The sequence below is a fragment of the Plecotus auritus genome (genome assembly GCF_963455305.1).
Source record: "Plecotus auritus genome assembly, chromosome: 2".
Lineage (NCBI taxonomy): Eukaryota > Metazoa > Chordata > Mammalia > Chiroptera > Vespertilionidae > Plecotus > Plecotus auritus.
The window spans coordinates 223,741,667-223,872,440 of NC_137771.1; the positions used below are offsets into that span (position 1 = coordinate 223,741,667).

Here is a 130,774-nt window from a genome sequence, read left to right on the forward strand (position 1 = left end):
GCATAAATAAAAAAAATTCTCCATCATGTCTGTTTCTGGAATGGATTGTTTTCAAGAATTCTGCCTTGAAAATGCTCATGAAAATGGATTTGACATGTAAACATTATCCAAAAGCCCGCCTCCCCCCATCTCAGGCGGGGCCCAGTGTTCCTGCCACTGAGAGGTGGGACCTGTGGAGTGAGGACAAGGTTCTTTGTTTTGTTCATTTGTGTCCCAAGTTCTTGGAACAAACGGTGCCTGGTCCATAGTAGGCATTTTATAAATATTTGTTGAATTGGAAAAATTTGGGGGGGGGGGGCTTTCTATGCTCAGGGTTCCTCAGCTGTGACACAAACCCACTGTGTGCACTGTGCCACTGGGGTTGGTCTGCATCACCCTATAGCTTTGGGAGCTGATTGCTGGGCCGTGAATAATGACATGGTTAGTCCCTAACTCAGGAGTCTCTGTCTTCCGCCAGCATCCACGTAACCATGGCAGGCCGATTTGTTAGCTTTCACATATGGCAGGATTGAGCCCCTCTCTGGTTCTTGACAATAGCCAATGAGACATGGGCAGCATCAACCCCACTCTCCACTCTCACCAGGACTACTTGCAGCTTAGAGTTCTGGGTGAGATCCACTCACTCACAGTTTCTGCAATTTAGTGGGAATGTTGTTTCTCTTCTTTCCTCTTCTCAGTCTTTCACTTTCAGAAAGAAAAGACTTGGAAGAAGGAGCTCTGAGCACATGGCAAGGGCTGTCTACTTCATCTCCCAAGAAATGCTTGGCAAAGAACAAAAGCTCTCTGTGCCCCAGAAACTTCAAACCAACTACGAGAAGAAAGGGCCATATTTGTATCTCTGGCATTGTGCCTCCAGAGAGGGCTGTGTTCTGCCTCAAAGAGATAACCTTTCTGTGCAGAGAACAATGACTGGAACATACATTCATGTGATGTATGTGTTGGGGGGAAGGTGCTCAGACATGTCCTTGGGGACAGCAGAGCCTAGAGCCGGACCACGACCACGTAGCTGGTTACAATGTCCACCTGAGCATCGCACTCAGAGGAATGACAGCTTTCCAACCATGCTGCATGTGGGCATGTTCTCAAAGAGTTAATTCAATGATTGTCTCAGTCTTTCATCCTCCGAGGTTCCCCTAAGGGCTGAGTGACTCACTAAATAGTGGGGACCTCCTCTTCCCACTCTATGCAGAAATATTTTAACAATCGATTAAAACACTGCTTCCTGTTTCTAGATATGGGATTTTAAGTGTCTTATAAAAGAGCAGCATCTGAGATGGGGTGATGATAGTCTGGGGGTGCTGGTACAACATCCCACTCCCAGGAATTTTGAAAACGAGAACCCTTGCCCTGAGTGAGAGCACAATCCTTCCTGCAACCACCGAGCCCCCACTTGGTAACACACAAGTCAAACACGTCCCCACATACCACATCAACAACCCGCCAGCATTTATTTCTCGTCCAAGGTGAGGACTGCTCTGCCATTGCCCAGGAAGGTGACCTGATGGCAGGCCCAGGAGACACCATTCACACATGCATGGCAAAGCACAAGCCGAGTAAAGATACATAAGTTAGGACTGATTTCATTTCAATGTGGTCTTAGCCCAACACTCTACCTATTTCTCTGACTGCTTGGCCACACGATAAGATATATCCCTGTCCCACTGAAACCTCCACTTATCTTCTCTGAAAATTCCTTCACGGTCTTCAGCACAGTGGATCTTAGTGAAAGACATGCAGCCCCCTCATGGGGCAAGAGTGACCCTCAACATCAAGGTGCTGATGCCTCCACTAAGAGGAGTGAGAGTTTCTTGTATCAAATCAAGAAGAATGAAGATGCTTTCAATAAAGTTCATCAGAGCACGTGGCCAGGGTCATCCACATGCCTACGGAGCTTACCTCCAGTGTCCATCCTTGTCAAAGGCTGTTCTCAAGATGTGTTTGCCTGTTTGCTGCCTCATGTGCCCATTATGCCAACTATGGAAAGTGTTGTTTGTTTAATGATGTGGGATTATAAGAGGATTTGGGGTTGGCCAGGTAAATGATGCAATAGCAAGAACACCATACTGAGAGGCTCAGCTCTAGCACCAACAGCTTCCAGAATTCACCATGAAATGCTTGGCCATATGGTTTGGACATTGGCAAACAAGCCCGATTGGTCCAGAAGATCCCTAAGTCCCTCCACCCTCAACAAGGAGACCATCCTTCTCAGTGTGATGTCGATCTCATTGGGTACATACTTGAGCTCCTTGGAAGTGTGTGAGGGGTAAAGATTACATTTTATTCATTTTATTCTTTATCTCTACACCCAGCACAGGCATCAGCCAAAACTGGTCAATGTTTTTGAGTGACTTTCATGAAGTGAATGTCAGTGTGCACAAATTGCAAAGCCACATGGATGTGTTGAGTGTCAGTGTTCAGATGTTTTGTAGAATGTAAAAAAGATGCTCTAAATATCCATGAGCCCAGACTGTAAGACAGATTTTAACCTTTTTAATAAACTCCTAAATTTAGCTAATTATTGTGTTTGCTCTTTATCCTGGGAGGAGGGGACTATAAAGAAACAACCTGATTATTTAAAGGTTTCAGGTAATTCGCCACATGTTGCATAAAATCTCACATATTGGTGTTGAAAAGATTGACCTTCCCTCGGGCCCTTCTAAATAAAAACTTCTCTTTAGGTAGGTGCTAGCCAAACATTATATTTAGCAGATTTATAAGTTTGTGCTGGTAACCCTTGTATAATAGTCAGCAGAAAAGGGATTGTTGTTGTTGCCATTGTTGGGACAAAGGCTGGCATTTGATCCTGGATGGGTGCAGCCCTGTCACTCGCAGTCGCCCACTGACTGCTCCTGCCATGCCACACAGGTCAGTAGGTATTTCTCACTTCCCACTCTTGGAAATGTAAGCCAGTGTTCTGCAGTTGGTGCCTGTGAGACCAGACTTCTGATGCTAACCCAGGGTTACAGGGGTCAGGCTAACCCTCCAGGACCCTCTCCAAACCCCCCATCCCATCTTCTCTACACCAAAAACCAAGGGACCTCAAAAGGTGTGTTTTCCTGTTTCTGCATCACCCCCAGACTCATCTGAGCTGCACCCTTCCTTACTCCTGCCCTTCTGGGGCAGTAGGAAAAGTGTCCCCCTCCTACTCACAGCTCATTTCTCCATCTGTATTTTAGATCTCAACCTCTCCCACCTTTAAAAAACCTTTACTCCCCTTTCCAATCTTATTCTCTACTAGAGAGGCCTGGTGCATCATGCACTGGAGGAGGGGTGCCTCAGCCCAGCCTGCCCCCTCTCACAGTCCAGGAGCCCTCGGGGGCAGGAGGCAACCCGGCGATCAGGGGAAGGCGACATCCCATCACACCTCTGCTGCTGCCACTGCCGGCAGCACAAACCTCGGCCGGCCCTGGTTACCTGAGCCTCGGGTGGCCCTGGGCAGCCACCATCCAAGGCTTGCCCGCACCTTTGGCCATCCCTGGGTAACTGGGGGGCTGAGGGGACTGGCGGACTCTGGAGGCAGGTGCGCCCCAGCGGGGCTGAGGGAACTGGGTGCTGCCATCTTGTGACTGTGGGTGCCACCATCTTTGAGGGCAGGGCAGTCATTTAGCATATTCCCTCCTTATTGGCTGTGGGCGCCGCCATCTTTGCAACAGCATGAGGGTCAATTAGCGTATTCCCTCTTTATTAGATAGGATACCACACTAGTCTTCCTAACATGCAATTCTCTTTGAGTCATTTATTGCTTAATTTCTTTTAGTGATTATTTTATTGCCTTAAGTTAAAAATCCAAACTCTTCAATAAGACCACCCATGATCAAGCTCTTGTCTAATCTACTCTGTCTACCCTTGACTACTCTTTCATCTCTCTCCAACACTCCTTTATCCTCCACCTCTCTCTTCTCTTGCTCTCTCATCTCTCTCTCTCTCTCTCTCTCTCTCTCTCACACACACACACACACACACACACACACACACACACACAGTTTCTGCCAGCCTTCGGTACTCATACTGGCTCTTTCATCCATGTGACTTTTTGATTTGCACACACTCATTTCTCTTCCTGGAACAACATACCCCCTAACACACTGTCTAAATAATCCTCACCCATCTTTCTGAACTCAGCTCAGAGGTGCCCTCCAATGGCATAATTGTCCCTTCTCCCTTCGCACACCCTTAAACTTGGGAAACACACTTAGGCTCAGTGACTGGACTTACCTGCCTCTGCCTCTGTCGTGGCACATACCACTCTGAATCGTAACGGTTTGCCTATGGTCAGCCTCTCCGCTGAGCCGTGAGCTGCATGAGCGCAGGGACTAGGTCTTCTCAGACACTGTCTTCACTTTGCCCCAATCTTCTTGGATCCCTTTTATTCAGGCCCCCTGTACTCATGCCTTGGCTTTAAGTGTCTATACATGTGAGTCTCAGAGGAATTTCCCTGGGCCACCAGAACCACTTTGTCCACAAGAGAAGAGAGCAAGAGGGACTCGGAGCATATGTCCCCTGGGTCTTAGCCAGGGACTGGCTGGTACCAGAGCATGGAATCCAAGGCCCTTTGCCCAAAAGCAGGACAGCTATTCTCTTGAGGAGTAATTTTATTCTTCAGTTCTCCCCATGAGACAAGTCTGAGCCCGGGACTTTGCCTGAAGCTATATCTTATTTTACATCTTTCTTCCTCTTCTCTGGCCTAAAAAGGGTAGCAACTGTGATCCGGATTAACATCCATCATTCTGCCTTTCCTGCCCCAGTGCTGAGGCCCACCGGCATCTGAGAGCTTATGGCATGACACATGTATCAACATGAGGTCACATATAACAAAATATTTAAGACTAGTGAGCCCACTATGGCAAAGAAATTGTGACGGATGGGATCCACTGGTCCTGAGACATCCAGAAGCTCCCAGAGATACCGATGACGCATCTTGAAGATGTAGCTAAGATGCTGGGTTAAAGAAGATACCCTGAGAGGGCAGGGTATTGTGCTTCAGGGTGGAGCAGGTACCTCAAACCAACAGCCTTTATATGATGCTAAGTCCCCTGTGGTAGAATGCATGGATCCAGGAACAAAAGTTGGGAGTAGGAGGGACCTTGCTTGCCACCACCCTCAATGACTCACAAAGAAATCTGTGATTTCATCCCCACAATGTTAGGTTCTGGGGGTCTGGAGGCCCCATTTATCAGAGGAATGGTGTTTCCACCAGGAGACACAGTAGAAGTCACATTCAACTTAAAGGTACAGCTGCTGTCCAGTCATTGTGGGTCCATTCTAATAGCAGATCAGCAAGCAAATACGGGTATTCCAATCCTGGTGGGAATAATTGACCTTGACCACCGTGAGGAAGTAGGTTTCCCCTTTAGGGGTGCAGAAACATGTGTATCACTCCCTGGGGTATCTCTTGATGCCCCCGTGTCCATTTTCATCTGTGCCTGGGCAGTGACAGCAACCATGACCTTGAATGGGCATAGTCACAAGGGCCTCCATCCTCTCAGGGGTGACCTTGCCACACAAGCCACCTAGACCAGCAGAAGTTCTTGCTGGCAGTGAAGGGACTCTAATCTTACTAAGGTTTCTTTGGGGAGACAGTTACTGAATAATACTATCAGTACTTCTCAATGTATAGCTCAAGTCAGTCCTGGCCAGAAGTAACAGAGAAAGTATGAGAATAAATGGTCCCGAAATGCAAACTGCTCCATTGCCCTCTTATGGGACATGAGCCAGCCCTCTACAGCTGCCAGTGAGCCCGGGGGAAGGCCAATGGGAGTCCCATGGGAGCCCACGGGCATTGTGACCAACAGCCAGCAAGGTGTAGACATGCTCTGGGCATAACCTTTCCTCCCAGGTCCCTGCACAAATGAAGAATCAGCAAAGGACGTTTCATCCAGATCGACAGGCTTGCGAAGAAGAAAAACAGTCGGGGCTTTGAAGCCAAGGAGGGGAAGTCGTTGGGTTTTTCATCAGGGTTGCACTCAGCCAGGAAGCATCCAATTTTAGCACGATCTTTGATGACAAAATCCTTTCCAGGCATATAACCTAATTAGGATTGACATTTGGACTAGCAGTAAGGGCTTTCAAAGGTAGAAGAGGAGATATTTATAGGTCTTGCAATCCATGTGGAACCTGTAACAGCATTTCCAGAAATCCAAGTGTGGCTTCCTTGTCAGGCTCCTTTGTGACACCTAACTTTGTGCTGATTCATCCCCCCAGCTCCCCGCTAAGAGGAGCCCAGTGTTTCTAGCACCAGGGGCAAGGGATTATTGACTTGAGCTGAGCACAATATCTCAAAGGGAGCCCCCAAAAAAGATGGCATTTCACACAAAGTTAATATGACCTAGTGTTTGGACCAAAAATAATAAATATGGGAGAATGTGCTTCATTAGAACCTGCCTCGTTATGCAGATGGAAATCGCTCTGCCACCCTGAACACACACCACGCCTTGGTCTTCTCACCAAGCGATGGATCGTGACTTCGTGGAACAGCTCCCGGAGACCATGCTTACTTTTCTTAATTCACTCCAAAGACTTTTGCACTGACTTGCCCATGCTCACTCACCCTGCAGGATGTTTAAGACAAGGTGGTTAAGAGTATGTGACCTACAGTCATAATACTGGTTTGGGGTCTGGGCTCTTTTGTGGGTAAGCTTGGAACCTTGGGCAAGTGACTCCCCATGCCCCAGTTTCCTTATTTGCAAAGCAGGGCAAAAAATAGTAGTTCCTTTTAAGGATAGTGTGAGTAGGAAATGAATTAATGTATCTAAAAGCTTAGAAAAGCATCTGGCACATACTACGTTCTCAATAAATGGCAACAGTGGTGATTAGCTCTTCCTCTAGACCCAGTTATTAATGTCATAGGTGCTAGTAACACCTGTCCACAGACGATTCCCAGCAAGCATCCCTCTCAGTCACACCAAGCCCTGTTTCAATATTTGGGCTGTTGCATTTTTATATGTTGGCATAAGGCAACACCACCATGGGGGATGATTGGTGAATGTCCTGCATACTGATCACTACCTAGCCCAGCAGTTGGTATGTGAATAGACAGTTTCCTTTTCGTGCAATTCTTTTTCAATTTTATATCATCTCTTCTGCTTATTTGTTGCAGTTTGGTTCATAAAGGGAATTATATTAACAAATATTAAAGAAGAAAAAGGAAAGGGGAAGGGGAGGGAAATGAGTGGAGAGCTCATCAAAGCCACTTCTTAAAGAATATCTACCAAAAAACGTACAAATGACCGTATTTCTAGCTTAAATTTGGAGAGAAACTTCCATTCTCACCCTAAAGGACACCTGTTTTAAATTTTCAAATAATCAATAATGTCATGTACCTACATGTCCTCATTTATTTCTTATTTATTCAACTTAATAAAAGTAACAAAAGCAAGTTCTTATTTCTCAGATGTGGTATCTCTCTTTAACAGCCAACTGCTATTGGGTGGCACTTGAGTAAATAAAGCAAACAATCCATTTGGACCCGAGTGGTGTGTGGAACTATGACATACAGTTCCTCGCCTGGGAAGCCATCCTTTCTTTAGTCTCTGTGCAGTCCTGCGTATTCAAGTTTTCCATCCTTCATCAGATAGGAATTACCCAGCTTATATGTAAAATTCATAGGGAGGCTCTTTAATAGACTCTTTAACAGAATTTTATGAAACTGACAAAAGACTTCATTGAAAACACTTGAACCCATACACTGGAATGGCAATGTATGCAGCCACTAAGCATGCATAGCAATTTGAAATGTTACAGATTGTAGCAGACAAACCCCAGTGACCCCCTCCCACCATGACCCCTGCCTCCCGACATTCACCCCTCCCTGTAATCCCCTGTAACTTGCTTCTCACCAATAGAATGTGGCACAAGGGACATGGCGCATCACTCCCATGATTATGCTAATTTCTGCCTCACTTTTACTCTCCAGCTGGCCTTTGAGAAGGAATGTGCCATGTCCTGAAGAAGACCCCATGTCAGGGAATGGTGGGTGTCCCCTACAAGCTGTGGGCAGCCTTTAGCTCTTGGTCTTACAACCACAAGGAAATGAATTCTGCTGAAAACCTGAGACAGCCTGCAAGTGGAGTTTTCTCTTTGGAACATTCAGATGAGAATCAGCCCCGGTCGGCACCTTCACGGCAGCCTGGTGAGACCCCAAAGCAGAGAGCCGGCTGTGTCACCCCCAAAATCCTGACTGCAGAAATGGTGAAATCATAAAAATATGCAATTTTCAGCCACTGTGTGTGCAGTAATTTGTTATGCAGCAATAGGTAACTAATATACATATTTTTTAAATGCAGATCTGTGAAGATGTAATGGTTCTATTTCTACATGACTGAGCTCCACTCCTATTTCAATTAATGATTGAAAGTAAAAACTCAGTTCAAAAATTGGTCATTTCCAATTTAGAACTCAGCTTGTGGAGGTAGGTAGTTATGCAAATGGAGGATTCCCTCCAGACCTTTCTACCTTTCTTTCTCCCTGTCTTTGTGGCAATCTAAGTCTTGGCGGTGGAGGGGGGCGGGAGAGGGGAGGGCAGGCAGTTAGAACATCACATGGTTCAGGGTTCAGGACAGTGGACAGGCTGACTATGGTGAGGATGGCCTCCACCCTTGCAGCTGCCTCAATCCCGGGGAAGCTGTCCCCCATGGTCTTGGGGTATTCCATGCTGACAGCCACTGTTAGGGTCCGTGGTCCCTACCATGGCCTTTGTGTTCCACCTGGGGACCCGCTCCTCACTGGGGGCCTCAGGACCTCTTCAGCTAACCACCTCCCTTGACCTTAGGTCACCTGCTACCCCAGGGCGATGTACTCTTGGCCATCCTAAGAAGCTTGCAGTGTACCCCAACTATGCTTATTTCTTGCCTTTTTAGAGTTTTAGCTCTTGGAGGAGGCAGACCGTCTTCTCAGATAACACCCTAGAGCTCTGTTCTAACCTCATTGCCTCCTAAGCATCTTGCGTGTCAAATCCTTATTTTCCTTGGCAAACTAGTTGGAAAGCTGCCCTTGCATCATAGCTGTGTCCTCTCCGGATTTGGGTTTTATACTTTCTGTGCTCTGACCTCCAAGCTTTCTTGTCAAAACTCACAAGTCCCTTGTCTCTCAACAAAGCCCAGCTCTCATACTCCACTGTTACCTTTACAGTGGATTCCAGGGGCTCATTTGGAACCCAATGTCAAGAATGTTCCCTTTGTTCTAGACATTGTCACCTTTCCCATGGGACCTGCGAGACAGAACGCTGCCTGAACATTTGTGGACAGGTAGGAGGAAATGAGAGGCAAGTATCAAGATGGTCCTTTGCCATACATGGCCATGTGTGACAAGCTACCAGCTGCAGTGGCAAGATTATGCCCTCCCCAGATATGCTGAAGTCCCCACCCTGGGATCTGTGAAGGTGACCTCATTTCAAAACCAACTCTTTGCAGCTGCTGTCAAATTAAGATGAAGTCATACTCGCTTAGGGTGGGCCCTGCTCCAGCATGGCTTGTAAGAGCAGAAGAGACCCAGACACACAGGGAAAAGGGCCATGTGATGCTGCAGACACAGATCTACAAGCCAAGAAACAGCAAGGATTGCCAGCATCATCGGAAGCTGGAAGAGAAAGGAACAGAGTCTCTCCAGGCGCCTTCAGAGGGACACCTTGATTTTAGACTTCTACCCTCCAGAACTATGAGAGGATAAATTCCCGCTGCTTTAAGCCATCCAGTTGATATTACTTGTTATTACAGCTGCCCTAGGAAATGAATGCAGACAGCTAGGCGGGGACTGGTTGCTACCGTGAAATGACAGCCCACTCCACCTTCCTTCACCATCGACTCTAATTCCATGCACACGTGTGTTATCGTTCTTCTGATGCAAGTGGGCAAATATGCAGCCTATCTTAATTTAAGTGTGGCTCCGTGATTGGGTTCACAGTTCGATTCCCAGTGAGGGCACATGCCCAGGTTATGGGATTGATCCCCAGGATGGGTCGTGCAGGAGGCAGCCAATCAATGGTTCTCTCTCATCATTGATGTTTCTATCTTTCTCTCCCTCTCCTTTCTTCTCTGAAATCAATAAAAATATATTTTTTGAAAAAAATATTATGTTGCCACCAGCAGAAATGTGGGGAACCAGTCTGATCAGCCGCAGAAGCAGCTGGACACAGGGGCTCAGAGGGTGTGACTGTCACCTTGCAGCTTCGTCTTTTCTCCCCTTGTTCTTCATCCTCCAAAGGTTCCCCTTGGGCTGTTGATCCTGCCGATGGGTTCCTTCTTTGCTATTGTTTTCCAGCAATTATTCTAACTCTTTCTGTGTTCAGCCAGTCAATCAGCCATATAATTGATTTTTATCCCGAAGCTCGTTCAGCATAAGGCAATGAGGTGTGGTGGTTAAGAGCATAGACTGAGGAGCCAGTCTCCCTGCCAGCCATCAGCTCTGTGTTCTTGGGTGAGTTGTTAACCTCTCTGTGCCTCATCGGTAAAATGAAAATAATACAATTATCTCACAGTGTTGCTTTGAATATCAAGTGGATTGAAAGACATTTAGTCCACACAATTAAGGGAGTTGATATGCGTAATTGAGGAGAGCAAGGCCTCTGTAAGCTCTGTGCATGTGTCCCTGCTTAGAGAACTAGTGGCATTTATGCAAAGTCTCTTTAAATTAATAGTAGCGCATTTCAAAACAAGCCCGTGATATAGACTTGCCGTCCCCAGAGGTTATACAAATGAAGAAAGTGGAGCTCAGAGAGGTTTGATGTCTTATCCAAGATCACCAAGCTGGCAAAACATGCAGCCAAGGATCCGAAATAGGTTCCAAAGTGTGGAGATTTTTTGCCGCACACTTGACTTCTCCCTTTGCTTTGGCTCTTTCTCCTCTGCCAACCAACACACACAAGTCTCCCTCGGCCTAAAAATATCCTTCCCTCCCTCCTGCTGGGACCTGCGTGTCCCCTGAAGGCCCTAAAGCCTCCCTCAGCCGTCTCCACTTTTCTGCCCTAGCATCTCCGAGAAGAAGCTGACACTCAACACTCCCATACTTTCAATCCTTGTCTACTTCGTAACTCTTTACAATCTTGTTTTCTTTCTGGCATTCTCCCAAAAATGCTCTCCTAAAGGTCAGCAAATAGCCCTTGAGTGTTCAGTCGAATGGCTTTGCTAAGGCCCAGCCTGCCTGACCACTGTGCAGAGGGGGCCTGTTATTCATCACTGTCCCTTTGAATCCCCTCCCAGTCTTGCCCCTCTTTCCCTCCCCCAACCCCCATCCGCTGCTCACCGACAGGGTGCCTTACACATATATTTCTCCCAGTTCCAGAGGCTGAAGTCCCAGATCAAGGCACCTGCAGATTCCGTTCTTGGGGAGGCCTCTCTTCCTGGCTTGTGGATGGAGGTTTTCTCCCTGTGTCCTCACACGGCCTTTCCTTGGTGCTCACAGGGGTGCACATGGGGTTGGGGAGTGGGAAGCTCTGGTTTCTCTTCTTACAAGGATGATAATTCCATCATGGCGGCCTCACCCTCATGACCTCATCTAAACCTAATCACCTCCCCAAGGCCCCACCTCCAAACACCATCGCACTGGGGATTCTGGCTTCAACATATGGATTTGGGGAGACACACACATTCGGTCCATAACACTAGGCCCTGCATCTACCCTCGTCCTCCATCTGGGGTTTTGAAGGCTTGAGGGATGTGTGTGCCCGCCCATCCCCCATCGGCCTCATGGCCTCTCCAGTTGCACCAGAGGCTGCCATGGCTCCAAAGCAAAGTCCTCAGGTCAGCTGGAAGGAAAAAAGAAGGAGGTCAAGTTCTGACTAGCAGAGGTTTCTATTTTCTTTTAAGCTATAGCCCAAGGAAAAGATGAGAAAAGTTTTTAAATACTTGCTTCTCCTAAGAAGAAAAAATACTTTCTTTAGACCAGAACCAAGAAACATCAGTGTCTATAGATATCAAGCGAGGCCCAGTTTCTCCCCTGCTGAGAGGCCCTGTTTAGTCCCTAAGGGAGTGGGGAAAGGAACCTGAATATTCATTGTTCACCATGAATTAGAAGATTATGTTTCTGCTCCACTCGGAAGGAGCCTCCAGGGACAAAGTAAGTTACGTGACCCGCACATTGACCCATGCAATTCTGGAAGCTGCCTGCCAGGCTGTCGTCTTTGCATGTGGTGCTGTCGCTTAAGGTCCACAGGGGAGGCGGTGGGAAGGAAGAATGGGTATCAGATGGGGAGAGCGAGGCCAGGTGGAACCCAGGAGCTGAACGGGAATCCATGAGAACAGCTGGAACCTGGGTGGGCCTCTGTGTTGAAAACCACCTCTTCAGCCCTAGCTGGTTTGGCTCAGTGAATAGAGCATCAGCCTGCGGACTGAGGGGTCCCAGGTTCAATTCCAGTCAAGGGCACATGCCCGGGTTGTGGCTGGATCCCCAGGGTGGGGCGGGCATGAGGCAGCTGATCCATGATTCTCTCTCATCATTGATGTTTCTCTCTCTCTCTCTCTCCCACTCTCCCTTATCTCTGCAATCAATAAAAATATATATATTTAAAAAAGAAAGAAAGAAAGAAAACCACCTCTTCACCTTGCTGGTGAGGGAGGCCAGCAAGAGCATTATGAAGACAGGCAAACACACAGCACCTGACACAGGACAGAGGCGATGGAGAGCAGCTTGATCCTGAGATGCTCCCAGCCCCGGGGAGGAGGATCCCACACGCAGGGCCACACAAGGGTTACACTTGGGAATAGAGTGAACCCACAGGGGCGTGGGAGGCAGGCTCTGTAGTAACAAGAGGGTGAGGTGGCCCCTGGTCCCCAGGGGAGGCTGTGGTTGGCTTGTTTGAATAGCTCTGCAGGCTGACAGACACCTGAAGCCGGCTACCAGCGGTGAGCAGGCCCTGTGCCCCATCCTTCGATAAAGAGAGTGGAGGCCAGGGGACTTTGTCCACAAGAGCATAATAGGGAGGGGAAGGTGCAGGGAGGCCCCTCGAGGCCCTCCTGTGTTTCCCCAGGTGTAAAGGCCCACGTGATTTAGGTCTTAAACTCATCTTTACTCTTCTAAGCCTCCAACATCCATGGCAGATGGTGGGGGGAGAAGCTGGCATTCTTTCTCATGGAGCTAAGCCCGCCCACTGCCCAGGAGTTAGAGGAACAGAGGGGCATTAGTGGAGACTGGCACAGCTGAGTCACCCAGGTGAGCCAGCAGATGAGGACACGTGCACAAGCAGCGACGGTGCCTGGATCCTGTGTGTTGACCTCCCAAGGCCAAAGGACCCTGGCTCTGCTTCTCCTTCACCTTGAAAACCTCATGCAAATGTCCTGTGGCCCCTGACTCAACCCCAGGCAGGGAGGGGAATTCTGGGAAATGTAGTTCCAGCTTGGCCAAGTCAAGGATGTGTAGCTACGACCTAATCCCCACCTTTCTTCCAGGCCCAGGGAGGCTTTCCTGTCTCAGCTGAGAATGGCCCCTTCCCCCCTGAACTTCCAAAATACTTCCTCCTTCTCTAACGGCGCTCCTCCCTTTTTGCTAGCGGACTCTTTTAGATTAGCTTTCATCTCCCCTAATAATGATAAATTAGCCACTGCTGGCCAGGCTGCACCATATGTTCCCTCTAATCCTCCCAATGGCCCAGAAAACAAGCATTCTGACCCCACTTTCCAGGTGAAGAAACACTACTCGGGAGGTGAGGAAAGGAGGAAGAGGCAGTGGGGCTGAGAGCCACACCCAGACTTCTCTGGTTCCGCCCCAAGCTCCCCACCCAGCTTTCAGCTGCCTGAGTGGGGGGGGGGGGGGGGGAGCTGTGCTCTCTCTGTGTAACTTCCGTGACATCTGGTTCTGTAGGATGGAGAGGATAGGAATGTCCTTTGGAGCCTTTCAAATCCTTTTCCCATGTGCAAAGGAGAGGACCCACTTTTATAGAGACCACCCATGCTATCTTGAAAGGTAAGATCTCCTTTTTTATGGCTGCATAGTATTCTGTGATGTAAACGTATCACTGCTTTTTTTATCCACTCATTCACTGATGGGTACTTGGGCTGTTTTCAGTTTGTTTGTTTTGTAATCTCACTCATTCAAACACACATGTGCCAGCCCTAGCCAGTTTGGCTCAATGGATAGAGCATCAGTCCAAGGACTGGAGGATCCCAGATTCAATTCTGGTAAAGGGCACGGACCTCAGTTGCAGGTTCAATCCCCAGCCCTGGTCGGGGCGCATGTTGGAGGCAAGCAATCGATGTGTCTCTCACATCCATGTTTCTCTCTCTGACTGTCTCTCCCTCTCCTTTCCACTCTCTAAAAATCTATGGAAAAATATCCTCTGGTGAAGATTAACCAAAGAAAAGCACCTACGCCAGAGGTCGCAGACCTCACGGACATGTCCATTTCTCCCTTGCGGAAGCTCCTCAATGGCTGGGAAAATGGGGTCCCCCGACCCCTCTGGCAGCCCCACATGGAGTCTTCTTCAGCTCAAGGCTGCAAGATTCTCATCTGGATAGAGAAACGGCATCCAGACCCACCACTCACCTGAGTCCTGGCCACAGAGATTCCCTGCACCTGTTGGCCCATAGCACAGTGGTCGGCAAACTGCGGCTCGCAAGCCACATGCGGCTCTTTGGCCCCTTGAGTGTGGCTCTTCCACAAAATACCACAGCCTGGGCGAGTCTATTTTGAAGAAGTGGCATTAGAAGAAGTTTAAGTTTAAAAAATTTGGCTCTCCAAAGAAATTTCAATCGTTGTCCTGTTGATATTTGGCTCTGTTGACTAATGAGTTTGCCGACCACTGCCATAGCAGAACCACCAAAAAAAGTCAGGTTTCTGAAAACCCAGGAAGAACCTCGGAGCAGCCATGGATAAGAAGGCAGGAGGAGCGGGATTCCTGGAAGCCTTGCAGAGACATGCACGAGCTCACACTCACTGGAACCTCAGGGAAAGATTCTCCAAATTAGGTCAACCTGGATGGAGTGCGGTTAGAAGTGGGAACACAGGGCTGAGTCAGCCACATTGGCATCCCTATTTCTGTCTCCTTGCTGCTTCTATCTGTGAATCACCCTCACCTTTCTGGACTCCAGTAACCCCCAAATGTCTATGCCTGGTGCATAGATATTACATTAAGTTACCACAGGAGCCTAGGAGGAGCCAGGAGTCCCAGGAGAGCTAACAGCTCAGTGGCTGAGCTCCTCGCAGGCGAGGGAGAAGGAAGGCTAACTCTGAATATCCGATCCACTGAAGCCCCTGCGCCTGTATTCCCAGCGAGCAGATGCTCAGAGGAGGAATGATTCTGCATATGACATTGACTCTGAGCAGTCATCCTGTGATCATTGTCATTAATAGTCATGATTGATCTCCAGCTCTGTAGCATCCTTCACTCGGGCCAGATTCTGGCCTGCTGTGTACATCTGAGCATCTCACACAGAAAGCCAAGCCCTTGTAGCAATCTGGCTGGACAAGAAAAAAATAAACCCATTAAAGCACCACCACTCTGAGATGACCTCACAACCAACAGCACAGCTTTCCTGTAAGAATCTGTGAGAAAACGCTGATTTCATTTCGATTCCAAAGGGCAGGAGACCAGAGCGGACCGGAGCACTGACACAGATGTAAGTGGTCCATGTTGGAGAAGGAAGAGCTGGTGGAAAGGACGGCCCTTCGGAGCTAATCTCTGACAGCCGGAGATCATCACAGAAACCAGGACAATGGTCAAGTGTTGTTACAGATGGAACGGTGGGTTCTCACTAAACCATATGCCGGAGCCCTAACTCCCAGGACCCAGAATGAACTTTATTTGGAGATCCAGTCCTTACAGAGGTAATAAAGGTAAAGGGAGGTCGTCAAGGTGACCTTAATACAACATAACCATGTCCTTGTCTAGGGGAAATTTGGACACACAGACACGCATAGAGGGAAGACGATTTGCAGATACAGGGAGAAGACGGCCGTCTACAAACTGAGGAAAGAGGCCTGACACAGGTTCTCCCTTGGCCTCAGAAGGAACCAGCCCTGCCCATACCTCGATCTCAGGCTTGCAGCCGCCAGACTGTAAGACAATACATCTCTTCTGCTTAAGCCAGTGGTCGGCAAACTGCGGCTCGCGAGCCACATGCGGCTCTTTGGCCCCTTGAGTGTGGCTCTTCCACAAAATACTACGGCCTGGGCGAATCTATTTTGAACTGGAGTTAGAAAAAGTTTAAGTTTAAAATATTTGGTTCTCAAAAGAAATTTCAATTGTTGTACTGTTGATATTTAGCTCTGTTGACTAATGAGTTTGCCGACCACTGGCTTAAGCCCCTGGGTACTGTGTACTTTGCTACCACAAGTTGGCTTTGTTAGCAAACTAACACATATATCATCTCCAAAGCTGTCAATTAATTCCATGGACCAGCTTTCAGAAAGAAAAACAAACCGTTAAAAACAAGTCAGCATCACTGAGTTACTCTTTTGATTTCTACCCATAGGGTTTACTCTAGCAGGCACTCTTCTAAGTGCTCTGTGAATAGTGTCATGAACTCCACAGGTTACCTATGGGCAGGTCTGAGTATCATCGTCTCTGGTCTATGGATCAGGAAACTGAGGCATAGAAGGAACTTGCTTAGGGACACAGGGATGGAACACAACCAGCAGTGGCTCTGGGGGCGGTGGCCTTGACTCCTTGGCAACCCTGCCTGTCTTAAACTCCTATCCTCCTGGCGCATGGGCTTGCAGGGGTCTGGCAGCTCCAGTCCTGCCCCACACAGATGTCATACTGGGCTTGATGATTTGGGGGAACTACAGGAGGAGGGGCATTTCTTCCCATCAAATGGTGAATCAACAGCATCCAGGTTGCAGAATAAAAACACCAGAGCCAGCACCCAGTGTTGGGCACAGTGGGAGAGCAACATCATAGAAGCTCAGGATTTCGAGACCCCTGACCACTACCCCCTGTCCACTGCCTTCCTACTCAGACATTCCAGGGAAGGCCTATGCCACCTTCACCTGCCTCTGTCCTTGACACTGACCTCTACCTGGCCAGATGGTCTGGGTGTTTCCCATTCCCCTGCAGCAGGTGAGATGGCAAGTGTAGGCTGTTGCGGTGAATCATAAGGATATTCCAGGCCACAGAGAGGTCAGAGTTTAGGGGGGGGCTTTGAGGGGGCATAACTACACATCCTTAATTAGAATACAAGAGAATACGATACAGGCATTTGAAAATTTAGATCTGGAATTCCAGAGACTAGTCAGGGACAGAGATGTGCATGCACTTGGGCATCACCAGTATATTTTTGCACAAACTTGTGGGCACAGGAGACATCATCCAGGGATGAGAGGACAGGAAGTGTACTCCACAGGCAAGTGGGAGGAGCAGGGAGGAGTCAGCAAAGGGAAAAAGAAAGAGCCCCGATAGCAGAGAGCTTCATCCAGCCTGGACCACTCAGCTTTTCATCATAGCTGAGTCTTGGGATCACAAACAACACAGCAAAACTTCATATACAATCATTTCCAGTTCCATTGAATTCCAAGTCACCATCAAATCCTTCTGTCTTATTTAGAGGCTGAATTTCTTTTTAGCTTGTTTCTCCAGCTGTTGAATTTAAATTTGTCCCTCTGAGTCCTCTCTAAAAATTGTATTTTCCAAACCAAAATCATGGTACACAATTAGAAATAACATTATTTATATGACTTATAAATTTATTTATGAGAAGTTTTATGAGCATACAATAGCATTTCCTTATCTTATCTGCTTTTAGCAAACTGACTTTATTGGGAGGAACAAAATTACACAAAGCACAGGGACTCTGGAGAATCGCACACATGTCTGGGGAAGCTTGGGGAGGTGCCAGTGGGTGCCAGTGGTGGGTGGAAGCAGCCCAATACCTCTTAGTTTCTCTTCCCACCTTTTGACCTCAGTTTCAGAGAACATAGAAGGAGGGAGGGAGGGAGGGAGGGAGGGAAGGAGGGAGGGAGGGAGGGAGGGAGAGAGAGACGGGAGGAATGAGGAAGGGAAATAAGAAAGAGAGAAGGAAGAACTAGAAAGATGGTGGGCAAGTCCTGAGGAGGGCATGATACAGAGGAGGTGGGGTAATGGCATCTGTTGACGGGGATTTCTGACTCTGATGCTAGATTTGTGAGGCTATCTTGTCACCAAATCAAGGTTGTTGGTGTCCATGGGTTTTTAGTTTGGGGATTCTACTTGTTCTGTGTGTTCTTACAGGAACTTAGGGGGTTTCCCAAGTCATGCAGCTTCCCCCATCCTTCCTCTTGGATGTTTTATTCAATCCATTTGTGAGGGATCATTTGGTGATGGAAGCAAGAACCATTTTTTGTTAGAAATCTTCCCAGACCAGCCTAGTAAGCACCACGTTGAAACTTGCAGAAAACCTGGGACCGTTGCTGATTACCCTGTTCAGACCCACTGCATCGCCGATGGCACAGAGGGGACAAATGCTGAATTGCATAAAGATATGTTACTGACCAGCAGGTGGCTGGCTCCTATGTTTGTAGCTGCTTTGTGAGGCTACTTTGAAGAACTGCTTTGTCTGATGGCTACTCGGTAGCAATGGCTACTTGGTCTGCAATAAAGCCTCTCCTATACGCCTGCTCATAGCATCTTCTAATACCCAGTGTCCATGGGGGTCCTCTCATCCCTGGATGATGTCTCCTGTGCCCTAGCAGAGAAGGACCTGTACTCCCACAGTTAGCATAGTTGAGCAGGATCAAGGAGGAACTTGCTCCCACAATTGGCACAGCAAGCAGGGTCAAGGAGTAGGTGCTCTGATAGAACCTCAAGAAATAGCTCCTCCCCCTATAATCATCACTATTTTCAGACAAGCTCTGGAAGCAGAAGCTATGATATCTACATGTTGATTTGGAGGGTAAGGTTGAGAGGCCAAGACATGCTTCTTGTGGTCCAGATTGAAAACTGGAAAATAAATCAACCATCCTTTCCTTTCTTGAGAGCCCTTGACTTGTGCCTTGTCCAATTGTGCAAAAAGAAGAACATCTGTCTTCCTCACCCAATCAGTTCTACACATTTTGAATCTACATACTGAACTGGGCTCCGTGACAATAGTTCTGATCTACACAAATAGTGACCTACAAGGTTTATCATGCCATCTGCAAGACCTGTTTGTTTGAAGGACCAAGTCAATATATCATAAGTATCCAACTCTGTATACTTAATCTGAGCTTTTCATATGGGGTCCCTTTACTGCTAAGTGCATAACAGTCCGTGGAAACCAGAGCACTTAATGGCTGGAATGAAACTGGCAAATGCCTTTGAAGACATTTGGATGCTCAGTGGATGTAGGGGGAGGGTGTCCACTGGCTGGGACAAGGGAAAGAGACAAGACGGCCTCCTTTAATTTCCTTAATGGATGGGGCTATTTGCTTCTTCTACTCAAGAATCAGTGTAAATTAGCTGCCTATAACAACCGTTAGCCATTGGAATTCATTCTTGGTTACTATGTACTTATTTCCTAAATGGAAAATACCTATCAGCATGAATATTCACAGGGCACTGCAGGCCATTAAAACTCCATTTGTTCTATAAACAAAGCACTTGATAATTTGGGGACCATCCTCTGTCAAGTAGCATCCACAACTGAACCGTCTAGATCTTCAGAGTCAGTCTTTTGAACTCACAATAAAAGGCAGCATTGTGTCCATTTACTGGAAGAGTTACGCTGTCGGACTGAGAATTTAATCTCCATTTCTTCTAGAACTCCCAGGAGATTTAGACTTCGGAACTGTACATGGATTCCAGCTTCATGAAGCAGTCGGTGGAGGCCCCACGAAATTGTTTGTTTCCTGAGACTTAGCAGAATGGTCACTTGGAGATGGGCTGGGACCACCAGTGTGTTTCTCAAACCCTGCCAAGATTTTTATGGCTCCAAACAATTATTTCTGCCAACAGAAGCTTCGTGCTGTAATAGTCTTGACGGTAATTCACAGCCTGCCTGTGAGATCAGAATGTAAAAAGATTGAATAAGAAAAATTAAACTTGGAAACCCTGGAGAAAGGGCAGAGATTTCCCAAGTGGGCTGTAAGCCATAACCATGATTTAACCTTCCCTCTCACTGACTGCCATCCACCTACCTTGAGGAGCCTGCCTATAAAAGATAGGAAGAGAGAAGGAAGAATAGGGGCCCCAAGGCAGCCAGTCAGAAGGAATTGCCCCATTCTTTATGGCCAACATGTGGACTATTGAATTGTATGGCACTTTAGTCCTTACTCTCAAGTAATTATGAAGGAGGAAGTAATGCTTAAAACTTCTTTTTCGAAGGCACATGCTATTAGAATTTGGAATATGGCCCTGATACCTGCTCCCCCACGCCCAGTAGACTTTCTCATCTTCTAAAATGTATGCAAATAAACTAGTATTTTTCTCAAGAATAGCCATATATGTTTTATGCTGAGACATCTCAAGGGAACTAGGCACAGGATAGCAATGAGGATAATCGCGATTATGGAGTGTCTAATATGCCCCAGGCACCGTGCTGAGAGTTTATACATGTCCTTCCTTGCTTTCCATTCCATCTGTGTAAAGGATGATATTCCCCATACTTACCCGATGGAGAACCGAGGCTGAGAAGTCACATGACTTTCCCCAGGTCAAGCACAGCTAGAAGATGGCTCGGCTGGGGCTTAACTTCACTCAGTGTCCCTGCAAAGACAAGAATCTCTTTTCTGGCCAAATATAATGTCCTGAGAAATTAAATAATAATGATATTATATTATTACTATTATTATTATTGGGTTGTTTCTTTTTTTAATGTACTTCATTGATTTCAGAGAGGAAGGGAGAGGGGGAGAGAAAGAGAGACATCAATGATGAGAGAGAACCATTGATTGGCTGCCTCCTGCATGCCACCCTCTGGGGATCGAGCCCGCAACCTGGGCATATGCCCTGACCAGGAATCGAACCAGTGACCTCTTGGTTCCTGGGTCGATGCTCAACCACTGAGCTACACCCAGCTGGGCATGGGTTGTTTCCTACTAGGGAATATGGAACCCATGTGAATAAACAACCATGACATGAGCTCAGGGTACTGTGAGGTGGAAGTGATTTTTTGGGAGAGCACCACCTGCCCTTACACTTCCCCATAGCCCTAGGGCAGTGGTCGGCAAACTCATTAGTCAACAGAGCCAAATACCAACAGTACAACGACTGAAATTTCTTTTGAGAGCCACATTTTTTAAACTTAAACTTCTTCTAACGCCACTTCTTCAAAATAGACTCGCCCAGGTATTTTGTGGAAGAGCCACACTCAAGGGGCCAAAGAGCCACATGTGGCTCGCGAGCCACTATTTGCCGACCACTGCCCTAGGGTGAGAATACACTCCTCACTGATGAGATGATTAGGAGATAATTAAAGCACTAGGAAAGCCCAGGTAGTAAAAGCCAAAAAAAAAAAAAAAAATCAAAGATTCAAACTTGAACAAAATACAGACAAACAAAGCCTGCTGGTCACCACTCATTCTTTCATTTACGACAATTTGTTGAGCACCTGCTATGTGTCAGCACTGAGGATAGGAACTGGGGATACCACCTTCAACAGTGAACAGGACAGATGAGCTCCCCGTCCCCATGGAGACTTTATTCTCATAGGAAGATGGTAAGCAAGGAAACAAATCAGTATGTACCTTGATTTCACAAGCCAGGCGCAGTGAGGATTCCCAAGGCCAGAATTATGGAGCCAGAGAAGACCAGCATGGTTTCCAACAGGACCAGCCGTATTTATTGATATACAGGAATAGAAAGACTCTGGAATGTCATCCATGCTAAGGGAGAGTGTGCATCCTCACAGTATTTTGTTCCAAAGCCTCCATTTCTCCCCTTGGTTGGGCTCATTCCCTCCATTATACCGTCTTGCGGTTTCTATATTTTCCCCTCAGCTTCCCCAACCTCGCCTTGCTCTGCAGCCATGGCTGTCCACTTCCTGACACACATCTCCTCATCGTTCCTGCTGACCCTTGACCCTATTATTGGGGGAACATGGGCTTCTCTGCCAGCCCCTTCCCTCCCACTGGAATCAACAACAGGGCTGTCTGTGGGTCTACAGTGGGAAGACCATGCACTGTAGTTTGGGTGGCAAGGAGAAGTCACCTCAGACCACCAAGATTTCTCCCATTAACTCTTGAGGGAGCTAACTTGCCACTATTTGAGACTTATTATCTTGAACTGTTACTTACAAAATGTCTTGTTTTAAATGAGAAATTGTCTGAAGAGTACTACCTAATTCAAGGATTTAACCCAAGTTCCAAATTTTATGTGCAAATACAAAAAAATTCCAGCGTTATACAAAGGATCACCCAGCCGTGGGCAAACTACGGCTGCAGGCCAGATCCGCCCGTTCGGCTGTTCTATCCGGCCCATGGAGCCGAAAGAGCGGAGGGTTCTCTTGCTCTCCCCTCCGCTCCTTCACCAGCAGCAGTGTTAACATGGCAACGTCGGGAAACACGGCCGCAGCTCCTTCTTCTGAGTGGGCGGATTTATATCCCCATTCAGTAGAAGGAACAACCTCTCAATCTTCCAGAGGCTCCTTGTAATGCCCGCGGACGGTCCCCCGACATCACCCTGGGAATGCGGAGACACGTTATCGTGGTGATGTAGGGAGACACGCCCCTGGAGAGCACAGTATCAGAGCATTAGCTAAAAAGGAGACCAACAACACTGTTCCCACTGAAGTTGATGTTTGAAAGACCAAAAACCTTTCAACCCAGTCTACATTGCCATCTACATCTACATCCCGGGCATAATTTGCAAGTTGCACTAAAGAAAATGTTTAATTTACTGTTTACACATTTTGTTCTTTTCTATTTGTTTTAGTTTTAAATTATTTTATTATATTTAAGTTTAATTTGAAAGGCTTTTGTACCTTTCCTTTGTTAGGCAATTTTATTTTGCCTTTGCCATCTTCAATATAAGGTATGTTATTGTGCTATGATGCCTCCATTTTTTGAAGTTTCAAATTATAATAATTAGTGTTTACATTCTTCTTGTTAAAATGTTTGAAATGAATAAAACTATTGAAATAAAAAAAAAGACCGTACCCATTTATGTAATGATGTTTACTTTGAATTTATATTAGTTCACACAAACACTCCATCCATGCTTTTGTTCTGGCCCTCCGGTCCAGTTTAAGAACCCATTGTGGCCCTCGAGTCAAAAAGTTTGCCCACCCCTGCTCCAGAAACTAGGCAGGGAATTTCAAAACAGTATCTGGGGGGAAGAAAGGAGGTGGAATCTACACAGAACAATGCTTCCTGGTGTAAGCTTTGACTTTCTAACGAATATCTCCTGGAAATTGAGTTACAACAAGGTCATGGCCTTTCTCTGTTGTGTGCTGTGGCTGATGGTGAGCAGCGGGTTCATTAGTATCTTCCCCAGCAGATATGTTCTGGGAACCATGAGCATCACCTTATTTGGGGGGAAAATAAGGTCTTTGCAAGTGTAATTAAGTTAAGGGCCTCAAGATAAGACCATCCTGGGTTATCCTGGTGGACCGCACATCCAACGATTGGTGCCCTTACAAGAGAAAAACAGAGAGAGACTATACAAACAGAAGAGGGAAAGTCTTGTGGCCATAGAGGCAGAGAGGAAGTGATGTGGCCACAAGCCAAGGAATGTCTGGAGCCACCAGAGCTGGAAGAGGCAGGAAGGATCCTCCCCCAGAGCCCTCAGAGGTATCACAGCTCCACGGACACCTTGATTTTGGACTCCTCTACAGAACAAAGACTACATTTCTGAAGCTGGAAGCCACCCAGTGGTGATGTTATTATGGCAACCCCAGAAAACTACCAGAGGGGGTGCGAGGACCCTCTGACCACACCATTTTTCCGTCAACTCTTCAGGAAGCCCATGTGCCTTTATTTATTTATTTATTTATTTATTTATTTATTTATTTATTTATTTATTTATTTTGCTGTTGTTAATCTTCACCCAAGGATATTTTTCCCATTGATTTTTAGAGAGAATGGAAGGGAGGAAGTGAGAGAGAGAGATGTGAGAGACATATGGATTGGTTGCTTCCCGCATGCACCCCGACCTGGAAATCATCAAACCCATGACCCTTCATTGTGGAGGGGAGGGGGAACGGGGGGCTCTAATCACTTACCAACACTGGCCAGGGCCTACCTGCCATTATTGGACATGAATCCTTGTGGGTCTTGAAAGTTTTTCAGTTTTCAAAAGCTACATATTAAAATGTTTGCTTAATATGTTTTTTAAAAAGCTTAGTGGATATTCATTTTCCAAACATGACAGTTAGCAAAATAATAAGAACCTATAGGCATGAATGCCATGTAGGGGTCTGTAGGGGAGACATCTGAAACAGGTCACCTACAAACATTTTTGTGCACAAACACTTAATAAGACAAATTACTTTTAAACCCCAAACCGTGCTTTCCATTTCTCCCAAGAGCTAATCATGCCTTTATGATTGTTGCATAGTTTTAATGACTCGCGAAAGTTATGAATCTTTAATGTGAAATTGATGCCTTGAGCCCAGATGAAAGCTCCCTGGGAGACATTTACGAGGCTGTTGTTAGGTTTTCCTAATTAGATGCTCCAAGCACAGCCTCCTACTCACAACACTCCTTTATGTGAAACCGCAGACTCCGTGCAGCCGGCACTTGTGTTAGACCGTCAAGGGAAGTTAGCTGAAATTATTTAAAGAGGCAGTTATGTGCTTCTGGTAAAAGAACAAAAACAACAAAAAAAAAAACCCAAAATTAAAAATCAGCATTTCATGGCCCTTAGCTAGCTTGAGCCAAAAAACCATAGGACTGTAGCCATTTCCTTCTGTCTGAGGTTGACAGTGCACATTTGTGAGTGACGCCAGGACCCCGCGAGTGGCCTCCTGGGTCAGGAGCGCTTTGGGTGGAGGGACAAGGGCACCAAGAGCAGCTGTGTATCCTGACTCAGTGGGGCATCCCAGGAGGAGGGAGATCCAGGGCTGAAAGGAAGCGCCATCTCCTGGGAGGGGTGGCCTGTGGGTCCGGGGTCAGGGAAAGGGTAGCTCCAGGCTAGAGCCTCTGATGGGCAAGCATCCCAGGGTTCATGCTTTTGGATGGACTCAGGATTGCTGGCCACACCCCGGGCCCTCTGCACTCGTGGCCTTGGTGTATTTGAGACAAACCAGAAAGTGGGAGTAGATAAACTCATCGATAAATGGAACATTCTAGAAACCCACACAGCCAAACATTCTATTGCAGTTTTTGAAAAACGCATACTGAAAAACTAAACAGCCCAACTGGCGTGGTTCAGTGGTTGAGCGTCAACCTATGAACCAGTAGGTCACGGTTCTGATTCCTGTTCAGGGCACATGCCCAGGTTATGGGCTCAATCCCCAGTAGGGGCGTGCAGGAGGCAGCTGATCAATGATTCTCTCCTATCATTGATGTTTCTACCTCTCTCTCCCTCTCCCTTCCTCTCTAAAATCAATAAAAATATATTTTTTAAAAAGAATACAGGAGGGAATAATGGCGGCGGAATAGACAGACGTGTTCTGAGCCTTGTCCCGGAGCAGAAAGAAAGAACAGCTGAGGGTCGCACAAGGAGTGTTTGTTGGCTGGTTGGGAGACAGCTGAATTCCAGAAGGAGGCGGGGGACTGCTGAACGGGGTTCCCCTGACCTGGCAGCACCCACTGCGGCTGGGTCCCCTCCCGGAGCTGCGGGCTTGGACGCGGAGTCTGCGCCATCTTGATCCGGAAAGTGGAGCTTATCTGAAGCCTGAGAATCCACAACTGCGGCACCCCAGGAACAGCTGCGAGCCCCAGAACAACGCTCCCCAACTGGCGCAAGCACACGGGTTCAGAGGAGCTCTACACTCCACCACGGAAAGGTCAGATTTCGCCTGGGATAAGGTGAGGTCTCTGGTCCCGGCGGGAGAGAGGAACGCGCGTTTCGCGGGAGCTGGAGGACCAGGGAAGTCTGTGCCTAGAAAAATCCGTGGCTGTAGGGGCTGGCGTGATCTGTGAATGTGGAAAGGGGTCCTCAGAGCTGCTAAGAGAAGGGCACTCTAAAAAGCAACCCATTTTGATCTGAAGTGCAGGGACACCCTAAGAATTTCAGGCAGTCCAGACTTATGCGCAGCCCCTGCGTTCCCTGGGTGCCTGGGTTTACGCGCAGCCACGGAGTGCGCACACTTGGGCTTTTTCCTCTTGAAATTCTGGCTTCTGATTACTAAGCCCAATACATAGGATCACCCAGTTGGGGACACCCTGGGAGACTGCAGGGGAAGGTTGTTTTTCTGGAACCCGGGGATCGGAGCGGGGAGTGAACATCAGAGAGTCAGCTCTGAGGCAGACCACTCCCACAGGCCGGTGGGAAAGAGTGCCACAGGGAAAGAAGGCTCTAACACTGCCTAGAGAGGCCATAGATAGACCCGGAAGTCAATCCAGAAACACTGCCACCCAGGGGCTGAATCACAAATTGACTCTTGTGTAATCAAAAATAAAGGAATACGAGAAATTAAGACACACCGCCTGCTTAAAATCAGGACTGGCTTACAACACCGAAGAGCAGTGGATCGCAGGGAACTGCAATACTGTCTGGACTGAGAAACAGGCGTGCCAAACAGAAAAACAGAGGAAGTGAATGACCTTCACTACTTCACATTTTATTTTTACCTTTTATTTTTTTATTTTTTTTTATTTTTTTTTTTATTTTCATTTTTTGCATCTTTTAATCAAGAAACTTTTTTTTTCTTTTTTCATCACTTGATTTTACCTTTTTAATGATTACATTTTTATTTTCAATCCGTATTATTACTACTGCTATTTTATTTTATTTTATTTTATTTTTTTAAGTGTCATTTTACTTTCTCTTCATTTTATTTTGGGATTAGGGTTCTACATTCTATTTTTATCTTTCCTTTAGCATCGTTTTACTCTATCTCAACTCTACCTTTAGGCCATCACTCTCTTCCTAACCTCCCCCTTTTCAGTGTCCTGTTTATCTTACCCTTTTACTGCTTTAGATTTTCCCTATTCTTTCTGTTTACCCCTTGTTAAAATTTCACCCTACTTACATATCTAATCTCCAATCCCCTGCTCCAAGTCCACATACACCTCTCCCTTCACTGTCTGAGCTATCCATATACTTGTCCTTCTCTCTGTCCTTTTGTTGTTGTTTGCTTGAATGTAGATTATACCCAATTTTTATGCTTTTTTGTGAGATTGTTTTGCTTATTCTTCTTTTGTTTATTTTTTTGTTTGTTTTGTGCTTCAGCTTTCCCTTGCCTCACTCCGTATTAGTTGGTGTTGTAGTTTGTACTAATCCCCAGGCACTTGTTGCTGGCATTTGCTGGGATTAGTGATTGTTCTATTGGAGTTTTATCCCCAATATATATAGTCTGTTCCCCTTTCTCTCTTAGTCACTTTCTTGTCTCTCTTACTTTTTTTTTTTTCTTTTTCTCTTTACTTTCCCTTTTCCCAATTTCATTTTCACACTCCTTTTTTCTTTTTTTCTTTCTTTCTTTCTTTTTTCCTCTTCTTCTTTCTCTCCTATCACCTAATTTGCCTTTCTCTGGTGGTCACCTTTATTGGAGGTTATTAATATCGTGAATACATTCCTGTTCAGTGCCTTGTGAGTTGTACCTGGTAGTGCTGTATTTTGTGCCTTTAAATCAACCCAGGAGAGAGAGAACTACATAACCAGACACCCAGAGAAGAGAGACCATGGGGAGACAAAGAAGCAGCCCGCATATGAAAGAAAAACAGGCATCACCAGAAAAGGAAGTAAACGAAATGGAAGCAAGCAACCTTCCAGAAAAAGAATTCAGAGAAATGGCCATAAGGTGGCTGAAAAGAATGGAAGACAAATTCGACAATATGAGCAAGAACCAAGAGGAAATGAAGAAGAACCAAGAAGAAATGAAAAATGACATCGCTGCTGTAAAGAACTCAATAGAAAGCATCAAGAGTAGACTAGAAGAAGCAGAGGACCGTATCAGTGAGCTAGAAGACAAGATGGAAAAAAATACCCAAGAAAAGCAACTTCTAGAAAAAAAAATTAAAAGGCAGGAGGAGAGTCTAAGGGAACTTTGGGACAACACGAAACAAAACAACATCCGCATAATAGGGGTTCCAGAAGGAAAGGAAGCTGAGCAAGGAATAGAAAACCTCTTTGAAGAAATAATGACAGAAAATTTCCCAGATATAGGGAAGAAAAAACCCACACAAATCCAAGAAGCTCACAGAGTCCCAAGCAAAATGAACCCCAAAAGACCGACGCCAAGGCACATTATAATTAAATTGGCAAACACCAACGACAAAGTAAGAATCTTAAAAGCAGCAAGAGAGAGACAGAAAGTTACATACAAAGGAACCCCCATCAGACTAACAACTGATTTCTCAACAGAAACTCATCAGGCCAGAAGGGAATGGAATGAAATATACAAAGTCATGCAAAGGAAGGGGCTGAATCCAAGAATACTGTACCCAGCAAGGCTGTCAATCAAAATTGAAGGTGAAATCAGGAGCTTCACAGACAAAAAAGGACTAAGGGAATTTATTACCACCAAACCAGCAATGCAAGAAATGCTAAAGGGTCTGCTGTAAAAAAAAAAAAGAAAGAAAGAAACAGGAAGCGAAGAAATAACACAGGGGTAAAGAATAGGAATGGCGACAAATAAGTACCTATCAATAATAACTTTAAATGTAAATGGATTAAATGCCCCAATCAAAAGACATAGGGTAACGGATTGGATAAGAAAACACGACCCATATATCTGCTGTCTACAAGAAACCCACCTCAGAAAAAAAGACGCACACAGACTGAGGGTGAAAGGATGGAAAAAGGTTTTCCAGGCAAATGGAACTGAAAAAAAAGCTGGGGTAGCAATACTTATTTCTGACAAATTAGATCTCAAACTGAAGGACATAACAAGAGATAAGGAAGGCCATTTCATAATACTAAAGGGAGTAATCCAACAAGAAGAAATAACTCTGGTAAACATATATGCACCCAATACAGGAGCACCCAAATACATAAAAAAACTCCTGGAGGATATCAAGGGAGAGATTGACAGCAATACAATCATAGTAGGAGACTTTAATACCCCACTATCACCACTGGACAAATCCTCTAAACAAAACATCAGCAAAGAAACATCAATCCTAAATGACTCACTAGACCAGATGGAATTAATTGACATCTTCAGAACATTTCACCCCAAAGCCACAGAATATACATTCTTCTCAAGTGCACATGGGTCATTTTCAAAGATAGACCATATGTTGGGACATAGGCAAAGTCTCTTCAAATTCAAGAAGATAGAAATCATATCAAGCATCTTCTCAGACCACAGTGGCATAAAACTGGAAATCAACTACAATAAAAACAACCCAAAGAAAGCAAACACATGGAGACTAAACAGCATGCTATTAAACCATGACTGGGTTACCAGAGAGATCAAAGAAGAAATAAAAAACATCATGACAACAAATGACAATGAAAACACTACAATCCAAAATCTATGGGACACAGCGAAAGCAGTCTTGAGAGGGAAGTTCATAGCTCTACAAGCCTACTGCAAAAAACAAGAAACAGGGGTAATAAATTACCTAACCCAACAACTCAAAGAGTTAGAAAAAGAGCAACAAGAAAAGCCCAGTGTAAGCAGAAGGAAGGAAATAATAAAGATCAGAGCACAGATAAACGACATACAGATCAAAGAAACAATACAAAAGATCAACAAAACCAAGAGCTGGTTCTTTGAAAGGATAAACAAGATTGATGAACCTCTAGCCAGGCTCACCAAGAAGCAAAGAGAGAGGACCCAAATAAACAAGATCAGAAATGAAAGAGGTGAAATAACAACAGATCCCGCCGAAATACAAAGGATTGTTAAAAAATACTATGAACAACTCTATTCCAACAAACTGGACAACCTGGAGGAAATGGACAGATTCCTAGAAAAATATAACCTTCCAAAACTCAATCAGGAAGAATCTAAACAGCTCAACATGCCAGTAACTATGGAAGAAATTGAAGCAGTCATCAAAGAGCTTCCGGCAAACAAAAGCCCAGGGCCAGACGGCTTCACAGGAGAGTTCTACCAAACATTCAAGGAAGAACTAAAACCTATCCTCCTCAGACTATTCCAAAAAATTCAAGAGGAAGGAACACTTCCAAGCTCCTTCTATGAAGCCAGCATCACCCTCATACCAAAACCAGATAAAGACAACACAATGAAGGAGAATTACAGGCCAATATCCCTCATGAATGTAGATGCCAAAATCCTCAATAAAATTCTAGCAAATAGGATCCAGCAGTACATCAGAAAGATCATACACCATGACCAAGTAGGATTTATCCCAGGAATGCAAGGATGGTTCAATATCCGCAAATCAATAAATGTGATACATCACATAAACAAATTGAGAGATAAAAATCACATAGTCATATCAATTGATGCAGAAAAAGCATTTGACAAAATCCAACACCCTTTCTTGATAAAAACTCTCAACAAGGTGGGAATAGAAGGATCATACCTCAACATCATAAAAGCTATATATGATAAACCCACAGCTAACATCATACTCAATGGGCAAAAACTAAAACCATTTCCCCTAAGAACAGGAACAAGACAGGGATGCCCACTCTCACCACTCCTGTTTGACATAGTACTGGAAGTATTAGCCACTGCAATTAGACAAGAAGAAGAAATAAAAGGCATCCAAATTGGAAAAGAAGAAGTAAAGCTGTCCTTATTTGCAGATGACATGATATTGTACATAAAAAACCCGAAAGACTCCATCAAAAAACTAACAGACTTAATAAATGAATTCGGCAATGTAGCAGGATACAAAATTAACGCCAAGAAATCTATGGCATTTCTATACACCAACAATGAACTTACAGAAAGAGAGACTAAAAAAGCAATCCCATTTTCCATCGCACCAAAAAAATTAAGATACTTAGGAATAAACCTAACCAAGGAGGTAAAAGACCTATATGCGGAAAACTACAGGACCCTGAAAAAAGAGATAGAGGAAGATATAAACAGATGGAAGAACATACCATGTTCATGGATTGGTAGAATCAACATCATTAAAATGTCCATACTACCCAAAGCAATCTATAGATTCAATGCACTCCCCATTAAAATACCAACGGCGTATTTCACAGACCTAGAAAGAACTCTCCAAAAATTCATCTGGAATAAAAAAAGACCCCGAATAGCCACAGCAATCCTGAGAAAGAAGAATAAAGTAGGAGGGATCTCAATACCAGATTTCAAGCTGTATTACAAAGCCACTGTCCTCAAAACAGCCTGGTACTGGCACAAGAACAGACATATAGATCAATGGAACAGAATAGAGAATCCAGATATCGACCCAAACCAATATGCGCATTTAATATTTGACAAAGGAGGCATGAGCATACAATGGAGTCAAGACAGTCTCTTTAATAAATGGTGTTGGGAAAATTGGACAGATACATGCAAAAAAATGAAACTAGATCACCAACTTACACCATACACAAAAATAAACTCAAAATGGGTACAGGACTTAAATATAAGACGGGAGACCATAAAAATACTAGAGGAATCCACAGGCAGCAAAATCTCAGACATATGCCAAAAGAACTTTTTCAGTGATACTGCCCCTAGGGCAATGGAAGCCAAACAGAAAATAAACAAATGGGACTACATCAAAATAAAAAGCTTTTGCACAGCAAAAGAAACCATCAACAAAACAACAAGAAACCCCACTGTATGGGAGAACATATTTGCAAATGGTATCACTGATAAAGGTTTAATTTCCAACATCTACAGGCAGCTTATACAACTTAATAAAAGGAAGATAAAGGATCCAATAAAAAAATGGGCAACGGACCTAAATAGAATCTTCTCGAAAGAAGACAGAAGGAAGGCCAAGAGACACATGAAAACATGCTCAAAGTCACTAATTATCCGAGAGATGCAAATCAAAACAACAATGCGATACCATCTCACACCTGTCAGAATGGCTATCATCAACAAATCAACAAACGACAAGTGTTGGCGAGGATGCGGAGAAAAAGGAACCCTCGTGCACTGCTGGTGGGAATGCAGACTGGTGCAGCCACTGTGGAGAACAGTATGGAGTTTCCTCAAAAAACTGAAAATGGAACTCCCATTTGACCCAGTAATCCCACTCCTAGGAATATATCCTAAGAAACCAGAAACACCAATCAGAAAGGATATATGCACCCCTATGTTCATAGCAGCACAATTTACAATAGCTAAGATTTGGAAACAGCCTAGGTGCCCATCAGCAGATGACTGGATCAGAAAACTATGGTACATCTACACAATGGAATACTATGCTGCCGTAAAAAAGAAGGAATTACTACCATTTGTAGACACTTGGATGGAATTAGAGAACATTATGCTAAGTGAAATAAGCCAGTCAATGAAAGAAAAATACCACATGATCCCACTCATTTGGGGATAATGAAAAACATTATAAACTGATGAACAAAAAGATAGTTACAGAGGCAGTAAAACATCAAACAGACTGTCAAATTACAGTGGTAAGGTTAGGGAGAGGTGGGGGAAATAAGAGATCAACTGAAGGACTTATATGCATGTATATAAGACTAACCAACGGATGCAAAACATTGGGGGGTGAGGGCATGTATGGGAGTGGGGTGGGGGGGCAATGGTAAGATATGTACACATATAATACCTTAATAAAAATTTGAAAAAAAAAAAAAAAAAAAAAAAAAAAAAAAAAAGAATACAGAATGCAGGATCCTCCAGCATGACTCCTGTGAAACCATGTTTGTTCATGATTCAGTTGTAACACAGCAGTGAGCATCGCCCTCTGGGGGCAAGCCCCACACTGTGCGCATCCCAGTGACAGCAGGGCCGGGTGTGTCACCTGACTACTACTGAGTGGGCATGTGACTGTCACTTGGCCAACCAGAAGCCCCTGCCCCAGCCTCTGCATCCAGAAGGGCGACACAGAGATGCCAGGATGATGAAGAAAATTGCTCACAGTGGCTGCCACACAGAAGTGCGGGTGGCCTCTGTCCCCAGGGCATGTCAGCATTGGCGTTAGGTGTCCAAGAGCTGCCACAGTGCTGACCACGGTGTCTAGACTGGGGGACCCCTGTCTCAAGCCCTACTGTTGAGTCTACTGGGTCAGGAGTGCTTTTCCTTTGGTTCTAGAAGCTTCCAGTGAATTCCCTCCTGCTTTACTCTAGAGGTTTTGATGATGTGATCATGGACAAATGACCCTCAAGATGGGGAAATGGATGTGGCAACATCTGAGCCAACATTGCCAAATGGTTTAAGCCACACAGATGGGCATTCCTCTGTGGCTCAGTGACTAATTTACATTTTATATGAGCATCTAAATCATTAACATGGATTTATTTATTCAACAAACAACATCGAGAGCCTCCCAGATGCTAGTTGTAGAAGACGGTATGTCTTTGAACAAAGACACAGTTCCTCAGACTCAGGCACGTCTTTAATCAGCAATGGGACAATGTGGAGGACTCCACAGCCAGTGTTCCTGAGACAAACTACAGAGTCATTCAGGGACACAGAGGACTCGCTCAGCGTGATGCAATTAGATCATTCTATGTCAGTGCTTCAAAACTCTCATTTCTCAAAACAGAATTAGAATAATTGATCTGAGTGATAAAAATACATGGCTCTTGGCTTTATAATTGAACCACACAAAAGGGCTTTATGGAGAGAGAGGTTCAAATTCATTAAGCCCTTGGTCTCCGTGGTTATGAAAACATTCAAGCACCTTAAAGAACCGTGCCAGCCAGTGATGGAGAGAAAATTCTGGTTCTAATGTAAAGAAACAGACATGCTATATTCCCTCGCCTGTTTCAGACGGTCGCCAGGTGTGAGGGAAACTGGGAGCTTCCTTCTGCTCCATTCAGCTGCCTCTCGGTGAACCCTAACTGTGGTGGACATGGGATGATGAAGAGGCAGAGGTGGCCCCGGGGAACATGTGGTCAATCTGATGTCACAGAAATGCAACACTGATGAGGTGATCGGCTGACCTCAGCATTGTCACTCCTGGGGACCCTCTTGTGCCCTGTCCTGCCTCCGCTGGGTCAGGCCGCAGCTCAGACACCACGGCCTCCTTTCCTGCGTGGTCCCCGCCCGCTGCAATGACACAGCAGGACCAGGGCGTCAACTCCCAGCTTCTGAGTGAGAAATATACTTTGCAACTCACTGGAAAAACCATCGTTTACAGGAACAGCTGCTTGAATCACAGAAGCCACGATCCTGAAGGGCCCAGGGAAATACATTTTACACCAGAAATAATAGATTTGGAAGAAATAAGATAAAGGGAGAGCCTGTTTTGCCTGCCCCATGCAAGAATCCACACAAGGAATGAAGAGCAGATGATGACACTCTGACAGACTGTGTGCCCCCGGCTCGGGGAAGGAGCACAAGGGGAAATGCCTGACAGCCAGTGGTCATTGGGTGTCCTGAGAAGGGGCCCCAGGTCCAGGCAAATCTATTCTCTGGAGTCAAGGGGAGGGGTGTGATGATCGATGTGACATGTCAACTTGTCTGGGTCATGGTGCCCGGTTGTGTGGTCAAACTCCAGCCTGGATGTTGCCGCGAAGGTATTGCAGATATGAATATCATTTAAATCATTAGACTTTGAGTAACGCACACTGCACTCCATAGTGTTGGTGGGCCTCACCCAATCAGTGGAAGGCCTTAAGCGCAAAAACAGAGCTTTCCCAGAGAAGAAGGAATTCACACTTGAGACCGCCACATAGAAATCCTGCCTGAGGTCCCGCACTGCTGTCTGTGCAGCTTGAACCAGGACTGTCACATCAGCTCTGACCTGAATTTCAAGTCTGCTGGCCCAACCTAGAGATTCCAGACTTGTTGGTCCTCACCATCACACAAGCACATGAGCCAAGTCCTTAAAATAAATCTCTCTGTTACTTTGAAAAGCCCTGGCAAATACCAGATGGGCATGACAGATGCCCCCTCCCTACCTGGCGAAGTTTGAGGGCCCACGTGCAGAGGAACCTGTGCCTTGCTTCTTAGCTGGGGACCAACACCTTCAGCTTTTCACCCACCCCAGGTGGTTTGATGCATAAAGAACAGCTGGGACAGAGCCACAAAGTTCCTTACTAGCCAGAGAGTGTCCCTTCGGTGGCAGCCAGGGATCTCCAGGGAAACAAACCAATAGAATATGTAAGGATATACATAAGAAGAGATTTATTATAGCGCCAAAACTGGTTTGGCTCAGTGGATAGAGCGTCAGCCTGCGGACTGAAAGGTCCCAGGTTCGATTCCGGTCAAGGGCATGTAACTTGGTTGCGGGCACATCCCCAGTAGGAGGTGTGCAAGAGGCAGCTGATCGATGTTTCTGACTGTCTATCACTCTTCCTTCCTCTCTGTAAAAAATCAATAAAATATATTTTTTAAAAAAAGAAAGAAGAGATTTATTATAGGGATTGGCTCACATGGTTAGGGACCAGTTCTCAAGTCCTGGCTCAGTTACTCTCTCCTCTCTGGTGAGCTACTTCACCTCTAGTGATGGTTTTGGAAATTAAATAAATAGAAACACGAATGAGTGGTATAAATTAGGAGGCCATATGTCACTTTTTTGTCCACTAATCCAATCCCAGCACTATAGAATTGGACGTGCTAGGAGTTTTCATTGAAATTGGCCGTGTGTGTGTGTGTGTGTGTGTGTGTGTGTGTGTGTGTGTGTGTGTTTTGAAAAGGAAAGTGAAAGTAAAAGTCTAACTTTAAAACTATAACCATGGAAGCTCTTTCCTTTCCTGTTAAAAATCAAACACCTAGTTTGTATAAACTGGTGTTATTTTATTTTATTTTATTGTTAATCCTTTCCCAAGGATATTTTTCCATTGATTTTTTAAAGAGAGTGGAAGAGAGGGGGAGAGACAGAGAGAGACACACGGATTGGATGCCTCCTGTCGTGGTGACCTAGGTACATGCCCTTGACTGGAATGGAACCTGGAGCCCTTCAGCCAGTGTGCCAACGCTCTATCCACTGAGCCAAACCAGCTAGGGTTGGTGTTGTTATTTTGGAAAAGACAACTCAGTAATTGTGGAGTGCAAATGAAAATGAGTTCAAAACAGCTGGTGGGGCTGGGAGGCGTGGATAAGAGAACCTATTGTCTTTTCTTTCTCCGTTAAAGAGCTTGATAATGTTTGTACAGGGGATCTTGATCCTGGCTCTTGGGGCTCACGGCCTAGGACCCTGAGCATATTTTAGCCACTGGAAAGCAAAATAATTACTCTACCAAATTGAGTTCAAAGTCAATCAACAAATACGTCATCAAAATACAAATGCGGCTTCTAAATGTAATTTATCTCCCCAATGATATGCTCGTGTTGGAAGCACAGAAAACCTAATCTAAGATGCCTGGAAGGCTCCTGGCCAGAGGCAGAAAAGAGGCTGTGACTTAAAGCAATGAAAATACATTCTGCGTCATTCATAAGAGAGAGGTTAAAAGTTCTTTTCCCCCCAATTTTCTGAATATTCTAGTCTTTCCCATTAGAGTAGGAATCATTGCCTCTTCACAAGGTGTTTCAACACACTTCCAAAACAAGGTATGACTCAAAGATAACGAGACAGGGCCAGGATTTATGTGCCAACAGGAGTTTGACGCTCTGAGCAGTTACCTTGGATCTTCGGGGGCCTTGTCAGTGATGCTGAATAGCATCCTGAACTTGCTTACACATGAGTGGAGAAATACAGGCTTCAATTATTCACTTATAGCCTGGTGTTCGCATGCAGAGAAGGCCTAGGGCTAACCTCCCTTTCTCACTCTTCTCAAATCCGGATGATTTTAGTCCATTTCAAAAATTCGAATCCACCATCAAAGGACAAGGATTTGGCAACACTGAGAAGAACGGGTCTGTCTGGATGAAGGTGTTGTTGACCGCTGTGTCCTTGTGCCAGCCCTGGACTTAAATAAATGTCCGTGTTTCTGAACTTGTTCATGATGGTTGGGAGGTGTGCTGCAGAGGACCAAACACAGCTTTTTTCCTCTATCCATCTTGAGTTCATGGTCTGGAACCCCATAAATTATACGGACAGAAGACAGGTTAACAAGAGGGAACAAGTATATTAGCACATGCCCTGTGCACACATGGGAACCCTCCGTGATGAGTAACTGGAAGGGGTGGTTGGGACTTGGGTATATGCAGCATCTTAACAGAAGAGCAACACGTTTTTAGAGAAGTGTTACGACACAGAAAAGAACTTGGAGAATGTAGGTGCCTGGGGAGGTGATGGAAGATAAAGGCTAGCAGTACAGTCTGTCATGAAGGTTCCTCTGGGGCTGATAAAGATCTAGAGTTGTCTCCAGGGATGACGTCTGTCATTACTGGTGGCAAACAAGGGAAAGGGGAACACCATTACAAATTTATGTCCTGCTCTTAGGCAAATGGGAGGAGAACAGAGAGCGTTTCTTACATCTGCTCTATTTTCAGCTCAAAATAATCCTTATGTCCAAGTGGCATCTTTAGAGTGGATGTTCTGCTACCCATTGGTGCTGTAAGCCACGGAGGGCTGGTTAGTGACAGGCTCAGTTCTTTTGCAAACATCCTGGTATTTATACATTGAAATAAAACTCGCCCATCATTATGGAAAGACTAGACCCCTCGGTGCACTCAGAGTGGCGGGGAGGGGGGGGGTCCCCTCAGCCAGGACTATACCCTCTCGCAGTCCGGGAGCCATCAGTTGGACATCCTTAGGGCTGCCGCAGAGGCGGGAGAGGCTCCCACCCCCGCTGCTGCGCTAGCCAGCCATGAGCCAGCCCAGCTTCTGGCTGAGCGGCGCTCCCCCTGTAGGAGCACACTGACCACCAGGGGGCAGCTCCTGCATTGAGCATCTGCCCCTGGTAGTCAGTGCGTGTCATAGCGACCAGTTGTTCTGCTGTTCGGTCGATTTGCATATTAGCCTTTTATTATATAGGATGGAGATTAACTGTAATGATGCTGCTGTTGAACAAGCTGGTTTGGGAAGTCCTTTTGCTGGAATTTACATAACAAAATGCTACCGGGTTTAGGCAGCCCCCCGGGAGTCCTCAGTTAGGCATTCTACCATCAGATAACAAATGAGGCCAGAAAGAAAGCGCGCATACTCCGCTGGTTTCTGTACCATTTCAGGGGATACAGACTGCTGCCCAGACAGTCCTGGAGACACTGGAACCAGGAGACTGATGGATTACTTCGGGAGGTGACAGCGGAAGCAAATAAACCTACTTGCTCCAGAAAAGGTGACAAATGCTGCAAGTTGCTGGGGACCCACGGGAGAGAGGGGACTCTGGAGGAGCCACAAGGTCCCGGTATTTCAGCTGAGTCATCAAAAATGTATGTAAGCAAAGATTTTAGTAAACAAAAGAGAAGAAAGATATTACAGAATGTAGACAAGAAGATAAGGCCCAGCTGGCATGGCTCAGTGGTTGAGGGTCACAGGTTGATTCCTGGTCAGGGCACATGCCTGGGTTGCAGGCTTGATCCCCAATAGGGGATATGCAGGAGGCAGCCGATCAATGATTCTCTCTCATCGCTGATGTTTCTCTCTCTCTCTCCCTCTCTCTTCCTCTCTGAAATCAATAAAACTATATTTTTTAAAAGAAAAGAAGATAAAGCAAGACAGTGTGTTTAATGTTTCTTGCCTTTCAGAACCTGGACATATACTGGGTGCATACAGTGAGTCGAGCCCTGCAGCTCACAGATCTGGGACACATGCGACACTTTCCTGAAAGGCGCAGAGTCTGGCGCCGTTTCCCAGCCCCTGGATGTGGGCCTGGGTGATTCTCTGTTGTGTGAGCTGCCCTGTGCATGATGTTTAGCAGCATCCCTGGCCTTCCTCGCTGGATGCCTGTAGCAGCGCCCACCTATTCACAGCATGCAATGTCTCCAGGCATGGCAACCTTCCTTGGGGGAGAGGTGCAAATCCCCCTGGCTGAGCAGTGCTGCTCAGGGGGCGCAAGAGAGAGACTTAGCAGATGGTGCAGTACAGGGTGGATGTCATGATGGAGACGCAGGGGGAGCACAGAGAAGCCCGCCGGCCCTGCAGCACGCAGCCTGAGGGCCAGCGACGGATGCCGGGGAAGCAACGTGGTCTGAGTCTTGAAGGATGAATGGAGATGATGAAAATAAAATCTCAGGTCAAAATATTGGTTTTAAAGGTAACAAAGATCCAACTATATGGAGATGTCTGATAAGCACTTGAAATCCTGGCTTGCTGTCCCAGGCAAAGGTGACAGACTGCGGATGAAAATCTGGGGTCACTCACAGAAGAGTGGAAGTTGAAGCCCTGCGTTGTCGTGAAATTAGGAGAGAACATCCAGAAATTCACCAAAAAATGGGCTGAAAAGAACACGTCGAGGGAAATGCCAAAGGAGAGAGCAGAGGGAGAGTCTGTAACAGGAAGAGCGGCTGCTGTGGGGGAGGGGGAACAGCACTGAGAAGCCCCTGGGTTTTGTCAGGAGGTCACCTGAGGACCTTACAGGAAGCTTTCTGGAACCAGAGTGTGAGGGACACACTTGGGAGTTGAGGCAAAGACAACGAGACACCAGAGAGAGGGGGGAGTGGGAGGGCGGCTTGGGGACGGTGTCAGGTTGAAAAGAGAACACCTGTTAAGAAAGCCAAGGCAGCCCTGACCGGTTTGGCTCAGTGGATAGAGCGTCGGCCTGCGGACTGAAGGGTCCCGGGTTCGATTCCGGTCAAGGGCATGTACCTTGGTTGCGGGCACATCCCCAGTAGGGAGTGTGCAGGAGGCAGCTGATCTATGTTTCTCTCTCATCGATGTTTCTGGCTCTCTATCCCTCTCTCTTCCTCTCTGTAAGAAATCAATAAAATATATTAAAAAAAAAAAAAAAGAAAGAAAGCCAAGGCATCAGCTGTTGGTAAGCTAGAGGAGAAGACCAGGAGCAGAGAGATTCAGGGAAAGGGCATCCCCTCCCTGGAGCAGGGCCACCGAGGACTCAGAACCAGGAGAACACAGGGGGACATTCCCCTTTAAAAGAGACATCTGTATCTGCCTGGGGTGGGATGTGACCATCACGGCAGGCCAATGCTCCTACTGCAGCAACCACAACAAGGGGACTCAAGTACAAAGAATATTTCTGTAGCATCGGATGCGGTGGAGGCAATAAGGACCAGGTGAACGAAGATTCCAAATATGGGAAAACTCTTCTGAGGTGAACCGTTGCTGGCCATCTACTTTTCCCCCGGGAACTTTCTATTCCTGGTGTTTGCTGAGGATCGGGATGGCAGAGGGCTCTGCCAGGAGAGGGAAACAGCAAAGCTTCCAGCAGCAAATGGGGCTGCCGTGAGGAACTGGAACGGAGAAGGGCCTCGGGGCATTCTCTGCATTCTGGAGCCACGTGGGAGGCTGGGGGAGGTCAGGACGCTAAGCAACAAAGTGAATCCTCCTGCATTCTCTTGGTGCTTAAAAGCAAGGCCATCACAAGGAAGACCTTCCCTGAAGTCGCTTGCCAGAGTTTGATTTAAAATGTGTTCACAAATGCTTTCCTACTCTTCCTTCCCTCCAGTGGAGCTAAGTCCCCTCTCCTTAAGTGTGGCTTCTACTTCTAAGCACTAGAATGTGGAAGACATGATGGAGTGTGACTCACAAGGTCATAAGGGTCAAGGTCACAAAGACATTGTGACTCCCACCTTGCTCTCTGTTCTGAACCACTCATTCTGGGGGAAACCAACTGTCATGTCATTAGGACACACCAGTGCCCTGTCTACAGGCTACATGGTAAAGAAATGAGGCCTCTGGCCAATAGCCAGACGGAAAAGGGCACAAGGGAACAGCCACATGACCACACTCTCAAGCAGACCTTCCAGCTCCAGTCCAGTCCTTGTCTTGATGGAGCCCAGCCAATGTCTTTTTTTTTTTTCAGGTTCTTATGACAAGTTGTTATTACTATTACAAGTTCAAAGCTCTTATTACACGTCTGACATTCATAAGCATTGAATGTTTTTGTGTCTATTTTACTTTTTTTTTTAACAGTTTACATTCAATATTATTTTGTATTAGTTTCAGGTGTATGGCATAGTAGTTAGACAATCATATACTTTATGAAGTGTCCCCCCTGATATTTTCTGTACCCACCTGGCACCATACATAGTTATTACAATATTAGAGGCCCAGTGCACGAAATTCATGCACAGGTAGGATCCCTAGCAGCTGCCAGCCACTGGCTGGGGCCTCCCTTCCCCGGCTGCCAGCTACCTGCTGGAGCCTTCCTTCGTTCTACACCGTCCCATGGTGGTCAGCGCCTGTCATAGCAAGCGATCGAACTCCTAGTTGGTCAAACTCCAGAGGGAACACTTTGCATATTAGACTTTTATATATATAAATTATTGACTATACTCCCTATGTTGTACTTTATCTCCCCATGAGTATTCTGTAACTACCAGTCTATACTTCTCAATCCCTTCACCTAACCCCCCAACAATCCTCCCCTCTGGTAACCATCAGTCTTTTCTCTGTGTCTGTGAGTCTGTTTCTGTTTTGTTTGTTTATTTATATTGTTCATTAGATTCCACATATAAATGAAACCATATGATATTTCTCTTTCTCTGACTGACATATTTCACTGAGCATAACACCCTCTAGGTCATTGGTTCTCAACCTTTCTAATCCCGCGACCCTTTAATACAGTTCCTCATGTTGTGGTGACCCCAACCATAAAATTATTTTCATGTTGTAGTGACCCCCAACCATAAAATTATTTTCATTGCTACTTCATAACTGTAATTTTGCTACTGTTATGAATCGTAATGTAAATATCTGTGTTTTCTGATGGCCTTAGGCGACCCTGCTAGCGGTTCTCAACCTGTGGGTAAGTATAAGGCATTACCCTTACCCAGAAGTTTTGACTTCAGGTTAAAGACATTAGTACATTATTAAAGTGTTTTTAAGTGTTTTTCCCTAAGGCAGTGGTCAGCAAACTCATTAGTCAACAGAGCGGCAAACCACGGCTCGGGAGCCGCATGTGGGAATTAACTAGAGTAAATAATAAGAAATGTCAAATAGTAAGGAGATCGAAGCTGAGGTTATATAAAATAACTTAAGTATCTTTCTCTAATAGCATCTAATGGTTCAACATCAACACTAAAAACATGGACATGTTCACAGGCCCACACATGCACACACCCATACCCATACATACACACACAGATGCACACACTCACATCACACAAGAATTTAATGTTAGGCAAAAATCACAATGGGTGGTGAGGACATTCAAGCAGGTGCTGAAATTCAGGAGACTGGATAGAGAACAATTAAAACAGCTGATCATCTAATCCAGACCAAGTGGGGAAATTGAGATAAGAGAAGACTGATGAGGAAAACTAGAGTGAGGTTACAGGACTACTTCTTTGATTAAGGGGGGAGAGGGGGCTGGGACGGAGAACATTCAGAGTGAGACAGTGGAAGAGACCAAAGGTCGTAGCCGTAGTGAGGAATTCGCCCTTCTTGAAGGCAGAGGAACTCCGGGCAGTTATAAGATACTAGAAAAGGCCATGCATGACAATTTCTGAAACAAAACGGAAGTGAAGATTTTTGATGTAAAAATGGTTTTGAAAATAACCGGCAATGCCAAAAGTTACTTCACCTTCCTAAATCTGAGGAAAGACCCCAGGTCTGACCCATCCTTTATCTCCTCTCCTCCGTTTCCTGATGTGAGCCAAAATGCACTGGTTTTGTCTGGAGTTTTCAGTTACGTTCTGATTTTCAAGAAAACTTTTCATTCTGTAAGCTTCCTTGCTGACCTAAAGCAGTCTTTTAAAATGTCCGCTCCAACTGTTAGAAATAAAAATCCAGAAATAACACTCTTTGAAAAGTCACCCTTTTAGAAATGCTTGCCTGTTTGCTTTTTGAACCTCAGCTAAAGATAACAAAAAACTTACAGAATTTGGACTTCAAATAAATCCACCTGGCTCTTGAAATTTGAGGTGAAAAACATCAGGTCAGCACGTTTCAAAAAGAAGAAGCAAGTAAGAACATCCAATGCAACCTGACAGCTCAGCTTAGCCACAAGCATCAGCTGGCCCGGGCGAGTTGCTGGGACAACGTAGAGAAAGGTGCTTGGAAAATGCAATAGGCGGCCCGTGTAGTGACCTTGGCCCCTCTCAATTACCGTGACCTAACAGTCAATAATGCTGCATGTGAACTGCTCCTAACTGGTGACCTCTACCTGGTGGAGTTAGGGTGATAACTCACGAAAATCTGGGCTGAAATAGTCTGTGGATGCCCGGTTGCCAGGCACTTGGAGAGTCAACTAACAGAGGAACAATTACATGTCTCTCCAAATGGGTCTCCATGATCCAATCACACCTTCACAGAAATGTCTTCATCCTCGGACAAACTGAACTCTGAGACCCTCAGAAGTCCCACTTCGTTTCATGAAACTTACTATTCTGACTGTAAAGATGTTTGTTTGTTTTTTTAAAAAAAGTAAGTTCTTAGAAGCCAGCATCCATCTTTAACACCAAGGTCTGAGTTAGACATAGTTTTTTTTTTAATACCACTTCTGTTTAGTTTTATTCTGCTGTGTATCATAACTCCCCAAGATCAGAACTTATTTTTTAAAATCCAGTGTGCACTGTTTATTGACAGTGCTACAACTAGAAAGAAACCAATTTTTCTTCAGCTTAATTTCATTTACGTGACATTGGCTCGCACTTCCAAGTTTTAAAGATATTTGTAAGCTTCTAGAAATAGTTTTCCAGGACAATAGCTAAGGGAACGTGGCCAGTTTTTATCAGAAGGAAGCCTGACTATCCTGGAATACACTTTTTCTTTTTTAACATAATCCATTGTGCAAAACTGGCTTTGGATTTGGGAGTTAGTAATAAATTCCCCTGACAAATCCAATCAAAATTTATAAAGAATCAACAACGAAAGTGTTTTTCTAATTTTGCACCAACGTGACTCATGCAAGATTTATAGTGTTTAAAATCATTATCTTCCCATTGATAGGAGAGAATTTGTTCTATTTTCCCTTCAAGCTTTGCTTTCTCCAATTTACAGACTTTATGTAGCATAATTTTGGAAATATTCTAAAACAGCCACTCTTTTTCCCCAAAAAAATCTGAGTAAAAGTCTCAATAAAATCAGCAAATAAGTGCCATAGAAACCATCATCTCAATTATTGATAGCTTTGTAGGCAAAGCATTTTTATATTAGCCTTCCCAAATCAAAAGTTTCAGGTGTAAAACTGTGCATTAAAATTCTCCTGCATTTTAGCTACTAGCAATTCCACTTGGGTTGGGGGAGGCCTGTTATAGTAGCCCATTGCATCTCCACGGGTGGCTTCTATTTTTAACAATAAGCATTTAAGTTTTCTCTAAGATCACCCTCCACAGCTGACTGTAGAGGTAGCTGAGAGAACTAAGTATCAAAACTTACATCTTTATATTTTGTAAACTATGTTAATCACGCCCTCTTTAAAGTCACTATTTTAACACCATCCCAGTCACGTTTGAGGGCTATGCAGGAGGACCCTGAGCCCCAGGGTTCAGGAAGAGTGGGAGGAAAGGGACACACCACACATGGCAGGTCTCCCCTAAAGACCGAAGTCATCCCCTGGTGATGAGTGGAGAACAGAAGAGCTTGTCTGTGAATGTTAGGCTGCACCACCAGCTTTCAAACACATGTGGGGCCTTTGGGCTGGTCATGTCTTGGGCTGGACATGACACAAAATATAACTTAGGGTTTTTCCTCAGTGATCTCAGAAACGAAGTCAGTCCCATAGGAACAGCCATTGCAGAACTTGAGTTTCAAAATAGATTCCTTCTCCAAAGCAAAAGCACCCCAGAGTATTCTATTGCGAGTTGTTGGACACTGATCCGTCCCTGGGGCAGCAATCATTCAGCAAACGGTCACAGATTGTTTGCCAGGGTGCCAGGGATTGAGCTGTGCCCGGGGTCCCACTCTCCTCTCCCGGGTGTGCCGGGTGGATCCCCTCCCTCATGCTCTAGAACAGTGGTCGGCAAACCGTAGCTCGCGAGCCACATGCGGCTCTTTGGCCCATTGAGTGTGGCTCTTCCACAAAATACCACGGCCTGGGCGAGTCTATTTTGAAGAAGTGATGTTAGAAGAAGTTTAAGTTTAAAAAAAAATGGCTCTCCAAAGAAATTTCCATCGTTGTACTGTTGATATTTGGCTCTGTTGACTAATGAGTTTGCCGACCACTGCTCTAGAACACCTAACCAGCTTTTGAGGCCCATTCAGGAGCCCCATTCAAGTCCCAGTTGCACTAGGAGGTTTTTACTAATATTTAGATTCAATAATATTAATAACTAATGGTGGGGAATTGTGACTATGTCTGCACCAGATAAAATCCTACTGTGCGCTGGTGCCAAGCCTGGGTGCTTGCAAGTTAGAAAAAGCAGGTGGCCTGATTCTGGTCTTTAAGTAATTCATCATGTCGGTGTGAGGGAGTGTGCATGAAATGACTGATGAACGGCCTTTGAAAATACACAGAAGAAAAGCATAATGAGGCACAATATAAGCAGGACACCAGCTGAGTGTGGGAAACCTGAACCGGGTAGCTCACACAGCATTACATTAAGAGACCAGCCTAGAAGCTGGGCATCAGGAGGAAACCATGGCTCAGACCTCAGCAGGGATGGAAGAGCCAGAGCTCCCCCAGGAGCAGATAGAGCACCCAGAAGAGATGCAGGAAGCAGCGCACACCAGTCCGGGGGCCGATAGATCCACACCTGGTTTTCCGGGGCAGGACCAGCCCAGGGCATAGAATTCAAAGACTGTCCCAGGGCAACCTGCCATTTCTGAAGTTTTCAGTTGCATCTTCATCTTCCTCTTCCAACAAGCAGTGTGGCCATGGGCCTTAGGAGTGAGCTGGAGTTGACAGGATGTGCCTTGGGGGTGGCACAGCCCGTTCACTGTCTCTGGCTTTGTGTTGTCCAATGATGTGAAGGTGCCAGCACCTTCTCAGAGCCTTCAGTGCCTGAGTCTAGGGCATTGGTTTCCAACGTGGGGCACACGCCCACGGCGGGGGGGCATTTTGATTTTTTAAGAGGGACAATGCGAGAATGTGTTATTAACAGTGAATTTTTTGCATTTCTTATGGTTTTAGAGGCCTCATATACAGTATGTAAATATATATTGTGACATATTTATGCATGTCAGTTCTCTATTATATGTTTTGAAACTTTATTTGCTATTTTTTCGTATCACTTCTTTTTTTCTTTTTAACAATTTCTTAGTGATTCCTTCCTCAGTACCTCAACTGTCCTTTCATTCTTTTATTTTTCTCTTTCATGGCTGCCATGTTCTTTGAGAGCTTGTTTGGATCAAGTTAATGGCCTTCTAAGCTTCCTCCACGTGAATAGCAGTTCACTTTTTGAATAATAAGAATTCTATGTCATGGGTGTGGGGGGTGGGCATCAGGATTTTAGAGATGCTTAGGTGGGGCGTGGCCAGAAAAAGGTTGGGAACCACTGGTCTAGGGTAAAGCGCTCTCCCAATGGCCGTGAACACTCTCCGTGTTGCTCCACATGATCTCTTTTTTGTGCCCAGAGCACAACTGCTCCAGAAAACTTCTGATAGGCCGTCCACGACGGTTGGCCTGCATAACAAAGTGCACATTGAATATTCATAGATTTTTATTTACATCATTAGCTGCATAATGGCCTACTGTGGACCACCTTCAGAGCTGCTACTATGTCAGAAGAGCTGCATTCCAGTGGTTCCTAGCCCATTCTTTCTGGAAAACATTTTTATAGACTCATTAGTCAGCCGGCCAGTCCTGGTGGAGTCGATGTGTTTTCACAATATCTCACTTTTGGTAAGAACAAGAGACAGGAAATACCGCCCCCCCCCCCATAGGAGAGCAGTGGTTAGGGCAACCGTATTAATTTCCTGTGGCTGCTGTAATAAATTACTACAAAATCAGTGGCTTAAAAACAAGAGAAGTATCTTCTCCCACTTCTAGAGAAGTCCAAAGTCAAGGCGTCAGTAGTTACCCTCCCTCTGAGGACTCTAGGGGAGAATCCATTCCATGCCCTTCTGATCATGGGGAAGGGCACGTAATGCCCTTCTGATCATGGGGAAGAGCCACGGTTGTTTAATAATTATTCACCTTACTAACTATAGATAAGCATTTTCTCATAGACCCTAGGAAACTGGAGGGTGAAACAAGGCTGTAAAAAGATAAGATGCCTGATGGGTCCATTACTCAGAAAAGAAATACATTTTGAGAACAGACCAAGGACAGGACACACTTCGATTTGGTGGCTGTGCCTGGACCCTGACCCCCTCCGGGTGTTTGCCTCAGGAACACTGACCATTCCCCGGTCCCAAGAATGAACTGAGCTATTTACGACATCATAGAAGATTAGCCACCTTGTTTTCGGACTTTGAGCTTCTGAAGGCCGGACTGCAGACACTCTCCTCCCCTTTCCCTGTTACACTTGCAGCTCACAGCTGCACGTAGCTATCTTCTCCCTTGTGTGTATACACTGAGTGGCCAGATTATGATGATCTCTGAATGCATAATAATCTGGCCACTCAGTGTTATTCTATATAATAAAAGGCTAATATGCAAATTGTCCCCTCGACCAGGAGTTCGACCAGCAGGCAGGCCGGCCAACCATCCATGTCTCTTCCCCCTGGCCAGGCTGGCCATATCCCACCCATGCACGAATCTCAGTGTATAATCAGCCAACTGGCGAGGGGAGTCCGAGCAGAATTCCCAGGGTGACGGACTGCTCTCCCCATACTGCTGGCGTTATTGGAATAAACATTCATATATGATTCAGCCCTGTCTCTGCTTAGTTCGACTCAGTCGGGTGGCCTCGAATCCACTGTGTCCAGTTTCACTTCCAGCACCGGTGGCTTCAGGCATTCCTTGGCTTGTGACCGGGTTACTCTGCTTTCTGCCTCTGTGGCCACATAATCTCTTCTGTGCGCATAATTTCCCGCTGCTTCATTTTTTTTAAAGACCGTTGTTGGCTTTGGGGCCCAGCCACATAATCCAGTATGATTTCCTCATCTCAAGATCCTTAATTACATCTACAAAGACCCTTTTCTTTTTAAAAAATATAAATAAGTGTATTGGGGTGACATTGCTTCATAAGTTTCAGGTAGAGAATTCTAGAATACATCATCTGTATATTGCATTGTGTGCTCACCATCCAAGCTCTAGCCTTCTGTCACCATGTATTTGACCCCCTTTGCCCTCTTCACCCTCCCCCCTTGCCAATTAAGGTCACCTTCACATGTTCTGAGGATTAGGACATGGACATATCTTTTTGGTGATTAACTGTTCCAGTTTTCCTGAGGCTGAGGGGTTTCCCAAGATAAGGGAATTTTAGTGCCAACATGGAGACTACTTGGTTACCCTACCTCTGAGGGACACACCCCAGAAGACTAACACCCTTCACAGAGTTGGGCAGTGGCTCTCAGGGTGTGGTCCCCAGACCAGGAGCAGAGCAGCTCCTGGGAACTTCTTAGAAATACCATTCATTGGGCCCCATGCCAGACCCACTGACCAAGAAACTCCAAGAGGGGGTGGGGGTCATAAATCTGTCTTCATAGTGTTGCAGGTGATTGTCATAGACACTAAAATTTGAGAACCTCTAGAGCAGCTGTGGGCAAACTACGGCCCGCGGGCCGGATCCGGCTGTTCTATCCGGTTCTCTTGCTCTCCCCTCCGCTCCTTTACTTTGAATTTATATTAGTTCACACAAACACTCCATCCATGCTTTTGTTCTGGCCCTCCGGTCCAGTTTAAGAACCCATTGTGGCCCTCAAGTCAAAAAGTTTGCCCACCCCTGCTCTAGAGTAAGATTTGAGTCTTGGCCCAAAGAGAATAAAAGTTGGACAAAGAAAACACCCGCTGGAGCTGTGGCTCTCAGCTGAGAGCACATGGGAGTCACACGGAGAGCTCTGTAAGAGTAGGGCTGCCTCCGCCCCATAGCTGGTTCAGAGCAGAGCCCAGATGCTGCTGTGTTCTAAAAGCACCCCAGGCGACCATGGTGTGATCCAGGGCCAAGAACCTAAACCACAAGACTTAATCCAGGGGCCGCATGATGAGTGGGTGAGTGAAGGCAGGTTTCGGGAGAGTGTTACCTCGCTCCTTTGTGCGCCAAGGCACAAAATTAACAAACCTGTACTTCGTTTAAACTTAAAAAGAATGAAAGACCGTGTTTCTTTGGTCTAACTACAGATGGACGATAACATGTAATTTCAGAGTAATTTGGGAAACAGGAATAGGTGAATAGCTTAGGGGTTTCACAGGGTCCCAAATTAAGGCAGAATAAGGAAAGGATTGACTGTGGAAGAAGGGCACAAATACTGAATCTTTCACTGATGTAGAGGCTGTTTCCCATGCTTGATGATGGGGAACCACCCACAATCCACAGCAGGCTGATAGCAGGCTCCCTGCACTCATGTGTCTAGTAATATTTGGGCTACCATCTTTATTCCCCTCCACATAATCTAAAATCAAAGGGTATTTCCCTCAGATATGTCTTATGTGGAACATTGAAAACCAGGTTGCTGGTGATAGAGATTTGGTGGCCAGCCCATAGAAGCCATGGGTATAAATAAGATCGTTCTGGAGAGAAGAAATGAAAGCTGAGCTTAGAGCCTGAAGCTAGTCCTCCATTTGTTGGGGTGTAGGAGTAAGAAGAAGACCCAGGAGAAGGGAGAGAGGCAGCCAGTGGGGGGAGAGAGCAGCGACAGGAGGACAGAGTAGCGTGGGATGATCTCTGAGTGTGTGCAAGCCAAGATTACTACCAGGGACATGTGGAAGGATGTAGGTGAGGGCCGGCCCACAAATGCCAGGCAGGTGAGGGCATTCAAGAGGTATAGACAACATTTAAACAGAAACTTGGCTGTGAAGGGAAGGAGAGGAGTCTTAGGAAATACCAGGGTTGTGGGATGATTTTGTTTTTAAAGACATATTTTCAAGATTTTTATTCTCTTTGGGTCAAGACTCAAATCTTACTCTAGTGGTTCTCAAATTTTTGAGAAAATGTTTTTCCATGTTTTTCCAGGAGAAAAGGAGGCTAGGATGAAGGAGAAACTAGAAACTCAAGAACAAGAATAAAAATGCAGAGTGCCTTTCCTAAAGAGATGGCCCCCCCCACGGGGACAACGCTGCACCTTCACAAGAAAGAGATGTTCCTTCATGAACAGGGACAGGAGCAGAGCAGGGGCTAAGAAATAGTGTCCCTAAGAGGGGGGTCTGGGGTTTATGTCGTATGGGAGGCGAGACCTTTATGTTAAGATGGGAAATGAGATAGTCCACCAGGAGTTTAGGGAACAGCTGATGGTAGATTGGGTTTAAGGAGCATTGAAAGGGTGTGAGCAGCTGCTGTGGAAAAGCAACAAAGTGGACTCTGGAAGAGAAAGTGATCCCCAGGGAGGATGGGCTGAGGTTGGAGCTCAGGTGAGCATTGGGGAGACAGGTGTCACCGTAAACAGGAGCATTGACTGAAAGTCTGGGCAAGGGCATTACATCCTGAGCTATCCACCTCAACCTGAGAGAAGGCTGAAGTTTATTCTCAGGAGAGACTAAAACAGAGGCAAACTATATAGAGCTGATGTCATGGCACAGACCAAAACTAAAGTTTACATCCTCATTGGTGAGACCCTGGGCCCCTTTCCTCTTCAGTATGGAGCATATGGGCTTCCAGGCTTACACTCTTCTACTCACTCACACTAGGAGAGTTTAGCGTTTCTCTGCAACTCTGACAATGACCTATGCGTAGCAATGAAAAGACCCAGCCACCAGCCAACAAGCTCTGCCAACAGATGATCTTTAATGCACATGGAATATGAACTGGCAGCCAAGGACCAGCAGACATTTGGCAAAAGCATCTAGCAGCACAGGGTTTCTCAAGCTCTATTAACATTTGGGGCTGGATGATTCTTTTTTGGGGTGGGGGTATTCTGTGCATTGAAAGATGATTAGCAACATCCCTGGACTCTACCCACTCCAGTTGTCACAACCCAAAATATCTCCTGGCATTACCAAATATAAAATCCGCCTTCTCCTCCTCCTTTGCCCACCTGCCCAGTTGAGAATCACTGATCTAGCACGAAAGGAAAGACAAATTCTAAAACAAACAAATAAGGAAAAGGAAACAAGGGTGATACAAGGATAATAATAGATCTTTGGGGGGGGAGGCTGTAATTAATAACCTGGTGGATGCTGTTTTAATAAAATAAGAATAGACTTATTGAAAGCAATTATGTTCAATCAACAAAAAGATCTTGGAAACTAGAAATGTGAGATCAAAGCAAATGCAATAAAAGTATTGAAAGATAAAATTGAAAAAAAATCTTTCAGCTAATAAAACACAGTTAAAGAGAAATGAAAAATAGGAGATAAAACTAAACAAAATGAACAGTTCATTCCAGAAAGCCAACATCAAAACAATAGATGTTTTAGAAAGTGAATGATTTTTAAGAAAATCTCCATGAACTGAAGGGCATGAGACTCCAATTGGAAAGCTTGCTTTAAACATTTGGTACAAAAGGATAAAAGAAATTTACTTCAAACCACATCACTGTAAATTTTCAGTAAACTGGGATAAAAAGAAAAACTAAAAGGGCACATACAAAAGATTGGAAATTAGAATGTTATGTTTTCTCTTCATTAAAATGGAGCCAATCGCATAATAAAGAACACCTTCAAAAATCTTAAGAAAAAATACCAAGTGTTGACAAGGATGTGGAATTATTGCAACTCCCATACATTGCAAGGAGAAAAGCAAAATGACACAACCTCTTTAGAAATCATTTCTTATAAATCTAAACATAAACTTACCATATAACCTGCAAATCCCACACACTCATAGAGAAAGAAATGAAATAAAAACACACGAAGATTTTTATGTCCACACAAAGATTTGTCTGTAAATGTTTATTGCAGAATTATTAAGATTCCAAAACTGATACAAGCAAAATATTCATCAGTTAATGATGAAAAAATGCAGTATATTCATACTATGAGATACTTTTCAGCCACAAAAAGGAACAAGATAGTAATACATATAGTGATATGGAAAATCTCTAAAACATTATAGTGGGTCAAAAGGACAAACAAGAGTCTAAAAACGATATGATTCTATTTATATGAAGTTTTGGAAAAGGAAACAACACAAATCAGATATTGGTAGCCTAAGAATTAACTGTAGAGGAGCAACCTTTTAGAGTAATAGAAATGTTTTATATATTATAGTAGTAGTGACATAATTATATATAATTACCAAAATCATAAAATTACATACTTTCAACGAATTAATCTTTATTGTCTGTAAATAATGAATCTGTAAAGCCAGAGGAGAAAATAATACAAGAAATCTGAAAATAATTATTCATAGCCTAGAATTTTATACCTAGCCAAGCTATCATTAAAACGTCAGAGTTAAGAAAAATACATCTTCAAAAATGCACTGCCTCAAAAAATACAACTTCCAGATGCTCCCTTTTAGTAGAAACCCAGAGACATATTCCATCAACATGAATGTTAACCAAGAATGAGGAACATACAACAGCCAGAAGACAGGAACTCCCAACACAGGATAAAGGTGAAGTGACTACCTGAGGGATAGGTAGGTAGACACTCCAGGGTGAAAGCTATGCTGCAATCATTTGGAGCAAGAGGAAGGAGGAATATGTCAGAAACAAATAATAATGAAGAAAACTACGGACAACTTGAGGTATTTGAATATATTGAGGACCAGATATACTTTCTGTGGAAAATGTAAGGTTAAAATAGTGCTAAGTACATAAAACCTAAGTAAGGAAAAATTAGACAATTATTAACTCTGGGGAAAGAAAATATAGTAACAGCACATTAAATGCCTTAGCTCTGGATTATAGTATCATGGACATAATGAAAATACCCAAACTGATTGTGACAGAATTATATTGATGGAATAGGAAAAGGGAAAGATCAATCAGAAGATAAATCTTCATATTCCATTTAGAAAATCCATACATAACTTCTGAAACTGAAAGATTAAGAGTTGTACTATATAAGCATGTTTTAGAAACATGGTCATAAATGCTCAAAGAAACATCTGAAAAAGCTGAAAGATGTTTCCTTTGGGAAACACAACCTGGAGTTTGGAAGGGATGGGGGGCAGAGCATTGCTGTCTTGTTCTAAGCCTTGTGAAACTAATACTTTTACAAAGAAATTTTAACCAAAAACATACAGGCAATGCATCAAGGGGGGAGGGTAATGTGTACCCTGATAAGTGGTTGTGATGGAGGCAGAGCTGGAAAAAAAAATGAAGGTAAAATGGAAATGTTGGAAGGAATGGAGAGAAAGGTTTGAGGCATAGGTCATGTGTCTGTGGATAAAGAGCAAGGTCAATAAATAATGGTGGTTGCAGAGAAGTGGAAGGAATTAAATGGAGGTGGCGAAGGGATTTGGCACAAAGGTCAGAACATTTTGTTTGGAAACCCATCTTCATCACTTTTCTGTTCCTTTATAGGTCAAGTCCCTAAACACCTCATTTTATTTCTCAAACAAAATGTTCCTTTTGTTCTATTTTGCATAATTTTATCAGTAGAGTTAAGAGTCATAATAGTGAAGGACAGTTATGAAGGCAATAGCTGTAGCACTTCCATCTGCAGGTGATATGCTCACCTTTAAACAATGGTCTATGCTTCAAGACTAAAACTACTGCACTTTTGATGAACATGATTAGGGAAGCAAAGCCTAAATCACCACCTAAATACCATGACTTCAAAAAACTGCAAAAGCAGAGAGAGGCTAAGAGTCCTGAAGTCTAGAACGTAACTAATGACTAAATACATCTTCAAAATGGAGTTCATCATAATGTCATGGTTAAACAAGGTAAAACGTGAGAATACTTGTAACAACGCCTGGGACAACATGTGTGCTCAGTACTTCTGTCTGCAGTAATGATAGTGGTCGTCATGATGGTGGTGGTGATGGTGGTGGTGGTGGTGGTGATGGTAGTGGTGGTGGTAAGTAGGGTGGGGCAGTGTTGGTGGTGATGGTGATAACAGTAGTGTTGGTGTTGGCAGTGTTAATGGTGGCGATGGTGGTAACTGGCATGGTAAGAAATGGTTATAAAGTTGCAAAAAACGTACCTTCCATTCACCTATGGAGTCTGCTTCTTTCTTCTGGCAGATGGCTTCTGCCCCTCTTTCACAGGTTGGAGTTCAGTCACGTAGCCATATCTAACCGTAAGAAAGGACAGGGAGTGTAGACTGGATGTGTTCCCAAGACAAGGAGAAGACAGGCTGGTGAACTGCTGGCATCTCCGCCAGAGTGGCCATCTGTAACCTGGCCTGGCCTTCACCCACCTCTCCAGGCTTTGATGCCAGCACACCACTCCAAACGCCCCAGTCATTTCCCAAATTGGAAGAGCTGCTATTTTTCCAGCAAAGTGTCTTCTTGCCCCTGTGTCTGCCCCTCCTGGAATTCCCCTCTCTTTCCCTATCTCCACGTGTCAAAGTTCTATGCTTTCTTCAAGACCCATACCTCTCCATGAAGTATCTCTTAGTTGGAATTGATCTCACTCCCTTCCTATTCTTCATCTATCCGTCTGCCAAAGAACTTGTTACTTTCACTTTATTTGTGGGCATGTCTCCCAACTCCATTAAAAAGCAATCTCCTTGCAGACGGATGGTCACATCTCCACACTGTGCCTAACCCAGGTGGACACAAGAACTATTTGTGCCAATTGCATCCTTCATTCTCTGTCCCTGTAGAATTGGTACCATGTCTTGTATTCAGAAGGTGCAAAGTGAACTGGTGCCAACTCATGCCTTAAGATGCCCCATCCATGGACTGAGCACAGCTCTCCAGCTGTTATACTGAGGGGTTGCATCTGCAGAAACGGAGGACAGGTCTCAGAGAGCTTTTAGAGGGCATGGATATCCCCCAACTATGCACTTGTCAAGGGCATGGTGAGAAATGTCTTCTCTTACCACAAAAGCAAGCTAGAGAAAAATTATTTTCTTTCTAATTTGTTTCCTTTTTCTTTTCCCTTCCTGCCGCTCTCTCCCCATTTTTTTATTCCTTTCTTCCTTCTTCTTATGCTTCCTCCAACCTCACTCCTCTCCTGGATTTTATTTCTTTAAAAGTACTTTTCTTGCTCTGCTCTGTGTACAAGACCGATTTGGATCAGTAACCAGTGATGAAGTACACGCATCTTTTGGTAACTTCTTTGGACTGCCGCATGCCAGCAGAAAGTTTGCCATAGCAGAGGGTCAGCGGGAACCCTGATGCCCTCCTCCCCATGCGAGGGAATCCTTCTTATTAACAAAGTGCTGTGTTGCTCTATTCAGACAAGGTAGTTTGGATCCTCTTCAAAGAGGCTGTCAATTGATGTTTGCAGCTTGAGGTAGATTATGCTCAAGCTGACCTGCCTAGAAATGCAGGTCCGTGAGCAGGCGAAGTAGAGATGACTTTGCAGCATCCTCTCACTCAGAGTCAGGAGTGGTGCTGGACGTACACGCATCCGGCAGATGAGCTTGTCACCATTTACTTCAATCACATGGGACATCTGCGTTGTCAGTCCTGCCCGTTGGTGTCATCCAGTTGCTGGACTAGAAAGTAAGAACTTTGGCTGTTTTACCGGTGTCCACTGAAGTGACCTGGAACAGGTTAATGTGGAGGAAAGGACGCTGACCCTTTGCGGAGTGAAGGAAAGAATGTTCCAGAGGGAGGCAGGGCTCTGCTCCAGGCAGGTCAGTCCCTGCGATGAGCAAAGGAAGGTCTGAGAGCAGGCTGTGGCATGTGGGGGAGGGTGCTAGCTCTGTCCCACCAGGACAAATAGCCAGGAGTCCGTCCCGTCAGAGGCCTCGTCACACAGGAGCTAAAGGCACCGGCTCTGAAAACAGTCTGCCTGGTGACAACAGCAGTTCCGCCTTTTATAAATGACCTTGGTTTTGAAATCATTCAAAATGATTTGAGTTCCCTCTGTTTACTTATCTGAAAGCTGAATAACTCAGAGTATCTACCTCGGAGGTTTCTTGTGAGGATGAAAATTATTAAAATGAGATCATCCTTGCAAAGTCCTTAGCAGGGCACCTGGCAGAGCATACGTGCTTCTTGAGCATCACCAACATCAGAGACTAGCCAGGTGCCCACCATGTCTATTTCCTCCCTCTGAGCAAACAGGAAGACATTTCCCAGGCTCCCTTGCAATGACGGCTGTGTGTGGTTAGTTCCGGCCAGGGGAATGTGGGTGCACTTGTGTGCTGCTCTAGGACTGACAATGAAACAAACCATGTACAGTTGAATAGACCCCCAAAGGATATGTTCAAATCCTAATCCCCAGTATCTGTGAAAGAGACTGCATCTGGAGAAGAAAAAAAAAGAGTCTTTGCAGATGAAGTTGAGATCTCTAAATGACATGATCCTGGGTTTAGGATGGGTCCTAAATCAGGTGACAGATGTCCATATGACAGGAAAAAAAGAGAAAAGACACCGATCCACCGAGAAGAGGGCCAAGTGAATATGGGGACAGAGTTTAGAGTTGTGTGTCTACAAGCCAGGGAGACTCAGGACTGCAGGAACACAGACATTGGGAGAGAGGCGTGGAACAAATTCCCCCTCAGGATCTCCAGAAGGAACCCATCCTGCTAACACCTTCATTGTGGACTTTAGCCTCCAGAAATGTGAGACAATAAATTTCTGTTTTAAGCCACGCAGGACTGATTCCATCCAGGTTAAGCATCCACTTTAAAGCAAGATAGAGGTGATATAATCTTCTGGAAGACACCTCTTCTTGTCTGATTGCCCATTAAGAGAACTGGGGAGTCAGCCTGGGGCTTGGAAACCATAGGAAGAGAGGAGAGACGGGACTCGGGAAATTGTGATGGGCCACAGTGCAGTCAGTCTCGTCCCAAATGGAACTGATTTTAACTGGAATAGTTCTTCATGAAGAGCATGGGTGCTGAGGGACAGGCTCAGTTCCATGCAGACCACAGCCTCAAGTTTGCCCGTAGCCAGACCACTGAGAGCTTGTGTCCACCAGAGAAGTTTTGTCACAAGGTGTCAGGGAGCCTCCTGGGAAGCAAGTCCCCCTCGGGCGGAGAGCCTGGGGTAGCTAAGACAGGACCAAGCTCAGGGAGCTGTTCTGGGTGGACCTGTGTAGAGAACACCATCCCTGTTTATCCCGAGATGCAGAAGCAGATCCCAGAGACCAGAGCGCCAAGTCACAACCAATCAATGAAGAAAGCAGTGCCCCTGAAGCGATATGAAATTCCTGTTCTGCTAACGTGAAAAAGTGGAGAGAAGCTGCCTCTGCAATTCCCAAGGAGCCAGGAGGGAGGGTTTCGTGGCTGAAGTTCCTGTGATCCAGTAGGTGAAGTTGATGCGGAAATGCATGATCTCGTTATGGACATTGTGACCCTCACTCTTGGAATGTCCTTCCTCCTCCCGCCAGCTCTCCAGTCCTGGAAGCGTCTGGCTTCCCAGTCTACATGGAGACCTCTTCATGTCACCCTTGCTTTCTCAAAAACACTAGCTCCACTGGGTCACGTCTTGCCCTGCTCTTTTGGGCTCTCATTTTCTTCTCATATATTTACCTATTTTTGTTTTTTTGTTTTTTTTTTATTGATTTCAGAGTGAGGAAGGGAGAGGGAGAGATAGAAACATCAATGATGAGAGAGAATCATCAATTGGCTGTCTCTGACACGCCCCCTACTGGGGATCAAGCCCACAACCCAGGCATGTCCCCTAACCCGGTGACCTCCTGGTTCATGGGCCAATGTTCAACTACTGAGCCACACCCGCCAGGCTCATATACTTACATCTTGAATCTCCCATTGGGATGAGCCTTGCAGGGGAAATAGAGGCCATGTCTCTCTCTTTTTTGTTTCTACAGGACTAAGCCAGAGCCCGACTCTAAGCGGATTGGTTCCACCACCCTCCCCACTCCCCTTCCTTCACCCTTACAGGTGAGGTTTTCCTCCAAAGAAAGGAAGATAACCACTCTCGATGGAGAAAAACTAAGTCGGTTCTTACCCAATTTCATATTAAGAGGCAGATTTCTTAATAAAAGAAAGTTGTGAAAAATATGGTGTAAACAAAACATATGGTCCATATGGTGCCGAATCCTTGGAACCTGGAGTTGAGCTAGAACGGCCCACACGTCTCCCTGGCCATATGTCTTGGGTTGGGCTCCCCCCGGAGCAATCTTTGAGGCAAGGATTTCAATGTAAGAGGTTCATCTGGGAGGTTCTCTGAGGAAGCAAGGGCAAGGAGTGGGGACAGGACACGGAAGGGAGCAAAGCCAACAGGAGTGCATCACTGAGCGGGTAGGTGTGCCCACTCAGGGCTGGCCCCTCTAGGGAACCATGGGAGGCAGGAGGGAAGGGCTTCAGAGCGGAGCCATCTGGCCTGAGGATGGCTAATTCCCATCAACCCCACCGCGCTGAGCTGCAGTGCCCCTCCCTCCCAGAACCCCGCATGCAGCTGGGGAAGCCCTGGGAGTCACCCGCCCTTGTGGGAGGGGGCTGTGGCATGAGCTGGGATGACTAGTGTGGGCCAGGAGGGGTCGCTGGGACAGGAGGGGCCAGACCAGCCTTGGGCAAACTACGGCCCGCGGGCCGGATCCGGCTGTTCTATCCAGTTCTCTTGCTCTCCCCTCTGCTCCTTTACTTTGAATTTATATTAGTTCACACAAACACTCCATCCATGCTTTTGTTCCGGCCCTCCTGTCCAGTTTAAGAACCCATTGTGGCCCTCGAGTCAAAAAGTTTGCCCACCCCTGGGCCAGAGAGACAGGAGGGGCCGGAGGGAGAGCATCGGCATCCCGGCGCTGTGCACAGCGAGAGGAGAGGACAGATGCCAACTGTTTGGGGAACATGGGTCATGTCCATGCTCCTGTGCACCGCCCCTTTGCAGCCATCCTCCCGGTCACCTGCTCCGTGCCCTCTTCCTGGAACTGGAGAGGGGACACCCGGGGACCCATCTAACCCAGGAGGGCAGCGGCAGGACCTAAGGGAGGTGGGATGCGCAGGTAGAAGGGACACTGGTCCTGATCCCAGCAGCTGCCCTCGGGGCCCTGGAAGTGCCTCAGTCAGGCTGTCTCAGGTCGGACAGCTTCCTGTGGGGCCACTGCTATTTGGGGTGTGGGTTAAAGCAGCTGAGCTTCCATCCTGACTGCCATGCCAGGCCTCCTCCCCTCCGCTCTTCTGAGATTTGGACTAAAATAGCTACGGAGTGACCCTCGGTTTATTTGCAGCTGATCTCCCTTCTGCTTCCATTCCCAGGGAATGTTAGCAAAGGCGGCGCCACCTGGCCGGGCTGGGGATAGGCGGGGCCTCACCCTCGCGGCTCTGATGGGAAGTGGGGGGTGGGTTGCCTGGGCCCTGCTTGTGGGTCATTTCCTCAGGTGACACACTGGCCCTGAAGAACTCTGGGCCAGCGCCTGGCCGCATGGCCTTGGCAAGCCACCCCGCTTCTCCGAGCTTTGCTTTGCTTGTTTATAAGACGCAGGGTGGACAGGATCGCTATGGCGACGTGCAGCCTGAACGCTGTTTGATTTATGAACAGGAGGCGCCTAAGCAGCCGCAGAGGGGGTCTGAGTACCCAGTAACGAGAGCTGGATGGAGAGCCGGCAGCTCACGGGGGAGCCACAAAAGGCCTGTGTTCCGTAACCAATAATACAAACGAGCCGCGTCCAAGTGGAGCCCAAGTGCCATCCCAGAGGAACGGCCAGGCGTCTTACTTGGACGGTCAGAGCAGGGCAAAGTGGCCTTTGGACTGAGCTTAAACAACCTGGTGCTCCAAAGACTTCTGCAAATATAACAAGGGAGCAGATATGATGGCTACGAGGCTGCTGACTGCCGGGTTGACAATTAAGAGCATCGTTTGGAATTAACGTCGCGGTGCCGCTCCTCGCACCAATAGAAGTGCCTTCCCTCTGCGGATGCAATGGCCCCTTCCCTTCCTCATCAATACCCCTCGCCTTTGCCTCCTAACGGGAGCGCTGCTTGAGCCTCTGCCTGAATCAGTGATTAGGGAACAGCTATTCTTGTGGATCTCACCTCAATGATTGTTCGCCTTTCCCTTTGAAAGGCCTTTTTATTGTTTAGGTTAACAGTCCATTTAGACCCAAACAATCCCAAAAGCTGCACCCAGTCACTCCCTGCCAGCACCCTGGAGCTCCCTCACCATCACATGCTCACCTAGCAGGTTATCAAATTAATAAAGCATCTCTCGCTTCCTGCTTTACACCCCCCGCCCCCGCCCTTCACCATCAGGAGGAGGATGGCCATGCATGCCTTGCTCTGCTGGGAGCCGGACTGCAGTGTGGGGCCGGGAGGCCGCAGGGACCTTGCAAATGGTGCAGAGCCTGCCTCGCTCCCTCCTGCTCACAGCTCTGCAGCGGGAGGCCATTTCTACAGCCGCTACGCCCATCGGCTTGGCTCGGTGCCCTGCGCTGCAGAGGCTGCTGGCTGGGGTGCAATGAAATCACACAAAAGAGCCTGAGCTACACCTGAACCGTGAGGAAAGCTGCAGGGGCAGCGCTCTGCCCAGGCCAGCCTCCACGGCAGGGCGCCTTTATGTGAGGGGCCTGCCCACAGTTGTCTGGTAATGGCAGCTGCCCACACCATAACGCTGCCCTCTGTCTTCAGCCGTCAACACCTCCCTGTGTGCGGGGGCCCCACCGAGACTGTGGGTGCGAGGATGTTGTGTGATTTCCACCCCACTGGTGACACAGTGATCTGCCAGTCATCTTTCTAGGGTTTAGACCCCAACAGATTTCTCCACAACCCTACTTGTGTGTCTGCACTGTCTTTATGGAGGTGGAAAATCTATGGTCCTCCTCCACCATGTGAAAGGCCCCTCCGTTAGCTTGGGCGATGATTTAACACAGCATAGCAGCTAAGTTTCAAGAGCACACCAAGTGTCAAGTAAGGCACGAGAGACATGCACAAAAAACACCACTGTATTAGTTTCCTGCAGCTGCTGTAACAAATTACCACAACCTAGTAAGGTCAAACAACACGCACTCACTGTTACACTTCTGGGGGTCGGGAGTCCACAGTGAGGTCTATGGAGTCAGATCAAGGTGGGCAGGGCTTGGGTTCCTTCCGGAGGCTCCAAGGAGAATGTGTTCCCCTGCCTTTTCCAGCTGCTAGAGGTGCCTGCCCTCCTTGGCTCATAGCCTCTTTCTCCATCCTCAAAGAACATCACTCCAACCTTTACTTCTGGAGTCATTTTCCTGACACTGTCCTTCTGCCTTCCTCTTCTAAGGACCCTGTGATTACACTGGGCTCACCCAGACAACAGTATAATCTCCCTATCTCAAGACCCTTAACATCATCATAGCCACCAAGTCCCTTTAGTCGTATAAGATAACATAGTCTCAGGTTCCAGGGGTAGAATGTGGACACCTTTAGGGGCCCTTATTCTATCTACCACCATCCTTGTTGGAATTCAGAGGCAAGAAGACCCTCTCAGGACTTGAATGAATGAGGGAGGCATGGTGGGGGTCACTGAAGACTGTGGACCCCTACCGGTGCCCTATGTGGATAAGAAATCTTGTAAGTTACAAGACACATTGGAATTTAATGCCTCGTACTGGGTGATGTAGGTGTCAAAACTGCAGGCTCTCAGACCCAGGTCGTAAATCCCACCTCCTCCCTCACTAGCTGCACAACCCTGAGCAGGTCCTTATCCTCTTTGATCCTTTTTTTTCTCATCTGTAAAATGGGGATAAAATACCTACTTTATAAGATAGTTAAGATTAAATGAAATAATACACATAAACTACTCAGCCCCTTGTTTATCCTGACACACAGAAAGGGCTCTATTCCCTCCCTACCATCCTGAGGACTTCTTATAGACCCACTTTACAGAGGAGCAAATTGAGGCCAGAGGAAGTTACAATTCTTGCACAGGACATCACCAGTAGTAGTGACTACATCAGGCCAAAGCTTGGCTCTGCTGACCACAGAGGTCCAGGGCGGTCTGTTCCCCCAAGAAGGGAAGCACCAGCACATAGAAATAATGAGAATGGTTAGTTTTAGGGGTTCAAAATCTCCATGTCTAGGTCAACTCTCCAGGTCAAGGAGCAGAGAGAACAGTTCTGTGGTTCCACTTTTGACAATTTTCTAGTTGTTTTCTCCATAAAGCCTGCTAGGGCCCTGCCCAAACCCATTATTATCCCTGCTCTGTGGACCCTTTACTCCCTGCGAGGTCACATAAAGCAGCATTTCATTCATCCTTAAGTTCTTATTCAATTACTAGTTTGCAAAAGAACAAGCTACCTCCCAAAGGGCCATGTGATGGAGTCCATGGTCACAGCCACGAAGGACACAGAGCTAACGCTAAAGCGACAACGGAGAGGAAGCAGTGACGGGCAGTGGGTACGAATCTGAGCCATGCAGTAAACCAGCTGGGCAGTGAATGGAGTCCAATGTGTTACCCAGTCTGGTCACATTATAGTATATGACAACAGGAGCCCTGTCCCTGCAAAGGTGGGTGCTATGGACTGAATGTCTGTCCCCCAGAAATTCACATGGTGAAGCCCTAACTCCCAATGGTATGGTATTAAGAGATGAGGCCTTTGGGAGGTGGTTGGGTTTCGATGAGGTCATGAGGGTGGAAACCCATGATGGGATTGGTGCCCTTATCAGAAAAAGAGTCACCAGCGCTCGCTCTTTCCACCATGTGAGGAGACAGCAAGGAGGAGGCTGTCTGCCAAACAGGAAGACAGCCCTCATGGGGAACCACATTTGCAAATACCTTCATCTTGGACTACCAGCCTGCAGAACTGTGAGAAATAAATGTCTATTGTTTAATCCACTCAGTCTATGGAATTTTCTCATAGCAGCTTGAGCTGACAAGATACTGGACACAGAAGACTGACCACGGCACCCCACCTCAATGACCACTTCCATGAGGCTGCCACTGCAATCAAATGACTAATTCAGTCTAGGTTACCCTCTGTCTCTTGTGGGCCCATATATCTTGGAGCTCAAATCCTCTCATGCATCCTCTGCATCTCTCTCCAAATGGGCTTTTGCCACTTCCTACAAAAACAAAAGTTTGTTTTGCCACAATACGAGCTTTGGCCCCAATTCAGCAACTTCTTGCCAATAACTGGCCCATTCCCCATGACCATTAGGCCAGACTCACAAGAGAAGAATTCTAATGGGCTGAGCTCACCCCTTGGGTCAGGTTTCTACCACTGACCCACCTGGCTGTAGCCAAGAGGAGCAGAAGCCCATGGAACCCTGGGCTGGGCTGAGTCAGGAGGAAGGGTGTTGGGATCGAGGCAATGATTGTCTCTTTATCACATAGGTCTTCCATTACTAATGGCTGCCATTTATTAGACACCTACACTGAGCCAGGCTCTCAGGCATTTAATCTCATTTTAATTCCTAACATTTTCCATGCATCTCGCCAAGTAGATGTTATCATCACCTTGATGATAAGGAAACCAGCTTCTCAAGGTAGGTAACTTCTCTGCAGTCTCTTGGCCGACTGACCTATACATCAAAGATGAACCCAGTTCCAAGTCTCAAGTGTTGGGGTGCTCCTTGCCCAAATTGGGGTTGCAGAGCCATGTCCTCCAAGCTGGGATGTTCTGATAAAGTGTGCCTCTGGGTCTACAAGTCTGAGTACCTCCTCCTCCTGGGCTTTGCCTATTAGACACTTCTCCAGCAACCAGCCACACACCCTTGTTTACCTGGAACTCCCATCATCTTTCTGATGGATCGCCGAGGACCGCAGTTCCACAGGAAGATCTAGCTGACCCTCCCAGCCTGGCCGAGCCTGCCTGAGCTGCCTGCCCTCTGTCCTGCTGCAGCATGAACCTCCCCATTTTAGCATCTGTTCATCTGGCCTCTTCCCACGCACTTCGATGGGGGATGGCCATGGCACCAAGCACATACGCATGGTAGGAGTTTAATAAATGTGTGTGAAGCCCAGTTGAATTAGTGATGCTCCAAGTTGTTTGGGGGCAACCTGAGGGCGTTCCCTCCTTTCTTCTAGGGTGAACACTGCAGCCCACGGGGAAGGAAGGGCCCTCCGGAGCCTGGAGCCTAGGCCACTCCACCTCCTTCGGGCGCTAAGAGGTCATAGACTCAACACCCACAAAGCCCAGGCAGAGGAGGCAGGTTAAAATCTTCCACTTGCTGTTGGCTGGAGTTCCACACTCTCGGGAATCCAGCTGAGAGGTAAAAAATTAGACTCATCCCTGTGGCTCAAAGGAAGTCAGAGGTAGCCCTGACCTGTGATCAGGATGAGGGAGTTGTATCAGAACCCTTGAGGGGCCTCTCCCACCATCAGAGCCCTCACCCCACGCTCCTGCACCGATGGGCCATTACTGCTGAGCGAGCACTGCCTGTCCCTGGGGACACTGGACTCCCTGGGCTGTCCTGCTTTGCAGGGACGGTCCCCTCCAGGGGGAGCAACCTCACTATAAAACCAGGTCTGCTTCCAGGCGGGTCAGAGTGGGAGGAGGCCCGGCCACCAGGGCAGACACAGCCCGTGAGGGAGGCCCTGCTTCCGGTCTGTGAAACGCTCAGAGGATGAGGAACAATGGGGTGCTGGGAACACAGGGTGTGGAGGGACTGCATCTGAGTTATGTAAGCACTTGTTTTGTTCCCAGCTTCCTTTCCGTCAGTACTTCAGGGAACTCCACAGAAGCCTACATCACACCCTTCTTGTTTATGTGGCACTTGTACACGTACACGTACACACGTATACATACATACACACACACACACACACACACACACCCCTCAGGAAGCTTTCTATGGTGGGTCCCTCAACCGGCTTCCCCTTTTCAGTGGAGACCAAAGGCCACCATGTGCCCCAGGGAGCCCTGCCTCGTCCCTAGAGCCAACGGGATTCTAGTTAGTGTTTCTCTATTAGAAACCCATCCGAGGAACCCAGAGCTTCTGCCCCCACCCACCCTCACCCCTCACTGAGAATTGTCCTGCAGGAGAACTCTCCTTACACGAAAAAATAAACACATTTTCAGATGGATTTTTCTAGACAGTTAATCCTCCCAAGCCTGCCGCTCGTCTCCACCTGTGCCCTCATGACCGCAAACAGGAGCAGCTGCGCCTCTGCCCATCATCACCTTCATGCTGCTCGCAGCTCCCGCCACACCTTCCACCTGCACCCCCACACACATGTGAGCACACGCATGCACGCACACACGCATGCACACACACAGAGTCCCTCTTACTCCCACCCTTTCTCACCTTCCACCAGGATCCTTGGTTCAGGAGCTGCCAATGGGAACACACCGACACCCCCCAGAGGAACAGTGTTGTCATGCAGCCTCTCGGGGTGCTGAGGGCGAGGTGTGACTTCCACTCGGGTTCTCTCCTGGCAAAGTTCAAACAACAGCCAGACGCAGGGGGTGGGGGATCTTGCCACCTGGGGCCCCAAGGCAGGCACACACTAACCCTCTGGCCCTTGACTCCATCCCCCCACCCAATGGACCATTTCTGCTGCCTGTGGAGCCCTTAGAGGTGAGGTGTGCAAAGCTACTTACCTGTGAGCTTTGCAGGGGGGGCAATGGGACGGGAGAGAAGACAGAGTGTCTCTAAGTTGCAGGTGTGGCGAATAACCCTAAGAGGTAGCCAATCACAGCGCGAGGAGCTCAGAGGTGGGGGAGACGGGAGGACCAGCCCCCTGGAGCCCATGTGCAGAGCATTGCAGGTAAGGGGCAGAATGGCCCTCACCCGTGGGGCATCCATTTGGAGCTCTGAAATCTGCTGAGCTAACCTGATGAACCCTGCTGAGCGCAGATGCATCCCCCCGCCCCTCATTCTCCAGGATGGGTCACAATTCCCCAGCGAAACCTCTGAGTCTCTGACACCCCTGGGTGCAGGGCTCTCTTCCCATCACAAGAACAAAATGTATTGCCATCGCCATATTTTAGGACTCCCCAACTGAGCCCAGCAGGTGAGAATGGGCCTCTCGCCCTCAGCAGAAGAGAGAAAGGACAGAGGCACCGTGTTTCAGCTCCATTCTTAAGGGAAGGAGAAAACAGATATCTGGTTTACAGTCCTTCAGCAGTAGAAACGTCACCGATCAATAGAAAGGGAGAGACAGAGGCAGACACTTGAATCACGCATCTTAGCTCCACTTTATTACATCACCAAGGAAAGCAGTTGCAGGAGGAATGATACTGGAGATGAACACAGAGATAAAGCCACGCTCAGCGGCATGGCCTACACCTTCTACAGGGCGTGAGTGAGTGTCGGGGTCTCTGTACATGCATGTGGGGCTGCGGGGCGTGTGCTGTGTGCAGGTGACGGCTCTCGAGGGTGTTTTCTTTCATTGCTTGGTGGATGATGGTTGAACTCGGTGTCTTCTGGCAGACTAGCATGGGGCTCCCCTGCTAGGACTGGGACCCCGCCTTTTTCTTCTGGAATTTTCTGAACTGGGACTGAATGGCCACGGCCGCACGTTCTGTCTCGGGCGCATCCATGTCGATGTCAAATTCTTCTTGAACTTTCTTCTGCCCATCTGTAGCAAGAAAAACACAGACAGAAGGCAATCACTGAGCCAGAAGCCGGCAGGAAGGCAGGCGGCAGCTCTGGAAGGGACAGCCCCCAGGCCGCCACGCAGCACCTCACCCCCAGCACAAGACCGAGTGTGCAAACCACAGTCCAGTGGCTCCTGTCCTGACCTTCATCCAAGTCGGCCGTCTCCCGGCTGCCCTAACTCCACACCTGCAAGGGCCGATGAAACTCAAGGGCAGTCTCAGCACCTCAGACATTGTCTGCAGTTTTCCGCTCCTCGTGTTCATGTGTTATAGACACTGTTAGACATAGGGCGGCGCTATTCCTCCCTCCTGCTACTTCATGTAGATACAGTGTAAACGGTGCCACGGATAGTGACCCAGGGGCAGCGGACATTCACAACAGCTCCGAGTTAGACTCGAGTCTCTGTGTGAACTTTACGGCCGAGGAGCTTTGCTTATGGAATTGAGGCTTCTGTTCTTACCACCGTCACAAATGGATGGCACCTTGAGACCTTCATGATGAGGCTGAACTTTCACAAGTCTTACACTTATTCTAGCGGATGGCTCAGCAGAGGGTTTAACTCATTCACAGCGATGATGGTTGAAAACACCGCAGAGGCCAAATCAAAGTGAAAACATGAGCTGGTGCCCCTCTGTGCTGAGCACCTTACTTTTCGCCAAAAACAAACAAGTAAGATGCTCTAGTCATGGAAGGGGAGAATCTTAAAACCCCTCAGTCCAGTGAAAGCGAATCATCAGAGGCACCAAAGGCACCCTTGTTTTTTTAAATATAGAAATTGGGCCCACCCCAGACTCAGGGCTCCCCCTTTGCACAGCCGCACTGGGGAGGGCTCCTGAGAGCAAGACCAAGCTGAACCATCTGTGCCTCAGAGGCCAGGCCCCACCGCCCACTTTCCCAGAAGGCACTCAGGTGGCTCTAATGCACAGCCTGAGTGGAGATCCAGCTCCTTGGTGTACAGATGAAGTGACAAGTAAGGGCCTGGCGTCAGCTGGAGGCACAGCTGGGGACAGGACCCCCCACTCGGCGCCGGGGCCAAGAGCCTCCCTGCACCTGGGCTTGCACCTGGAGCCCGGCAGTGTGATGTGAGGAGCGCTGTCCAGGTCGGGGACAAGAGAATCAGGGACATGGAGACAGGATAGAAGGCCCAGGGGGAGCAGGGACAGGGCTCTAGTCCTGACTTTGTCACCAGGCAGCTGAGTGCATCCTTGAACCTACATGGGTCCATTCATTCCCTTCCTCTCTCAGTGACTCAGGATGATAATGTCCAGGCAGCGCAGGAGTGCGGGATACTGGGATTCTGAGACGTGAATCAGGTTGTTCTCTCCAGCTTGCTCAGCTCTCTAAGACAGCTCTCAGTCTCTATCTTAGAGATGGGTAGATAGGTAGGTAGGTAGATAGACAGACAGACAGAGACAGATAGATGATAGATGATAGATAGATAGATAGATAGATAGATGATCAATAGGTAGATAAATAGATGATGATGATGATGATGATGATGATAGATAGATAGATTGATAGATAGATGATAGATAGGTAGATGATAGATAGATAGGTAGATGATAGATAGATGATAGATAGATGATACATACATACATACATACATAAGAGCGGGATAGAAAATAGAAATTCTTATCTATTTCACAGGACCTCATTTCAGAGGCAGCTGGTTGGGTGACTTTGCTTCTGCAGATCATGGCACAGCGTCCTTTGATTTTCCCAGGGCCTAAGGGGTCCCGCCTGCAGCTCTGCAATCACACCTCCATCTGGGAGGAGAGGACACGGCTTTGTAAGCCTCACCGAGTGATCGCTCCATGACCTAAATCAGTAGAATTGCTTTCCTCTATCTCAGATTTACTGCCAATGCCCCTAAAAGCAGAGATTTTGAGTGCAAGGATGTCTGGGGACTATTGGGGGCATCTATTTTAACCCACAAGCACCCAGGTGACACGTGGATGGTCTCCTGCATCAGAGAGCCATTCACACATTGATCTACAGCTCAGGGCCCTTTCTTTGGGGAGCTCCTAAGGGTAGGATGTTCGGGAAGAGTTTCCTGAGGCACACGTCAGTGCTGTCGAATGTTTCATGAGCGTCAGCACCCGAGCTGAGGCTGCAGAGCGAGTGCCCGGCACACCTGAATGTGCGTGCCTGCAGCCCACGTGCTCTCAGCAGCCCTCGTGCTCACAGCAGCCCTCGTGCTCTCAGCAGCCCACGTGCTCACAGCAGCCCACGTGCTCTCAGCAGCCCACGTGCTCACAGCAGCCCTCGTGCTGTGATCACAGCAGCCCACGTGCTCACAGCAGCCCACGTGCTCACAGCAGCCCCTGTGCTCACACAGCAGCCCTCATGCTCACAGCAGCCCACGTGCTCACAGCAGCCCACGTGCTCACAGCAGCTCACATGCTCATAGCAGCCCACGTGCTCACAGCAGCCCTCATGCTCACAGCAGCTCACGTGCTCACAGCAGCCTTCATGCTCACAGCAGCCCTCGTGCTCACAGCAGCTCACGTGCTCACAGCAGCCTTCATGCTCACAGCAGCCCTCGTGCTCACAGCAGCCCACGTGCTCACAGCAGCCCATGTGCTCACAGCAGCCCATGTGCTCACACAGCAGCCCATGCACTCACAGCAGCCCACGTGCTCACAGCAGCCCTCGTGCTCACAGCAGCCCATGTGCTCACACAGCAGCCCTCGTGCTCACAGCAGCTCACGTGCTCACAGCAGCCCACATGCTCACAGCAGCCCACGTGCTCACAGCAGCCCTCATGCTCACAGCAGCCCACGTGCTCACAGCAGCCCATGTGCTCACAGCAGCTCACGTGCTCACAGCAGCCCTCGTGCTCACGCAGCAGCCCTCGTGCTCACAGCAGCTCCCGTGCTCACACAGCAGCCCCCGTGATCACACAGCAGCCCTCGTGCTCACAGCAGCCCTCGTGCTCACACAGCAGCCCTCGTGCTCACAGCAGCCCACGTGCTCACACAGCAGCCCTCGTGCTCACAGCAGCCCACGTGCTCACAGCAGCCCACGTGCTCACACAGCAGCCCTCGTGCTCACAGCAGCCCACGTGCTCACACAGCAGCCCATGCACTCACAGCAGCCCTCGTGCTCACAGCAGCCCACGTGCTCACACAGCAGCCCTCGTGCTCACAGCAGCCCACGTGCTCACACAGCAGCCCATGCACTCACAGCAGCCCACGTGCTCACAGCAGCCCATGTGCTCACACAGCAGCCCTCGTGCTCACAGCAGCTCACGTGCTCACAGCAGCCCACGTGCTCACAGCAGCCCTCATGCTCACAGCAGCCCACGTGCTCACAGCAGCCCATGTGCTCACAGCAGCTCACGTGCTCACACAGTAGCCCACGTGCTCACAGCAGCCCACGTGCTCACAGCAGCCACCCATTAGTACCAATTACATCCACCAAGGCAGCGCTTTCATGCTAGGGACTGTCACTCATGAGGCGAGTTAGAGCCCCCAGTCCTTTTCCTCCCAGGGAACCCCTGTGTCTACTGTCATGATCACAAGGGGGACAAGTGAACTTTGATTCAGAAAGAACGGGAGGTTCCCCTTTTAGATTTAAAGTGTTGCTGCAGCCTCAAGTTTTGGAAGGGCCTGATTCATCTTTTTCTGTTGGTAATAACAACAACAAAAACAGCAATATGTTTTGACAAATGATAAATGAAGATGCAGAAAATTATGTGTATTTAGGGACTATATCATAAGACAGTAGGACAGGCCATAAAAACAAATTTCACAATTACATCTTAAACTAACATCTTCATCCAAAAGTGATGTGAACTAGTAGATTCCTCCCTCGTTTGGAGAACAGGGGCGTGTCTAAAGAGCGAAGCACTGGGATGCCAGGAATCGCCCCCTTCCCTGTATTCTGGGGGAGGGTTCCCTGGGGGAGGTCTGCATTTCCCCTTCTCCCTCCGAGCTGGCTGGGGCGTGTGAGGCGGAGGAGGGGGCCCAGGTGGTGGGGAAGAGACAGCAAATTAGATTCAGCGGCACAGGGGTCCTGGGAGCTGGAAAATCACAGCTCTGAGCACCCCGACTCAGCAGGGGCGAGGGATGATGCAGGGTGTGATCTGGAGGGACCATACCAGCCTCAGAGCCGCTCTGCAGAGCCTCCGCCTGCACACACTCATGTCATTGAGGTGCCTGCCGGGGCTCCCCTTCTATGCCCTTGCGATGGAAACAGCAGTGTGCAGGGGGGCCCTTTAAGAGGCCCCTCCCAACCTCCCCTCCAGGACAGAGGTGGGTGCCCACCAACAGCACCAGAGACCCTTTCTGCTGCTGAAACCCAGAGAGGCGATCTCGGCCATGTCTGCTGGAGCCAGGAGGGTGCACCTCATCCCCTCACCCCACATTACAGTTCTGCACGGGGCAATCGCTACCTTCACTGCTCCTTCCTCTCCTCCCTGTGCTGTGGTCCATCACCCACCACAGTGTGAGCTCCATGAGGGGGAGGCATGCCGGCCTTGCTCAGCCGCTCACACAGGGCCCAGCTAATGTTTCTCGGGGGGGCGGGGGGGAGAACAACTAGCAAGTGATCCAAGTCTAAACACAGGATGCGTCAACTACTTTGCAAAATCTGTTTGTTCCCCAGGGGTTCCGGAAGAACTGATACCAAATTCCATCCTTTAGTAGAGGGTCTGGCATGCGTACTCAGGGCCCAGGACTGTGCCAGGCGCTAGGAGAGAGCAGAGAGCAAAGCCAACCCCTGCTCGCCTGAGGACATGGACAGTAGGAAGGTACATGCACAAACAAGTAATGGAATTTCAAAAATTCCCGAAATAAAACTGAGCGATGACCGGGAGAGCGTGTGTCCAGGCGGTCAGGAAGGCCTCGGGACGGAGATGGTGTGAGAGGAGGCATCCTGTCCCCAGCCAGCCTACGACCCCCTGCCCGGAGGGAGGGGCACCGGGAGCCCATCGTCAGCAAGAAACACTTTTTGAAAAATTAGTCTTCGCTGCTTGAAAAATGAGTCTTGGCTTACACATTCACCATCGAAGTAGCAGACTTCAAGTCGTTAGCATAAATTCTTTAGAAATTAACAGACGTGCAGTCATCCGGGGCAAAACAGATATTCATGGATCCTGAACAGCCCAAGATGGAATAAAAAAAGAAATTGAAGCTCACAGCACTCCAAAACGTATCATATTAACCTCCATGCGCGATTAAAGGGACTCAGACGTATGTTTTGAGTTTATGACGATGTAAAGTCCTTGCCTAGTAAGTCATGAACACAGGGGCTTACACACACACATACACTCATACACACTCACACTCACATACACTCGCATACACACACACACACAGTGGTAAAGCTTCCGTTTACATATGTGTAAGTCGCCACATTTTCAGATTTATTTTATAGCAACAAATTACCTCCTGAGGCCTAACCCTATGGATCAGAAACTTGCGCCTGAGCAGTAAGTGGGGCTATAACCGTCCTGAGTGGGAGTGCGCCCGATGAGGAGGTACTATAAAAGGACCCACGCTCCGCACGCCATACAGAAATAACAGTCATTTCGCTTCAGTATGCCTTGCAAACGGGGCATTAGAATGCCAAGGTCCTCAGAATGCCCCACCTTCTCTCAAAGTGGAATAGTAACTTGGAGAGAACTAACAGCTGTCACCTGTGTCGCTCTGGATATAGTTAAGGTAATTGACACCGTGCTTGCCTCCCGGCCTCTTAGCAGGGCGGCACCCCCTCCCGCATCAGGGCACCACCCAGGGCCACAGAGAGCCGGTGTGATTTCCTCCACAAAGACCCAAACCCAGGCCCGCGAGGCAGGGAAAGCAAAGAGACAAGTAAGAAAATCAAGGAAGGATTGGAATTTTTATCCCTTAAGCCTCAAACTGGATCAAAATATACTCAGAGAACAAGGCATCTACTGTTGGAGAAAAGGTCAATCCCTCCCAAGGAAAAAAGTAATAAAAATAAATGTATACGCCCAGCACCCCACGAGGCACCCAGCACCGTTCTATGAAAGCCATGACAAAACCAACACCACGCGTTCTTTGAAGAGCCAGGGAACGCAGCGGTATCTCCGCTGGTTGTGGCTGGTGTGACAGCCCCCCTCGCTGAGCGGAGGGGGCCAGCAGGCGGCCGGAGCCTGGCTCCCAGCAATGCCCGTTCCTGCCCGCTGGCTCGGGGTTTATTGGACGGGGGCTGCTGGTGCGGAGAATTGCAATTTCCCGGGTCTTTGCTAAGCAGCAGAGATTAACGAGCAGGGCCAGGCAGGGGGCTTTCTGCATCTAAAGTGTTCTCGCATCAAATAAAAGTGCAATTCCCGTTTCTGCTAACTTTCCATTTACCAGGTTCGCACCTTCTTTGGTGCTCACTGCTTTTTCCAGGAGATAGAAATCCCCTTTTGCCCTAAAATAGAGGTGCTCATTCTCTCTCTCTCTCTCTCTCTCTTTCACACACACACACACACACACACACACAGCCCATCTCTCTCTCTCTCTCTCTTTCTCTCTCTCTCTCTCTCTCTCACACACACACACACAGCCCATCTCTCTCTCTCTCTCTCTCTCTCTCTCACACACACACACACACACACACAGCCCATCTCTCTCTCTCACACACACACACACACACACACAGCCCATCTCTCTCTCTCTCTCTCTCCCTCTCTCTCTCTCTCTCTCTCTCTCTCACACACACACACACACACACACACACCGTCTTCTCTGTTCACACCGCGCTTCGGTTGTGGGAGGCTGAAGGCAACAGCTTGCTCCCAGCTCCCCTGGGCCCCCTGCTCCCCATGGTCCCGTTCCTCTGGTCCCTAGCTGCCTGCCCCTGGCTTTACAAAACGACTCCCCAGCTGTGATATTTACATCATCAAATGAATCCCTGGAAGAGAATGAACACTGATGAGATCCGTTATCTCCCCAAATTCCTTAAGGGAACAAAAATAAGACAATGGCTGTATGAATGTTTTTCCCGTCTGGTGTTAGACTTCCAACTTGTGATCCACAGTGACTGCGTGAGCACCCCTCCCTTCACTTTTCTATCCGAAGAACATCATGTGCCCCCGGCTGTATTGGTGAGCTCAAGCTGCTGTAACAATGCAGCACGGGCTGAGCCGCTTGGACAACAGAAATGTGTTTCCCTACAGTTCTGCCGGCCGGACGCCCAGGACCCGGTGTCAGCAGGGTGAGGAGGCCGCTCTCTCTGACCAGTAGACGGCCGCCATCTCCCTGTGTCCCCACGGGGTCACCTCTCTGTATGTGTCCATGTCCCAGTCTCCTCTTCTAATAAGAACCCAGTTATACTAACTTTGAACCCACCTGCACGGCCTTATTTTAACGTAACCACCTCTTTAAAGACCTGATGTCCAAATAAACTCACGTCCTGAAATACTGGAGGTTAGGGTTCGACACATAAATTCTAGGGAGGCCACACTCAGTGCATAACGTAGTCCAACTGCCTATGTTTTCTAGGGGAGATGAAGGCAGGCCGACGCGATCTGAGACAGACAGGTTCGCTAGGGAAGGCTCACATCCGAGTTCAGCTGCTGGAGCACCGTCAGCTTCTCCTTTCGGAGGCTCCAATCCTTCCCCGTGACCGCAATGGGGGTGACAATGCATCCTGGTTTGTTTCTCTCCCCATATTTTACATCCTTATAACTCGCCACATTTTCAGATTTGTTTTAGGGGGTTGGAGGGGCGTGGAGAAGAAGCTCACTGTGTGAAGGGCAATTAGAGGGGAAGGCCTGTTTCCTGAGATGTTGGCCCGCACACTGGCTCCCCCCATATTCTCTCCCTTCAGCGTCTCTCCCACCACAGGCCTGAGAGGCTGGAGAAGATCCATCCCCAGGTGTCCTGGGGGTAGAACTCAGCCACCGAGGCTTAGGGTCAGGCGGGGGCATCGAGGCAGGGTCTGAAAAGGCAGGTGTGAGTCCCTGGATGGTGGCCAAGCACAGGGAGCCGCCACTCCCGGCAAGCTCCGGGGCAGAGTGGGTTTCCCTGGGGCGGCTGCAGAAGCATGGCCAGTCAGTGGCAGCAGCAGTGGCTCCTGCTGGCATGACCAAGGGGTGGTGAGGTGCTTCCCACGTGCATCGCCCATGGCTGTGCACGGTCCAGGCTGGGCTTCCTGCCTTCCAGAAATTCTACCGAACCGAGCAAGAGTGGATTCTGTTATCTGCACCACCATCTCCCGTGGGCACGCCTGCTTTCCAGAGGGCCGGGAGGGAGACGGGGACGCTATGGAAGGAAAGGCGTGACCCCATGTCTTTAGGGATTGGATCTCAGGGGCTGTACTTCCTGGAGAAAAAATTGAATGAAAGTAGGTAAGTGAGAGCCCTCTCGGGGTGAAAATAATGTACCAAATGTTTCCTTCCTCTTCTGAGCACATGGAAAGAATGGAAATTCCTTCCCAGGAATCGGCAGCTAACCTCCCAAACAGCAATCCCCTCAAAAAGGCCACCGCTTGCCCTTCACAATCCTGACCAAAGAAGCACCTCAAGCCGAAAGGGAGTGAGAACCCGGAACCGCCTGCCACCGTAGCCCAGTGCTCCAAGCCAGCCAGCCAGGCATGCAGGCGCTCAGGACACTGTGAGCAGAAACGCGTGGGGGCTGAGTCTGCTCACTGCCTCCATTAAACCCCCTTTTTTAAGTTATAAAACCCCTGATTTGGGACTGAGCAGATGGTTACCGAGAACAAAGTTTCCAGCCCTCTTATTGTTGGTTGTGGCCACCCAACTAGATTCTGGTCAATATGATGTGAGTGGAAAGAAAGACATCTCCTTCAATGAAACCTAACAGACACCCTGTGCCTTTATTTCCTGTTTCTATCTGCTTCCTGCTGGCTGGAATGAAGGTGTAATGGCTGGTGCTCAAGCAACCATATTGGACCCTGAGATGGAAGTCTTACAAGAAGGATGGAAAAGCATTAATACAGATACTTCGTGCTCCTCGAAGCTACCGTGACTCCCCTCAACTACCTACCTCCAGATTCCTTTTATGTGAGAGAGGAACAAACTTTATTGTTTCAGTTGTTTGTTTTAGGATGTTGGCTTCTTATAGATGAACCTCATCTACTTACACATGTTAAGTGTACAGCTCATCTGCAAACATTGCATGTCAAGCTGAAGACAGAAATGGAATTCTACATCACTATGCATAGGTTCATAGTATGGCTTCATTTCCCTCCCTTAACGACGTCAAAAATAATAAACGGAGCCACTTTAAAAGGGAGCGGGGGGCGGGGGGGGGGCGGCTGCTATCCCAGAGGGACTGCCTGGCGCGCCCTGTGCCTCAAACCCTTGGAATGTTGGGACAGGGGAAAATAACATCTGGACTGGGCCTGAGCAAGCTCGTGTCCCAAGTAACTGTTTGCAAAGATAACAAGAAAGCAGATGACTAGAGGATGGAGGACGACAGAATGGCCTGAACATTAAGAACACTTAGCATTAGCGTCACTATGGTACGCTATCTGCACCAAGAGCAATGCCTTCTTTCTGTGGATGTCACTGTCCCCTTCCCTTTCTCATACGTACCTACCCATCACTCTGTCTCCTCATCGGACCACTGTTTCGGCTTCTGCTGAGTCAGTGCCTCCCAAACAATTATTCTTTGACCTCAGATAACTGCTTGTTGCCTCTCACATTGAAAGGCTTCCAATCCAGGCGGATGGGGCTTTCCTCTGCGGGTTTTCAGGGACTACAGGTTTTCTTAGGCGCACGGGGCTATTGAACAGACGTGTCCCTGGCGTACAGAATATGACTTTGGGTGCAAAGCTCTGGGGGACGCCTTGAAAGGGGTCTAGGAAACCAAGCCACGGCCGGGTCCACGCCGGGTCCAGCGGCAGCCAGGCTGAGTCATGCTCACGGCTGCTCAAAATCTCAGACTCCAGGCTGCCACCAACCCAGGGTCCCCATCTGGTCACTTCCCTCTCTGCACTTCTCAGGAGTGACAGAAAAGGGAGCAGAAATAGACAAGACCACAGACATCCCTGCCTTCAGTATTTTAAAATTCCCCTCAAACATTCTGACCATGGCCAAGGGCTCGTGTGGGAATGTCCCGATGGCAGGGATGGCTTCTGCAGGGGTGGGTGCCTGTTCGTTAACGTGTATTTTTGTGTAAACAAAGGTGTGCGTTGGGTTCTGGGAACTGGGGGTTTGAGCTCCACGCACTCTGGTTTCTCATCCCACAGCCTCAGTCTCACACATCCTTTTCCGTGTGTTTAAGGCAAAGATGCATCGCTTCTATCTGTTTCTTTTAGGGACACTATTTTAAGATCTCGTGGCCAAGTACTTACTGATTTGTTGGAAATAGCTTTTTAGAGGTGAGTCATTTTAAGCTTTGGGCTTTGCTATTCTACTTACCAAGAGGCTGGGTTCACATATTTGCAAAGAGAATAAAATCAAGTACCCACAAAGGAGTAAAGTTATGTAGTTCCGGACCAGGAAGCTGAGCCACCTGGGGTAGCCCAGACTCAGAGGACTAGCTAACCATAGGGTTTGCTTCCCATTTTTACATTATTTAATACTAATGTTCTGACAGCTGATTCCAAGAATAAATGGAATATGAGTGCTTTCCAAGGCCGTGGCAGTTGTGCACCTGGCTGGTGTGGCTCAGTGGTTGAGCATCAACCTATGAACCAGGAAGTCATGGTTCGATTCCCAGTCAGGGCACATGCTTGGGTTGCAGGCTCAATCAGTGATTCTCTCTCATCATTGATGTTTCTGTCTCTCTCTTGCCTTCTCCCTTCCTCTCTGAAATCAATAAGAATTTTTTTTTTTAAGAAAAAGAGAAGTTGTAAAGCTCCAGAAGAATTCAGATGTGGGCTATGCTTGCCCAAGGAGCCATCACCACTGTTGAACCGGGGCCTTTTATGTGACCTTGTGGCAGGAGAGCAGGTACCTGCCCTCCGTGCACCCATCAAAGCCCCCTCCATAAGTTCTCACAGATTCAAAGTGAGGCAGAGTGCTTTTATTTCAAGAATTCAAAACACGGGGAAATTCCAGCGTCAGGCAACAGGATCCGAATGCATTCTGTTTTGAAATGGGTTTGTTTGTTTTTAAAAAAGAAACATAATTTCTCAAAGGACCAGCACTGAAACAGCCCTTGGAGCATTCGAACGGTTGACGGCGGCTGTAGAAGTACTTCTGTCTAGATCAGAAATTTAAGCAGTGATAAAATATCCATTTTTGGATGCTGTGGCTCGAGGGAGCATTAATAGAGGCTGATGTCAAAAAAGCGATGGGAGAAACCAATTTAGATGGGAGGTTAGGGGGGGAAGCGTCTAGCATCAGCCTTTCAGAGAGCGGAAGTGTCCCCAGAGCAGTCGCATCTGACCTTTCGCTAAAGTCGTTTTCAGCTGAACTGAAGAGCTATACGCCAGGGGTTGTATTTTGCCAGCTGTGAATGGCCAGGGAGGCCTAACAGGCACCTTCCAGCCCACCTACGTCATTGGCAGGATTTGAGGGTTTTGTTCAACTTTGACGTGTGAACAGGACACGGCTTATCTTATCTGCAGGAAACTCACCCATGTCTTTCTAGGACCCAATTCTAGCTTTGCACGGACCAATCTGGCCCGTGATTTCAAAATTATAGTTCAACTCCCCCGTGCATGGCCTTATTTTAAGGTGTCGATGGGCTGGATTTATAGAAAATGCAAGGGAGACATTTCAAGAAGTAGCGGTAACTCACTGTGCCATTGCTGTCAGGCTGGGGAGAGTACAGGCTGGCAACATCACGCACAGCACCGGTAACGTGTGGCACCAGCTGGCATTGTCCAGGCCCACAAGTGAAAAGGCTGTAACTTTAACCCCAGAGCAGGCGTCCTCAAACGACGGCCCGCGGGCCACAGGCGGCCCGCCGAGGACATGTATCCGGCCCGCCGGGGGCCGCTGCCTGTCCTGCTTAGCAGCCGACGCGTCCCGGGCCCGCAGTGCGCATAGGAATTTGTTCATAGTTTTTTTTTAAAACTATAGTCCGGCCCTCCAACGGTCTGAGGGACAGTGAACTGGCCCCCTGTTTGAAAAGTTTGAGGACCCCTGCCTCAGAGGTATGGCAGGGGGGTGAGGGGGGGTTTCACAGCTGGGAGCCCACCCACCTCGTGGGTGTTCTTGCGCTGAGTGGGCCCGAGGCGACACCTGTCCTTGCTGGGAGGGCTGTCACTAGCTGGGCGGCCTCATTGCAAAACTGAATGCATGCCACGGAAATGCAGTTTGTCCAAAGAAAAGACCGAGTTTTCCCATCTGTCCTCATTTTGTTGAAATATGTTATTTGCTATCACATGTTCACAGCTGGAAACAGTCCTGTTCACATTCTATCCATGTGCCTCTTCCCCGCTACTGCCTCCGCCAGGAAATGGCGTTCGATTTCTCCTGTGGACGCAGCCCCCATGCCCTCGATATTGTCAGAAAATAAACTCGAAAGAGTCAAATGTCTTATCGTGTCCTGGGCCAAATACAGCCACAGAACCCTAACGTGTCGATCAGACGAGAGCCTACAGACAGCATCATCCCACAATGAGGAACTGGGGCCCAAAGAGATGGGATGACTCACCCCACGGTTAGCCACCGGCAAATGGCCAAACCACAGGACCGCAGGGACTGGGGACTCTGGGGACTCCCCCTCTGCCACCGTCCCCTCCCCCCCTCCCCTTCACAGCAAACAGGACCAGACGTGGTTCCCTGCCTGACCGACCAAGCAGCTCAGAGGCCCTGAAACCAGGGGGACGGCCTAAAAATAAACCCACTAAGAGCAACCCACTAACACGCCAGGGCGGGGCTGGAGAGGAGGGGGCGCACTGCCCGCTGATCCCTGGTTAAACCAAGCAAAAGTCTGACACTAAACATCTCTATCTTCTCCTGGAATTCCTAGGAAACTCTTACTGAGTAGGACTACCTGGGAGGACCATTTCAAGCACTCTCCTGGCCAGAAAGGGGGTGTCATCTACACCAGATCTTCCTGGGCCGGTTCTGACGATGGCGAGTGTGGAAGCACAGGGTGGAAACGCCGTCCTACGGACTGTGGGGGATGCATTTTGGTGAGTGCATGTCCAGTCACAGGGCCTTTGCCTTAGAACCCGGAACCCTGAAGTCTCAGCAAGGTCAGAGGCATGACCTTCATGATTAGCAGAGTCGGGGATGCTGTGTGTGGGACGCGGGTTCTGCCGTGCAAAGGTCCCGGTGCACTCGGGCCCTGCGCTCCTGCAACAGGAGGAGGCTGACCTGGGAATGTCAGCGTCTCCCACGGGAAAGCAAGCGTCTGTCTGACATGGAAAAGACTGCTTTCTAAATGAATGCAGAGCACTGTTCAATTTTCAGTTACCGTTGGGGTCTGGGCGGGCGGGATGGGAGAGAGAGAGGGAGAGAGAGGGGTGCTGTAGGAATACTGAAGAAGCCACTTGCCCAGCACAAAGGCAGCAGCAGGCTCCATTGCGCATGATCGTAAATCACTGAAGGCTGCTCTCGCCAACACGTGAAGGGGCCCTGCGGCTGTCTCCCCGCCCCCTCCCCGCCCCGATCTGCATCTGCGGGATCCCTACGTTTCAGCTGCTCAATGGTCACTCAGTCCAGAGCCCAACAGGAAAGGGGCGTGGCAGCTGGAACGGGAGGACTGTGGTCAGAACCCAGGGACTCCCAGAGGGGGGATGGTTCGTGTATTGGGAGGAGGTGGGTCACCTTCGAGGGGGATGTAATTTTAATGTCTTATTACATTAAATCTAGTAATATGCAAGTAATTAGCCTTCTCACTCACGACAAGGGGCAATTTCTATTAAAAAAAAAAAGGAATAATAAATACTTCACATTAATGCTGGGAAAAACAGAGTTTATAAATAGTTACATTCTACACTCAGTAATCCCACAACACACATTCTCCTTCTCCCCTCCTGAATGTTCAACGTGTGGTTTATATTAAAGGGGGTCATGCCCTCACTTTTTTAGGGCATAGACCCTCCCTGAGGGACCCAAGAGAAGCATCTCCGTGGCTGGGGAGGAAGAGGGGTGAAGATTTGGGTTCTGGTTTGTACTGAATTAGAAGAAAAAAGACGGTCATTGCTCACAGGTTTAAGCAGCTGATGTCACAGTTGCAAGTCTGAAGTTTTGTTGTTGTTTCGTTTTTAAAACACTTTTTTTTAAATATGGGGTTTTTTATTGATTTTAGAGAGGAAGAGAGAGGGAGATAGAAACATCGACATCAGCACAGATCGGCTGCCTCCTGCAAGCCCCCTGCTGGGGATCAAGCCGGCAACCCCGCTTGTGCCCTGACCAGGGTTCGAACTGGGACCTCCTGGGGCCTGGGTCAACTCCCAGCCACTGAGCCACACTGGCCGGGCACAAGTCTGAAGTATAACTCAGGTTGTGAAGCTGGGGACTCCCAGAGGGCCCTGGTGACAGCAGATCTGGTCCTGGGGCCTCTCTGTTACCACAGTTAGCGAGATATTAATGAGGGAAAGGAAGCAAAGGGTATGGGACACGGAGCCTGTTTGCTTCCCCAGGAAGCTACAGCTGCACACCCCAGGGGATCGTCCCTCCTAGGGGATTAACACCCCTCCCTTCCCCCTCCAGTACCGATTGTGTGTACGGGAGGGGCAGCAGGGGGAGGTAAGGACAGGCTCAGTAAAGTCAAAATGGAGCAGGGGGCGTGCTGTCAATCTAACCTGGAAAAAAGAGGGCTGGCTCGGGGGCGGACCCCAGTGCAAGCCTGCTGATGTTTGGGAAGCTGACTGGTTATCTTGAAAAGGCTCCTGGTTATAATCCCTGGAGACAAAGCACTGTCGCTCCCTCGGTGGCCTGCACTGGCCCCAGTGCTCGCCTGTTCTCTCTCCATAGCCAAGTGGCCTGGCGAATTCCAAACGCGGGCTTCAGAGGGAGCCTGGGTACCACAGCACAGTCCCAGGTGCTGGCCTGGGACTAAGCTTTCCTACGGCCCAGGCCCTCTGGACACTGCCTCTACTTCTGCCCCTATTTCCATGGCGAGACAGACGGAGATGGGCCATCAGAGGGGCATCTTTTATTTTGCATCACAAATACATCTTGCCACCAGCCTGCATCCTCTCTTGTCCCTGGAAATGCTTTTCCTTGAGAGACTACAGGAACCCTACTTCCACGGGCAACATCTCCAGGACAGCGAGGGCCCACGGAACCATCTCCTACATCTCGTATCTGGACCGCTGGCTGGAGACAGCTCAGAGCTGCATTCATCTCAGAGCAACTCCAAGGCCCCGGCCAGGCAACCACGATTCCAGGCCTCCCCAGGATACCTGGAGTCACCCACCTTCCCAGTAGCTAGGGCGGCTGGGCATGGCTTCCTGCTGCAGCTCACTGCAGGGCGCGTGACCACACCGCACCCCTGTTTGGTCTCTGGGGGCTGGGAGCAGCGGCTACCTCCCTGCTGCTCTGATAAACCTCACTTTCAGGGGGAACTGTGCCTGCTCTGCACCCCACCCCACCCCCATCCATTCCCCAACTGGTTTGGGCCCCAGATTGTGCACAGCTCCTATCCACCCTCACTGCCCATTCTGCCTGTATTCCTATTAAGCACCCCCACTGTCTTTGGCCACCCCCCTTTCCTTCCTGAATGACACCTGCAGGGGGCTGGGAGGGGCTCGCTGACTGCCTCGAGCACACGTTAACCTTCCCCGGGACAGCCTAATTGCACGAAGAATGTCAAATATGCCATCTTCCAGACTAGCTCTGACAGTTTTCCTCTCCTTAAGAATATGAAGCCGACCCATGACCCTACACCGTTAAAACAAGAGGAGATGGATGGGCAACTGTTTTTCTGCTTTGTTACTTTTCTAAAACCAATCTAGAATTCATGCACAAAAATTATACCTGCTTTGTCTTTGTAAAGCTGCAATCACTTCTAAGAGGCGACATTTTTTAATTAGGGACGCCTGCGAGGGGCGAGGGGTGACCTGGACCCAGGGCCTGGGGAGAGAAAGGCGCTGGCAAGAACCAGGGCAACGTTCAGCTCTGCCCGCCGCCCCCCCCCCCCCCGCCCCCCACCTCCCCACCCCCAGAGCCGCTGTCCACCCTCTGCCCTCTTCCTGGGCCTCGCACTGTGGCTTTGCTTGCATTTGTGCCATAGGTGGCACCAGAGGCAATCAGAAGACAGAGAGAGAGAGAGATCTGGGCATTTATTCCCTGGCCTCCTTTTCTGCCAGGGCTGCCAGATAAAATACAGACTTTCCAGTTTAATACGGATTTCAGATTTAAAAACACAAACAAAACGAAAACCATGTTCAGTATCAGGATGCTCCAAATAGTCCATGGGACAAATGTATACTATTAAGAAAAAAACGTGGTTTTGCTTCTCCAACACTGAAGTTTAACTGGGCATGCCATGTTCTTATTTGCTAAATCTAGCAATCCTAAAAGCCTGCACACTTGCCCGAAGCTCAGATCTGTCCTTCCCCAGAGGCAGCCCTCACAGGCCGTGCCTCCACACAGCTCCTTCTCTGGGGTCTGGGGCCTCCCTGCAGGCCCTGCCATTGCCGGTCTGAGGTGCTGCTGTTCTTTGTGAGTTTCCCTAAGCCCTGCACCCACCTTGGCAGATGGTCCCTTTGACGGTTAACCAGCCTCAAAGTACTCAGATGGCCCGGGCCCTCCGTCTCCTCCCAGGACCATGGCGGATACATTCGCCACTGTGGTCTTCGGACTCCACTCTACCAGCATTTTCCTTTGAAAATATCCCATCCCCAGCTCACTTACAATCTCCAGCACCTGTTAGGTGCTCAGCAAAAGTTTCTTAATTGAACGAATGAGCAAAACAAAGCTAGAGTCCCTAGTGTTTTTGCAACATCACTTTTCTGGTTATTAAGGGCCTCAAGGTCTATATCCTGAAGAGATTATATCCTAACCAGCAAAAGGAGAGAAAAACAATTGTGGGGGTACTTGAAGCGGCATGAGAGGAGGGGACCAGCCTACGGTACGAAGATGAGAGATTTATGTATGATGCAGGGAACCATGGCCCTGGAACGCATTACCCCAACACTTAGCAGCCTAAACACCGGAAGTGAGTATTCTCTCCCCCCGTCTGTGGGTTGGCGGGCCCCGCTGGGCACTCTGCTGGAGTCCCCCGAGCAGTTGCAGCCAGATGGCCGTGGGGCTGAGGTCACCTGCAGGACCTCCTCCCACCTGCCTGCCCGCCGGGCCGGGGTAGCCAGCACGGTCGCTGGCTGATTGGGCTGCTCCAGGCGGCCAGCTCGGGCTTCCTACAACCATGGGCTTCTCTCTGCACGTATCCCAGAGAGAAAACGGGGAAGCTGCCAAGTTCTTCAGCTCTGGAACCAGAAAGCCGCATGCCTCCCTCGGCGTTGTGCTAAGCGGTCTGCGGGTCACAGCCCGCCCCCACGGCCCTGGGCGAGGGGACTCAGAACCGCCCCCCTCCCCAAGGGCCGAAGACTTTGTAGCCGCTTTTAATCCCCTACGAAGCATGACTGCAAACCAAAAATCCCACAAAATAGCAACCAATACACAAAGCGATCCAAGAATATTCGCCACATCCATCAAAAAGTACAGAACACCAGAAAGAGCAGGGCAGCTTTATGCCCCTTATTTGGAAAATTAGATTCAAATTAATTTTCACACCGAAACGCTTCCAATTATCTGTTGTGCGTAAACCGAGATAGCAGTTCAGGACGTGCTGGAGGGAAAATAATGCTTTGGGAAATAAGTGTGGTTTTGAAAAAAGAAGTCTGGATGTGGCACACATCACGGCCGTCCTCACACGTGGGCAAGGCCCCCCGCTTGGAAGGCCCAGGCTTGACTCATGCGTCTCCTAATGCCTGCTCAGCAAAGGCTCCTGTTAGGGGGCAGAAAGGGAAGGAGGGGCCCTGAGGGGGGTTGTTAGGGGCTGGTCTTCCTGAGCTGAGCGTGTGGCTGAGTGCAATTGCTCCCGTCTCCAGACAATCCGGTGTGTGGTGACCCAAAGCATTTATTTGCTTCCTGACTCCCTGGGAGAGGGAGCAGGGAGGAGCCCGCCACTGGAGCTGAGCCGCAGTGGTGCCCCCGGCTGCCAGGCCAGGTCTGCGTGCAGGACCAGAAGACCCGCCGTCACAGGGAGGTGGTGGACAGCGCAGGGATGCAGGCCGTAGCATCGTGATGACTGCACAGCCACGGACGGTTGCTGGACCGAGCGGGGATCACATGGGGAGGTATGTAAATGTCAAGTCACTGTGTTGTACACCTGAAACTAATAAAACATCGCATGTCAACGATGGTTTAATTAAAAAAAAAATTAGAGAGGATTCAGGGCCGATCTGCTCTCAGCTTGCTCACGGTGATGAAAACTGGCCCCTTCCTGACACCAAGGAGAGGCCCGCTCAGGAGGAAATCAAAACCGCACTTGGAGGGAACAGCCCCCCTTCTGGACCGAATGGTCTAAGTCAGTGGTCAGCAAACTGCGGCTCGCGAGCCACATGCAGCTCTTTGGCCCCTTGAGTGTGGCTCTTCCACAAAATACCACGTGCGGGCGTGCACGTACAGTGCGACTGAAACTTCTGGCCCATGCGCAGAAGTCGGTTTTCGGCTCTCAAGAGAGATGTCAATTGTTGCACTGTTGATGTTTGGCTCTGTTGACTAATGAGTTTGCCGACCACTGGTCTCTAAGTGGAGCCAGATCTTCAGGATTCATTAGCACGGGTAGGACACGCCCCTTTGTTCCTGACTACGAATGCTGGCACAAACAAAGGGATCTCCAGTGCTGGGTGGAACTCAAGGGAGCTCCTAGCAGGCTGCCCCCACTTCTCCGTCCGCTCCCCCACCCTTGCACTCTGTTCTAGAATCCTGGCCCAGAGCTTTTTGGTGAGACACGGGGAGACTGCTGGCCCCTGATCTGAAGCAAGTCCTGTGGTGGCTGCAAGGAGGCCCCGGAGCCGTCCCCAAGAGACACCTCGGCTCGGCGTTCCCTGCGCGGCTCGGGTGGGAGAGCGGGTGCAGCCCCAGTAGGAAGTGCAGTTTGGGGGACAGTGAGGCCCACTCTGTGCAGGAACATCCTCCCGAGAAGCATCAGCGCTTCCCCGCGCCTTCCCCAGTGGGGTGACCACAGAGGAGCCCACTGTGACAGCAAACCCACATCTTCACACCATCTTACCACGCAGGCACGCTGAAACTCAAGCCGGTTCCCTCTTCCGAAAAGCTGCTGGCTGTGCAATCTAACTCTATAAACAAAATTATGAGTGTTTTCCCTACTTACGACAAGTAAAACGTTGCCACGCCCTTGAAAATAATATTTCCAACCTAGTAATTGGTAAGAAGAAAATGAAACACTCCAATTTCCTGGTGCGGGCAGGACTCCTAAGGGAAGGGTTGTCATGTTCTTGGTCTATCTGCTTCCTAGCTTAAAAGACCTTATATGACAATTTTTAGCATAATTTATCATTTTAGTTTTGCACTAAAGCAGAAGGGCCTTCTCCGTATGATATGGAACAAAATTCTATCTTCAGTTAGTCTAAATTTATCCAATCTTTATTCTCAAGAAGAAAGAAGGAAGGAAGGGGGAAATATATGGATAAGCCCACAAATTAACAGATGGCTTGAATGTTTTAGTTTTAAAAACTAACATGGCTGCCCTGGCCTGTTGCTCAGTGGTTAGAGCACCGGCCCTCAGACTGAAGGGTGGTGGGTTCAGTTTTGGTCAAAGGCACATACTTCAGTTGCAGGCTTGATCCCTGGCCCTGGCCTGGGGCACGTGTGGGAGGCAACCAATTGGTGTGTCTCTCTCACATCGATGTTTCTCTCTGTGTCTCTCCTGCTCCCTTCCCCTGTCTCAAAAAAAAAAAAAATCAATGACAAAATATCATTGCATGGCTGGCCCTGTAATTCCTCTGGGGTCACATGTCCTTGCCAAAGGTGAGTTGACACATTGCGGACCGATCACGAGAATTCTCACTTCACATTACCCAGCATTTTACAAAGTATCATACTTTAAAAAGATATTAGCTTATAAGAACATGTAATAAATAATTTCAAAATGTAATGGGTGTTTCATTTTAAAGCGTGCCTTTAACATTTATGTAAACGTTTTTTGTACTCGTTCAATAGAGAGTTACCTGGCCACTGGGTAAAGCTAACAATGAAACCACTGGTCCGCCATGGGTTAACTAGGTTGCGGAGATAGTGGTGCTGCTGAGAATACATTTTCAGCTTGGCCAAGATGTAACCTGTTACCAGTTCCGTTCCAGGGGCTCCGACCACAGCCAGCCTAGCTGCCAGTTTACAACCAAGACCCCCGGGGGCAGGGGGCGCTCAGCGGAGAGGGTAAGTGAAGGCAGGCCGGTGTGATTGGCCCGAAGGCCAGAGAGCCAAAGCTCTCCTCCTGTGGTGGGGGCGACCTTGGAAAGTCACCTGGTTTCCTGAGGAAATGCTGCCTGGAGTGCCTCCCCACCCACGCTCCAAGTCTGCGGTGGAACCAGAAGGTTGTGTAAGAGCGTTTTCACTTACGCACTGTGTGCGGGTGCAGAGAATGGTAGCGGGGCGCAGGCACAAATCTCCACCCCCACTGACAAGGTTCACGCGTGTTCGGTGGGTGAGAAGCATTTACCCAGGTAGTGCCTGCACACGGAGGCTATTATGACACTCAGCTAAAGGCAGGAAAGGAACCCGCTGTCCTAGCTGACGTTGATGGCAATACATTCCCTGTCAGCGCCGACTCCCAAAATAACCTCCACACACACTCCTCCCTGGACAGGATTCCCACTGACCAGGTTGGCGTGGAGACCCTGATGTGTGAAGGTCTGGCTTTAATGAGCAATTGCTATCTCATTCTTTCCCCCTCTGGGTCGATACCAGAGCCACCTATGTATTCAAGTCTTCCTCCTGCAATATACACTGAGTGGCCAGATTATTATGATCTCTGAATGCATAATAATCTGGCCACTCAGTGTGTATATAAATATATATATATATTAGAGGCCCAGTGCATGAATTCGTGCATGTGTGGGGTCTGGCAAGCCTGGCCAAGGGGAGGGGACATGGGCGGTTGGCCGGCCTGCCTGCTGGTCGAACTCCTGGTCGAGGGGACAATTTGCATATTAGCCTTTTATTATATAGGATATACACTGAGTGGCCAGATTATTATGCATTCAGAGATCATAATAATCTGGCCACTCAGTGTACATCCTTAGAGTGTTCCCAGCCAGCGGCGCAAAGGACATGGCCCACTGTAATATGTTTCATCCACTGCTATTTTTACTTCTCTCTGTTTGCTTCAAATACGGGGCAAAAAAATGAGAAAAAAGGGCCAAGAGACCCAGATGGAGACCAGAGTCCTTTGACTTTTCGCCTCGAAAGCACTGTGGGTCTGCGGTGCTCACGGCAGCACACGGGGTTCCGGCACGTCGGGCAGGCGGCCCTGGGCCTCGGGAAAGATGCCGAGCTCCTGGCCTGGGAATCGCAGCCCACCTTAAAGATCCATCCTTCAGGGAGGCCATTCCCACAGCCAGACGCAGTTGTGAAGATTTTATTTCTCTTTTAAATATATGTGTATTGATTTCAGAGAAGAAGGAAGAGGGAGAGGGAGAGAGACAGAAACATCAAAGATGAGAGAGAATCATGGCTCAGCCACCTCCTGCACGCCCCACACTGGGAATCAAGCCCACAACCTGGGCACATGCACCGACCAGGAATCGAACCACGACCTCCTGATCCAACCACTGAGCTACGCCAGCCAGGCCAGCCCGTGAAGGTTTTAAACTGCACGTGTGTGGTACATGCTGCCTCTCAACGTTCCCAGTTGCCTTTTCCCTTTTCCAAGAGGCTTAGCTCAGGACAGGGAGCTCCCAGCTAGACTCCCACTGCGACTCGCGCAGAACTGGCACCTTAGGTCGCCGTGCAGACTAGAGCTTCACAAAGCCCTGCTCCCCGCCGCCCGCCGCACACGCACACGCACACGCACACGCACACGCACACGCAGCCTAGAAAAGCCGAGACTCTCCGCTGCAGGTGGTGGGCTCCTCTCTGTCACCGTCCCTCTCCGCAGCAGGACCAAGTCACGTCGCCGCTTTAGACAGATGCATGCACGAGCCCGCTGTAGCCTCTTTAGAAATTGCATTTCCTCCCCTTGCCGTCCATCCCCACCTTCCGGGCTCAGAAGTAGGACAGCCAGGCCCAGCTTTGCCAGAAGTGACCTTCTCTCTCGGACCCGGCAGTGAGCGCTCAGTCACTACCACCGTGGGTTCCTCCTTGCGCCAAGCTGATCTCTTACCTCCCACATGCAACCTCACCCACGCACGTCCCCGAACCACAGAGCAAGGAGAGAGCAAATGGACCCCAGGCAGCATCTGCCCACGTCAGGTCATTGGTACTGATAGGTCGGTCCATCACGCACCAAGGACGCCAAAGGGGAGATTTTTAGCACCTACTGGCTGATCTGGAGCCAAGGAGGGCGTGTGTACAGCGCTTGGGGAATATTGAGTTTTATTTCTTATTGAAAAAACCATGCTCAGATTAATAATAATGTATCTATCTGTCTATGAATCAGGCCCTTCTCAATCAATCTCTCCACCTACTTGACAGCAGAAAAATACATTTATAGTGTGTGTGCGTGTGTGTGTGTGTGTGTGTGTGTGTGTGTGTGTTGTACCCTCAAATCTACATCTGAGATAAACTGCTATGGTTTGGGTTTTATTCAAAACAACATTTCAGGTTATTCATTGTTAGCCATCATATCATTATATCAAAGCAAACTAAATCTATGTGCTCCAAGCAGCTCCCCACACCAACTAGAAATTTCGCAAGCCAAAAATCTGTGTCCCAAAAACATGGGCGCACCTAATTCAATACAATGCCACTGCCCTTGGCCCCACCGTTCGCTCAGAATAATAACTGCCTCTGAGCATTTGCGGCAGTGGCATCGGAGGGGATTCTTTTACTAAAATCAGGTGCAGCTCTGCCTTTCACCTCCAAAGACACAGCCTTTTGGAAACAAATGTATTGCCGCTCACCAAGTCAGGAGAAATCCATTCCCGATTTAGAAATCCAATTTCGCTGGGGTAAGCCTCCAAGCCCTGAGAGCAAGCCCGTCAGAGGCTTATTATTCATAAATCTTTCCCGGGGATTGGAATCCTCCCAGCAACCACTTCCCTCCCGTGTTTTTCTACTTCTCTGTGTCAATAAAAAATTTAACTCTTTGAGTCTCTCTGGATGCCCAAGTTTCAAGATACGGATCAAGATACCCAGCAAAATTGCTGTGGTGCGAAAAAAATCTTTTGACCATCTCCAAGCTGAAAGTGGGTGATGCAGAATCGAGAGTCAGAAGGTTGCGTCTATACCTAAGGATTCACCGCAGGAGAGGAGTTGCAACCGGAGCTGGGAACTCTTGTTTCGCTCAAGTAGGGCATTATGTCAAGAAAAAAAAATGAAATTCTTGGCCTAATCAGATAATGAAGGTGCTTTGTTCATAGGGGAATGAAAATCTCTGAGCCACCAATTTCCTAATTAAAAAATAATAATAACTCTATATAGGGTGTCCCCCAAAAATGTATACACACTTAACAGCTGCTAGCTCAACTGATGTTTCTTTCTTTACAGAGTGAACCCGTTGGAATGAATAATTATTCAAAGTGTGTAGACATTTTGGGGGGACACCCTGTATTTCTGAAAAACCTGTCTCCAAGCCACAAAGGACATGAAGAACATCTGAGCTTGCTGGGTCGTGTATTCAGAGGTTGGAAAGTGAAAAGGCATTCTGGAACAGGGTGGGTAAACGTCATATTTCACGTCAATAAATACCATGGCAACAAAAACAAGAGTCTAGCTTTCCAGCCAATGGCCCTCTTGAGATAATATTTAATATAACAAAATGCCAGCAGAGCCCAGGAGTTTCCTCTGGGGTTGTAATGGACCTGACGTGTGTCTTCTGCGACCCAAATTACAATCTCCAGGGCGCTCATAACGCGCTCCATCGTCCTCATGCTTTAAGTGTTAAAAGGAGACCTAAACTACATGTGTAATATCTGAAATAAGAACACTCCGCCTTGTCGATGACTAATGAAGTCTGGGACTAATTGACTACTTACGATCATCTGACTGCTATCCAAATCTCATAACATTTTAATGCTCCATGCTTCATAGTTCTATTCTCCTGGGTGCCTGCTCCTTCAACACAGGTAGGCAGCTTCATTCGTATTAGCAGAAAATATACATTAAGATAAAAGAGCTCTCTAGGTACCTGTGATAACAGGATGAAATAATCTGATTTTCGATGGAATGTATTATTAGGTTGACTCAGAAATTCCAAGATGATCTTCTCATATTATGAATTTAAGAATAAGACATTAAGCAACTTAGATTTTTAGAAAAATGTCTTTAGTTCACTTCCAGAAGTCTTTACCCCAGTCGTTGCAGGGTTGTTATTGACTTTTGCCTTCAAAGGCCATGTTCTTGCCATTCCTGGTCACATCCCAGCTCTGCCACGCCAAGCCTTAGTTCCTCATCCATAAAATATGATCATTCCTACAATTTTAAGGCCCACGTGGAGGCTGGAGTCCCAGGACGAAAATAATCCAGTCTCCACTACACACTTTTAGTTTCTATGAACGACCGCAGGGACACGCACAGCTCCTGTCCCTCCCCTGGGGCCAGCACTGTGCGGATTGGAAAACGTCCTTTAAGGAGTCAAGCACTTCACAGTTTTCAAAGCACTTATCTCATTTGATCTTATTTTATCCTCAGAACAACTGGGATGGTTCTCACCAACCCTAATGAAGAAAGCAGAGAACTCTATTTGCGTGGTAATTATCCTGTTGCCCAAAATGGGAGTCCTCCTTTGGGGAGGGAACTGTTCTTACCGCTGCATTCAGCTAGCTCGGCTTCCTCTGTAAAATCAGACCGTGTGCTACTGAGAATTGCTGAAATCCACTCTACACCGAAGCACAGACACCCAGAGTGAGCTGATTTCGGTGGAAGGCAGGATCCACACCTGCCATGTGCCCAGGGCTGCAAGTGGGAAAACAGTAGGTAGTGGACTACTCGTGTCGTCTTACCGTTTTCGCCAGACGTCTTGTCTTTTCCGTTGGTTGCGCCAGCACCTTGTCGCTAAAGGTATAAAGAAAAGAAAAGAAATCGTTATCAAATATATTCAGAATTATGTTGTCTCTCTTATCGTTTCAAGTATCTCTTTCATTATATCAAGTCTTATATTACTTTGGCTCATGTGGTTAAAGCAAGTCATATTACTTTGGCTCAGGTGGTTAAAGCAAGGTGCTCCTGAGACCAGGAAAGGATCGACCTAAGAAAGGCTCTACGGAAGTGGCACAGGCTGCCTCCCTTATTCATATCAAGAGACAGTAGATGAGAGACGGGCGTTGACAGAGCATAACCTCATTGAAAATATGAGGGGAACAGCCAAGTGTTTGTGCCAACTGTGAGAAGATCGGAGCTGTCACCTTCATCATTCCAACCACAGTGTTCAATCTCTTATTTAAATAAATTTTGGTCAACTAATTTATCAGGTTGATAGTGACACGTTCCCCTATTGTTGAGTTATTTTTCTGTCATCGTTTATGCCTCCTTCCCCCCGGCCAGTGCATTTTTATTTTACCAAGTTGACCAGAAGTATGAATATTTCATGGTTGGATTTTCATCTTTGAGCAAGATGGTCTGGGTATGAGGTCAGGGAGCTGAGTGAAATACACATGTAAACACATAAGCATGCTTCCTCAAAGCTTATTTAGCTACTGCTTTTTAAATAACATGATGGTCAGAATTGTAGGCCCTGGAGAGAGAAGTATTTGGTCAATCAAATTTTCTGGTAATTATCAGAAAATATGCTTTAAGTTGAAAAGGATTGAAGAGCCCTAACCGGTTTGGCTCAGTGGATAGAGCGTCGGCCTGCGGACTGAAGGGTCCCAGGTTCGATTCCAGTCAAGGGCATGTACCTGGGTTGCGGGAACATCCCCAGTAGGGGGCGTGCAGGAGGCAGCTGATCGATGTCTCTCTCTCATCGATGTTTCTAACTCTCTATCCCTCTCTCTTCCTCTCTGTAAAAAAATTAATAAAATATATTTTTAAAAAAAAAAAGAAAGAAAAGGATTGAAGAGATGTAAAGTCTCTAACTTTTAGGTGGAAAAAAAAATGAAGCCAGGTAGGGAGACTGACTTGTCTAAGGTTGCAGTCAAGACTGGAGACTGGACTTCCTGGCCCAGAGGTTCAGTGTGGTGCAGGAATTGTCACTGTTACGTAACTATCTGCATGGGACCTTGGAAAGAGAGGCAGGCACGGGGCAAGGAGAAAACCATATGGGTTACTCCTGCTAAGGGATAAAGGTGCCCTCAAAATTTATGTTTTGGTCCAAGACTTCAGCCTAAAAATAATATCAAGAAAATAATAATCAGTTAATCAGTTTCCATTAGTATTCCATGTTGTCATGAGAAAATCCCGGGTCCTTAGTCAACCTTGAATGAGAAATGTTGCTTTGGGGTTCTGATTAGTGTAAATAAATAGGGTGAATAATAAACACTCGTGTTAATGAAGTTAACCATCCTGTGTATTCATATTGCCTTTGTAGATGACAACCCAAGAGAGGCAACATCAAGTCTCCTGTTTATTACCACGTCTACCACACGCACATGCACACCCCACACCAGTCAATGTGAAGTGCAAATGCCCACCCAGGTCAGGGGGTGCCCTGTCTCATTCTGAGAGGGAAAAACCACCTCTCTCTGGCAGGAAGTGGAAGGAAAGGTGACAAGTTGGAAAGTTTACATACATGTGGGTCCCTTCTTCATATTTTAGAACACCTTACATGTTCAGAATGCTGGGTCTCTCCCATGTTCCTATGGAGGGAGAAGGTTGCAGGTCTTAGCTAAACATCATTTGTTCTTCAACACACTCCACTGAGGTCCCCATATTGTGGCATCATTATCTAAACCTGTAATGTTCAGCCTCTTCATTTAAACCAAATCACACATTTCTGAAAGATAGATTTGCAAGTGAAAATGCCCCTTTCTTCTTGCCTGGGTTTATTCTGATGGCTTCCCTTTCACACACAGAGGATGTGGTAAGATCACTGCACTGGATGGAAATCTCATCACCATTGTGGAGGCCCGGCAGCTGTCTGGGTGTTCAGACCCTCCCTGTCCCCGCATTATGCATAGATGGCTCATTAAAACAAATCAAATTCCACGAAATAAAAAGAGAGTGTTCTAGAGCTGAATAAAGTCAAATTAAATGGCTTACAAATGCAAAACAGGTGCACACTCAACCCCACTGTCTTTTAACTACCTTAAACATTGACACCTTTCAAATGTCATGAATACTTCATTTCATAAAAGATCACCTTTTAGAACCCAAATGATGTGCACACGGGGGACAAAAAGGAGTTTTTTTTCCAGGATTCCTAAGACAGGGTTTTGTGTCAGGTCTCGTCTGATGGAGGCAAAATGCAGCTGATACATGTCATAGGGAGATGGTGTCTGGGATCAGAAAATGATCCTGACAAAAAAAACCTAGTCATTGAAAGCACCTTTTTTCAGAATTCTTTGAGACCTAGGGACATTTTTAAGACAAGGCTGAGAGCAGTGAGGTAATTGTCCAAGAGCTTTTCTGTTAACGGGCTCTCAGTGGTCATCACCCATGATTGTTTATCACCAGGTGAGGAGGCTGAAATTCCCCGGTAAATGAGGAGAGTGCAAGTCAGGCTGGTGAACAGAAGTAGCCACACCTCAAGAATATCACTATTCTAATTGGACTAATAAATAAGATGGCATGTTAAAGGGGAGGGGCATGATGGGCTGTCTTCGGGGCAAACCCCGGTGTGAGATTCTAGATGTCTGGCTGTTTTCTAGGAACTTCAGAAGTGATCCAGTAATAACCTGACCACCACCATCGTCATCCAGTTTACACACCAATCCAATGTAGTATGTTAGGGCATGCAGAAGGCGGGGAGCTTCTCTCTGACCAAACATGTGGTCGCCATCACCAGGTTAAAGCCAATGTGTGGCACATACTGTCCAAATGACCTAGAGGACCAGGCACACATGTAGAAGAGCTTGCTGCATGTGGCATTCAACACCTTTTCATCAGCAGATTTGCCTCCATGTTTCAGCCTGATGTAGAGACCCCATTGCCATGGCCTCTGAAAACAGCCGTGGTTGGGGGGGCAGGTGAAGGTGAAAAATCAGACCCAGTTTCAACACAGCAGAACCAGAGGTAGGAATCTCCTCATAATTCTGCTTCCAGAAGAATCTCACCACGATTCTTGTCGTCTGCCCCTTGTTGTGACACTTGACAGAGATGTTCTCATTCAGGTCCTGTCCTGGTCAACTCTAGCCCCACCCCAACACCGACTTCACGTTCATAAAGCAATCCTATGTGGGACCCTTGTGACACCTTGTCCCCCCCCCCACCCAGACCCAGCACTTCTTCCATGCTTGCCAAAGGGTCTAGAACAGTGGTCGGCAAACTGCGGCTCGCGAGCCACATGCAGCTCTTTGGCCCCTTGAGTGTGGCTCTTCCAAAAAATACCACGGCCTGGGCGAGTCTATGTTGAAGAAGTGGCGTTAGAAGAAGTTTAAGTTTAAAAAATTTGGCTCTCAAAAGAAATTTCAATCATTGTACTGTTGATATTTGGCTCTGTTGACTAATGAGTTTGCCGACCACTGGGCTAGAAGAATAGCAGTCCCTGCCTTCTTTGGCTGTCTGAAACCAGAGTCCCTGCTGCTCAAGCCAGCCCTGTGCCCATCCTCCTGAGTCACACTGGCACTCCCTCTTCCAACATCTCAAGACAGCATCCCTGTCCCCATTCCCAGGGCCTCTTTAAGGGATAAGGATCCTGTGTGAGGAAGTGAGTGCCACTCAGTTCACCCTCAGGATCACAAATAAGAAAACTCCTCTGGCACAGCTGGCATGGCTCAGTGGTTGAGCATCGAGCTATGAACCAGGAGGTCACGGCTCAATTCCAGGTCAGGGCACATGCCCAGGTTGTGGGCTCGTTCCCCCATTGTGGGTTGTGCAGGAGGCAGCCTATCAGTGATCCTTTCTCATCATTGATGTTTCTATCTCTCGCTCCCTCTCCCTTCCTCTCCCTTCCTCTCAGAAATCAATAAAAAATATTTTTTTTTAAAAGAAAGAAAGAAAGAAAGAAAGAAAGAAAGAAAGAAAGAAAGAAAGAAAGAAAGAAAGAAAGAAAACTCCTCGGCTCGTTAGAACACAGACATTTTCCTCCAAGCATTTTCCTCTTTTTATATTGTCCCCACTTCACCACTAGGAAATGGTAAATGCCCAACTAAGGACGTGACACAAGAAGTTAAAGTCACAGCCTTGCAGTCGTCCTCGTCTCCGACCCAGGCTATGGATCTGCTGAGGACAGCGAGGAAGCCTGAGGGACAGAGGCCGAACCACAGCGGAGAGGACATCTCTCAGACCCCCGCCCAGCAGCTCCCATCCCACATCCTTCCCCGGTGATGCTAACTAATAACCAGATAGGGTTTCAGGAATTCATAAACCCCAGTTAAAGGAGCCTAAACAGAGAGTGCGTATCTGATCGCTCCTCCTAATAACCTAGTAGGTGCCAAGGGTCTATAAAAAGGTGGGACTGGTATTAAAAGGTGTCATTTGGGGAGTCTTTTCGCCTGACAGTCTGTTGCAGCAAGAGCTACAGGAAATAACAAAGACTATGTCTTCCTTTCGCTTCCCAGAAAGCAGAGCCTGAGACAGATGCCATGGGTGCTACACACGGAAGAGGAGGCGCCAGGAAGGAGGGAGGAAGAGTGGGAAGGGGAAGAGAGAGGCGATGGAGGGTTCCTCATCCAGATGGCACTGCCAGGTGCATGCCACGCTGATCTTGTGCCCTCAGGGCAGGGCGATCTGTGCCTGAAGACCGACCCCAGCAGGAGGAAGGCGAGTGAGTTATCATCACCTGCCCCTGCTCTCCTGGTCCCAGACATGCGCCACAGCATCAGTTCCCAACGCTGCTACCCTGGGCAGCGTCTCAAACTCGGCATCTGCCCGGGAACAAGCAGGAAGCCCCGAGGCAGGAGGTGAGGGGTGGAGGCCCGCAGCGCGGAGTGGGCAGGAGGTGGCAGCTGTCCTCTCACACCTGCCTGAGCCTGGGGAGCCCACGCCGAGCAGGCCACCCACAGGGTCTGCACGGATCGGTCTGGTGAGAGGTGTGTGACTCAGCACATGATTTGGCTGGGTGACCCTTTTCAACCAAGTTGCAGAATCAGGGACAACCCCTTACATAAGATACTCCGCCTGAGGAACGGGCCACACCAGCCTTCGGTAAATAACTGACCTCGGATCCATTTCTCCCCAACCTTGAGCTTGGAGTGGCTATGGAGGCACGTCTGAGACTGCCATGCTGCATCCGGGGGCTGGTCTCACATCAGTAAGACCACGTCTCAGCGAAACAAATGAATAAGTAAAAACTATTGTAATAATCATGACCTGCGTGTCTTTCTCCACATGAACAACTATAAACCTACTCTTGCCCAGGCCCCGTATAAGGGGCACCAACAAACTCATTAATCAAGACAAATACCGCACAGGATCACTTACACGTGGAATATGGAAAAATAACTCAAACTCACAGAAACTGAGAGTAGAACGGTGGTTGCCAGGGCTAGGGGTGGGGGACACACAGAGGGATGGGTGGAAGGTCTAAGATGAATAAGGTCTGAAGATCTAAGTCGAACATGATGGCAACAGTTGACTGCACTCTTGTATAACTGAAAGGTGGCAGGACAGTGGAACTCAGGTTCCCACACAGAAAAAGGTACATATGCCAGGTGATGGGCGTGGTCATTAACTCGAAGGTGGAATCTTCCACGGGGTAGACATACCTCAGATCTTCATGGCGCCCTCCTTACATGTGTTACAATTTTGTCAATTACACCTCAATAAGCTGGAAAGATAATATTTTAATTCAATATTTTAGAAAAATCAAAAGTACTGCAAAAGGCATGATAAGCACCCGAGCCCATTTGGCTCATTGGATAGAGCTGGCCTATGGACGGAAGGGTCCCTGGTTCGATTCCGGTCAAGGGCATGTACCTCTGTGGCAGGCCCCTCCCCGGCTCAGGCCCTGGTTGGGACTCGTGCAGGAGGCAACCAATTGATGTGTTTCTCTCACATCGATGTTTCTCTCTTTCCTTCCCTCTTCCACTCTCTCTAAAATCAATGGAAAAATATCCTCGGGTGAGGATTAAAAAAAAAAAAGTCGTGATAAGCAAATATTGACATTTTACGTAAGACAGGGGCATCTGTATTGGTGGATATTTCCTTTGGCCTCGGGCTCCTGCTCGGCTCCCAGCTCTGTCACAGGTAAGTAAGAGATTTGAGAAGTGGGGAGATGTGGAGGCTCAGGAATTGTTCTAAGACAGCCTTTGGAACCTTTCTTCCGCAGCTTTCTCGTGGGCTGTGATTGCAGGTTATGAACTGGTACTGTCATCGGGAGAGTTTTGATGACATGATTTCCGGAATGCTGCGGTATTCATCTTTCGGATCATACCGCTGTGTATGATTTCATCTTCGGGATGAAACACAAGTTCCCAATGAAAAGGTATTTATTTTTTATTTCAGGAAGTTGAAGAGAATGAACATGAAATAAATTCCAGCAGGTTACACGTGGGGTAGAAAGGACAGTCCAAGAACATTTTCTGAATCTATCAGACCTATGGCATTTAAGTGGAAAAATCTGTGTTTACTCCAGGAACTGGGTTTGACATTAAATTTGGAGAGATCCAACTTGACTAGAAAGTCCATTTCAAAGCCCCTTAGGGTCGGGGAGCAAATTGCCTTCTGAAGCAGTAAGGCCCCCAGGTCACCCCAGGGCCCACCACTCTCACCCTTCTTTCCCCCGTCTCCCTGAGAGACTAGCTCATTTTGCCACCAAATATTGGAAAGAACTCTGTCTCTGCATTTGCTCTGGCCACACTGGACAAAAGACACAAGCCCCGTGGAGCCAGGTTCATGGGGGACAAAGAGCAAAGGGACGCTGGCAGCCTCTGGCTCATGGAGGCGTTTCTTTTCAGCCCTTTGTAAGGGACAGGCCCCTCCCAGTCCTGGGTCAGCCTCTCACAGGGGCAACACCAGGAAACCTCCCCAGTGAGAGGACTTTGGTCTCTCCCAGGCTGAGAAAGAAAAGGTTCTTCTCAAAAGCAGATTGTCAAAATTAGGTTTGACACCAACCTGCAGAACCATCAGGCAGTGAAGTCACGGCTCAGTGTCAGAGGCCCAGACTCAACCAGGGGTTAGGATGGGGTGGGGAGGTGACCTACTCCTGGACCAACTCTTTACTTTTGCTCCAAGGAGCCAGGTACTGTGCTGGGCCCTGAGGTCCCCGGGAGAAGGACACATTCTCTGACCGATAGGCTCAGAAGCTGGAGGGACAGGCAGAGACTAAACCAACCATCTCAACACTGCGGGTAAGAGCTGGATCCAAGATGGCTAAGATCAGGGGCATGGCTGAGGGGCCCCAATGCAGGTCAAGGGGGGCTTCCCACCTGCTGAGGAGTATGAGTGATAGGTCCCCACCAGCTGTGCATCGCTGGGGAAATCCCTCATCCAATCTTCCTTCCCTCCCTCTGAGGGCAGATCCTAACCTCTGGGTCCTACTGGCCACATGCAGGAGGTGTGCACTCCCCACCTGTCCATCCGAGACACTGTTATCCACAGGAGGCATTATTTGCTGACATCAAGTTGATGGCATCCTGGCCAGTGTGGCTCAGTTGGTTGGAGCGACATCCAAAGGGTCGTGGTTTCGGTTCCTGACCAGGGCACATACCCAGGGTGTACGTTTGGTCCCCCGGTTGGGTGCATACGGGAGGCAACCAATCAACGTTTCTCTCTTTCTCTCTCGCTCTCCCTTCCTCGCTCTCTCAGATCAATTTAAAGGAGAGAGAGAGAAGGGAGAGGGCTTGTTTGAAGGTGCTTTTTCGCGTTTTGCCCTCTGTCTTCAACCTCTGGCCTCCCTTGGGCTCTGTCTGCCAAGCAGTTGCAGAGCCTTGGCAAAGAAGGAAGGAAAACGCCGTCTCGTCCCCTTGGTGGCTTACGCTCTTGTTAGCAAGTGCCACTCAGTGCCATCTCGCTCCTGGTGATGCATTTTTCCTTCAGTAATTTCCCTCCACGGCGCTGCCTTCCTCCCATACTGTGCACCCTGACGTCCGCATTGCTAATGCCCTCGCGGCTCCAGCGCCCCGGGATAGCAGCATCCTGACCAGCGGGCCCTCAGGCCCTCAGTCGGCTCATTAATAGGAGGCAGAACAGGAAGCCACGTGCAGCTGGTTCCCACATTGCAAACCCTTTGAAAAATCCGCACCCCGCCCAGGAGAGGCATCCGATGGAGACAGGCCCCACGGACCTCAGCACATCCTCCTCCGCGGTTTCTCTGCTTTCTTTCCATCGCCGTGTTTATCAAGAAGCGAGAGGTGTGCTTCTACGGTTTGATAGTTCATGTTTTATGGACAAAGGCTCACGGGTCTCTTAGAAGAAATATCAGCCTTTCAGTGAACGGAGGAGTGAAACCACGGCGAATGCGCAGTGAAACGGACAGACGGCTGGGCGGCCCGTGGGTCGCCGATGACCGCGCAGGGCCAGTGGGTCAGGAAGCCAGCGGTTTCTTGGAAACATTAAAGCCACGTCATAAAGGCCTCTCCCAAATAGGGGCCCCTGACGTTTTCTGAAAAGCAGAGGAGACTTCCATGCCAACATTTCATGACAAGGACAGCTCAGATTTGACTTCTTGCCTCAGCGATTTTCAAATTGTCTATAACCCTCCTGGTAGCATTCCGAAAACTGGGCATTCAAAAAGACACTCATTTAATCCCTGAAGGTGTAGACACGAATGTCAGAAGAGAACCTTAGCTGCGGTTTCTATTTTACATATAATTTTTTTTATTTATTTCAGAGAGGAAGGAAGAGGGAGAGGGAGAGAAATGTCAGTGATGAGAGAGAATCATGGGTCAGCTGCCTCCTGCACGCCTCACAGTAGGGATCAAGGCCACAACCAGAGCATGTGCCCTTGACAGGGAATCGAACCGTGACCTCGTGGTCCATAGGTCCACGCTCAACCACCGAGTCACACTGGCTGGGCTTTTTTTTTTTTTTTTTCTTTAATGTTCGTTTTAAAAGAATGATGGGGCTCTTCCATGAAAAAAGCATCACCCTGTCTGATCCTCCCTAAGCCCTCCTCGCTCAGGCTCCCGCCTCTGTAAGCCCCGGAGGCTGGACCTCCACCCCGAACACTCCGCTCGCCCCGTGCTGCATCCTGACCTTTAGGGGAACAGAAATAAGCAGCTTCGCTGTCATTTTGGGAGACCATTTAGGACAAGGCCCCTCGTGTTTGGGGATTTTGTTTCTTGTCTTTCAATTTATATTTTGCCTTACAGCCTTATTTTTTTAAATGAGTATTTTCTACCTTTAAATTTTCCTTTGGGCCAATATGCTTCTTAAATCACACTGTTTTCTAGTTACAAAAGGAGGATCTGGTCATTATGAACATTTTGGAAATAGATGTGCCAGGAGGAAACCAAAAATCTACATCTAGCTCACCCAGTCAGAGTTCACCCAGGGTGACAGCCCTCGGGGTGCAGAGCACAGTCAAAGGGACGGACCCCTGGGCCCTGGATCACCCTGGGGGCTGTGTGGCCAGCAACGCCTCGCCACAGCCCTGTCCCCAGACCCGGAGCCGGCGGTGAAGGCGAGCGTCAGCTCAGGGAGCCGGGCAGGAGCCCATGTCAAGACCAGCGCGGAGGCCACTGTGTGAAGCTGAGGCTCCCCCCTGCTCGCCAGATGCCGTCCCTGCTGCTTGAGACGGGGAGTGACTCACAGGGACAAGGACAGGAGGTGCCGCCACCTCCGTCATGTTCCTACGTGGCGGCGGCTGCCGCTCTGGGCACGGTCTGGACGCTGTTGCAATGTGATTTCATTGATTTGCAGGCCTGTGGGAGCATGCTGCCCTCGTGACGGTGTGAACACCTTGCCTCGGGGGTGGGGTTGATTGCACTTTAGGGTGTGATGGCGAAGAATGCAGATTCTGGGGCTAAGGGTGGAGGGAAGGGCTGGCTCTAAAGAGACACAAAAGAGCCCTAACCGGTTTGGCTCAGTGGATAGAGTGTCCGCCTCCAGACTGAAGGGTCCCAGGTTCGATTCCGGTCAAGGGCATGTACCTTGGTTGCAGGCACATCCCCAGTAGGGGGTGTGCAAGAGGCAGCTGATCGATGTTTCTCTCCCATCCATGTTTCTAACTCTCTATCCCTCTTCCTTCCTCTCTGTAACAAATCAATAAAATATATTTTAAAAAAAGAGAGAGAGACACAAAAGAGCTTTTTGGGTGATACAACAATCTGTTTCCCAATTGTGAGACTGTAAATGTGTGTACACTCATCAACTATGCAACTAAAAACGGTAACGTTTACCATATATAAATTACACCTCCATAAACCTGACCCAAAAAAGAAAAGAAAGAGCGTCCTGGAATCCAATGGTCCAGGCTGTCCCAGCCCCATGACTTAGCAGCTGTGTGACCCTGTGCTGGTCACTTGACTTCTCTGAGCCTCAGTTTCTGCTTCTATAAGTGGGAATATCAATACACCTACCTCGTCAGGTTGTGAGAATTAAATGAGATAAAAACCAGTCCCATGGCATGGATCTGCCAAAAGGAATCTGACTGCCAAGTAATGCTGAGAGAGGCTTGGAAAGAGGCCCACCCCTTCTCCTCCATCGTGCTCCCTTGTAGTGAGTCGGGGTGACGAAGGCACATTGGGCTCAGCAGTCTGAAGACAGGAGGAACCCAGACCCGTGGCCGAATGACAGTAAACAGTGATTCCACTGCTCACGCCTTTCCTTCTTTGCCTGCTCAGTTTCTCCTCCGTGAGGGCTGAAATTCAATTCAATTCAATTCAATGTGTATCTCACATGGCTATTAGGAGAATCCCAAGGGAGAATATTCGTATGTGTCATCACTTTTTTCATAAGGGGATCAGCCGCTACCTCTTTGCTATTAAGTGATTGATTTCAGTTGAGGTGTCCTGGGCCTCTGATCCTGGCACGGATGTATTTCACGTGTTTGGTACCAACCGCGGCTTGCGTTTTTCTAGAAAGAGAAGATGCAGGAGGAGGGTGGGATGATTGCCAAAGGGGGAACGCGGAAGGGAGCTGGGAGAACGTAGCGGCCCCGGTACAGTGTGTGTGCGTCTTACTCAACCGGCAGATTCTCCAAAGAAACGCTTCTCCGTCCAGTGCACTTCCTTTTCTGCCCTTCCTTGGATTACCCTCGGAATAAAGGCTGCTGGGGTAAAGGCCAGGTGCTTTCTAGAACGGCTGCTATGACTGAACGAGAGACAATCGGCTCTGAGACAAAGACAGATACCCACTGTCCATCCCTCCTCCCTGCGCACACAGAAGTGCCAGATTCGGGCAGGGCAGGGAAGGACGGGAGAGGTTTGCCTTCTCTCTCCATCCCGAGAGGTTATGGCTGACCAGCCAAATGCCAAGGGCAAAGGAGCCAGAGGACTGTCAGTGAAAGATAAATGTAAAGGCAGAACCCGAGACGTGCCAATTAATGACCTCATTTAAGGACAAATGTGCCTCACACGGATGGGGAGAGAGGGGGTGGCCACTTTTCCAGACTGAATGAAGCCCATACTGTATCATCGTGAAAACACTGACCCTGCCTGTCCCGCTGGAATCAGGGAATGTAAGGGGGAACTTTTCGATTTCAGAGAAGCTGACGTGAGATCAGAAAATCCACGCGTGGTTTCCCCAGATGAAGGACACTGGCCACAGAGAAAGACACAGCTTTGCTTTGCTTTCAAAAGTAACACCAGCATCCTGCCCCCTGTTCCTTCCCCGGTCAGGCCGGAAAGCACAGCGCTGGGTGTAATCGAATGAAGGCAAAGGGCGGCCCAAGACCACAGCATGAAACGCCCCGTGGCCGGGAGGACAGGCCCTGCCGGCCGCGCCACAGCCGCCATCCTGGCCATGGGATGGTCACTGGCCACGGCCACATGGCTCCACATGGGTGAGCCCACCACGATCTACTGAACGCAACTCCCTCACCGGGCCAGCAAAGTGATGAGCAGGAGAAGAACGGACACAGCAACACACCGCGAAACCAGAGAAGCCCCATTTAGGGCCGAGTGAACGGTGACGCTTCTGGGTTTGGCAAAGACATCTCCTTGTCTCTGCGCCAAACACCAGGCTCTGTCTCTGCGGGTGCCAACAGCCTAACACCTCTACCCTGGGCGGCGGATGCGGCAAGCACGCCAGTTTGATAGAGACAGAGCTTGAGACACAGAGAGGCTTAGTGACACCCCCAAGGACCCAGGGCTGCTACGTGGAGGGGGTGCAGTTTGGATCAGGGCAGACGGCACACTTGCCACTGGCTGGGGAGGTGGAAACCCCGACTTTGACAGCTCCCTCTGCCACCAACGGCAGACACTTTAGGCCTCAGTCCATCTGGTGGCACTGGGGGCAGGGGGGAATCATGCTTCCTGACCCTCCTCATTGTGCAAATCCACGACATCATGCCAAATTCTGTGCATGACAACGCATGGACCATAGCAGGAAAGAGATGGGGTGAACACACTTCACAAGATTGTCGGGGTTCCGCATCCACTCTGACACCAAACCTGCAGATGTGGGCGGCGCACCTGTGAGTTCACGGCCCCAGGGCCACGCAGACAGCTCTAGATCTGGGATCCCTCTGCCTGCGCGTCCTGGTCTGTGTTCCACACGTGTAACCGGCTCCAGGGCCTCTTGTCCGCACCATCCTCCCGTGACAGCTACAGCTCGGCCCTCGTGCCGACGTCCCGTGAGGAAGAGCAGACGTGCACTTGGCAGGCTGTGCTGCCCAGGGCCTCTCCCTCCGGGACGGCGCTCCAAGCTTCGGAGCTGCACGCTTTCTTTTTCGGTAATGAAGAGGCAGACAGGTGTATGCCCCACTCAACTACAACGAAAATTGCTTCGGGACTCGGCAGGAGCCTGAGGCTGTGCGCTCTTAGAAGCAAGGGGCATGCCTTGTCCTAAATCAGCTGTGGAGACACAGATTAGAAGTCGGGGATAAAAGCTGCATAGACCACGTGATCAGCTGCTCCCTGAGGGGGTGAAAATTCCAGCTACCTCGCCCTGAAGACAAAATGCACCATCGCATCCCACCACCATCATCACCAGCACCACCTACCAACTCAGTCCCACGGCTGTGTCTCCTTCAGAGCGGGTATTTGCTCCATATCTTATTTTAAAATCTCTCCAAAATCCAGAACATCATTTGCTGGAGAATAAACCCCGCTGTCCTTTGGTTAAAGGTTGCCTTCCAGGGGCGGGGCGACACTCACGCCACTGAGGGGTGTCCTGTCTGCATGTATTGACCCCGCTCTTCCTACGATAAGAGCCCTTTACTTCGCCAGCACAGAAATGTCTCTTTAACGGGACAAGCCTTAGACATCTGCCCTCTGTGTCCCCTGCCAGGCACACTCAGGACAGAAGGTGAAGACAGAGGTCACAGGACAAGACAGGCCACCAAAGCATTCCTCTGAGTGAAAACCAATGCTCTGTGAAGACGATTGGGATCGGAATTGGGGGGTTTCCACATGGGATTACAGTTTAGCATTTATGTGATCTTTAAAATATATATACTTTCCAGGGGTTCTGAATCAATTTTGTTACTCCATCCTCACAATAGGCCTGCAGGGTCAGCCAGCAGTACCTGGCTTCTTGTCCAAGCATCTGCTAGGTGAGCTCTCTATCTCTATATCTATCTATCTATCCATCCATCTATCCATCCACCCATCCATCTATCCATCCATTTACCCATCCATCCATCTATCCATCCATTCATTCACCCATCTATCCATATATCCATCCATCTATCCATCCATCTATCCATCCACCCATCCAACCATCCAACCATCTATCCATCCATTTATCTATCCATCCATCCACCCATCCATCCATCCATCCATCCACCCATCCACCCATCCATCCATTTATCTATCCATCCATCCATCCATCCATCCACCCATCCACCCATCTATTTATCCATCCATCCATCCATCCATCCATCCATCCATCCATCTGTCTTTTTTCCCACTAAAAAGCCATCAGGCAGCCCCACCCTTACCCAGGTGTGCAGGAGAAGAAAGGCCACCTCATGGCCAGGCGACCTGTGTAGTCATATGGGGCCTCTGGCTTAGTCCCTGAGCTTGATTTCATGCTCTGTCGGTATTGTCACAAAACTCTTCATAATGTTTCACATGAAGCCCCACATTTCTGTTTTCCACTGAGCCCCATAAAGTGTCCTAGGTCCTGTCCCTGCTGCCCAATCACAGGCTCTCAGACCCCAACTCTGCCTGAGCCACCAACACTCTCAGAGAGGTTCATTGCAGAGGCGGACGGAGAGGATGGTTGCAGGACTTTTGCTTGTTTTTAAATTGCCTCATTTGTGAGGAGACCTGCTAGACTCTTCGCTGCATCCCACTTCCTGGCTGTAATACCACAGGGACGGAGGGGCGGGAGGCAGGTCCCCTGAGGGCACTGCTTCCAGCTCTGAAGTCGCATTACGCTGCATTTATATTTTTGTCATGTGCGAATTCAAAATCCTCATCCAAAATTCCACCGTGGGGAGCTCTCGCCGGAATTTCAGCCAAATCTGGCGCTCAGTGAGAACTCAGCAAAAAAGTGATGACATGGAAATTCACAAAACAGTATCCCCAGAAATGAGCTGAATCTGCTTTGAGGATGAGAAAGATTAAATCTAGATGAACAAAATAAATTAGCAAACAAAATAGAAACAGACTCATAGATAGAGAGCAGACGGACAGCTGACAGGAGGAGGATGTGGGACTGGGTGGAAAAGATGAAGGGATTAGGCAAAAGAAAAAAAATTCACAGACACAGACAACAGTATGGTGACTACCAGACGGGAAAGAGGTGGGGGAGGAAGAAGAGGGTAAAGGGAGATAAATGGTGATGGAAGGAGATTTGACTTGGGGTGGTGAACACACAATACAATATACAGATGATGTATTCTAGAATTGTACACCTGGACGCTATATAATTTTATTAACCAATGTCACCCAAAAAAAATTCGATTAAAAAATAAATAAATAAATCTAGATGAAAAAATAACAATAAACTTGCAGGAGGTATTTGGTAGAAGTACTCGACAAATTGCTACATCTATTTTAAGAAGTTATCTTCAAGATGAGATAAAATAGCTTATGCCCTGCCGGTTTGACTCAGTGAATAGAGCGTCGGCCCAGGGACTGAAGGGTCACAGGTTCAATTCCAGTCAAGGGCATGACCTCGGTTGCAGGCTCAATCCCCAACCCCGGTTAGGGCGCTCGCAGGAGGCAACCAATTAATGTGTCTCTCTCACATCGATGTTTCTCTCTGTGTGTCTCCCCGCTTCCTTCCGCTCTCTCTAAAAATTAATGGAGCCGAAACCGGTTTGGCTCAGTGGATAGAGCGTCGGCCTGCGGACTGAAAGGTCCCGGGTTCGATTCCGGTCAAGGGCATGTACCTTAGTTGTGGGCACATCCTCAGTGGGAGGTGTGCAGGAGGCAGCTGATCGATGTTTCTCTCTCATCGATGTTTCTAGCTCTCTATCTCTCTCCCTTCCTCTCTGTGAAATATCAATAAAATATATTAAAAAAAATAATAAAAAAATAAAAATAAAATAAAAATCAATGGAAAAAAATCCTCAGGTGAGGATTAACAAAGAGAGAGAGAGAGAGAGAGCGATGTGATAAGATAGCTCACATTTCTGAGGTATAGAACATTGCTGGAAATAATGTTTGCATCGTGCCACTGGATGGCCTTGATATTAATAATAGTAATGGTTAAGAAGCCACCGTGGGCTCTGGGATACAAAGCGTGCAATGACATCCTGCTATGGACAAACCCTGGCGCGCACCCAGAAGGTAGAGCAACAGGCATGTCTAAATTCACCCCGACATTTCTCACAAGTAGAACATGGAACTTTGAAGATAAAACAATGTGCACAATTGTACAAATCTTACTGACTGGCCTCATGTAGCCTGCTTCCCATGTACTGCACAGAATTTTCATTTACCACTTTGAAAGGAAGATATGATAAGTCAACAGAACCCAAATATTCATTGGTAGGCAAGAGAAAATGTCCGATGTGTTTAACGCAATCTGTCACGAAGCAAGAATTAGAAATCAACCATGGTGTCATGGTAGACATGCATCCATTCGTTGGTTTTGAAGATTGCTAAATTCTCATGTGATTCTAAAATTTATGACTTTTTTAACATTTTTGTTGTTGTTAATCCTCACCCGAGGATATCTTTCCATTGATTTTTAGGGAGAGTGGAAGAGAGAGGGAAGGACAGAGAGGAACATCCATGTGAGAGAAACACATTGAATGGTTGCCTCCTGCATGAGCCCTGACCAGGGCCCGGACCAGGGAGGAGCCTACAACTAAGGTACGTGCCCTTGACCAGAATCGAACCCGAGACCCTTTGGTCCACAGGCCGATGGTCTATCCACTAAGCCAAACTGAGTGTGGCTTTTTAACACTTTATTGATTTTAGAGAGGAAGGGAGAGGGAGAGGGAGAGATAGAAACATCAATGATGAGAGAGAATCATTGATCAGTTGCCTCTTGCACGGCCCCTACTGGGGATTGAGCCCCAACCCAGGCATGTGCCCTGACTGGGAATCGAACCATGACCTTTCAGTTCGTAAGTCGACACTCAATCACTGAGCCACGCCAGGCTGGGCTAAAATTTATGACTTTTAAGATTAACCATTAGTTATGGTGGCTGTTCCTCAACCAATATTGTACTGAGCCCCTACTTTTGTAAGCATCGACTCTATGGGAAGGTTTCCCTGAACGGTTCCACCTCCACCCCCCAGCCCCCACCCCGCCCACACAAGGACTTAACCTGCTCCCTGGCCCTCGGTTTGTACAGTGAACGCAGATGCCCGCTGTGTGGGCCCTGGAGTCCAGTTAATATTATGTGGTTCTGTCTTGGCTGTTACCCCATATGGCCTGTGAGGGGTAAGGACTCTGTCTTATTCCACAAACTCCAACACAAAATGGTTTCTCCATCAATGTGGGTTGAACGGTATGTGCTGGGGATGTGAAAAGGTATAGGAAACACAATCCCTTTCTTTTAAAGTTTCCTAATTAGAAGGCAGAAAGAAACGTGACTGACAAAATAAGTGATTACCGATGGTACATGCGACGGTTTTGACCATAGAAAGGGCCACCACTCCCTGAGAAAATGTTCTCTTAAAAGTTTCATTTGGGGGTTCAGAATGCTCTTTCTTATTCCCACAGAGCCAGGGAGGGTACAGCAAGGAGTGGAGGTGACTGGTGTACACTCAAGGCCAGGAAAACTCTGCCGGGCGAGACGGAAGAGAACTTTGTCAACAGAGACCTTAACGAGATGGTTCGCAGGAGCACGCCATGCCCACATTCACCATGTTCTCCCTGTGTGGTTGGGATGGGGTGGGGCTGGGGTGGGGGTCAGGAGGTCAGAGGGCAAACCCAAATTTCTGCAAATAAAGTAAAAGACCTGGTGAAGGACAGAATGACTTTCTTAAGACCTCTGTGGCTGTCCTTTATTTGTACTGGAGACTAATAAAAATATCCAGGACAATATTATTTTCCATATGTTCCATGTCTAAGTCCTAAATGGAATTGGGACAAGTGAAAAAATGGGTTGTATAGAGGATATGACAGAAAACAAGACATTTAATAGGATAGGAAATGTGTGAATGAAGCCGAGCCTGGCTTTTCCTTGGGAAGCGCTATGATTTTAAACAAGATTCGCCGTAGGGCACTCAATGCCTATTTTAAAAAGACTACTTTCAATGAAATGACAAGTACAACCTACTTAATCCCCTGGATTCTAAGTGGGGCCATAGAAACAACCATCTTTCTCTAGGTCAGTGGTCGGCAAACTCATTAGTCAACAGAGCCAAATATCAACAGGACAACGATCGAAATTTCTTTTGAGAGCCAAATTTTTTAAACTTAAGCTTCTTCTAATGCCAGTTCTTCAAAATAGACTCGCCCAGGCCGTGGTATTTTGTGGAAGAGCCACACTCAAGGGGCCAAAGAGCCGCATGTGGCTCGCGAGCCACGGTTTGCCGACCACTGCTCTAGGTCAATGGCCTGTAAGCAGGCTGCCTGCACCCGGGGAGGGGCAGGGCTACCCTGCTCAGTTGCATGGGTTGTACACAGCACAACCCCAGGGGGCGCCATGGGCACACACCACAGTCTGATGGCACCTCTGGGGTTAGAAGGTGCTGAATTCTCACAACCGTGCATGATAGAGAGAACTCTAGAATTTCTATTTATATCTGTGTAGGATCACAGGTCAATAAGAAAAAATAGTTTTAATCGTAGCTAATATCTGACGCTGACATTGTCACTGGGTGGGTAGGGAAGAGTGGAAGCCCCAGGACACCCTCACTCTTGGCTTGCTCTCAGAATACTGCCACGTGCTGCACTGCAGTTCCTCGTGCTCCGTAAGAGGATTTATAGATTATCCAATCTACCTTTAACTACACTAATCTCCCCACAGTAGGTAAACGGACTTTAGAAATTCCTGCACAGTCACATGCTACAACATGGATGAACCTTGGGGACATTCTGCTAAGGTAAATGAGCCAGCCACAAAAAGACAAATACCGGATGATCCCACTTACATGCGGTAACTAGGGTAGTCACCTTCATAAAAACACAAAGTGGAACGGTGTGGACCAGGGGAGGCAGGACAGCGAGGAGGGGAGCTGTTGTTTAACGGGTATAGAGTTTCAGTTGTACCAGATGGAAATGTTCTGCAGATCTGTTTCTCAACAAGGTAAGAAAACTTAATACTACTGAATTTCACTCTGAAAAAAATGGCTAAGATGGTCAATTTTATATGTTTTTTGACCACAATAAAAAATTCCTGCATACGATTTTCACAGATTGAAAACAATACCAATACTGCCAGCAAAAGCAACAAAACAATGGAAATGCTAACTAACCTTTTACTGTTAGAATATCTTCCTGAGCACAAATAGGAGCTTAAAAACCATCGTCATCAAATTCGTCTCAAAAAGAAGTGGTTACCCAGGCCATGTGAATTATAGATTTTCATGCTTTTCCATTGACAATGAACTTTCGCAAGTGTATATTGTGCAAGGGATAATAAAGCCATTACCATTAGCAAGATATCTAAAAGTATGGTTTGCTTCATCGTTCTCTCATTTTTAAATATTTATTTTTTGTATGTTTTATACCCACACTTAATATATTAGCACATTAGCACTTACAACTTTTAAATAAATTTTTAAAAATGTATTGTGCATACATGCTCAAAAATTTATCTTTCCAATATTCATTTTTTGTATGTTTCACAACTACACTTCGCATATTAGTACATTAGCACTTATACATAATTTTAAAATGAACTTTTAGAAAATGCTTTGTGCATACATGTTCAAATATTTTTCCGGAGAAGGCGCGGTACCAAAAACTGTGGAGATGATTATTCTAGAGGAGTGATACCCAAGGTCACTGCGGACCCAATCCATTGTTCTGGGCTGGATTGTGGGAGGACTGCTGGGATAGCACCCAAAGAGCTGAGAAGCTGTGAATGTCCGTTGATGGCTATTGTTAGAACAATGACAGCTAATTGTGGGTAGGACAGTGCTCTCCCTAGGGGAGGACGGGTCATACCTAATCACCTTGACCGGTTTGGGGAGAAGATGTCCTATAGCATAAGGCAGCAATTTTCAACTGGTGTACCCCAAGGATTTTATAACATGCAATACCCAACTGTTTCGTTAGGAGCACTAACCTCTTTTCCCTTAGATTGCCAAATTTTAAAGAATGACATCAGCCAGCACAACAATAGCCGACTGGTGTGAATGCATCAGAATTATACCTATTTTTTGTCAGATCGGCAAAAAAAAAAAAAAAAATATATATATATATATATATATATATATATATATATATATATATATATATATATATAATGGTGTGCCGCAGAATTTTAGTAATTAGTTTATGTGTGTCATGAGATGAGAAAGGGTTGGAAATAGCTGGCAAATGGTTTGAAGTTTTGCTTATTGCTGGCTCCATCTATCGTTCTTTGAAATGGATGAAGAGATGCGAATTCTGAAGGCGGACTCAACACCCTCGCCCACCTACGATGTGGGCAGGTTTGTGTCAACACTGGTGTCTGCTGATGCCCTCTCACCCGCAGGGATGGAGGACGGGTACCCTGGATGCTCCATCCTGCACGATTGCTCTCAGGCTCCCAGCTGGACCAATTCACGGCCCTGGGATTTCAAACAAGTGGGGAAATGTGATAGGAAACGCCGAGGCACAACCAGCCCTTTGCCAGGCCCAAGAAAACTGTTCTGTTTTCCTAACCCCTCCTAACGGAACAGTGGATACTACTTAATGAGGAAATTATGTATGTAAGAATCTTAATTTCTTTTATCCTCACCCAAGGATGTTTTTCCATTAACTTTTTTAAGAGAGAAAGTAGGAGGGAGGAAGAGATGGGGGGGGGAGAGGGAGAGAGAGAGAGAGAGAGAGAGAGAGAGAGAGAGAGAGAGAGAGAAACATCTACATGAAAAAGACACAGCAATTGGTTGCCTCCCACAGAGGGGTGGGGGGGAATGGAGGGGGTGGTAACCTGCAACCAAGGTATGTGCCGTTGACTGGGAATAAAATGGAACCTGGGACCCTTCAGTCCGAGGGCGGATGCTCTAACCACTGGATCGAACCGGCCAAGGCAAGACTCTTAAATTTTCAAACAAGTGTAATTTCTTCATTAGATTTTAAATATTGGCACTTAGCCACATGGTGGACAGGAAAGTATGTTGGCTAAACAAAAGAACTTGAGAGAAAGGGAGAACGTATTTCCTTGTAATATTTTTTTCTTATTTTGTTAAGACAAGTGCTCAAGAGGATTGTCAACCTCTGGGGTCCTCTTTCCAGGCCTTGTATACAATTAACATAACTAGTCGCTTGGTGAGAATCTTGGCCAGGGCCCAGGTGTGGTGTTAGGGGGACAGCTGGCCGTGACCTTTGCCACACCTCTCCCCAACAGCTCTGGGTTGGAGGACCAGGAAAAGCATAACCTCAAACCAGCCCGGGTGCAAACGCGGCCTTCAACTCGTCATAGACTAGCATTTAAGCACCAACTTTCAGAAGACATTGTAGACCATTGAGAAAAGGATGTGCTATGCGTGGCCTGAGGTATTTTCGTGTTGGCCAAGCCCACGCCGTCCTCACATGAGGGGACCGCCACCCTCACCCCAGGGGACAGACACCTTCCCTCCACTCTGGTTCCCTCCCTTGCGACAGGAAAATTGCCTCATTTGCATCGTTGGCACTTTCTGGCTCCTTCCCCCTGAGATGTTTACAGGGGACTTTTCAACTTGTGGATGACTACCTTCCTGTTTACGGCCCTAATTTGTCTTCCTTTTATTTATAAGGTGGCAGTTTACGAGTAAAAGATAAAATAATGGCATTTAGCGAGTGATTGATTTTTCGGCTGGCCATGTTATAAATATGGCCAAGCATTTCCCTTTCAGAAATGGAATGAGAAGTGATTCAGTGGGATTCTGAAGCATAAATTTAGGGCTATTTGCAAGGCACACACAATATTCAAGCAGATTGATGCCTGGAATTGTAACGCACGCTGAATTGCTCATGTAAAGCAGCCCAGAAATGAATGCGGGCTGATAGGTCTGGGCCATGGACGGGTGTGGCGAGCTCGCCTGGCTCGTGGTACAAGACAGTGATCTATAGCACGGTCCTACCCATCCCCAAAAGGCGCCTGCCCCAGATCGAATGGGGAATGTTTCCGAATTCATCGTTATACTTCGCTTCAGTCCAGTGATTGGGAGAAGGATGGTAAAGAGCTGGTGCCTGGGTGTGGTAGGGGAGTGGAGACAGACCCTGTCCAACTTCCCAGTCCATCTTTTTTTGCATCTGAATTGTCAAATATCCCTGCAAATTAAAGTATTTAAAGAGGAACTGTAATTAAAATATTTGTTTTAATTAATGTGAACATTGAGGATTCCTGTTTAACTATTAATTATAATATTGAACTCGGCCACTTGCTTCCTGCATCCTAGAGAGATACTGATGTCAAAACACGCTGGAACGTGCAGTCTGGCTGACGGCGATGCAGCGCGAGGGGCTACCTTCCCAAAGGCCTGCATGGACTCCTCCTGAGTCCCCGCTAAGCACAGCCAAGGGGGTTTCCCGCCTCGACACAGCAACTGTTTTCCAGGGCACGGCCGGCTCTGCCTCGCTCCTGCAGTCCCTTTTGTTTGAATTTCATAGAACTTACCTGACATGAAACGGTCACCGGGGACATCCGCAGGATATTAGAGTTCCCCGCACCCCCTTCAGCGCCCTGGTTTTCCTTGACATTTCCCTAAAGGTCAAGAGTTCTGTCTGTTGAGATCCCCCCAGTTTTTCTCATTCCCTTGGCCTGCCGGGAAAGCATTTGCTTTGCATATGTAACAATGCATCCCTTTCCAGAGCACAAGGACTTACATGGTGAACATGAGTTTCAAACCAGGAGGAAGACAGAACTTCTCTTCTCCAAACCTGTTTCTGCCACAAATCTCAACAGAGAAAAGAGGGTCTGGTCCTTGGTCACATGCACTGACCAATCCACACCCCGAAATCCAGTTATGCATCCAGTAACTGGACACCACCAGGTGCCAAACCAGGAGCCAGGCCTTGTGGACGACAGAACACTGTCCCTGTCCTCAGGAAGTTCACCGTCTAGGTAGGATAACACTGATAAACAAAATGCAACCTGCCCTGGCTGGTTTTTCTCAGTGGTTAGAGCATCGGCCCCCAGACCGAAGGGTCATGGGTTCTATTCCAGGATGTACCTCAGTTCTCGGTTGCAGGTTCCCCAGCCCCAGTAGGGACATGTGCAGGAGGCAACCAACCGATGTGTTTGTTATTTTCACATTGATATCTCTCTCTCTCTCTCTCTCTCTCTCTCTCTCTGTCTCTCTCTCTCTTTCTCCCCTTCCTCCCTCCCTTCCACTCTCTCTAGAAATCAATGGAAAAAATATCCTCAGGTGAGAATTAAAAAAAAAAAAAATGCAACCCATAATACTTGCTATGGACTGAATGTTTGTGTTTTTCCAAAATTTGTGTGGTAAAACCCTTACACCCAAAGGTAATGGCATTAGGAGTGAGGCCTTTGGGGGCTGAGTAGGCAGTGAGGGTGGGGCCCTCGTGAATGGAATCAGTGCCCTTATTAAGGAGACCCACAGAGCTCCCTCATCCCTTCCACCAAGTGAGGACACTGAGAGGTGTCCGTGACCCAGAAGAGGGCCCTCACCCACCCATGTTGCACCCCGATCTTGGACTTCCAGCCCCCAGAACTGTGAGCAATAAATTTCTGCTGTTTATAAACTACCCAGCTGTGGTATTTTGTTACAGCAGCTGGAACAGAATAAAGCCAACACTAATACTGTGTTTTCTTCAAATATCAGCCAAATATAATAAAAACCTGTGCATATGCATCCCCTAAAATCCTTCTTTTCCCGCAGTAGAAAGCCCTTTCCAGAACGTCATTCTAAGTTAATGAGAAAGCCCCAGGCTGGGGCTCATATTATTCATGGGATCAAAGAGTGCGGCGTGCCCAGTGGACGGAGCACAGGGCCACAGACAGATGGCGAATGCCTTCCACCTAGGAGAGCACCTCGCAGAAAGCCTGAAAGCAGAAATTAGAATTTCACAAAATAATGCGGAGACTGTTCATCATAAATTCAATGCACTTTCCATCACAAAGCCCCTGTTCCCTTGACATCATGATCACACTATTCCACTGAACCTTTAATAAAATCAACTGTAACTCATTTATTCCATCTTTCCGGGGGGAAAACGCACACACACAGTACATCTTGCACTCTTAGAATTCAGAAAAGAAAAGCAATGAGAGTTCTTAGTCCCACAGCATTCCTTAATGATATGCAGGATGCGGGAAACAAATCGTGTGGCAACCCGTTTGCGTCAGCCCCGCAAACACATTTGCATGCTTAACTGGGGCCTCTTCTCCGTTAGGAAAAGTCAGACGTCAAACCCAAGTCGTAATGGGTGTCTTTTTAGACCTAATATCTCCAGTTACAGGAGAGAGAGTCTCTATCATTGTGTGACACAGCACAACCATTTGGGTCTTGCTGGATCTTCACATATCTTTACCACATCACACCCCCAAATAAGGTTAAAACTACACGAGACATTGAATTGTCATTTGACCTTCTGTTGCTGGGTCTTGGAGGCCAGTGGCAAAAATCCACATTCTGTGCCATTACCCTCGGGATCTGTGCTTAACTGGTCAGAGATACACAGTTCCTTGCAGACCTAACCATCCTTCCATCCGCCTGTGTTTAGTTCACTATTACCTGTAAGGCGCACACACCCGTAACAGTTCTCATTCTAGACCTGTTTCGTCTTACTGTGTGTCTCACCGGCCGGTTGCCCTGATGGCTAACTAGGTAAGCCCCCAGACCAGTGTCACATGATGTTTTTTTAACCAATGGCTACTTTCGACGAAGGAAAAATTTGTCTTTCCTGTGCCACCCCTCTTGCCCCCCAAGACTGAAGTGGGGACAGCCACTCCTGCTGGTCCAGCACAATGATGGGCATTGCCTTCTGCTTTCCGTAGCGATTTCACACATAAGCAGTAGCTTCTGATTCCATGCTAAGGACAGACATGTGGGTCTAAAGATGTGCCCTTAAATGTCCTTGGAGTGTTCAGACCACGCCTCTGACAGGCACAGGCCTTCTCTTGCGGCCACTGTCTGGATGGAAGAAATGGCCATGACCCTGGCGCTGAGTCACAGCATCCCATCCAAGCCGAGGAGAGAAAGGCGCCCGTGACGGGAAATAGGAGGATAAGGGAGTCTGCTCTCCCAAGGGGTCTCCACTCTAATTAATAGCAGTCAACTGATGCCTGGGGCAGCCAGGAGCCCCCCTCCCTCACACACAGGGCAGTGCTGCCTCATTAGGAAATCAACACGCCCAATGTTTCCCTTTATGCAGTGACATCTCGCTGCTGGCTCTCCTCAATAACTTCCTTTGCAAAGCAACTTGAAAAGAGACCCCTGGGGAAGACAAGGAGACTCATGGTCATTGTCTGTGGGACTCTTTTCTTCAAATCGTGTTAGGTGGCTAAACACAGCGGGCTTTTACTCCTCCCTGGGCCCGGGAGTCCGGCGGGAGAGAGGAGGACGCTGTGTGGATTGCACTTGGCGGCCAGGCTGTCTGATCCGGCTCGTGCACCTAAGCCTGCATTGTGATCCCTGCTAAATTATCTTCCAGCTCATCTCAGAGCTGCTGCAGGCACATCTGACAGACTCTAGCACCGAAATGTAAATCAGACGCCCCCACAAGCCACCTCCGCTCCCTCGCATTGCCCTAACTTTGGACTTGACTTTGCTTGCTATACTTGAGCTGCTCTCTTCAATCACATGTCATTTCCCCCGAAAAGCGATGTCACAGGGGATACAGAAGACATTGCGTTTGTACAGTCATCCAGCTTAAAGCCAGCTCCAGACTCAGTTTCCCTGCCCGCCTTCCCTTAAAGATGGGAAGACCAGGAGGAGCAGAGCCCCTACCCCCGGGGCGGGGGGGTCATGTGGCCCTTGAAGGATCTCTCCGCCCAGCAGGGCTCATGCCCTGGCCCCAGGGGGCCACTGGGAGCTCTGCAGCTGGCACTGAACCCTGGCAGCTGGCACAGGATCCATTGCCCACCAGACTCCAATAAATCCAGGAGTCAGAGAATGGCGGGCAAAACCCTGTGCCTTGTCCCTCGCAGTAATGAGGTACACGCAGAAGTCAAGAATCATCTGAAATCCATCCCTGCCTGAGAGTTATTAAAACTAGAAGCCCCGTGTAACTCATCCAAGAAGAAAAGCTTGGGGAAAAGGGGGGATCCGGTTCCCTCCCCAGAAAGGAGCTTCTGCTCAGCTTTATTAAATGTTTTAAGCAGATTTAAGTTTTAGTCCAAGGACACATTCCCGCTCTCCAAGGAGCACGCCCCCTCCACCCCCCAGAAACTGGGAGATCAGCCAGAGAGCTGGGGGCTGGGCTGGGGGCCAGAGGAGAAGCGTGCAGGAGTGAAGGGTGTGGTGGGCAGCAAAGGGAGGCTGTGGGATTTTGTCAACATTTAAAGGAGCGGAGGCAGGGTTGTCGCCTGCCAACTCCTCTGATGAAATGCGGGGGGCAGGGCTGCACTCATTTCACAAAGCAGAAAGGAGGCTGTGACTCCAATCGTGGGGTGAGGTCTGGGACACTTGCTCTCTGCCGGGGGACCCACGGTAAGAGAGCCCCTCGGAGCTGGGCATTCTGGAAAGCTCCTGAGTACGCCGCTGGGCGGGAAGGTGGTGACTGCACCGGTGAGGAGAGCTGGCAGGAGGCCCACTGTCGGAAGGATTCCTGGCAGCTGACTTGATCAAAGAAAGGGAGCCCCAGGGCTATGCCGCTTCCAAGCCCTTCTTCCATATGAAAAGGGGAAGTCGTACGTAAACACCCACTGCACACAGGCATCCCTTCTTGTGGCAAGCCAAGGTGAGCTGACACAAACAGAGAAGCTTCTGGAATCTCCAGGGAGTCTAGCAGAAAGCCCCCCACCCAAGCATGCAGGAGATGGGGGACTGGATCTCACATCCCTGTGTCTGCTTCGAGCCCCCACCGCCTTTTCCTCAGCTCCCACCCTCCTCCTCCTCCTTCTCTTCCTCCTCCTCCTCCTCCATCTCCTCTGGCACCTGCTGTTCAGAGAATCCCTCATGCACTTGGCCATCCACCTGGCGGTCAGCTGCCCAGCATTGCAGCCCATGTCCTGGGTCTGTCTTTCGCCTGCTGGTGGCTTTGAACTAGTTGACCTTGAACTTTTCCATGCCTCAGTTTCCTCATCTGTCGAGTGGGAATAATACGAGCACCTACCTCACAGAGCTGTCGGGAGGCTCAAATAAGGTAACGTGAGTGGATGCTAGACGCCCAGCTGGGCTCTGAGGCCGCGGGGCCACGGGGAGCTGCTGCCGTGGTTACTACTGTTGTGGTTGGAAGGGTTTCAGCCTTTCCCTCCTCTCCCCATGCTCGCCTGGCCCTCCTCCTCGCGCAAGCCCTCGGCGCCATCCCAAACCCCATTCCCACAGCTCCTCAGGCTGTGCCCGCTCGTTCCTCCTGTCATGTTTACATCCCAAGCCACCCATCAGAGAGATAAAAGCGGTGCAGACACATTTTATTTCTGAAGTTGTTAATTTTACTCTAGACTTCCTAAAAAGGATCACCCATCTGTCAAAAAAAAAAAAAAGAGAGAGAGACGATAAAAGCTCTTACAAAGTCATTATTTGAGTGCCAACCGAAAGGAAGTGAGACGGACCGTCTTGGTGGCGGAGTCGCATAGAGGGGGTGTCGCATGACCCAGATCTGCCCCCTTAGGAAGAGAGAAAGAGAGTATGATCTCTTAAAAAATAAAATCATAACCGATTTTATTTTTTAAAGAATAAAAAACCGATTCTGTGTAGACATATTCAGAGAAGTGACCTTCGATTTAAAATTGTCCCTCTTCTGCCCAGCATGCCCCGTCCTCGAGCCACACACCTGGACACACACATTGTTCACGGGGCGTCCGCTGGGCTCCTTCCCCGGGACTCCGAGGAGCTGCAGATGCTGGCTGCACAGCCCACGCTTCCCCGCGCTTCCCCCGCAGCACCGAGCAGCAGCCCCCCTTCCCCGCACTCCCCCCAGAAGCCGGCTCCCCAGCCCGCCTGCCCGGAAAGCTGTCCCCTAAAAAAACACATGGGGAAGTAACACAGATCTTCCTGAGAGACTCCCACCATCGGCTTCCTCTTCTGAGGGCTCAACCCCAAAGCGCTTTCCAGAGTCACAATCCAATAGGAAGCAAACAATGCGTCCCTTTCTCTTTTTAAGGCGAATTTTTAAAAAGTTGCAAACTTAACCAGTCCCCGCACTTGCCCTGCGCAGCAAGCCATACAGAATGTTGGTCTTCAAAGCCCATAGTTCCAGGGCTGGCTTTCACATTTTCAGAGATAACTGAGGTCCCTTCTTCCCCCGGTCCCCTCATCCCACCCCCACCCCCACCCCCGCTCCCCAAGTTCCCCTTTTGGAGTAGAAGTACCACTCACCTCGCTCATGATGCTTCACCACAGCTCTGGTCCTGCCGCTCAGCACGAGAACTGCTCAGGGATGGCTCGCTGCTCCACCAGCCCTGGCTTTCCTCTTAAAAAGGGCTGCCCCGTGGCATCATGCCTCCCTAAGCCAATGAAATGCATTCACCTGGCTGAGCAGCTGGCAGACATCTGAGAGCACACAGGGCCACCTAGTGGAAGAAAGAAGGAGCACACTCCAGGTCGCGGCTCCCCATTCTGTCAGGGAGAGAAGCAAAGGAGGTTTTCTTTAAAAGTCAAAGTCGGAGGTACAAAGACTGTTCCTTAATGCAAGGGGGGCGGGATGTCAGACATGGAAAACATGTTTTCAATGTCAGTGCGAAGAAGGCTTGTTTTTTAAAAAAATATATATTTTATTGATTTCAGAGAGGAAGGGAGAGGGAGAGAAACATCAACGATGAGAGAATCATTGATTGGCTGCCTCCTGCACACCCCACACGAGGAAATGTGCCCTATCTGAGAATCAAACCATGACCTCCGGCTGGGCGAAAGTTCATTTTTTAATTATATTGTTCAGTTACAGTTGTCATTCAGTATTTTATCAGTTTCAGGTGGACTGCTCCGTGGTTAGACATTTACATAATTGACGAAGCGATTCCCCCTATAACTCCAGTATCCACCTGGCACCATCCACAGTTATGACAATATTATTGACTGTATTCCCTGGGCTGGACTTTACATCCCCATGACTATGCTACACCAATCAGCACGTCTTAATCCCTCCCCCTTCTGCACACAGCCCACCAACCCATCTCCCCTCTGGCAACCTTCAGTTCTCTGAGTCTTTGAGTCTGTTCCTGTTTGGTGTTTTCGTTTATTTTGTTCTTTAGACTCCACATACAAGTAAAATCATGTGGTATTTGTCTTTCTCTGTCTGACTTATTTCACTTAGCATACTACCCTCTAGGTCCATCCATGCTGTTGCCAATGGTAAGATGTCATTCTTCTTTATGGCCGAGTAGTATTCCATCGCCCCCTCGTCTATAGATGGGCACATGCCCCCTCACCCCCCACATGGGCTGCTTCCACCACTTGCTATTGGAAGTTTGTTCTGGAAGGGAGAGCAGCTCTGAGGCACATGTGTGCTGGGTCTCACCCCTCCTTGTTTTCCAGCCCCTGCAGCTTCCCCCGCCCCCGGAAGCACAAACCTCAGCTGTTAGAGCTGAACATTTCCACTCCTTCTCCCAGAGCCCACCTCCCCAGGCGCTTCATCCTGGATGGAGGGCGTGAGGACTGGCCCGGGGACTTGGAGACGCGCACTGTGACAGGAGAGGAGAGGAGGTCCCAGGCTTTCTCTGTGGTGGTCATGACGTGGCCAGCGGTGCAAGACTGCTTTGACCCTGGAGTCTGCTGAAGATCGGATGGCCTCACCCTATCCAGGGTCTCTATGAAGAGGTTTAGGCTTGTCCAGCCCTGAATTCGGCATGCTGAAGAGTCTCCATGGCAGCCAGTGGGCCCCTGATTGCCCCAGGGCGGGTGCCGCAGATGGGGGAATGCCGATGCCTAGAGCTGAGACGCAGCGGCTGCCCGTCTCCATGACCCATCGCTGGTCACGGTGACCCCTGCCACTTGCCAGTGAACGACCACTGGAGTCCAGACCAAATTAAAATTTAGGGAGCCTTTATTAGCTAGCCGGTGACTGCTCTGCCTTTCTCCACGCAGGGAGTCCAGAGAGCAGCCCTGACCCTTTGTGCAGGACCACTTTTAAGCACATTTACCACATCCTGTTTTTGCAGAGCAAGCAACCCAAGACAAAACAGGTTTTCCCAAGCAATGTCAGGGTCATGCCATAGACGACCATGTTATTTACAGGGTCATCCTGTTCTTCAGAGAGCTGACAGTGTTCTACGGTATGTTCTTTCTTGCAAGGCTATTTTGTGAGGTGCAGCTAGGATTCAAGGCTAAGCCGACTAGGAGGAAGCATGCTCAAAAATTTCTACTTTCTACCAGCCAGCTCCCCCTGGTCCCAGAGCCCAGATGAGCCTCCACACGATAACAACGACGCCATGTCATGGCAAACACCCCAAGCGACAAGATGCCAAGGGCCTGCTGGAGGTACAGGCATAGCCAAGTGGTGGCTACCGAATAGTTCACGTGGGTACATTGATGAGACCCTGGGTGGCTGGTACAATCCTCAGACACCTCACAGGGCCTCAGCCACCACCCCAACACGGAGACACACGGTCCAGAGCTCCCGTGGGATCCGTGCTGAGCGCAGCCCCGTCTCCCGCTGTCTTCCACTGGCTTCTTTTGGGCCAAGGTGGACTCACCCTTCAACTCCAGCCTCCATGGGCGCCTCCCTCTCTCACATCACACCCCCTGGAGCTTTCATCCCTCCTCCACGCCGGCCTTCTCCAGGCTTTCTGTCGCCAGTGGCCACCCCACCTCTCCACCCCAACCGTCATGGCAACCCTACTTTCCTCCCAGCTGCCTTCCTTCCTCACCGCCAGGGAAGGACTGGGCGGAGTCCCCGATCTCTGCCTCACAATCACCTTGGGATAGCAATGCAGGTGGGACCTGGAATATTTGAGTTGCCTGCTGTTCAGACCGAGCAGCTGGCTGCACAGAAGCCACTCTCCTCAGTTTGGAGCAGGAAGTAAGTGGTGAGTGCAGGACACAAGCAAAGCTTAGGGTCCATGCAAAAGCCGATGCCACTGCTGGAACCAAGAGCCGGCACCTCCTTCACCTGTGTGCCCTGTGTGCCAGGGTTGTGCCACCCTCGTCCTGGCCCTGATGGGGCTCCCCAGTTCCCAGGAGATGGTGGAGGGCTTTATACTGAGGAATGACAGCAGGGCAAAGGGGCGAATGCGAGCCCTGCCAGGACCCCATCCAAGAGGAGACTGTGAAGTTGGGTCTCTGTTGAGCGTTCTAGCCGGAATGCATGTCTCAGGATGGAGCCAGGACAGATCAATACAGCCTACAGGTGAGCAGGTGACTTAAAACCTCAAGCTTCCCCCACTGGGGGGTCACTGCTGGGATCCTGCTTTGTCCCTGGGACACTGAGCAACAATGGCTTTCCAACAGGCTGGGCACTTGGGGAACATGTTTTTTTGGGGGGAAGAAGCAGAAAGGGAGACTCAAGGAACTTTGGTGTCCTGCTACCTGGCCAGTCCTGGGTGGGAGACAATGGGTCTGGCAAGAACATTCAAGTGGCCCTAACCGGTTTGGCTCAGTGGATAGAGCGTCGGCCTGCGGACTAAAGGGTCCCAGGTTCGATTCTGGTCAAGGGCATGTACTTTGGTTGCGGGCACATCCCCAGTAGGGGGTGTGGAGGAGGCAGCTGATCGATGTTTCTCTCTCATCGATGTTTCTAACTCTCTATCCCTCTCCCTTCCATTCTTTGAAAAATCAATAAAATATATTTTTTTTAAAAAAAGAACATTCAAGTGTCCACTGATCCCTTCTCCCGACACTTGCCCCACTGTCCCTCTGTCCCTCTGCTCCCCGTACAGAGAAGGGCATCGCACCCCGCAATTCACACCCCACACCCCAACCCAGAGGAGTCCTCTTCTCACCCTAACACAGCTCCACTCACTGTGACCTCCTCCCTGGACTTTCAGAACTCCAGCCCTGGTCCCGCCTGCCCAACCCCTCTTCTCAGGGCCACCTCTGTGAGTGACAGAAAGGCCCCAGTCCCAGATGGGCCCCAGGGAGCACAGGCTGCCCGGAGCCCTCGTCTGTGCTGCTTAAACTCGAGTGGACACGAGCAGGAAGCAGCAGGAAGCACAAGCCTCTCCGGCCTGTGGGAGCCCATCTCCATTTATAGCCGCTTTACATAGAAACTTGTCTCCGGAGAGGCCCCTTCCAATGGGAAGATTGGTGCGTGTGTTATAATAACTCATAGCTCACAGACTCCATATACTCATATGTGTCTGTATCTACTTAAGTGTCCCGACCACATGGGTCATTGGCAAACTAAGAAAGGATCTGCCTGCCAGCACATCCTAACAGCATCCTCCTTATCCACCCCCCGTCCCTCCCTCCCCCAATCTCACCCAGGCAGGTGCCTTCTGCATTCCCAGGTGGCTGGAAATGGAGAAGGGAAGGGGGGCCCGCGGGTAGCCAAGAGGGAGGGGGAAAGCTTGATTCAGGCAGCGGAGCAGAGCCACACCCTCCCCAGGGGACACCTGTCCGGTTGGGGGCTTGGAGGTGAGGATGAGACCTCCCGGGGACAACACTCGCAGAGCCCACGCGTGGGTCCAGGTTATCCTCGGGCAGAGGGGACACGAGACCCAGCCTGCTCTGCTGGCCCGGCTCTGGCGCAAACATGAATTTTCTCATAGTGCAGATGCACACATCGATTTGCAACAGCTTTGGGGTTCGGGGAACTGTGAACAGTTGCTGGAGTTCCCAGGGGTGGGGACAGGATTGGAGGTGCCCACGCTGGGCTGTGGCTTGGCTGAGTAGAATGTCCCATTGTTTGGGACGAATCAGGGGGTTAGAAAGGCTATGGAAGAGAGGGTGGATGAACTGTATCCCCCCCCCCCAAATTCATACACAAGCATACCTCGTTTTATTACACTTCACAGACATTATGTTTTGATCAACATAAAGGCAGGACCCTCCATCAGCAAAAACATTAAGATTCGCTGAAGGCTCAGATGATGGTCAGCATTTCTTACCAAGAAATATTTTTAACTAAGGTAGATCCATGGTTTTTTTAGGCATAGTCACCGCTTCAAGCAATGATTCTCACACTTGGCGGCCTGTCAGACCCACTATTGCACACTTAATAGGCTACACTGTAGTATAAATATAACTTTTAGATGCACTGGGAAACCAAAATATTAGTGTGATTCATTTTATGGTGCTATTTGCTTTATCGCGGTGGCCTGGAACCCAGCCCACAATATCACTAAGGTGTGGCAGGTTCTAAACCCCAGGATCTCAGAATGGAACTGTCCTTGGAGATAGGGTCTTGAAAGAGGTGACTAAGGTAACAAGAGGTCCTGTGATTGGACCCTAACCTTGTAGATCTGGTGTCCTTAGAAGGAGAGAAAACCTAGACACAGACCCATTGCAGAGGAAAGACCATGTGGAGACACAGGGAGAAGACGGCCGTCTGTAAACCATGGAGAGAGGCCTCAGGAGAAACCAACCCCGTGTTCAGACTTCGAGCTCCCAACTCCAGAACTGTGAGAAAATACATGTCTGTGGTCTCAGCCACCCCGCCTGTGGGACTCTGTCATGGCCGCCGAGCAGTCTGAAACAGGTGATGTAGCTGGCACCTGGAGGAGACTCTGGGAAAGAATAGAAGGATCCTCAGGGGAATTTGGTCAGGTTTCCCACGTGGCATTCAATGGCCCCAATAGTTTCTCCAGGACGTCTTTATCTCATGTTCGTGCGTGTGGAGCTGTCGGTTTAGGGGACGCAGAGCACATGCTGAGGATGGTCACACAGAGAGGACTGAGCTTCCCGTGGAAAATCAGCACCCACGGGTCACACATGAAGCAAGTGCGTGTGCAGCCCACCCAGTTCCACGGATGCTCGCTGCCCCTGAATGCCCTTCCCATCACGTCCCAACAGGTGGGCCCTCGGACCCACTCCCAGCCCCACCCATCCTCTTGGGGAGGTGGTGCAACAACATGACCAGCCATCAGACCAGGATGAGGTCCATCCGCAAAGGCTCCCTGGACCTCATCTCAGAATCCCGAGGGACAGCATGGTAAGTGGACGGTCTTTAAACCTTTCCACGTGGGTCTGACAGGCCGGCAAGTGTGAGAATCATTGCTTGAAGCGGTGATAGCGAGTCCACACAGGCACACACACACACACACACACACACGCACACACACCTCTCACTCCTTCCAAACTTTCCAGGCTCCCTCCTGCCCCCGCCTCCTCTCCCGACCTCCTTTTGCTGCGTTACCATTGTTGACCGTCACAAGCACCAATCTTCTGTAAGCAGCTGCAACACATCACTACCGTGACTTTCCTCATATCAGGAAAACGCCACATTACACAGTAGATGGAGTCCCAGAGCAGAGCCCCACACCTTAACCCTTGACCCCAGCGATCATTTCCGCATGAACTTGGCAGCGTCTCTCCATCGCTCAGCGCCGCCTTTCCTCCACGGCGATGCAGGAATATTAAAACCTCACATCTGCCAACCTAAGCAAAAATATATGCGCTGAATGCATTGAGCTGGGAAATAAATTTTGAAGGAACTTCAAGAGAATTAGATCTACAGCTTCCTATATTAGATCTTAGGGAATGCTTCAACCTTGCTGAATTAAAATACAGACGTGCAGTCCCATAATTTACGAAAAAATCTATAATATCGGTAGGTTATTGTCATCTTCGTGGACGTGCGATCCTGCCTGGAGGTGCAGAGCCGGCCCGGGCCACCTTTCAAAGCCTCTCTCTGGGATTATTTATAGGGACACAGTGTAGGGATGGCCTGGGGCTTTTCATCAGACATAACAAATGCATCGTATATGTGCAATCTCAGGGGCACGGGGGCTATAAAACACCCATCTCCCGCTTCGTGGTCCCACCTGAGCTTTTCTGCCTCATCACGTGCCGTCATGTCCCAATCTCTGAGCTTCCAGACGAGAGAAGGTGCTCATCCTCCTGGAATGGGGGCGACGGGACCCAAGTCAGTGGCTGGGATCCTCCCTCCCTCTGCCTTCACTCCTCCCCCAAGCACAGGCCAAGCATAGTCCCAGGCGGCCATGCACCCCCACCCCAGGTCTCAGCACCACCCACCCTGGTGGGTGGGCCCAGGGGCTCCTGCCTTTCATCCGCCCTATTTCCTGCAGTTTTGAATTTGAATCCTTCCTCCAGAGTCTAGCCTCTGCCAACCTCTGGGTGTCACGTGACCCAGAGCCAGGAGGTCATCCAGGTCCTCTCTATGGATGTGAAAATGCAACGTAATTCTACAGACCTCTATGTGTATTGCAGTGATTCATTCCTGAGGGTGCTTGTTTACACAAACCTTGCCTCTCACCTCCTTGACTTCAGCCTCCTGAAAGGGGGCAAGGCCACGCCCCCTCCAGCTTTCTGCCCCTCCCCCTCCCCCACCCCCCGCCCCCGCTTTCTGTCTGTCCACCCCCCACCCCCTGTGTCTGGCACGGAGTCGGCTCCAACACTTTACCGAGTGTGCATGTTGCCAAAGACAGTAAACTCTTCTTTCTATAAAATTAGATTCACTTTCCAAAGCCAGCCTATAAGAATTTTATCTTTGGAAAATGAGAAAAGAGATGATATTTAAAAATCTCTATGCAGTCAGATTTTAAGCCAACTTTTTAAAACATTAAAAAAAAATGTTCTGGAAAAGCAGACCTGTTTAAAACCTGGATGACTGTGCTTTGTTGCCTTTTTAAAGAAAAAACAGATTGATAGGAATATTAGGCCGTGGCCTTCTGAAGTTTCAGCAATAACAAGGCACGCCTGCCACTTGGTCCCCACCAGCAAGCACCGTGCTCTCCCCACGCCCTCTGTGCGCCAGCGGTCACTCTGGAGAACAGTGTACATTTTATTCTTTTTAAAGACGTTGCAAATTTGTTTTCTGTAAACTCTCTCTCCCTTTCCTCCTCTGTGTCCCTCTCTCTTCCTAAAAAGAACCCTTGTTCACACATGTGACCTCCCATCTCACCTGGACACTCAGCGAGACCTCTCATCTTTAAGAGCCGGTGTTGCTCAGTGGTTCGAATCCTGATCAAGGCCACATGCCTGGGTTGCAGGCTCCATCCCCAGTAAGGGGCGTGCAGGAGGCAGCCGATTTGTGATTCTCTCTCATCATTGATGTTTCTCTCTCTCTCCCCCTCTCCCTTCCTCTTTTTGAAATCAATAAAAATATTTAAAAAAAAACAATAAAAAAGAAAGAAAAGAAGCTCCAACCAATAAGAGAGGAAGGGAGGGAGAGACAGACGTGGACAGGTCAGCCATCTGCCACAGCTCCGTGGAGCTCTGTCCTGCCGCATCTTCCCGTGTCAAGTGCTGCAGCCCTACCTGAAGCTGCTACTATTTTAAGGTTTAAATTACTTCCTGTTTGTGGATGAAAAGGTCATCTTGTATCCTGCCGTCCCTTTTAGCCCAATTAAATGTCCACGCCTGTGCTCAGGGAAGGACTGCCTGGGGTGTTCACAGAGCCAGCGAGCCAGCCCCTTTGCAGCTCCGTGTCAGATGAAAAGGTCAGTGGGGGTTGTATTCAAAGAGCCCGTCTCTGACGCCTCAGCCCGGCCCCACGCTGAAGGCCAGGCTGGTGGCCTGCTGACCGGGCTCCCATCTCAGCAGCTGCCTGGGCTCTCAGATTGTGCTTGGAGGCTTCATTATTTTTCCCGTCCACACACCCCTGGTGAGCTCCTCCAATTCACTCTCCAACAACTGTTCCCCAAACTGCAAATCGGTGATTCTGCAGAGCCAATCCCCTGGTCTGGTGCTATAGGCTGGACTGTGTCTCCCCCAGATTCATACAGTGAAGCCCTAACCCCCAAGGAGACTGTATGTGGAGACAGAACCTTTAATGAGGTCATTGAGGGTCATAAGGGTGGGGCCCTACTCCAATAAAACTGGTGCCCTTATAAGAAGAGGGAGAGTCAGTGGGGAAGGGGGTGTGCACCGCGTAAAAACGTGTGAAAACATAGGGAGAAGACAGCCTTCTACCAGCCGAGAAGAAACCAGCCCTGCTGGCTCCTTGATCTTGGAGCTCCAGCCTCCCGAACTGTGAGGAACATTTCTGTTGGGTAAGCCCCGCCCCCACCCACCCTGAGGGACTTTGTTATGGCAGCTCAAGCAGACTTGAAGGTTTGGGCGGGCCCACGGCTGAGGTTCTTTCTGTACTAGCATAAGGCACTTATAGTGACCCCTGAGCCCCCACCCTATTGGGACATAAGTATCCCCTCCTGCTGAATGCTGGGGATGGACTCAACTCTCACCCCTTCTCCCCCAAACCCAGAAGGCTGCTGGCAGCCAAAGGGAGCTAGCTGCTTTGCCCAAAGGACACACCCACCCCCAATTCATTCAGGCCCGGCCCCCTTGTCCCACTTGGAAAGAACCCTGCAGGTCATCCATGCCAACCCTGAGCTTCCTGCCTGATTACAGCCCAAATTCCACCACTAAGGGTGGTGATGGTTTTTCTTCTTGGGCAGATTAGCAAGGTGGACACCACTGTTCCTGTTCTCTCGTGGTTCCCAATAGAGTCTCTTCCCTGTATGAGGGGTTCTATTGGGCAAGCAAACGGGGCAAAGACATGTGGGGGGGGGGGGGCAGGGGGCCTGCAGAAGGGGTGGGCTGAACATAAACCACCACAATACATCCCCAGGGGTACCATCTTCCTCACTATACTGTACAGCATTTCCATGGTGATGGGAGATTTGTGTATGCCACCTCTAAGTGGGGTGGATGCAAAGTGAATAGAATGCTGGAAACTGTACTAACCTCGTCCAAAAGGGAAGCGGAAATGATGGCCTAAATTGATCTGCAAAGCCTGCATGTCATTTTGGTAATTTCAAGACTGCAAAATATTAGCATAAAAAGTGATCAGTTCATTCCTAAATTCAATAGGAATGCTTGCTTCAACTAATTCCAAACACTAAATCATGCTAAAAATCCTTATTACCAATATTGTAGAATTAAGGGGGGAAAGTCATTCAATTAAATTCAGTGAGCTAAATGTGTTTAGAAAAAAAAATTAATTTCGTAATTAAGCAGCTGAGGGGTGCAGTGCACCCCAGAGGCCAGAGCTCCCAGCCTTGTCAATGAGCTGTTCTGACTAAGGCATAATTGTGGCGACGAAGCTTACAAAAGCAGAGACGCCATCATCTGCTTGGATCCCAAAAGGCAAGGCCATTTTCATCATGTAGCGAAATTAACCAGAAAAACCGCTTTTGCAACCAGGGACGTACATGTCAAAAAATACTTGGGGTGCCAACATTCTATTTAGTGGCCCTATTTTGGTCTGAACAGATGACATTCTAATGGCCAGAATGTCATCTATAACAATTTCCCTGCCCAAACATTAAAGTGTGGACAAACTCCCAGCCCACTCTCCCATAAACACACCTCTTAGCATAACAGTAATGCAATTAGTAAGATCCGTGGGGGCGTGGAATCCTGGGGGTCCTGTGCATCCTTGGATCTCCAGGACCACTGAAAAATACCTGTGATTACCTGAGATCCTTGAACTATTGGAAGAGCAGCCAGCGGCATTGGGTCCGTAGAGCTGTGTTTCTTCCGGGAGTTCTAGAAGAGAATTTGTTTCCCTGTATTTTCCACCTTAAAGGCCCCCACAGTCCTTGGCTCGTGGTCTTGCATCGCTACAGCCTTTGCTTTTGCTGTCACATCCTCTCTGACCCTCTCCTTCCTCTTCTATCCTTTAAGGACCCTTACGATTACATTGGGCCCATTAGATGGATAATCCAGAAAAACCGTCCCACATCAAAATTGTTAACTGGATCAGATTTGCACAGCCCTTTTAGGCCATGTAAGGGAACAGGTTCACACAGAATCACATGTTGCAGAAATTGGGATGTGGACATATTTGCAGAAGTCAAAATTCTGCGGACCGCACTGCCCACATCCCACAGCTCAGAAATGAAAGAGCCCCCCTAATTGTAAATCCCCGCCCACGTACACACACACACACACACACACACACACACACACACACACACACACACTGCCATCATGAGGCTTTGAACCATGAAAAATCCCAACTCTACTTAACATGCTCCTCTCTCCGCCCCTCCCCACAAGGTGTAAGGAAACATGAATGGCGTGGATTCAGACATGAATAATCCAGACTGAAATGTGGGGTACAGCAGGGGCTTTTCGGGGGCTTAGTTTCAGCTCCAAAATCACTAGAAGTCACCTAGAATGTCAAAGGTTCACCTGGAAATTCAGCTCCCTCAAAAAAAGCTGCAGGAAACTCATGTACCAAAGAGTTTCCCTTAGTGTCAGACGGCTGAGAATCTGCTTCTCACTGTGCAGCAGGCACAGTTCAGTTTTTCAGGTAAATAGAATGTATTCTTTGTTCATAGCAATGGGACCCAGTCCTATAATTACACAAATAAAAGGGGACTAGTGTGGATGTCTGCCGCTGTCACCATCCCTTTCAACGTGTGAGGATGGAATTGTTCACATCTGATTCTATTAGTCGATATTAAAAGTATTATTTCCAAGGCGTTCGGTGACTTTTATGAAGATAAGACTTTGAAGATAATTGAGCTGGAACGGTTAAGCCGTGATGATGCGAATACAAGGAAAATAGATGCTCTTATTGCCCATGAAAAA

General features: G+C 48.4%; 1 protein-coding gene across 2 annotated transcripts; it reads right to left on the reverse strand.

The window, feature by feature from the left end:
* Nucleotides 1-65,987: 65,987 nt before the first annotated feature.
* On the reverse strand, nucleotides 65,988-119,650 carry PCP4 (Purkinje cell protein 4). Of its 2 annotated transcripts, none has more exons than XM_080655270.1 (3): nucleotides 119,498-119,650; nucleotides 91,370-91,421; nucleotides 65,988-66,389 (listed from the first exon to the last, which is right to left on the reverse strand). In XM_080655270.1, the coding sequence occupies exons 1-3, from the start codon at nucleotides 119,504-119,506 to the stop codon at nucleotides 66,262-66,264; spliced, it is 189 nt and encodes a 62-aa protein (XP_080511396.1). In that variant the 5' UTR covers nucleotides 119,507-119,650; the 3' UTR covers nucleotides 65,988-66,261. The 2 variants fall into 2 exon arrangements, with proteins under 2 accessions (XP_080511396.1, XP_080511395.1); XM_080655269.1 differs by lacking the exon at nucleotides 119,498-119,650 and adding an exon at nucleotides 118,689-118,781.
* Between the last annotated feature and the right edge of the window lie 11,124 nt (nucleotides 119,651-130,774).

Excerpts from the sequence above, each read along its gene's own strand:
- PCP4 (XM_080655269.1), bottom strand. The coding sequence starts at position 118,769 with ATGCGACACCCCCTCTATGCGACTCCGCCACCAAGACGGTCCGTCTCA. Across the intron at positions 91,422-118,688 it reads GGCACTCAAATAATGACTTT|CGACAAGGTGCTGGCGCAAC; the intron begins GTAAGAGCTTTT and ends TTATACCTTTAG. Across the intron at positions 66,390-91,369 it reads CAAGACGTCTGGCGAAAACG|ATGGGCAGAAGAAAGTTCAA; the intron begins GTAAGACGACAC and ends TTCTTGCTACAG.